The sequence below is a fragment of the Miniopterus natalensis genome, chromosome 9 (assembly GCF_054644295.1).
Source record: "Miniopterus natalensis isolate mMinNat1 chromosome 9, mMinNat1.hap1, whole genome shotgun sequence".
Lineage (NCBI taxonomy): Eukaryota > Metazoa > Chordata > Mammalia > Chiroptera > Miniopteridae > Miniopterus > Miniopterus natalensis.
The window spans coordinates 23,360,788-23,484,126 of NC_142089.1; the positions used below are offsets into that span (position 1 = coordinate 23,360,788).

General features: G+C 44.0%; 6 protein-coding genes and 1 long non-coding RNA gene across 11 annotated transcripts in view; 6 read left to right on the forward strand and 1 right to left on the reverse strand.

The window, feature by feature from the left end:
- Positions 1-23,717, forward strand: part of SMAP2 (small ArfGAP2) — a 41,014-nt gene extending 17,297 nt beyond the window's left edge. The window contains exons 2-10 of the mRNA XM_016205198.2: positions 10,666-10,799; positions 12,051-12,136; positions 13,095-13,173; positions 15,945-16,031; positions 17,044-17,125; positions 18,117-18,226; positions 19,068-19,233; positions 19,642-19,958; positions 22,373-23,717. Of these exons, the coding sequence (XP_016060684.2) occupies positions 10,666-10,799; positions 12,051-12,136; positions 13,095-13,173; positions 15,945-16,031; positions 17,044-17,125; positions 18,117-18,226; positions 19,068-19,233; positions 19,642-19,958; positions 22,373-22,498 (1,187 nt within the window). The 3' untranslated portion in view covers positions 22,499-23,717. The remainder of the gene's footprint in view (positions 1-10,665; positions 10,800-12,050; positions 12,137-13,094; positions 13,174-15,944; positions 16,032-17,043; positions 17,126-18,116; positions 18,227-19,067; positions 19,234-19,641; positions 19,959-22,372) is intronic.
- Positions 23,718-26,100: 2,383 nt separating this feature from the next.
- ZFP69B (ZFP69 zinc finger protein B) lies at positions 26,101-32,887 on the forward strand. The gene is made up of 2 exons (XM_087820602.1): positions 26,101-26,125; positions 31,092-32,887. The coding sequence occupies exons 1-2, from the start codon at positions 26,101-26,103 to the stop codon at positions 32,078-32,080; spliced, it is 1,014 nt and encodes a 337-aa protein (XP_087676728.1). The 3' UTR covers positions 32,081-32,887.
- Positions 32,888-39,623: 6,736 nt separating this feature from the next.
- Positions 39,624-50,091, forward strand: LOC107531183 (zinc finger protein 69 homolog). Of its 2 annotated transcripts, XM_087820340.1 has the most exons (6): positions 39,624-39,938; positions 41,187-41,674; positions 43,004-43,089; positions 46,958-47,084; positions 47,389-47,487; positions 48,789-50,091. In XM_087820340.1, exons 2-6 carry the CDS (start codon positions 41,548-41,550, stop codon positions 49,919-49,921), a joined length of 1,572 nt encoding a protein of 523 aa, XP_087676466.1. In that variant the 5' UTR covers positions 39,624-39,938; positions 41,187-41,547; the 3' UTR covers positions 49,922-50,091. The 2 variants fall into 2 exon arrangements, with proteins under 2 accessions (XP_087676466.1, XP_016060680.2); XM_016205194.2 differs by lacking the exon at positions 39,624-39,938 and having other exon boundaries at positions 40,089-41,674; positions 47,392-47,487.
- A 3,342-nt stretch (positions 50,092-53,433) lies between these two features.
- EXO5 (exonuclease 5) lies at positions 53,434-57,944 on the forward strand. Its single transcript, XM_016205197.2, has 2 exons — positions 53,434-53,511; positions 56,437-57,944. Exon 2 carries the CDS (start codon positions 56,463-56,465, stop codon positions 57,570-57,572), a length of 1,110 nt encoding a protein of 369 aa, XP_016060683.2. The 5' UTR covers positions 53,434-53,511; positions 56,437-56,462; the 3' UTR covers positions 57,573-57,944.
- Positions 57,945-63,200: 5,256 nt separating this feature from the next.
- On the forward strand, positions 63,201-72,130 carry ZNF684 (zinc finger protein 684). 3 transcript variants are annotated; one of them, XM_016205195.2, is made up of 5 exons: positions 63,201-63,341; positions 64,524-64,562; positions 68,638-68,764; positions 69,070-69,165; positions 70,547-72,130. In XM_016205195.2, the coding sequence occupies exons 2-5, from the start codon at positions 64,548-64,550 to the stop codon at positions 71,461-71,463; spliced, it is 1,155 nt and encodes a 384-aa protein (XP_016060681.2). In that variant the 5' UTR covers positions 63,201-63,341; positions 64,524-64,547; the 3' UTR covers positions 71,464-72,130. The 3 variants fall into 3 exon arrangements, with proteins under 3 accessions (XP_016060681.2, XP_016060682.2, XP_087676467.1); XM_016205196.2 differs by lacking the exon at positions 69,070-69,165; XM_087820341.1 differs by lacking the exons at positions 63,201-63,341; positions 64,524-64,562 and having other exon boundaries at positions 64,573-68,764.
- Positions 72,131-72,850: 720 nt separating this feature from the next.
- On the forward strand, positions 72,851-78,878 carry LOC107531186 (uncharacterized). 2 transcript variants are annotated; one of them, XR_015715025.1, is made up of 3 exons: positions 72,851-73,541; positions 74,858-75,321; positions 78,258-78,878. It is a non-coding gene; the product is annotated as an uncharacterized LOC107531186 (long non-coding RNA). The 2 variants fall into 2 exon arrangements; XR_001602605.2 differs by lacking the exon at positions 72,851-73,541 and adding an exon at positions 74,175-74,509.
- Positions 78,879-98,488: 19,610 nt separating this feature from the next.
- Positions 98,489-119,224, reverse strand: RIMS3 (regulating synaptic membrane exocytosis 3). The gene is made up of 7 exons (XM_016205160.2): positions 119,156-119,224; positions 114,587-114,834; positions 109,103-109,244; positions 106,692-106,804; positions 104,502-104,603; positions 104,033-104,172; positions 98,489-102,584 (listed from the first exon to the last, which is right to left on the reverse strand). The coding sequence occupies exons 2-7, from the start codon at positions 114,801-114,803 to the stop codon at positions 102,372-102,374; spliced, it is 927 nt and encodes a 308-aa protein (XP_016060646.1). The 5' UTR covers positions 114,804-114,834; positions 119,156-119,224; the 3' UTR covers positions 98,489-102,371.
- Positions 119,225-123,339: the final 4,115 nt, after the last annotated feature.

A 123,339-nucleotide genomic window follows, 5' to 3' on the forward strand; every position in this document is an offset into this window, starting at 1 on the left:
TACCCTTCTTTGGCTTGTTCCCAGTTACTGTTCCACTTCACATTCCTGAGATCTCTGTGCCTTAGCTTTCAGGACCAGTGTAGATTCTGATTTACATTGCTTGATTTCTTTTTTTCTCGGCACCAGACCCTCCTCCGTGTGTAAGGTGCTATCTAAGGATCCACCACCCAGGAATTTACTCTCTAGAGAACTTGACCTAAGAAGTAAAAGCCGAACTAGCCTTGTTGTGCTGCTACTCACCTAGGGCTCTTTTACTCATTTCTCAGTAGATAGGCACCCAGGTCTCTTTCTGAGGATATTGGCATAAGAAACATTATCCTGCAGGTGAAACGCAAGATTCTCCAGAAAGAATGGGGCTCCCACTTGGAGATCCAGCAGTATGTACCACACTTTTACACTTGTTTCTTGTGGGAGCATTTATTTAACAAAAAACCCCCACAAATAATTGCAAGATGCCAATTAACCTATGAATTTAGGGCTAAACTAATAAAAATATAACTAAGTTTAGCTGAGGGTGTTACTGTTTAGTTGTGTAGGGGGCTTTTTTGTATTGTTTTTAAAACCAAACTTATTGAGATAAATGTTAAGTTACTTTTATAGCTTTGTAAAAGCAGCTTGCTGCATTTCCTATATTATTTCATGTCAAACTTCAATGAATGGTTTAAGTAATAGTGGATCTTTTGTTTCAGTCAAAATACAGTAGTTATCTTGTCCATTTCTAGAGTCCAGTGGAGTAGAAATAATATGTTCCTAAGCATTATATTAAACACTGTCTTAGGAATTATAATAAGAGGAAATATAGCATCAGTTAAATAGCCATTAACTAAAACCAGATAAAGCAACATTACTTTTATTTTTTTATTTCTTAAAAATATATCTTTATTGATTTCAGAGAGAGGAAAGAGAGAGAGACAGAAACATCAGTGATGAGAGAGTCATTGATTGGCTGCCTCCTGCACACCCCTGACTGAGGATCGAGCCCGCAACCCAGGCATGTGCCCCTTCTGGGAATCGAACCCTGATCGCCTGAATCCTAGGTTGACGCTCAACCACTGAGCCACACCCGGCCGGGTAACCTTGCTTTTAAAGAAAAAACATAGGCTGTGGTTGTGGATGTTCAGGGAACTGCTGCTGTGGAAGCTTCATCAAACCTGAGTGTGACCCTGGTTCTCAGCCCTCACAGTTTAACTTCCTCCTTCTCTGGCAGAGAGACATCCTGACTCTCAGGTCCCTGCTTGTTGAATAGCAGGGGCAAAGGGGCCACTGGGGAAAAGCTTGGAATTTAAACTCCGTTTAGCCAGTTTTTGTCTGCTGTGACCTTTTTTTTTTCTTAGCTCATTGAGTTTTCTCTCAGTGGAGAAAGATGCCAGCAAACTTTGTTGAGCTTTTTTCTCATGGGACATGATCCATCTTTGATAGAAAGAAGTGTTTCCAATTCTCTCTCTAGGTCTTTGGCCTTCTTTCCACAGGAGTTGCACTTCTGGGGTTTTCATACACTTTGGGAAGTTTTCTTTTTTATTTCTAAGCAGTAAATCCCTTCTTTGATTAATTCTCTGCAAAGTTTCATTAAATGTTCTTGACATACTTCAGTCAGTATTTGAGGACAGTATCTCTTTTTGACAAAAGGAAACAACACTCTTGCGAGATGGACCGGATGGGAAGGGACTTGTGTTGCAGAGCATTCTGAGGACAAAGATTGATTGAGTAAGTCTTTATTTTGGTCTTCTGGTTCCTCAAAACACTTGTACTTACAGAAGTTCAAGGTTACTGTTTATTGTTACTTTGGAATAGGGGACTAGGTGAGTTCTCTTTTGTATAGATGAAAATAGGCTGGTGAACATACCACTTTGCCCCACTTAAATGCTCCAAGATGGCCCTGGTGCTTCTGTGTGTTCCTTGGGGTGAATCAGGGTGGAGGCACGTAATGAGTGGAACTGAGGTAACTGGCATTAGAATTGTTCTTAAAACAAACAACTGCTTCTTCACTTTGACTCCTAATTTTTGTGTTAATGACAGGCCAAGTCAAAGAGAATTAAGCTCTGTTTTTAAATCAGAGTTTGTTGATTTAGGTCCTTCCTTCCTTCCTTTCTCGATGACCTAGTCAATTCTACGGAGTGAGAGATATCAACATGTAGAATGTGTCCTTGAAGAGCAGTTTGGGGCCCAGGCACCCTGTGCAGGGCACCAGGCCCTGTGTCCACATGATGAAGTCTTAGCTGTTGACGTGAAAGAGAAAAGGTCCAGACTGAAGTAGTACAATGGCCATGTAATCCAGGTGGGGAGCACTATTATCTCCCTCATTGTGAGTCAACTATGGTACACAGATGTGGAGTGGCTTGAAAAAAGTGAATCATGAGTACAAATAGAAGGAGAAAAGATAGCCCAGGTTCTATGTTTTGTAAATTGTTCTCAGCACATAAAGCTGATCCTTTATTTTTTTTGGTAAGATCTCTTTTTCTTTTATCAGCCATCAGTGTTTCCCCTTATTTAGCTTTAAGACTTGTCTTGACTAACATAAAAGCTTTACTTTCAGAACTAAAGATATACTCAGAGTGATCTACATTTCAACCAGCTCAAAATTTGATAATCAACATATCTCATATAGCTTTACCTACATCCTTTTATGAAGAAAGAAATGCCTGATTTATTTTTCTATAATTATGCCAGCCACAAGTTAACCTGTCCTTAAAAGCACCAAAACACAAATGACTTAGCTGTTTAATGTGGAGGTACTTACTGTGTTCCCCTCTTACAACTTTATTTAAAAAAAGTCACCCACTTCCTCTTTAACTTTATTTCAAATTGATGTTACACAGCTAGAGTTTGGTAGAAACAACATGACAAATTAGAATGTGTAAGAAGCCACATAAAAATAAAGTGTTCTTTATTTTATTTAAAAATGTGACCTGTAGCATGTTTGTATTTTGTAAATCTGAAAAATGTATCATTAAGAGCTCCTTCCTCAACCTCAAATGAAAAGTTATTGGGATCCCTCCACCCCCATCCTTCAATAGCAGCTACTTTGGTGACCACTGCTCATGTCCAAGCTGTGACTTGTTCATCAGAAGCCTAAGTATAGTATAAACCTAATGGAGGCTTTGGGGTCACTGAAGTCCTGGCCTCCCTTCTTTTGTTTTTTTCTTTCTTTCTTTTTAGTTGAGTTTATTGGGGTTAATAAAATTAATATTGGTTAATAAAATTATATAGGTTTCAGGTGTATGATTCTATAATACATCATCTGTATATAGTATTATGTGTTTGCCACCCCAATAGGTCCTTCCTTCTGTGTCTATCACATTTAAGCCAGTTTTCAGGGGTTTTTCGTTATCACTTTTAAACTAGTCACAGACTCCATGAACTGAATTTGATTGAGTTTTTTTAGGTTCATCAAGACCTAACATCTTCATAAGTTGATTATATTGCATTTTGAGGACCATTCATTGAATGTCAAACAAGAAGGGACCTAAAAGTTTCCTACAAATCAACTGGTAGAACTGCAGTAGTAGAAGGGACCCTCAGGCTCCCGGTTCCCCAACCCACTGTGCAGAGATAATTTCTCTACCATTCCCAAGAGTGGGTCATTCAGCCTCTGCTTAAACATCTGCATTTACTGGGCTTCTAGTTCTGGATACGCTGCATTTGTTTTCACACAACCTTAGTTGTTAGAAAATTCTTCCCTAGAGTGTGCTGAATCAACTTCTACTCATTGATGCTAGTTCTGCCTTTGGAAACTCACCAGAGCTAACTAATCCCTTTTTTGTGTGATAGCTTCACTTCTAAGGCCTTTGAAAACTTTTCTCCCTTCATTTTCCAAAACAGGAAACAGCTGTATCCTTTTACCTTTCTTAAGGATGAATTCATTGAACAAACATTTATTTTGTATGTGCTATGTGCAAGCATTGTGCTAAGTGTTTGGGATAAATGATGAAGGGGCATGGTCCTGCCTTCTAGAGCTCACAGTCTGTTTAGCAAGAGTGACCTGTAAGCAACTAAGTATGATAAGATATTAAGTATTAGAAGAGCAAAGCATACAGTGGACTGTTAGTCATGGAGAAGGTCAAGATTTATTCCATTGGAGGGCCTCACAGAAGAGGTGACAGTGGGCTACGTTTTGAAGTTTGTCAAGCAGGGAATGGGGGAGAAAGCCATTCCAGGTAGGAAGGATGGTGTAGGCAGAGGTGTGAGTGCAGGGCACATTCAGAGTGATGACTTGCTCAGCATGTGTAAAGCACAGGCTTAGATGACTTTCTATATCATGTTAAAGGATTTCAGCTTATCCTGCAGCCTGTAAGGAGCCATGGACAGTGGTGGTGTTTTGTTTTTAAGTTACCTGTACCGTTTTTTCCCCCTCATTACAAAAGTAATACAAGCTCATGGCAAACAATTCAGAGAGTATATAAACATACAGAGAAGAAAATAGATATTTCATAACCCTACTACCTACCCAGAAATAATAGCTTTCGGTATTTTACATATACTCTTTTAGATATTTTTTCTGTGCATACATATACATTTATTCACATTCTTAAGCAAAAATGGTATTGGTCTGTGCATACTGGTTTAAAACTGGATTTTAAAATTAATATAACATGGAGATATCTCTGTATTAGAGAGCTACAAAATTTTTTCTCTATTGTATCGGTGATATCATAATTCTTTTATGTAATGTGTTTTTTCTAATTTTTGTTAGAACATTCTTAATATATTTCTTTGCGTACTTGACCTGTTGTGGTGGTGGTGGTGGTGAGGGAGAGTCAAAGGATTTACTTACTTTTAATTAATTTTTACACAAATTTTGCCTCACTGCTATGTGAGAGGAACTGTGCCATGCCCTGAGAATATGACGGTGAATGTCACAGATCTGCTGTCTGCTCTTGTGGTCCTTATAGTTTAGTGGAAAAGACATGTTAAACAGTCAAATAAATATATGCTAAAATGTGGTATTACTTAGAAGTAGTGAAGGGTAAATGAAAGTTTCTAATCTTTAAAAAGCCCTTATCTTTTAGAGACACATACTTAAGTATATACAGATGAAATGGTATGATATTTGGGATTTGCCTCAAAATATTGCAAGGTTAGGGGGTGAGGGAAAGTGGGTGGGAGTGTAGCTGAAACAAGATTGGCCAGAGATTGGTAATTGCTGAAGCTGGCGGTTAATTGTACCTGGCTTTTGTGTGTTTGAAATTTTCTGTAATAAAATGTAAAAACCAGAAGAAAAGGTGGAAGAGAGATTATAATCTGATCTACACTGAGGGGCCAAGGAAAGAAACTTTTCATCTGAGACCTTTGTGACATGTAGGAGTAGACCAGGCTAGAAGTGGTGGGTAGTGGGTGGGGAAAGAACTTTTTTAGCAGTGGGAACAGCATGTAAAAAGTCCAGAAGCCCTAAGTAAAGAACATGTTGGTGCTTTGAGGAAATGAAAGAAAGCTGGTGTCATCAGAGTTGAGATGCTGGGGAAGTAGGCATGTGCCAGATCATATAAGACCTTAGAGACCATGTTGAGGATTTTATTCTTTAACCCTTTGCAGTCGTATTAAATTTGGACATGGGTGTAGTACTGGTCGGAATTAAGAGCTTTCAGAGAAATTATGAACTGATACATGAATGAATAGAGTTAAGATTCGTACGGTTCCTTGCTGTGGTGGCTGAGAGTAGACAAACGACCGTAAAGGGTTAATCCAACAGTGTAGAAAGAAGCCTTCTATAGAAGAGTTTTAAGCAACAGAGTGACAAGGTTACATTTGCTTCTTTGAGAGCTCAAGCTGTTTTGTGGAGAATGGCCTGGGTTCAGAGTTGGAGGAGACCCAAATGTAAAAGTGGAGAGACGTTAGGAGGTCATTGCACTAATCCAGGAGATCTGGTGACGTTGGATTAGAGAAACAGTGTTGCACTTGGAGAGAAGAGATGCTAATTTGAGAGATATTTTGGTCTTGGTGATGGTATAGATATGAGGGTTGAAGGAGAGACGTGTCAAAGATGTATAAGTTTCTGACTGATGCATTGAGTGGTTGGAGGTATAATGGAGTAAGATGGAGGAAGAACACATTTTGTGGCAAGAGGTGAAGAGCTCAGTTTGTGATATGCCTAGAAAATTTCCGTCCATTTGCATTTTCACTTTATATTTGAAGGCCTGATCTGTACAGATTTGTGTTTTAGAAAGATTCTGGTGGGAGTCTGGAGACCAATTAGTTGCTAGTCCGTGAACCCTTTGAATGAGGAATCTCATCTTTATTGTCTCTGCCTTTGTATCCATAATAACAAGGAGGTTGGGTGCTTGGTGCATAGTAGATATGCAGTAAATAATGTTAAAAGAATGAATGCTTATAGGTGAGAATTGAGAAGGTCTAGGTAGAGATGGAGAGATTCTGGGAAAGTTTCCCAGGTAGATTCAACATGGTTTGCATGTAAGATGGAAGAGATTTTCTCTCCCATCCTTGACCCATCTTCTGTTGAAGAGCTTTTCAACAGCTCCATGATGCCAACAAGTCTACATATGGACACTGATTTAAAAATTTATCGTTTTCACCTCAGCATTTATTTGTTTGGAACTCCATAGGTTAGAGGCCATTGAGATATAATTATTATAATAGTAGCTTCAAGCTCTGTCTGTAACTCCAGTTTTCGTCTCTGCTGACTTCTTCTTTTTTTTTTAATATATCTTTATTGATTTCAGAGAGAGGAAGGGAGAGGGAGAGAGAGAGATAGAAACATCAATGATGAGAATCATTGATGGGCTGCAGCCCGCAACCCCGGGCATGTACTCTGACCGGGAATCGAACCCTGATCGCTGGAACCTAGGTCGACGCTTAACCGCTGAGCCACACCTGGCCGAGCTCTGCTGACTTCTTAAGCCCAGAATCCTTCTAAGCCTAGCAGCTCTGGTCGTGGGGGAAGTTTTAGCAGCAAGGGAAATTTGCAGCAGGGCACCAGTAGTTACTGGACAGTAGAGCTGTCCAGAATTGAATGTAAATTGGATATTACTTACATGCTTTCCATTTTACTAATGGAGTCGTAAGCCCTAGGGAGACATCCAAGTGAAAGCCCAGTGTATCTGTCAGTGTCGGCCCGAACTTCCCTGGTATTGGCTGGTACTTACTACAGTTGATCTCTTGACTCACCAACCACATCCATATGCTTGCTTTATTTTTACTTACTCCACATTACAGAGTGATTGTATGTTAATTTTCACATTGCTTCATGCTTCCTGAGCTGCATCTTGGCTCCTTTTGAATATGTCATTTAGCCATGACTTTTTTCTTGGGTTGTGCTCATCGCCACCAATTTGTATCGCTTGTCTATCCTCTTTGCTTTCAAAATTGTTCAGAATATTGCCTCTCAGAGTCTCTTTCCATTTACAACTTCAAAATGGTATCTTTTGTGTTTTCTCCTGGTTGTCATGATGGGTGCGTATCGAACAATTGGCTTACCTTTGCAAGCACACCCGATGTCCGCAGCCTGGCCTTGCAGCAGCAATACCAGGGGCCGTGGAATCCACGCCTGTCAGCCTGACAGCTTGGGGCCTGCCTCGGTGCGCTCAAGGGCGGGGTGGAGGTATGCAGCGGGGAAGGGAAACCTGGGGGTTTAGATTAGTGCACTTTCCAGGAATATTTTGAGGAAGATAAAGGAAGATGCTTAAAATGTCATGTTTTCTAAAAGACTTTGAAATCGGATCCAGGGTAAATTCTTCTATATACTATCCAGTCAGTCACCTTTGGTTCTGACATTTTGGACTGGAACTCATTCCTGTCTAAAAAGCAGCATTCTCCAGTGTTGCGTAGAGTGTGGGTATATACGCATGAATGCGTTAACCAGTCCTTGTCAGTGAAGAAGACGAATTGGAAATGGGTTCTGGAAATCTCTTTCTATACCATGTTCTTATATGTAGCTCTCTTTTACCATTATCCCTCTATATTCTAAGCACTGTGAGGTAGAAATTATTGTACACACTTTATAAATGAGGAAACTGAGATTTAGGAAGTTAAGTGCCTCTCTGAAGGTCATACAGCGAATTGTTGATGAAGCTGACATACAAACCTGTTTTATCTGGCTGCAAAGATTATAGGTTTAATAACGGTTTTAATACCATGTTCCACCTTTTCAGCTATATAAGTAATTGTTGTTTCTTATTTTTTCTTTTCCAATTTCAGAATCTTTTATGGAGCATGCAGCTATTGACTAGTAAATCTAGTGGCTTAAAACTAAAGGAGGCTGAGTGTCTGGGATAGAGCTGCCACTATTTCACTGGGAAAAGGTTGTAGGAGAGATGTGAGCAGAGGAGGCTCTCCTGACTTTTCATGAAAATGTTACTGCCTCTATTTCTGTACTGAGGACTTGTTAGTAACTCCAGAGTATCAGGTCTTAGTCTTATATTCCTCAGAGGCAGAGTCTTTAAATACTCTGGAATGGTATCTGTAGAAACTCCACAGTTGTGATGGTGTCTTAGATGACACCATCTGGGAATCACTGTCTGACTTATGGCCAGGAAGCAAACAGGGTAACATTCTACAGCTAACTTTTTAATTTAACTCTTAAAAATTAAAAAAAAATTCTTTTCAATTACAGTTGACATTCAGTATTATACTAGTTTCAGGCATACAGCATAGTGGTTAGACATTTACATAACTTACGAAGTGATCATCCCGATATGTCTAGTACCCATCCAACACTGTATATAGTCATATATGTATACATCATACATAGTAATACATAGTTATTACAAAATTATTGACTATATTCTTTATGCTTCACAGCTAACTTTTAGTTAGTGTTTTTGGCTTCTGATTTTATTCACAAGTAAATATATTTAAATTATTTTATCATGAGTTCCAGAATCTAGAGCAAAGGGAAAATGGGATACTAACTTTTGGTCCCATTTTTAACCCTATATAATTTAGATCATATCTGAGTTCCTTTATGAAAACTGTAACCTAAGATAGACATATAGCCCCCTATGGAACTTCATTCATGTCTGTTTAGGGTTTGGGTTTTGTGTTATGTAACTTCCTGCCACAGAAAGAAGTGTGTGAATCATTTGTGTGTATATTAGCTATATGGCAGACCTACTGTGCAAATCTGTCTAGGGATTTGAAGGGACTGAAGGTCTTTTTAGAAGATAAATCTGAACGTATCAAGATAATAGCAGTAAGAGGGTACTGGGATAAAATTTCAGGGAGAGAGCACCACCTGGTGGTTATAAGGAGGATTTGTAGCATCTGAGTGATATCTTTGTAAAAATATTACGTTTTTATTTATAACAATCATGGATTCAAATTTCTAAGAATAATCTGGCATATGATTCTAGCATTCCTTTATTAAGACTGCTATCAAAAACTGCAAACCAACCAAATAATTGTGTTCGGCAGAATTGAAGGCCTGTGCTCTTAGTTGTTCAAACCACGGGTTCTGTTTATCTCTGTAGAAAAGTCTTTTTTTTGTCTTTTCACCTCTTTATTGCAATTGCTAACTTTGATATCATGCTGTTTTATGTGGTAAGTTTCTGCCTAGTGGAACGATAGAGAAGGATATATTAGTGATTTTTCAGTAAGTCTTTGGCAGGTGTTATATAAAAGTAAGTTGCTTTTTCCTGTATAAAAATTATGAAGAGGAGTTTGATAATTTTCCAGAGTGATTATTAGGATGAGCAAAGTTGGCAGGGGATGGGAGATTATGTAACAGTTTTAAATTAAAATACATATCTGAGGTTTCTTTTTTATTTCAGTAAGTACCTTTATTTGACAGTCTTGAATCTAGGTGATTCTGTAGTTCAGCCTAAGTGGCCAGCCTAAGGAGAAAGGATCCTGTTAAGTTAATCTGGATGCATATTTTATAGGCTTCGTAGGGAGGGGAGGGTAAACAAGGTTTTAAATTTCGGATTGAACCTTGGGCTGGTGTGGCATGTCTGTATCTTTTTTCCTAGTGGGAAAAGTGAGTCTAGGCCCCACCACCATTGAAAAGGTGCTTGAGGCAGGGCTGTTCATGTGAGATACTAAACGGAATGTGACATAGCTTTGCACTGTTCTCCTAGGATTTTTCTTCATATAGGTATTATTATAACATCTGCATTTCAACACTCATTACCAGACATTGTAAAAAGCTGCTCCATACACAAATGTCCACATATTGTATAAGTCCATTTATATGAAGTGTCCAGAACTGGCAAGTCTATAGAGACAGAAATTAGATTTCTGGTTGCTGGGACCTGGGGGTTGGGAGGAGTTGGGAGGAAATGGGGTGCCTACTTATGGGTTTGTGATTTCTTTGGGGGGAGATGAAAATGTTCTGGAATTAGATAGTGGTGATGGTTGCACAACTGTGTGAATACAGGGTGGGGCAAAAGTAGGTTTACAGTTGCTAGTACTCAAAACAGTTTATTCTTGTATTATTATTTATTAATTATTGTATTTTGCATATGAACACTGTAAACCTACTTTTGGCTCACCCTGTATACTAAAAACTACTGTATTCTACACTTAAAAAATTAAAGCTAAACAAAAAAAAAACCAAAAAACTGATCTGTGAAGGAATGAACAAAACCAATAAAAAAGGTGATTGTGATAACAATTCTCTCATGTTTAAGCTGAAATGTTTGATGATCTAAATACTACAGCTTGGGTCTTGAGTGTTGTTTTAATTTGTACTTTATTGACCTGTTTTGACCTTCACAGGGCCGCGATGGGCCTCCTGGAACATTGGCGTGTTCATCTGCATTCGATGTGCTGGAATCCACAGGAATCTGGGGGTGCACATATCCAGGGTAAAATCAGTTAACCTTGACCAGTGGACTCAAGAACAGATTCAGGTACTCATACAAACCAAGAGTGTGTGAAAGTAGTTCCAGATGAATTTCAAACTGGGCACAAAGGTGAAGATAAAGGAAAGTTTAGTTGTCAAATACTTATGTCCAATTCTCCTACCTTAATAGAGAAAATTCCAATCTTTCTATTTAAAATACAAATTATTCCACCTATATTTTACCTACTTCAAAACACAAATAGTCTATGGTCTAGGACCCTATGGATCCAGAAAGGTATAAAGGAGGATCTTTGGATTATTTTCTAAGACCCTTGGCATTTGCAGATCTAACACTTGTAGTTTTAGATATTCTCTTAAGAATAAATTTAAAAAAACCCTCTAAATCATAGACTTATAACATTTTATTGCTAAAATGCAAATGTGACTCTTGCTTGCTGTTAGGTTGGTGGGCTGGGACTGAGACGCTAGAGTTAGTGAGCTCAGCTGGTTTAAGATCTGCGCCTCTGATGTGGCTTCATTGTTCTTGTTTCTCTTCCTGCATTGAAACTTTTTATAGTAATTTTTTTAAAAATTGGGGGAGTGGTGGTGGGAAAGAGTGGCTACAAAGAAAGTCAGTTACTAAAGTGATGGTAGAAATAAGAGGCTATTCTTAACCAGAACATAGCTTTAGAAATACTTTAAACTGTTTTTATAGATTCATTAAAGATCTGTAAGTTTAGTTATATTTTTCAGTTGCATTTTACTGTATCTTATGAAGGAAATTACATGCCATGGGGGTATTTGGGAATTTGAAGATTTTAAAAGATCTTGGGATTTATCCCTCAAAACTGTTAAGGAATCTGTTTCAAAAGCCCAGTGTAAAACATGCTTATTGGTTATAAAGCTGAATAGATTAATTAATAGTATAAATTCCGAATGTAGTTACTGCCTGCATGTTGCCTGCCCGATTAGGCACTGATTATTGCCTGCCACATAGACATTTTGGTTGGTAGCTATGTGTCTTTGACTTTCAAATGGGATCTTGAATTATTACTGGATTAAATATATCTTGTCAGACAGATCTTTCAATAAAAGGAACTCATGGGGAGGGGGGCGGTGGAAAAGACAACTGTGGTGGCAAATAGTTGGGAGCAAAGTAGAGAGAATCATGGATTGGAAATCAAAATACAGAGGTTTAAATCTGGGCTCTGTCCCTGTCTAGGTTGGTTCTTCGATGTAAACTGCTGCTATTGGGTGAGAAGTTTTTCATTTCTTTCCTGATCTGACATTCCATGTTTCCACATCTCTTTGATTGCAGTGTATGCAAGAGATGGGGAATGGAAAGGCGAATCGCCTTTATGAAGCCTACCTTCCTGAGACCTTTCGGCGACCTCAAATAGACCCGTATCTTTTCTGGAGCAACTTAGAAGCCTGAGTGGTATTTTGGTGTTGGGGGAGAGTCACATAGGACTCAAGACCCATGATCTGTCTACGCAGTCAGATCTAATCTGTGGATTAGTCTTACCTTGTTCTCTCTCCCCTGCAACCAAGACCTACAAAAAGCATGTGCATACTTTCTGTGTCAGAATGGTGGTGTCACATCGGGAAAATGCATTCAGGAATTAAGACTGCGGTGAATTCTTCTGTTAAGTGACATCTCCAGTAGTTTTTGGATCTCTGAAGCTATTGTTTGATAAAAATAGTTTACTCTGTTGTGTTGAATCAGCACAACTACCATTCATTTTTAAGGCCTTTTTATGTCCTCCTGTGTGAAAGAATTAACTGTTGTTGACCAATTAATAACCATCCCCTCAACATGGGTGAGCACCCAGCTTACAAAACCAACCCCCCTAAAGGCAGTGCTTCTCAAGATGTGGTTTGTTAGAGTTTGCTTTTGGTTGGTGCAGGTGGAACCTGTTAAAATGCAGATTTGGGGCCCTGCAGAAAACTCACTGATCAGAACCTGGCCATGAGGTGCAAGAGTTTATAGTTTTTAGGGCAACTCAGTTGCCTTTGTTTAAAGCCTTTTGACCTAAGGGCTTTAAAATAGGTGATTGACAGCTACTTTACCTATGTTCTAGAACATCCACAGGCTCCTCTGCTGTCAATATGAAGGTTAATCCCATTTGTTGCTATCAATACTATGAAGGAAAATCATAGTAAATCGGATTCCTTGCAATAACTGTGAAGGAGGCATTTCATGGTTTTGGTCAGGGAGACTGCCTCGGAAGAGACAGGAGCCATATGGGGAAACCAGGCAGGAGGAGAGAGGAGAACAGCATCCCCTGGGATACAGGTTGGCCTTTTATAGTCACCCTGTGGGAAAGACTTGTTTGATTTATCCTTAATAGGCTTTTTGCAGAGCTGTAGAGGGATTTATTCGAGATAAATATGAGAAGAAGAAATACATGGACCGAAGTCTGGACATCAGTGCCCTTAGGGTCGGTTGTAACTCTTTCAAGTTTTGTTTGTTCATAATAAGTAATTTGCTTATTAATCAGGCCAGGGAAGAATTTGAAGAATAACTACCAACATTCTTAAACACTGTCATTTAAAAAATTCAAGTCCTGGTTAGAGTATCGTCCCAGTATACCAAGGTTGCAGTTTCTGTCCCTGGTCAGGGCACATACAGGAATCAACCAATGAATGCATAAATAAGTGGAACAACAAATCAATGTTTCTCTCTATTTCTCTTTCTGTCTTTCTCTCCCTTTCTCCTTCCCTCTCCCTCTCCCCCCCCACCTCAAATCAATAAAAATAAAAATACAGAAGTAGAAAAAAGCCAATTATTGAATCAAGACCATGAAATATCATGGAGCAAACTTTGGCCTCAAGGGTGGACAGGGCAAACCATCAGTGAATTCTTTGCCTTGATCTGTATTTGGATGTTAGTGACTTCCAGTTCCAAGTTATTTCTTCAGAGGGACATGTTGACCATGTGAAATCAAGTAGAATAAAATGTGCATATACATGTATATGTGTGTGTATATAAATATTTATATTATTATATACATACAAACCCTTCATACACATGTACATACATAAATACATACACACATAGATAAATATTTTTTTCCATAAATGAAGTCAACAAAATTAAGTGTAATTAAATCACCAGTTTCCTTCAGTTTGACCAGCATGTATTTCCTGTGTCGGTGGGCTGATTGCCAACGGGATGACCCTTGTTCCTGAGCAGGGTTTTAGATGGAGACTGCCTGTTGCCGAGTACGCTTTCTATCCTAGGCATGTGGTTAGAATCTGAAATACAATGTATGATAACTGGGACAAGTATAATATACAGGGGGAAATACGATAAGAAGAATATAAGCCTGATCACTGATAACTAAAGGACCAATAACAATGACTAGACCTTTAAAAAGCCTTTGACAAGGCCCTACAGGAAGTTCGCTTAGGTGTAATTGACTTTTTCTTGAGCCACAGAAGGATAGAAGTATGGGATTCTAATTCTAGCACAGGTCCTCTCTATCTGTCATCCATCTAGTTAGTTACTTTAATGGAGGATGCACTAGGTAGTGAGATCTCTAAGTTTACACGGAGCTCTAAGCCCTTCCAGGTAATTTAAAGCTCCAAATTGATCTTTTGAGGTTGTGTGAAAAGGCATTAACTGATAGGTGACCTTCAATGCAGGCAAATAAGTGGAAGGTAATACTTGTAGTTAGGTAAAGACAATTCCCCTTAACTTAATGTGAAGAACTCTTAGCTCATAGTCATCCAGGAAGGGGACCTGGAGGTTATCATAACTGTTCCAAGGAAGATTAGCCCAGTGTATAGCTGTGGCTTGGATGGCATCATCAAAAACGGTTTGAAACCCAAAACATACATTTCCTTTTATTTGTAGAAACCTATGGTCTGTCTGCCTACCTCTGTTCATTGTACCTAAGTTGTGAAATTAGATGAGCTCAGAAAAGGGTATCTGGGGCAACCCCAAAGATAAGGGAGGAGGGAAGAGTTGCTGTATAGATAGTGTACTTGTGAAAACAGCCTGTTTTACTTACTGGGTATTTTCATTTAGGGAAGAAATACCTCCTGTTTACCAAAAGGCAATTTCGAATTTCTTAATTCGATGTGCTCAGATCCCAGTTTATCTTACCCCTCTCCTTCTGTGGCATAAAGGTTGTGATTGACGCTGTTCTTCAGCATAAATAAATCTGGGGTGAATTACTTGTTGCATGAGTTTTCCATATTTTGGATTATTTTCTTTAGATATATTAAAGATATGACATTAACTAGGTCAAAGGGTTTCAATGTTTGTCTTTCACACTTTTGCCAATACACTCTCAGAAGTTGTACCATCGTGTCCTGCCTTCTCAGCGTTGTGTCAGAGCACCAGCTTTACTTCATTCTACTGACAGCAGGCATTATTAAGATGTTTCTTTTTGGAAAAAATGTATTTTAATTTGCACTTTCTGATCATTAGGAAGGCTGAACATTTTCACATGTATGCTCTCCTTCCTTTCAAATGCCTACATTCTTGAGTTTACTTTGTAGTTCTGGTTTACATTTAAATGTTTATATGATTTTTAAAATGTGACCAATAACATCTGTAAAAGTAACAAAAACTGAAAGAGACTTTCTGATACTTAATTTTTGATGTGCCTTTTGGTTTTATATAGGTGGCTCATTTGGGACACCCTAAAAGGGATACTTTAATCCTTTTACTCTTTTTTAGCCTTATTTCCTTGATTTTTGTTTAGCTAATCATTAAGCTTGAAATTATGGTTTATTTCCTGATTTTTTTCAAAAAGAGATAAAGATGGAGAGAAGTTATGATTGAATTTATAAAATCACAAAGGATATAAGTTAGATGACCAAGAATCTATTTCACTGGCATATACCAAGATGAGGGGGGACCCCTCCAAGCATGAGCAAGTTAAACTTGAGTGAGAAAGGGGCAGCAGGCAGGCAGAATGTTTTATGCTCTGGGGATAGCCTAAACTTAACTTTTCAGGAGCCATGAGACAGAGCAGGGAGGGCAGGTGCTTAAGATATTTGAAGGATGCCTCTTAGAGCACTGGGGTGAACATGGATGCGGCCAATGCACGCCCCACACCAAGAAACTCCCAGGCTTGTTACTGCATCAGAGTCAGTAGGGATTTTTTTGTTTCCTTTTTGGACATTTAGAGTGACAACTTATCAAACTGCTAGTCACCATTGGGCCTGTGTTCTTTGTCTTGTTTGTAAAATCATTTAGAAAGAAAAAGACGACAAGTGGAAAAGAGGGAATGAGTCAGCTCCAGAGAAAAAAATGGAACCTGTTGTTTTTGAGAAAGTGAAAATGGTAAGTGGGAAAGTATTTGTACCGTGTGGATGGCCTCAGGTGCGTTTATACTGTGGAGGGGCTGCGTGGGGCTGATAGTGTATTGTACCTGAGGCTTAAGGGTTTCGTTATTTACGTAAACTCACCTGCTGCCATTTCTGCTGCTTTCCCACTGCTTATTGGTGCCTAATCTGTTCTGTAACACTTTCTTAGGGGCCACATGGCAGCTTGGGAGCCACATCTGTCCCGTTTAAGCAAGAGGCACGTTCCATGCCAGAATGTCAAGGCTGTGTGACACCTTCTCAGGAGATGTTACCTCTTGTTAGACCTTCTGTACCTCACTTCCTGTTGTGGTTAAGAACAGTCCAGAAGCCAGGCCATACTGATCCATTTTAAGCAATCGCTTCTTGTATTCTTGCTCGTCATATCGAAGGAGACAGCTTTCTCTTTCCACAGGACGTACTGTGGCTGTAGTAGTAGATACTCTCAATATCAGAGCTTGGAATCTTAGTGGAGAGGACTCTTTACTATTTGCTTAAGGAAGCATGTTCTATCATCATCCTGAATCACACTAAAGGACACAGTCATTGGTGATATTGACAGAGTAAATTAGGTACTCTTTAGGTTGATCTCCCTTGTGGTATTAAAGGTTTTCTAATCACTGGGAGATTTGTTGACTCTCGGCTCTTGTACCATCAGACACCTACCTTTAGTTTTGTTTTTTCCTGGGATCAAAAACTGCTACTTCTATTGGACCCTGATCTGTGGTTGTCTTAGTTTCAGACAGATCTGTCTCTTCAGAAAGCCAAACAAGCACAGATGATATCTTTGTTTTTCACCTTAGGTATGACTTATGCACTCGTGCCTCTGACTTGGTTCTTTCACCTGACACTTCCTGAGTTTTGTTTCTTTGGTAACTGTCTTTGAAGAACAGCAACCAGACCACAGGAATACCTGTGGCTTTACAATGGGGAGGGGGAAAAGGGGTTCCAAACACCTGCTTATTTCTTTCTATAACATATTTTTGCCTTAGCCTCAGAAAAAAGAAGATCAGCAGCTACCTCGGAAAAGCTCCCCGAAATCCACAGCACCTGTCATGGATTTGTTGGGCCTTGGTAAGAGTCAGACTTTTCCACTCCCCTAATCTTACAAACTGAGATGGATTCTCTCTGATCCTGGGAAGGCAGGTAGAGATGGGAGCCTTCGGTTTGTGTCCTTGTCACCAAGAGCGTTTTCTCATGTTCTTCCTGTTTTGCGTCTGAGCAGTTACGCTAAGGAAGTGTTTACTGTGACATTTTCAGAGTGACACGGTACAGTGTAGTGGCTAAGAATGTGGCCTTGGGAGCCAGCATCCCAACTCTGCCACTTACTGTTACGTGACATTGGGTAGTTCACGTAACCTCTGGACATTCCTTTCCTGTCCATGCAGTGAGGATATGAGTGTCCACCGCAAAGGTGCTGTTGGAAGGGTGAAATGAGATAATGCCTCTGGCGCTCTCAGCCCCTTGCCTGGCATATATTAAGCACTCGGTAAATGGTAGCAGTTTTCACTAAACCAGCACCTGTGAGCCTTGCCCCCTTCCTCTCATTTTCAGGTGCGCCCTGTTTCTGAGATGGCCTCTTCCCTTGTGCTCACTTTTCTCCAAACCTTAAAACCCTGCCCCTTTCAGAAGCAGAGCCTATTTACCTTTCACAGTACTGATGCTCTACTTGATTTCAGCTGATTGAGGTTTTTGGCTACGTAGGCTTCTAATTTCTATCTGTACCTTTAAATTCTCTCTGAAAATGAGTTCTACACAGCTATGAACCTCAAATAGCCAGAAAGGAGCCAGCTAGCTCCTTGCTGTGGTGCTGATGGAGCCTTCAGGCCTGGGTTTCTGCCGCCCTGTGCCCGATACTGGGCTGCAGGGTTCTCCAGAGTGCTCTTGGGAATGTGGGGCGAGGCCTCTGACTTGAGATGCCCCATCCAAGCTAGATGGTTCCAGAAGCCTTGATTTCCAGGTCCATGATGGAGCACATGGGCCTCCTCTGTCTTTGTGTTTGTAATGGAAGGGAGGCATGGGCTTAATGAGCAGGGCTCCATTTCAGCTTTAACCTTTCTTTCAGATGCTCCTGTGGCCTGCTCCATGACAAGCAGTAAGACCAGCAATGCCCTAGGGAAGGATCTAGATCTCTTGGCCTCCGTTTCATCCCCTTCTTCTACAGTTTCCAGAAAGGTGAGTCTTGTGGGCTCCACTGGATTTAAAGAGTATTCTGAAAAGAGTGGTTTTTGAGAACTTAATCATGGAGCCAAGTCATGCTTCCTTGGTGGAACTGGACTTTGGTTTTCTTGGTTCTTGATTCATTCTTTTACACTCTGTCTTCTCTGCTATAGCCTAAGATTACTGTTCATTCCATTCTCTACTGCCCCAAAAAGGTGGGCCCTCGGAGTGGGCTTCTCTCTAAGATGTGTCCCATTGTAAAGGCTGATACTTTAGGTCAACTCCTCAGCCTGAGTTATTGCCAGAGAATTTGTAGGTATGAAAGACCTGAAGCATTTGATGGCTACTGTTTGTGGAATAGCTGCTATGTACCAGGCACAGTGCTAGGTGGTGTTGTATATTATTTTGTATATTTCATTTGTAGTTTAAAATCTTCACCACAACCCTGCAAAATGGATATTTTATAGATGAGGAAACAATAGTTTGGAAAATGTATGTGACTAGCCTCCTGATATACAACTAGTAAGGGGCTCCTTTGGCATCTAAACTCAGTTCTTTCTGGCTGCATCATTTATAGGTTGCTTTTCATTTGAAAGTCTTTTTTTAATTAAAATAATTTAAAAAAAATTTTTTTTTTTTAGCAAATTACATTGCTTTGATAAAGAATAAAGTATTGTTCCAGAGCTTAACTATCAGGTGTTTTCAGATATTTGTATGGTAACAGTGTCAGGAGGCTATTGACCCCAGCCATCAATTCTTATTGCACATGTTAGAAGCCGCAGAGAGATGAGGGAAGTCCTTACAGAGACCCCCATGAGGAACATCCCAATTGTACCCTTGCCCTCTTTGCCCTAAGGTTGTAGGCTCCATGCCAACTGCAGGGAGTGCCGGCTCTGTTCCTGAAAACCTGAACCTGTTTCCAGAGCCAGGGAACAAATCTGAAGAACCGGGCAAGAAGCAGCTCTCTAAAGACTCCATCCTCTCACTGTATGGATCCCAGGCGCCTCAGATGCCCGCCCAAGGTAATGGGCCAGGTAGAGACATGAGAACTTAAATGCAGGAGTTATTTGTTGTGGCAGGGCAGTTGCTTTGGGGGCCGTGACATCACATTCCAAACCATCCTGAACACCAGTGACATTTCTTATGAAACCACAGAGTAGCAGCAGGTTCTTCCGTGGCGCTGGTGTCACGTCTGTGCAGTCTGACTCAAGGCCTGCATCTAGACCTTAAAGAAGTGGCTCGGTCAGCCAGCCACTGGTGGTAGCCCCTGGCAAGTCTTGTAGGGAATCTAACTAACTGTGTGGCTGTGTAAAAGAGGGTTCTGAGCTGGGTAGTCCTGAGAAATTCTAGCTGGAAGGGAGTAGCCAGTGAGACTTTGGACTAGCTTTGTGTGCTTTCCTAACAGATCTGTGTGTATGTTCTCTTGGCAGCAATGTTCATGGCTCCTGCTCAGATGGCATATCCCACAGCCTACCCCAGCTTCCCTGGGGTTGCACCTCCTAACAGCATCATGGGGAGCATGATGCCCCCACCAGTGGGCATGGTAGCTCAGCCAGGGGCTTCTGGGATGGTTGCCCCCATGGCCATGCCTGCAGGCTATATGGGTGGTATGCAGGCATCAATGATGGGTGTGCCAAATGGAATGATGACCACCCAGCAAGCTGGCTACATGGCAGGCATGGCAGCTATGCCCCAGACTATGTACGGGGTTCAGCCAGCTCAGCAGCTGCAGTGGAACCTTACTCAGGTAAGCTACCCTGTTTTCTTTGGGATAAGAGTTTCAGACTTCCTCAAGGCCATCTCACTTCAAATCTCTCCCTATCCTTTGACTCCTCACAGGAGATAACACCAGAGACATTCGTAGACTTAGGTTTGCTTCTTTTTCTTTCTGGAAGGTCTGTCTAAAGTCAGACTTTCTGCAGAGTTCTGGGTTCCTGTAGAATAAGGGTAACTGCCTAATCTAAGTCTCTCCATGCATTCATCAAAACAAAAACAAAAATAACCTATACAGATAAACAAGGAGCGCAAATAAAACCTCTTATAACCCATGGCTACCACGTTAGGCAGACAGAATGCTACAGGCTTCAAATTACATGGCAGGGGGCATATAAACACCTAACTCCAGCAGAGCTAGCATCATAGAGGAGACTGAAAAGGGGAGAGGGAGCAGGAGGCTGGAGGTGACAGGAGAGAGATGAAATCATCCCCTGGAAAAATAAAGACCTGAGTGGAAAGACCATGGATTGGAAACATGCTGAGAAGAGGTCTGAGACCTGGTAGATTAGGACTGTGGTTATTTGGAGAATCAAAAATAAGGGATTGAAGCCCTAGCCGGTTTTCTCAGTGGTTAGACCGTCGGCCTTAGGACTGAAGGGTCCCCGGGTTCAGTTCCGGCCAAGGGCACGTACTTCGGTTCCAGGGTCCATCCCTGGTCCCATTGGGGTCACGTGTGGGAGGCAACCAATCAATGTATCTCTCTCACATCTATGTTTCTTTCTCTCTATCTCCTTTCCACTCTCTCTAAAAAGCAATGGAAAAAATATCCTCGGGTGAGGATTTGAAAAATATAGGATTATAGATGGTAGCCTTAAAAGGAGGATGTGCTCTTTGGAGGCCTGGTGGTGAAGGGAAGTAGAAAAGAGAAACAAATAAATACACCATCCTCCCCGCAAAACAGTCATTTCACTCTCCTAACAGAAGAGGGTGCCCTTGAACTAAGAATGGCACTGATGGATTATCACTCACTGAAGGAAAAAAACCCCGTGAGTCCATCGTAATATTTTATAAAAAATGGGTGTGAGAGAAAGAGAGGGAAAACCTCCTTTATGCAAGAATGATCACTAACAATTGTAGAAAAATAGGGTATTCACATATTCTCAAAGAAATATGCCTCAGATTATGTATTAATTACAATGAAAAACTTAATGATAGTTACTGCCATAGCCAAGTGGTCAAATGTAACGTATACTGGACACATTAACATGTGCTTTCTGGTATCTTGCACTAAGACCTAAGGACACAATATCACCTACGTAAACTCTTGCCCAAAATGGATCTAGTGCTAAGAAAACATGATATAAATCCAAATTGAAGGATTTTCTGCGTGAGTGGATTCTGAAAACAGTGTCAGGAAAAGAAAATGTTGTGGGGGAAGTGTTCTAGATTAAAAAGACTAAAGAGATATGAAAACGAAATGTATATTAGAATATTGTATTAATCTTAAATTTCTTGAGTGCACTCATTGTATTGTGGTTCCAGGAAAGTGTTATTTCTTATGAAATACATCCTGACTTAAGGGGTGAAATGTCAATTTTCAATGCCCATCAAAAGCTTAAAAAGTTTCTACATATACATATCAGAAAATATGGCAAATGGCTAATAATTGGTCAGTCTAGAAAAGGGATATATGGGTGTCATTGTACTGTTTCAACTTTTCTGTAAGCTTGAAATTGTTCTTAAAAGTTGGTAGAAGGAAAATAGACTCCTAAGGAAAAAGGACTTGTAGAGAAAATGTACTAGGCTTAGGGAATCAAAGGCATTTTGCTTTGATAAAGTGTTTCTTCTGTTCACAGCCAGGGGCTACTCTTTCAGTCTAATTCATAAAGTGGCCCTCACCCCACTGACTCTTTTCTCCCAACAACTTCCCTTCTCACACACTGAAGACACGTTGGCCCTTTTTTTTTTTTTTCCTCCCTTTGTTCATCTGAACACTCCAGCTTCTTTCTCTCTCTGCTTGAGCGCTCGCAGGCACTTTCACTGGCAGTAATAACTCTGCTGGAGATAAGGCAGGGGGTTTCTCTGTCGTCTCAGGGTTGGTGACCCCAAATGAACAATAGGGCCCTTCTATTTAGAGTGAGAGCCTGGAAAGGAAAAAGGGAATAACCTCTTATGCTGCTTATATGTTGACTAGCTCCAGGATTCCTTCTTTCCCTTCCTGAGCATTAGTCTCTATCAACATCTCTTTTCCGAAAAGTCCTGCATTTACGTGGTCTGGTGTCCTTGAAATGCTCTATTGAGTTTCAGGGCAGTTCTGTACCACAACAGAGTCCCCTTTGTCCCATTCTCCACATCCCCACAGCCAGAAGGACTCCGAGCTTGCCTTTTGCACTAATTGGCTGCACGCCCACATCCTGGTCTGAAAGTCTCCTCTCTCCCTTTCAGATGACCCAGCAGATGGCTGGGATGAACTTCTGTGGAGCCAACGGCATGCTGAGCTATGGACAGTCGATGAGCGGAGGAAATGGACAGGCAGCAAATCAGACTCTCAGCTCTCAGATGTGGAAATAAAAACAAAACACCTCTGTATGGCTGCCGCTCTCCGCCCCCCTTCTTCCTCTTTCCCCAACTCTTTTACCCCATCCCCTTTACCTACCTCTCTCTGTTTGGTTTAGGAATTGCTCAATCTGTCATTTGGGGTTTGGCATTCTGCCCAGTCCAGCCACTTTCCACACACACAGCCTCTCTGTTGCTTTACGTTGTACGTGTCCCCTAGCCATCCCGACTTCCTCCCAGCCATCCCAGCCCTGTCCTGCACCAGCACCTTAGGAATTGTTGGCAGAAGGCACTTATACTGCAGAAGGTTAAACCTCCTATCCGTTCTCAGAGGGGTCTGTGGGTGTTGTTTTAGGCAAAGAGGGGAGGGTTTGGAGGTACTTCCATGTGTGTTAATAAGCTATTTCTACATGTTTAAATTGTTGGAGAGGGAGGCATCATGCTCCCATGATTTATGGGAATGAAGAAAGTACTGAAATCAAATTAAATACTTTTTGGGTCTTAGGACAGGTTGGCCCCTAACCCTGGGGAGAGACAAACCTCCATCTATGTGGATAAGCAAAAACATGACTCTCCTGTGCCCTGAATTGCTTTCTGGATCTGCAGCTTCAGGACTTGCTGCTTCAGTCAGCCTTTATTATTAGCACCAAAGACTTATGAAAGCCCCGCACAAACACACAGCCCCTTCCCTGCCTCCATCCTGCCTGCAGTGGGATCTGGCTCCACGGCTGGAGGACCAGCCTCTCCAGAGGGAATGCAGAGCTTAGTGTGTGTGCTACGTGTGTGTGTGTGTGTGTGTGTGTGTGTGTGTGTGTGTGTGTGTGTGTATATTCTGCCTCCCACTCTCTCCCCATCTGCTCTGGGTATTTTGGTTTTTCAGGTTTAGGTTTACAACAGAGAGGAATTAATTTATCAACAGCCTAAAACTGTTATCAGTTTTTCTTATAGTTTAAAAAACAATCGCAAGCTCATTGATGGCTCTCTTCCTCCTTTCCCCTCTCCCAACCTGCCAGTCACTTTCATTCCTGTGTATCCCGGGCTGCTCTGTTTCCCCTCCTGTTGCAGGTGTATGAGGCAGAGAGCCTGGGCAGCTTTCCTCTCAGTCATTGTTCACCCTACTTGAAAATTAAAATGAGAACTTTGCTTAAAAGATTTCATCTGTGGGAACCACAATTCCTGGTTGCCTTTCTCCTGTGTATGTGTAAATTCCTTAATAAATATTGCAGGGAAGCACTGTTTGCTTGCTGTTACTGTGTGTCAGTCTTGGAGGAGGGTGAGTTCCACCCACATTTTCTGCTTTCTGGGGCCATTCCCCTCAGTCCCTGTATTTTAAAGAAGTCTGTATGGGGCAAACCCAAGGGCCAGGCCCAGGCTCAGGCCCAGGCCCAGGCCCAGGCCCAGGCTCAGGCTCAGGCTCAGGCTAAGGCTCAGGCAGTCAGAAAGGGAACCTTTATCCAGTGGTGTCCAGAGTGGTGAGCTGAGGGAACTGTGGAAACCTGCACTTGCTAGTCATAGAACATGGGAACTAGAAGCACTCCCCACCCCCTCCCTGTATCCCTGCCTCCCTCCCTCCTTTCCTTCCTTCCTTTGAATACACCTTTTGAGTACTTCCAGATGTGGGAGGATAGCACAGTGGCTGAGAAAGTGAGCTCTGGACGAGGCTACCAATATTCATATCCCTTCTTACTCTGTGACCTGGGCAAGCAACTAAACCCCATGTCTCAGTGTGAAATAGGGCCAATGGTAACACTTAAGGTAAAATGAAGCAGTTCCTGTGGTGCATGTCGCACAGTATTGGGCACTTAGCACTCAAATGTTAGTAAGTGTTCTGTGCCCAGGCCTATGTTAGGCATTAATTCACTCAACAAATGTTTAGTAAGTGTTTACAGTGTGCCAAACAGTGTCTTAGGCTCTGGAGTAAAGCAATGAATCAAAACTCCCCAATCTCAAGATAGTGCGATAGGAGGGGTGGTAATAAGCAAGCAAATAAATCATTTCATTTCAAGCAGTAGTAATACAAGGTAAGGCAAGTGAAGGGGGAAAAGTGGGTATGGGACCATTTGAAGGGGGAAGTCAGGACGAGGTGACATTTGAACTGAGGCCTGAATGAGCAGCCAGTTGTGTGGGGATCTGGAAAAAGAGCAGAACAAGGGTCAATGTCTGCCTTGGCTGGAGGTATTGGTTTGGGGGCTGTTTGCGTATCGATTGGTATGTAAAGCCCTGAGACTGGGTGCTGTCACCTAAGAAAGCCCAGTGCAAAGAGGACTGAGCCTTGGGGCCCATCAGCTTTTAGAATTTGGAAGGGAGATAAGAAAAAATGAATTCGACATAATCCCCACTCTTAAGAAGCTCATAGTCTCATGGGGCAGCAGACTTAGATGAGAGGTAGTAGTTAACCAGTGGGGGGTGAGGGTGGGCGTGGGGAGAAGAGCGTTCCAGACAGACAGTGCCATGTGAACGAGGCAGGAGCCCTGCAGGAGCACAGAACATTTGGGAAGCACAGCAGTTTGATGTTTCTAAGGTGTGCGAGTCGGGGTGTGGTGAGTGGAAATGTTGAGATTGGGGTGAGCCAGGTCACAGGAGGCTTCCTATACCCTAGGAAAGAGTTTAGCTTGAAGTGTTGTCAACCATGGAGTGACATGGTCAGGTCTGAATTTTAGGCAACTACTGAGAACAATGTTTTTGAGGAGATGGCCAGATCTACGGGACCAGAGGGAGGGTAAGAGCTGAACTAGGGCCATGGCAACTGGGGTAGGGGAGGATGGAGTAGTCAGAGCACAGTTCCTGAGCTGCTTATGAGGTACGTGAGCTTCTCAAAGGCGCTCCCACAACAATGCTGAAGTTTGGGAAAGACTGCATGTTATGTGACCTCTTCTACATCTGGAATATAATAGCCCAATAGTGATGGCTCTGAAAAGCCTTGTGGTAAAGATTTTTAAAGAAATCAATACTTTATTTTTTAGAGCAGTTTTAGGTTAACAAGATTGAGTGGAAAGTACAGAGCGTTCCCATACACCCCTGCCTCCTCCTCTTTTGACCTGGCACCAGAGTGGTACATTTGTTACAATGGATGAACCTACATTGACACATCACTGTCATCACAAATCCACAATTTACATCAGGGTTCACTCTTGGTAGTGTATGTTCTATGGGATTTGACAAATGTATAATGACATGAATCCAACACTAGGTTCATACAGAATAGTTTCACCATCCTAACAATCCTGTGTGGTCTGCCTATCCATCCCTTCCTCCCCCCTAACTCCTGGCAACCGCAGTTTTTTTTTTTTTTTTTTTTACAGTTTTCATAGTTGTGCCTTTTTCAGAATGCCATATAGTTGGAATCATACTGTATGTAGAATTTTCAGATTGGCTCGGTTCCCTTAGTAATATGCTTTTAAGTTCCCTCCATGTCTTTTCCTGGCTTGATAGCTCATTTCTTTTTACAACTGAATAATATTCCATCATCTAGATGTACTACAGTTTATCTGTTCACTTAGTGAAGGACATCTTTGTTGCTTCCAAGTTCTGGCAATTATAAAGTTACTATAAACATTTGTGTGCAGGGTTTTGTATGGACATACATTTCCGATTCATTTGGGTAAGTACCACGGAGCATGATTACTGGGCTGGATGATAAGAGTATGTTTAGTTAGGTAAGAAATTCCCAAACTGCCCGCCAAAGTGCCTTTACCATTTCGCATTCTCACCAGCGATGGATGAGAGTTTCCATGGCTACAGATCCTCACTAGCATTTGGTGTTGTAAGTGGTTTGGATTTTGGCCATCCTAATAGGTGTATAGTGATATCTCGTTTTAATTTGCAATTCCTTAATCTGTAATGTTGAACATCTTTTCACATATTTGCTTCTCATCTGTGTTTCTTTTTTGGTAAGGTGTCTGCTCAGGTCTCAAATAGCTGTCTGGTTGTCCTTATGACCCTTACTGAATAATCCCACATTACCCCACTAACTTGAAATGTCACGTTTATAATATATTAAATTTAAATTACCAAGTCTGTCTGTGGGCTTCCAATTTCATTTCACTAATTTATGAGTATATTTTTGGCACTAGTTTTATTTTTATTATTATGCCTCTATTAATACAAGATAATATCTTATTGGTAGGGCAATTCTGACTTCATTATTGTTGGAAATTTTTATTGGTCATTCTGGAACATATACCATTCCAGCTAAACTTTAGAATCATTTAACTTAATAAAAAGAAAAGTTGAGATTTTGACTAGGGAGTATTAAAGTGAAGGAAAGTAACATACTTGGAATGTTGTATTTCAATCCATGAGTAAGGTGTATGTCACTTGTCTATTTAAATAACTTTTATTTATATGCCCCACATAATTCTTGTCTATGCTTAGTCTTGTTTTTCCAATATTTTATTTTGAGAATATTCAAACATACAGAAAAGTTGAAAGAATATTTTTGAGTAGCGGATAGGTGCATGAACTGACTGGATTCAACACTTGCAAGTTGCGTAGTACAGGGGAAGTTAAGTAACTTCTCCAAACCCTAGTTTTCCTATCTGCAGAGTGAGAGTAGTGATAGTACTTACCCCAAGGGGCTGTTAAGAGGACTAGATCAGTTAAAATATGTAATGCACTTGGAGCAAAGCCTCATCTTCTGAACACATTGTGCCAGGGTAGTAGTCTGCTTGGGTTGTTATAACAAAGTATCATAGATTGGGTGGCCTAACAGAAATTTATTTTCTCACAGTTCTGAAGGCTGGAAGTCCCAGATCAAGGTCTAGCAGGGCCAGTTTTCGGTGAGGTCTTTCTTCCTGGCTTGTACACAGTGCCTTCTTCCTAAATTCTCACCATGACCCTTCCTCAGTGCCTGTACCTTCAGAGAGAGAGAGAGAGGGAGCCCTTTGGTGTCTCTTCTCATAAGAACACTAATTCTTATGGGTTTAGGGCCCCACCTATATGATCTCATTTCATCTTAATTATTTCCTTTCGCCAAATACAGCTGCACTGGGGTTAGGGCTTCAACATACGATTTTGGGGGAGTAGGTGGGGAGGCACATTCAATCCATAACAGCTAGCAACTACATAGTTTTATGCTATTTTCTAAATTGTAATTTTTGTAACTACTGATGTAGAAATATGTATTTGGAATGATGTACTACTATTTTGTTGAGGACACAAAACTCAGCAATATAACAGCATTACAGTTTAATCATTTTTGCAAAACAAAATTACATAAAAATGCATGAAAAAAACCATAGCTGCTGTGCGTGTGTGTAGGCATGTGTGTGCACCAAATGTTAGCAATGGTTATCTCTGCTTGGTGAGGTTATAGATAATTATTTTGCTTTTGTGTGTCTTCTGGAATTTCAGAAGTATAAGGAAAGCGATTAACATAAGAATTTATTGGATACTAGAGCAAAAAACTACCCGATCGTGGTATTCTCTTAATAAAACACTGGATTCCATTATATTTTCAGTCTTCCGCGTACCTTTTATAAAGTGACAGTGGTATGGATTCTTTTACACCAACGTTCTTTAGACCAAAAAAATGATACAGATGTTTCCCTTTTATCAGAGGGTTCAAACCTCCCGCCGGAGCATTCACGTGGCTGTTCTGGGCGCTGGGGGGAGCTGGTTCCATTCAGCAGCCTCCGGGAGGGGCGGACCGGGACCGGTGCCGGCTGCGCGCGGCGGGGCTGGGGTCCGCACGCTGCAAACCCAGAGGGGCCGCAGCACCCGCGGGGGCGACCGGGGCGCCCTGCCCCCCTCCCCTTCCCCGGGAGCCACCGCAAGGGCCGCGCAGGCGCAGGGCAGCAGCGCTCTGCGGGAGCGTAAAAACCTTCGTTGCGCGGACACCAGACCCCGCGGGTGCGAACGGGCGCAGTGGTGAGCGGGGACTGTCCGGGGCGTGGGGAGGGGACCGCAGGGAAGCGCAGGTCCCTCCCTCCGGGCGCGGGTGTCGGGCTCAGATCACGGCTGCGAGGGCAGGGCCGGCCCTGGAGAGAGGTTCCCCCTCTCCGCGTAGAGGGAGGAAGCAGGATTAGAGGGGTGACGTGATTTGCCACAGCCCACAAGCGAAGGAGCTGGAATTCAAACCCAGATCCCTTTTTATTCCAAATCTCACACTCTTTCAAGCATAATACTGCTTAAAAACAATTGGGTTTGCTCTTCCCTCCATGCTTCGCGACGCCAGCGTAGCCTTTCGGACCATGCGGGCTGTGCACGCACAGGGTCTCTATTTTTTGTAAAAATTGTTCAGCGGGCCCGGCGGGGTGACTCAGCATCTGCTGAGCATCGACCTGGGATCCAGGAGATCGCGGTTGGATTCTGGTCGGGGCTGTGCCTGGGTTGCTGGCTGGATCCCCCGTGGGGGGCGTGCAGGCGCAGCTGATCAATGACTCTCTCAACATTGGTGTTTCCATCTCCCTCTCTCCCCCTTTTCTCTCTCTGGAATCAATAAAGACATATTTTAAAAAAATTGTTCAGTGGTTCGTGCAAGTTCTAGAATTCTGACCATGGGACGGAGGCTTCCAGATCACTTGCTGACTCCAGTGTTTTCTGTGCAGCATCTCCAGGGAGCACAGAGGTGACACCTGTGGAGCCTCCAGCTGCCTGCTGAGGAGACAGATGGTGCTCAAGATGGAAGGTGGGCCTGGAGAGCCTCGACACTAAAGGGTCCAGACTCCGGATTTGGGCACTGTATGTGGCGCTGCATGTTCCCTGGTTGTGGAGAGGGAAGACACCCATACAACTGTGAAGCCTCCATGTAGTTTTTGGCAGTGTCCTCATCAAAGGTGGAGGAGCCCAGTCAGGGCTCTGCCTTGTGGTGCCAAGGCGGAGAGTCCCCAGGAGGGAGTGCTGAAGCCATCGCTGCAAAGCTCCTGCCCACCCTGCCCACCCAGGCCAGCACCTGGGTGAAGCTGCACCTTCCAAGGAAGGCCAAGGAGGGAGACCCCCCTGGGAGGGTGTGTGTTTGAAGGAGAGGTGAGAATAGACTGATGGGTGGAAGGAAGGAAAAGCAACACCCTCTAGTGTGAGAAGGAAGGTAGACACCTGAGCAGAGGCATATCTTGGGGCAACAGTTGAGTAAGAGGTTTCTAGGGTTCTTGTTTGTGGCTCCTGGCCTGAGATTTTCCTGAGTATTGGCGGTCAGTTCAGCCTAAAACCAGTATTTCAGTGTCATGTCTGTATGTTATTTCTTTTTATCTTCTCCACGGGTATGTGGGGCAGGGTGGACTTGCGTGATTTTACTAATTTTACAGCGAGGAAATGTGAATCAAATGAGAGACCTGGCCAGGTAGTTGGTGGCTAGATCAGAAGTAGAAGGCAGCAGGGAGAGTGCCAGGTAAGCCTGGAGTATCTTGTGTTAGAAAGCAAGGACGGTCTCAGAGACTAATGGACAGTTATCAGATGGATGAAAGAGCCAGGTCCAAGGGGCTTTCACTGGACAAATTTGGGACAGTTTAAGTGTCCAAATTGATTGTAACACCTTGAATAAATAACATTCCACAAGTTCATGATGACATTTAAAATAGAGAAAGAAGGGGAAAAACTCATTTGCCAACATTGGTAGTAATCAAATACACTGATTTCTTACTTTGAAAATAGATTATTATGGGAATGAAGGATGCATTTACCTTGCTTTTTAGATCATTTCCAGTTGTTGATGGAAAGCACTTTACAGAAAAACCTGCCAATAATAAATGTAGATGGAATAATAGAGCATTTTACTGTAAATGAAATAATTGAAAGGTTGATGGGGGACAGGATATTCACATGATGTCAAAGTATCACCCCCACAAATTACTTGCTAGATGCCAAGGAACGAACATACTTTTCCAATGGTGAGATCTGGTGGTCAGATGTTTTTTTTTTATTATTATTTGCATTTATTAATTTAGGAGAGAAAGGGGGGCAGGGGAGAGAGAGAGACATCAATTCGTTTTTCCACTTATTCATGCATTCAAACCCACAATCTTGGAGTATCAGGCCGACGCTGTAACCAGATGAGCTACCAGCCAGGGCTAATGATTTTTCTTAATGTGTAAAAAGTATGAGACAGATACTTAAATTTTCAGTAAAGAAAATTTTGTCAGAAATATGGGCTTGAGATGATATGGTGTTAGAATCCTGTCTTCTTTAATTTTATCTCTTGATATTTGTCCTTATAATAATGCTCTCTTCTTACTCCATTTCCTCTTGCAATTTCACATGGATGAACTCTCCCAATATCTTAGTCACCTCCCGTACTGCTAACAACCTCATTTGATCACTCTTCACTTCCTTTCATATTAGCTTTCTAGGTGGCAGGATCACATTTGAAAATAGTCCAAGCTTCCTATATCTAGTATATATTATTGTTTTTCCATCCTGTTCTCTTTATAGCTATTTCTTTTTTAAAGTGCAATGAATATGGGTCATTTGTATTTTTGGATTTCTTTCAGACTTGGAAAGTAAAATGGAAACCAAAGAGTTAACTTTAAAGAATGACATTTCATGGGAAGAATTACACGATGGTCTAATGATGGAAAGGTCCACAAGAGGAAGCACCTTGTATTCCACACTTGGAAGAGAATCCAAATGTGATAAGTTAGAAAGCCACCAGGAAAACGAAGGAATGGGTGAGGGGCAAATCCCCTTGATCCACAGGAAAACGCTCACTCAGGAGGCAGACCTCAAGAATCTAACAGATTTGAGAAAAGTATTAATGTGAGCTCAGAAGATATTCCAGGACCAGTAGGTCCTCCAAGAAAAAGAGATAATAAATATGACACATCTGGGAAGAGGAGCAGATGCAATTTAGATCTGATGAATCGTTCAAGGAGTTATACAAGAATGAAAACCTTTGAATGTGATATTTGTGAAAAAATCTTCAAACAGCTTATTCACCTTACAGAACACATGAGAATTCATACTGGAGAGAAACCTTTTAGATGTAAAGAATGTGGAAAAGCCTTTAGCCAAAGTTCATCCCTTATTCCACATCAGAGAATCCATACTGGTAAGAAACCCTATGAATGTAAGGAATGTGGGAAAACCTTCAGACATCCATTATCTCTTACTCAACATGTTAGAATTCATATTGGGGAGAAGCCCTATGAATGTGGTGTGTGTGAGAAAGCATTCAGCCAGAGCATTGGGTTGATTCAGCATCTGAGAACTCACATTAGAGAGAAACCTTTTAAATGCAAAAACTGTGGAAAAGCATTTTTCCAGGTTCGAAACCTTAGGCAACATGAGATTATTCATAGTGGTGTGAAACCCTATATTTGTAATGTATGCAGTAAAACCTTCAGCCATAGCATATACCTGACTCAACATCAGAGAACTCATACTGAGGAAAGACCATATAAATGTAAGGAATGTGGGAAAGCCTTTAGCCAAAGAATACATCTTTTCATTCATCAGAGAGTACACACTGGAGTGAAACCTTATGAATGCAATCACTGTGGGAAAGCCTTTAGGCACGATTCATCCTTTGCTAAACATCAGAGAATTCATACTGGAGAAAAACCTTATGATTGTAATGAATGTGGAAAAGCCTTCAGCTGTAATTCATCACTTAGTAGACATTGCAAAGCACATTTAAGAAATACCTTCAGCAATGCCATGTGAAATATGTTCAACATCAAGGAATCCTCATATTAGAGCAAAAGCCTCTAAATTAGTCGTTTTCTGACTTTTGGGTTTCAAAAACCAATTTTTTATTGGTTTGATCCAATTTTACAACTCTTAGTTTTGTCATATTAAATGAAAACACCTGTTATCAGCATTGTTTCAAAGAGGAAAGGACATTTAAAAATATTTAAAAGTATAGGAAGGATATAATCATAAAGAGCAGACCTTTACATTGAATTAAATCAGCTTTATGAAAACCTCCCAAAATTGTCCTTATTTTTCTCATTTCACTATGAGTCAGTGCAAACTTCGTTATGGCAGGTCAGTAATCTGTGGACTGCCTTTTGAGAACCACTGTTTTAAATACCCTTTTAATGAGTCAGAACAAAATGTAATACAGCCTTTTATTATAGCCCTTTATGTGGCTAGAAGAAGCATAAATAAAAATATTGGTTGACTTACTTCTAGAAGATATAATGTTAAAGGGAACTTTCTAGAATTGATAGATAATCTACTGTACGTCTTTAATGGTTTCTTATAGAGAATTGGCAAACTTTTTCTGTAATAAGCCAGATAATAAATATGTTAGGTATTGTGGCCATAAGGCCTCTGTCAGAATTACTCAACTCTACAAATTTGGTGCTAAAGCATTCAGAGACAATACATAAACCAGGGTGTATCAACCTTGGTACTGCTGATATTTGGGGCTAGATACTTTAAAAAAAAAAATTAAAATCTTTTATTGATTTCAGAGAGAGGGAGAGAGATAGGTAGAAGCAACAATGATGAGAGAGTCATTGATCGTCTGCCTCCTGCATGCCCCCTACTGGCGATTGAGCCAGCAACCTGGGCATGTGCCCTGACTGGGAATCGAACTGCAATATCCTGGATCATAGGTCAATGCTCAACCGCTGAGCCACACCAGCTGGGCTGGGGCTAGATACTTTGTTATGGGTGGCTGTCCTGTTCACTGTAGTATGTTTAGCAGTATCTGGCTACAAGATGCCAGTGATAGATGCCAGTAGTTTCCCACCATAGTGAAAACCAAAAGTATCTCCAGACATTCCTAGATGTCCCCTGGGGGGTCAATATTGTCCCTACTTGAGAACTCAGATAAATGAATGGGTATAGCTGTGTTCCAATAAATTTAAAAAACGGGGTTTTGGGTTGCATTTAGCCCAAGGGCTATAGTTTGCCTCTCCTGCTATACAGTATGTAAATGACTAATAATTGCAAGAAACTCATTTAATGTCAAATTAGTATATGTATATCTATGTCATAAGTCTTATCCCCTTATCAATTCCTTTTGTATTTTGTTGCAAGAATATTAAAGAAATCACATTTGTTGTGCAAGACTAGGAATTATTTATGGAGATATTTATACGGACTTCAGTCTTCTGTCTATAATGATGCTTTTTTTGCTCATAAGTACTTTGGGGTATATCTCTAAAACATAATCACAATGCCATTGTTACACCTAAAAAGATTAGGCCATAATTCCTTAATTCATATTGATAACTTTTTGAAGATAGATATATTGAAATTGGTGGCTGCCATTTTAATTCTTTTTAACTTTCCCTTATATAAGTATATATAGATTTGAAAATGTGCTTTCCATTGATTGGGAGGGACTTTAAGATAGCCCCCAGAAACACACATCTAGGCACCCACCAAAGAGGACCAGGGAGAAGGTGATTACAGAGGCCATATTGTAGTAAGGAGATATGAGAGAGAAGAGGAGGAATTGACTAATAGTACTTTACTACACTTAATAGATGCTGCATCCTTTCAAATATAATTGGAGGTAGGTCAAGTTCTACTTATTCTTACATGGCAGAACAATTAAATTGCCTGAGGATTGTAGGTGTAACTATCAAAAGTAAGCTGTAATTCCAGAATGTATAATATCCCTAGATTTTTCTCTATTACTACATTTAATTTTTCTTACTGACCTCTGATTCTTAAGTCCTTGTATGATTTTGATGGGCCAGAGAAGAGAGGGGATACACACTGTTCCTTATGTATGTTATACGACGTTTCTATGGTCTTAGATTCCCTACGAATTGGGTTTCTCTGATTGGTCCTTTCAGTGAAAGGCATGACTATCACTTTTCTCTATAGTCCCTGCCTCAGTGATTTCAGATAGTCTTATGGCATAAAATACCACAGTTCTATTTAACTGCCAAATTCACCTCTCCAGCCCAGACCTACCTCATGAACTCCAGCCTTGTTCTTGACATCGGGCTTTTCCATTAGCTGTTCCTTTAGATATCCTAAACCCTTACCTCCTCATCTTTGCTCAAATATTACCTTTTCACTGAAGCCTATCCTAACCATGCTACTTAATATTGCAACATGTTCCTTACCCCCAAACTGCAAATACTAGATATTTTATATATTTATTATGCTTATTGTTTACTATTGTTTCCCCCTACTAGTATTTAAGCTCCATGAGGGTAGGGATCTGTTTTTTTCACTGAGGTATCACAAGTGCCTACAACAGTGCCTGGCACACAGTTGGGACTCAAAAAACATTTCTTAATTTTAACTGAATTGAATTATGTATCCATGATGACAATAGAGGAAGGTAATCCCTGTATTTTCCTACCTAGATTTTATTGGTGAGATCTTTTTGTTTCCTTTTTTTTTTTTTTTTGCTTTGCAATCGGACAGAATTTTTGGCCTCTAAGAACTATGATTTATAACTGATATACTTTTAAGATAGAAAGGTATTTTTAAGTTAATTTGCTAAAAATACAGTTAAATTTGGCTGATTAATGACAAGAGCTTATTTTTGTTTTGTAAGCACGAGTTTATAAGAAACTAGGGAAGGATAACAGAAAATACAGCAGTGGGAGAGAATACAGCAGCAGATGGGCGATGTCAGCACATTTTTAGTAGTGAGAAAACAGAAGAGTGGTTACTGATTTAGGAGAGCCAGAAGAACAGGATATGGGCAAGAGGAGGTCCCTGGGAAGGCTGAGGCCATGGAGACACTGGTCATCATGGAAGACGAGAGGCTGAAAATCTGGATTTGCTGGAATTCTGTACTTGGATCCTGAGGTCCCCTCACCTACCCCATACAGCGGGCTGCTACATATTCCTCTGTCTCATGCCTTTCTCCATTCTGTTACCACTTCCCCTCATCTCGAGACTGGAAGTTTGTTCACTGGAGGACTAGAGCTGCTCTGGAATCGGGGACACCAGACACAATAGAGACTAGGGCAAGAAGCAGGGCTAAAGTGGAGACTAAGGTAAGGCTGCATGCTGAACAGCAGGACCCTCAGCCCCCTGTGCCAGTGAAAGCCAGGCTCCACCCCTTCACCAGCCCACTCCCCCACCCCCAATTCCCGTTGGAGGAGTCTTCTCTGGAGAGACTGGATGGCACAAAGAAAAGGCAGTGAAATTTGTGGATACTTGAGTGAAAAATTAAGGCCAATGACCCAAATGCTCTGCACGTGTAGACTGAGTTTCCAATCTTCAAAAAGAGAAGAGAAAATGAAGGGTAGGAAATACATGCATACACAAGACAGTTTTTCAGAATTGAAGGTAATGACTCTTGAGACTAAAAGGATCTGTGTTCTCAGCACAGTAAATACAAACAGCTAACACTTATCACGTACCTATAATGTACCAGGCACTGTTGTAAGTACTTTGTATGTATTAACTCTTAATTCTCACAAAAATCCTCTATTATTCTTATTTTACAGATGAGGAAATAGAGTCATGGAGAGTTTAAGCAAGTAAGGGCACCCAGGAAGTAAATGGCAGAGCTGAGGTTTGAACACAGGCAATCTACTTTCAAAATTAAGCTACACCAAGGAATATCAGGATAAAATATTACAACTCCAGGGGAAAAGAGAATGTCCTAAAGGTTTCTGGAGCAAGATGATAGGTCATTTACCTATATGGGAATCAGAATATCCATAGACTTCTCACAAATATGATCAAGCAATGTCTTCAAAATTTTGAGAAAAAATTAGCTTAAGGTTCTTTGCCCAGCCAACCACCATACAAGTGTGAGGGCAAAATGGAGACATTTTTAGATACGCCAAGTGCCCTCCCTCCTCTCCCTACCCAGTTTTTAGCCATATCCTTGCAAACACACTCAACTCCATATATGTATGTTGTCAATACTCTATCTTATATCAGTTCTGGTTGCTATAACAAAAATATCACAGGCTGGGTGGCTTAAAAACAGCAGAAACTTACTGCTCACAGTTTTGGACGCTGGAAGATGACGATCAGTTGAAGATGGTGGAGGTCCTCTTCTTGGTCACAGATTGCCAACTTCTGGATGGGTCCTCACATGGCTAGGGAGCCTTGTGGGGTCTCTTTTATAAGAGCACTAATTCCATTCATGGAGCTACACCTTCATGACCTAAGCACCTTCCAAAGGCCCCACCACCTAAAACCATCACATTGGCTGTTAGGATTTCAACATATGAATTTTGAGGGGACACAAACTTTCAGACCATAGCACACCCGAATTTATATTTCTGAATCTAAACTCGCAAGTCCATTTCTGAACCTGCTTTCTCTCCAGCATTTCTTGTCTCAGTAAATGGAAACATCTAACTGTTCAGTCAGAACCATCCTTGACTACTCTTTCCCTAACACTACATTCAATCCATCAAAAAATTCTGTGAGCTCTATCTTCAAACTATATCTTTTCTCACCTTCATTACCACTTCCCAGTCCAGTCCATGATTTTCTCTCACTTGGATTATTATGCACTTGCATTCCACAGTTTATTCTCCAGATAGCACCCAAATGATTTTTTAATATGTAAGTAAGACCATCTTGCTTCTCAGTTCAAAACTTCAAGGCCAAAACAAACAAACAAACAAACAAACAAACAAACAAACAAACAAACCACTTCAAGGCCTTCCCATTTCTCTCAAAATAGGCCCCGTGTTCTTACTATGGTTTCCCTCAAGCAATACAGCATTCCTTGCTGGTTCATGCATATGCCCACACATGCTTCCACCTCAGGGCCTTTTGCCTGCTACGATGCTCTTTCTCCAGATATCAACATGGTTCATCCACTTCCTGACATCTGTCAGGTCTTGCTCAAATAGCATTTCCTCACAGGACATTCCTTGATTACCTTCTATAAAACAGCTCCCCACTTCTTACAGCTATTCTCTTTTGGTTTGATTATATTTTTATCATTCCTTTCCCCCTCTTTACTAGTCTGAAGTTAGATACTCTACCTCTGTTCTTTTAGTGGTTGCCCTGAAAGGTATAACATGCATTAAAAACTTTTTAACATTATAATAGTCATACAGAAAAGTGCATACATATAAATATTTTAATGAATCTCCAAAATTAAACACATCTGTGTAACCAGCTCAGAGATTAAGAACAGAAATCATAGCATTCCAGCAGCATCCCTCTACCCCCTTCCAGTCGTTTTGCTGAAACATTCACCCAGAGTCTAGTTTCCTTGTGTACCTGTTTATCTTTAATTCTGTACTTAACATTTCTATGAAAACTTATGTGTAGGAAGAATTTAAGGCCTACAATTATAATACTTTCCTCCAGAGAAGATTTGTATTTGCTTTTGTCAGGCATAACAATTTGAGACCAACTGAAACCAAGGTCAAGACTTGAGACAGGTGATTTAACCCCAGTAATTCCACTTCCCATTCATTTTCATCCTGAGGGTGTAGCCTTTTGGGGTCCTAGTTATTGTACAGAGGGTCTTCTATTTCACTCCCTACACATTGTGTTTTATTTATTTTTTCTTCTTTGAAGGCAGAAGGAAAATCACCATTTTCCATTTAGGTGAATGTCTCAGGGCAAAAGCATCTTCCAGTGTTTCAAGTTGGATTACCTCTTCCAAGTTGGATTACCTCCCTGGATCCTGGCTTTCCAGCTTTTGGTCTGGTAATTCTATCTTGCCATCTCTTAGACACCTTGTTATGGGCTGATTGGGTGTCCCCCAAATTCATATGTTGAAACCCTAACCCCCAGTACCCCAGAAGGTGACTATTTAATCACATATTTTAGTGATTAAACATAATCATTTTAAAGAGATAATTGAGTTAAAATGAGGCATTAGGGTGTGCTCTAAACCAATCTGCCTGATGTCTTTATAAGGAGAGGAAATTTGGACAGAGACACGCCAAGGGCATGAAGGCACACAGAGGAAAGACCAGGTGAGGACACAGGGAGAAGGCAATCATTTGAAGCCAAGAAGAAAGGTCTCAGGAGAAATCAACACTGTTGATACCTGGATCCTGGACTTTTGGCCTTCACAACTGTGAGAAAATACATTTCTGTCATTTAAGCCACCCACTTAGTGGTATTTTATGAGAGCTCTAGTAAACAAATACACACCTTTAAAAACATTATATATATGTGTGTGTGTGTGTGTGTGTATGTGTGTACACACACACATATATATATACACATGTATATTCCAGAAATTTCCTTTTAAATATTATTGTTTTCTGAGGTGGGTTGATATAAATATCCTAGCCCACAATTACCAGAGAGAGGAACTCCAGTTATCCTGTCTCCCACTCTACACGCTGCTTCCCTTTTCCTCATAGCCCTTATCACCTGGGATATTATCTATTTTTCTATTTATTTGTTTAATCTCACTGGAATTAAGATCCAAGAAAGCGGGCTGCATTTTGATAACTGCTGTATCCTCAGATCCTGTAACAATGCGGAGCAGATCGTAGGCACTGCGACAGCTGGTGAACGAATGCATGAGGGAATGAATGAATGCATGAGGGAATGAATGAGTGAATGAGTGAATGCATGAGTGAGTAATGAGGGAATGAATGCATGAGTGAGTAATGAGGGAATGAATGCATGAGTGAATGAATGAGTGAATGAATGAGTGAATGCATGAATGAATGAATGAATGAATGAGTGAATGCATGAGTGAGTAATGAGGGAATGAATGCATGAGTGAATGAATGAGTGAATGCATGAGTGAATGAATGAGTGAATGAATGAATGAATGAATGACAGAAGAGGGGCTTCCCCACGGGAGAGCGGGCAGTCCACGCGGTCTCTCGCGACCACCGTCAGGAACCGCGGCCCCGCCGGGAGGCAGCTGCCCCTGGGTCTGCGCAGCCCGGCGGCGCGCGCTCCGTCGCCGCCGGTGCCGGGTTTTCGCGCGCGCCCCGCACCCCCGGCGCGGGCGGCCCCTCCGCGTCCCTCGTGGGCGGAGCCGGCGGCCGGGCGCGCGGACCCCGCCGGAAGACTCGCGGGCGCCGGGCTGGGGGCGGGGCGGCCGCGTGGGTGGGCCGCGCCCGGGCTCCACCCCGGGCAGCGCTAGGGGCGACCGGCGGCGCGGGCGGCTGTGGGGCGCGGGGAGACCGGGGCGCGCCCTGAGGCCGGGGCGCAGGGAGACGCCGGGCGCGCAGCCCAGGAGGCGGGGCGCGGGCTGACCCGGCAGCTGCCGCCGCCCCGGCGTTGAAACCGCAGCCTGCGAGGTGTATCCCAGCCGAGGTCTGCGGGCAGCCGGTGCAGGGAGCCCCTCCCATTGCGGGCCCCAGAGCCCCGCGCCTGGAGGTGCGGCGGGCACAGGCCACGCTGGTGGATGCGGAGCAGCAGCACCCGCCCTAGGCCGCCTCTCGGGGAATTTGGAGAAGACCCACTTCCCGTTCGGGGGCGCCGTGAACGTTGCCGTTTTTTGAAGAATGGTCGTTTTGCGTGGGAATGTGGTCTGTCTGCAGAAGGCTGGGAAAGAACAAAACCTGCTAGCAGTCCTCTACAGAGACCCCTCTGGAGCTGGAAGCCGCGGGAGCAGCGCGCTCACGCCGCGCGCCCGGCCCTGCCGGCGCCCAGGCCCATCCGGCAGCGGGAGGCGCCCCCGCCGTGTCCCGAGTCCGTAAGTACGAGGGGGGCATGTCTGCGAGCAGTGAGAAGGGGCATCTTCCAAAGGAAGCTTCCCTGGCATTAACCGTTCCATAAATGTCTCCACTTTGGCAACAAGACATTTACTTTTTATATATTCAGCAGCAGGATCTTTCCCACATGCGCCAGTCGGTAGGATGCAGAGCCTGTCTCTGCTCCAGTCACAGCTGAAAAAAAGAGATGCCCATAAACCACGTACCCTTCCCCACAAACTTCAAAAAGTTGGGTCGGCCTCCCTTCACGGAGCTAGGACTGATTTTGGGGCCCCGGATATACTGGACCTGTTCGCTGTGGAGCGACCTACCTGCTCGGATGCCAGGGGGCTGGATGAGACAGGCGAAGTGTTTGAGTTTGTTGGGGTTTTTTTTCCCAACACTGCCTGTTAACAGTTCTACAGTAGTCCTCATGATACTCGAAGTACTGTATTTCCTCCATTTGTAGGCATGCTCCTTTCCCCCAATGTTAACATTTTTGAAACCAGGATACATCTTAACAGAGAGGCTAAAAGGACTTGCCCTCTGCTAGGCAGCCACGTGGGTGGTGATGTGTCTTGTCACTGCTCGCCCATGTGAAAATGCAGCCATGTGCAGTTGAGATACTGGAAATGAACTTTAAATTGAGATCTCTTGTTTTTAAAAATAACTTTAAAATACCCTGGCCCAATAGCTCACTTGGTTAGAGCATCCTCCTGATGGGCCAAGGGGTTTCATCCCAGGCGGTAGAACAACAAATGGATATCTCTCCCTCTCTAAAATAATAAACAAACAAACAAACAAACAAACAAAAACTTAAAAAGATAATGCTGTGAAGCAGCATTAAAGCAAAAGTTTTATAGTAATGTTTATTAAAGGTTTACTACGTGCCTGCCATTGTCTCAATTAATCAACTTTACAACCCTATGAAGTACAATTATTATTCTTATTTTATAGATGAAGAAACTGAAGCTCAGATAATTGAAGTGCCTTAGAGCTTTTAAGTGCAAGAGTCAGGATTCTAACCCGGGCTGTCTGATTCCAAAGCTGCCCTCTTTCAAGTCTGTATCCAGGTAGAAGATGCATGCAGCTTATAAGGAGGGAAGTCAAGGCAGGATCCGTGCATGTCTGTGTATCTTTGGCTGTTTGTATATATGTGTATGGAACTGGGAGACAGAGTCACCTCCAAGAGCATTGATTATACTTATTCCCACATTGGTGCCAAATCTTTGTTTTTGGATCTTTTGCAGTTTTAAATATATTTCTGCAAGTTCTGGGTTTCTGGCTATCTGAGGGTGCTCCTGGATCCCTCCTCCCCTGCCTTGTGCTCCTCTAGAAGAAGACAGAGGCATGCACTCAAACCTACACAACCGGCTGCCTCCCAAGGAGGCAGTACTTAATTTGAGACAGGAGTCCGTTTTTCAGACTCACCCAAGTCACATCAGCCTCTAGGAGCCCCCAGGTTCTGGTGCTGCAGGAACATGCCAAAGGAGAGCCCCGAGGACAAGAGACTGTGATCAGAGGAGGACCGCACAACTGTGAAGCTTCTCAGCAGAGGTTCTGGCGGTTTCCTCCCCAGAAGTCGACAAGCCCAACTGGGCAGACATCATCATGCTACAGCAGCTCTTGATCACCCTGCCCACCGAGGCCAGCACCTGGGTGAAGCTGCATCATCCAGATAAGGCCAAGGAGGGGATGCCCCTGTGGGAGGACGTGACGAAGATGTTTGAAGGAGAAGGTGAGAATAGACTGATGGAGGCGGATGGAAGGGGCAGGTCTCTGGGGCTCATGCTTGTGGCTTTTGGGAAGGGGAGAGCTTGAGAGTTCTGGAGTTCTGACCGTGTGGTGATTGCTTCTAGATCCCGCCTCTCCTGCCTTGTTGCTCCTCTAGAATAATACAGAGGCACGCACTCCAATGTACTCCACCTGCTGCCTCCCAAGGAGGCAGTACTTAGGATTGTGCTCTCAGCACGGGCTTCTTGCTGACATGTGCTCCACGCTGCCCCATGCTTCTTGCATCTCCAATACTACATACAGCAGGAAAACAGAACACAAGACGTTCCCCACCAGCAGTTCCCGAGTGTGTAAACGTGATTCATGGACAGCAAAGTCAAAGCTTTTTGCAACCTTAAGCCCTCCAATGGCTTTCCTTCACAAGTTTCAGTCATTTTTGCTCCAAACCAATATCAGTTCTTACCATTTTCCACTGAGAGGAAGGAATGACATGCTTGATTACTTTCATTTTACCTTGAAATATGTGGGTTGAGTGGGAAATATGTCAAAGATTACATATTATTTAGTAGTCTGCTCAGGATAGATGGATAGAGGAATTTGTGTGTTTCACGTGGTCTCTTAATTCATACCTTTAACACTTTAGATTCAGCCAGTATTTATTGTTTTCTAGCTGTGTCAGGCAGGGAATTTACTAAGCATCTTGAGATGGAAAAATGAATAACAATCCCTAATGCTAATTATTAATTGATGGAGATAGACACACCAGGTCAAAATAATAGAAGGTAACGCAGGAAAATGCTATGGTGAACTTCTTTTGGAAGACAAGAGATAGGAAACATTTTTCCAATTCTTATCTGAGAAATTTTTACAAAGCAGATAGCATTGAATTCGGCCTTGAAAGATGTCTAAGTTTTTTTTATGGTTCAGAGAATGGAGACTATTGTAATCTAACTGAGGTCCGTATTCATGTCCAACAGATAATGGTGATTATAGGAAACCAGTGCTGGAAAGATATGCCTCAGGTGGACTGTAGAGTGCCTTGAAGTCCATGGGAAGTGGCTGGATTATTTTCTTGTTGGGAACCTTTGAACAAAGGACTGGCTTGGTAGAGCTGTGCTTTTGTACCAGGATTGACCCTTGGGAAATACTAATACCCAAAACAATGCACTGTAGACCCTCCTCATTAAGGAGGCTCCAGTGTCCTGGAGCCACTCTAAATGTCCCTCTTTGTGAGTGTATTGAGAGAGGAGCCATATTCAGCAGGTCTGCAGGCAGTTTTTCAATTTGGGAGGTTTGGTGAGATGCAAACCTGATGGCTCTTTTCCTTCCCCAGCTCTGCTCTCTCAGGATACTGATGAGACCCAGGGAGAAAGTTTAAAGGATGAAGGGACCTCTGGGGCCAGGACAGCAGAATTCCAGGTCGGTTGGTTTCCCTTCATTTTTTTTGACATGCTTCTTAGTTTTTAAGGCTATAACTTGCCCTTTATTTTTTGGAGTGGGTGGTTGTTGAAGCTAACAGATTCAACCTAGGATACTCAGAGCACAGAAAACAGGGCCATGATGGTAGCAGTTTATCTACTCATAGAAGTTATACCTTCCTCCATGTAACTCTAACATTGTGCTAATTTCTGTAAAGAAAGCAAAATGAATGATACAATTCTAGCCTCCAAAAACCCACAGATACCACTTGGGATCTAAGATAAGCCTCATATTTTTTTGAGTATTTCATACTGAAAAACAAACTTTGTAAGTCAGAAGAAAGCTCTGACATTCTTAGTGAGGTACACATATCACTTTGTGAACTTCATGAGATGACCCTTAGAGTATTTGGAGCAGAGGTCAAACTGCAGCCGAAGAAGTGAGAAGAAATAGGCCACAGGTGCAGGTACAACAGGCTGTCAGAAATGGGTATCCTCACCGCCTGGTGCAAGGATAGGTGAGACAGAAGGAAAATTGTTGAGTAAGTGGAAAAGGAACACTATAAAGGAGATGTTATTTGAGGACAGAAGAGTTTTAAGTGAAAAGAACTTGGGTTCTAAAATTAGATGGTACAAGATTTGAACTCATGTCTTGAATTTACTTGCTTGATGATCTGGGGCAGTATTTTTTAGCTACTTACATTCCCAGTTTTCTCAGCTAATTCAGATGCTAATACCTTTTAGGACTGAAATGCATTCCAGATTTATTTAGAGAAATATGGAAGAAGCAATAATAGCCTAATTATTTAAAAAGTTGTCTCTGCATTGCACTTTTCTGGAATTCCTTGCTTCCTGATATTTATCAAAAACTGATGGGATTCTTAGCACTTGGGACAAGATTAAATTTTAAAAAGTTGAAGTATAATTTATATATAGGATAAAACACTTAAGAAAGTGCATAGTTCTATTTTGACATGTTAAACTCTCTAATTATTGTGATTTTTGTCTCTGTCTCACTTTAGTTCTGCCAATTCTGCTTTATTTTGAATTATGTTATCAGATGCATAAATGTGCGAGATTGTTGTCTTCTTGATGAACTGACCCTTATCATTATGAAATGTCTCTTTATGCCTAGTAATATTCCTTTTCCTGAGGTCCACTTTGTCTGGTCTAATATAGTTCCTCCAGTGTTCTTTTAGTCATTGTTTGCATGGTATAGCCATTTCCATTCTTTTACTTTAACCTCTCATTGTCTTTATATTTAAAGTATGACTTTCTTAAATATAGCTGGGCCTTGCTCGGTTAGTCCATTTACAGTTAACATAATCATTGGTATGGTGGGGTTTAAGTGTACATTCTTGCTCTTTGCTGTTTGTCCCATCTATTCTTTGTTCCTCCTGTCCTGCTTTCTTTTGGATTGAATAGTTTTTCAGTATTCCATTTTATGTCTCCAATGACTTTTTACCTATACTTCTTTGGTTTGTTTTAGTGGTTGCTCTAGCCATTACAATAGGCTTTTTTTTTTTTTTTTAAATATCTTTATTGATTTCAGAGAGAGGAAAGGAGAGGGAGAGAGAGAGATAGAAACATCAATGATGAGAGAGTCACAATCGGTTGCCTAGCCCACAACCCGGGCATGTGCCCTGACAGGGAATCGAACCCTGATCTCCTGGATCCTAGGTCGATGTTCAACTGCTGAGCCACGCCCGGCCAGGCAGGCTTTTTTTTTTTTTTTTTAACATATCACAGTTGCTATGAATTAATATTATACTATTTCACATATAATATGAAAGTCTTATATTTCCATTTACTGTTTCCCATTCTTTGTATATCATAATACGTTTCCCTTTACATGTTATAAACCCCATATTACATTGTAATATGAATAACACTACACTGTGTCATAAAAAAATTAAGAAAATGAGTCTTTCATATGTGCCCATATATTTACCAATTCTGCCATTCTTAATTCCTTCCTTTAGTTCTGAGTTTCTCTCTGACATCATTTCCCTTCAGCCTAAAGAATGTCATTTAGCATATCTTGTAGTGTGGGTGTCCTGATGACAAATTCTCATAGCTTTTGTTGATCAAAAAATGTCTTTATATAGTCTTCCTATGTGAGGATTTCTTACTGGATACAAAATTCTAGGTCGACTGTTCTTTGGTTTAAGCACTTTAAAGATGTTCCATGATCTTTTAGCTTGTATTGTTTGGGATGAGAAGTCAGCTGTTATTCTTATTATTTGCCTATATGTAGTATGTCCTTCTGCTTTTAAAAATAAATGCCAACTTTTCATGTTTTTTTGTTCCTCCTTTCCCACCTTCTTTTGGCTACTTGTACGATCTTCCCTTTTAACTTTACTCTTTAGCAGTTTTACTATGAAGTGCATAGGCATGGATTTCTTTGAATTTATTCCTTTTGGGGCTTGCTGAGCTTCTTAGATCTGTGGGTTGTAAATATTTTAGCCTTTCTCTCTCTCCCCCCCTTCGCTTCCTGACATTTATCATATATATTTACCCATTCTCTTATCTCCTTCTGAGATTCTAATTACTTGTATATTAAATGACTGGATATTATCCAGATTTTTTTCTCTTGGTGCTTCAGTTTTAATAACATCTATTTACCTCTCTTAAGTTTCCCTGATCTTGTCTTAATCAGGATCAAGTCTTCTGTTAAGCCCATCCAATGGATTTTTCATATATTGTATTTTCAGTTGTAGAATTTTCATTCAGTTATTTTTTAGCATTTCTATCTCTCCCCTCATTTACCTCCATATTCTCACCTATTCTATCTATATTTTATTGTAAATTCTTGAGCATATTTTAATAATTGCTTTAAGTTTCTTGTCTTCTAATTTCAATGACTTAGTCACCTATGGGTTTGCTTCTAATGATTTCTATTTTCTTGGTTATATGACCATATTTCTCTCCTTATTCACATGTCTAACAATTTTTTATTGTAGTTTAGATAATGTATATAAAAGAACAATGGAGGATTTTATATATATATAGTTTGTTTCATTCAGTTTATTTCTAAGAGATTCTAAGACCTTTCCTCTGGTGGTTAAGATGGGGGACTGATTATTCATATTCCTGCTATAGCTGTAGAGTTCTGGCTGAGCTCTGGCTGAGACACAGCTTTGATTGAGTTCACTTCTGATTAACTCAGCTACCAGTGCCCTACGACACCACTGCAGAGAGGCTGATCTTTTTTATCTCTTCAGTATTTGAGCTAGGAAGGGGTTAGACTACACTTCCAGAAGGTTTTATTCATCTTTGCATTAAATTCCAGCAGGGCCCCAGAATTTAAGCTCAGCAGGAATGCATTGGCCTTTGTGACTGTAAGTGCTAAAAGCCTCTCTTCTCTCTCTCTCTCTGTTCCCTGGGTCTCTCTGATCTCATCTTCTTCCACTCTCCCCTTTACTAACCTGCCTCCAGTGATGTTGTTCACTTTTCTGCTCATCAAACAAGCAAATGACACTGTCACCTTAGTTTTTTTGCACCTGTCTGGAATACTCGCCCCTTAGATTTCCACAAAACTCTCTCTCACTGAATTCACATCTCTGGTTAAATATTACCCTTTTAGAGAGGCCTTCCCCCATCATCCTCCATAGAAGATCATCCCTACCCTCACTGTGGCTCTCCCTATTCCCCTTATCCTGCTTAATTTATTCTAAGGCATATATGACCATCTGCCCTTCTATGTATTGACTTGTTTATGGTAATCTCCAGAGACTCTCCAAACAGATCCAGAGGAAGCTCCCAGTAAAACTAGTTTAGAATCCCTCAGAATTTAGAATGCTATCAGAACTCCATGGGCATTGATGGAGGTGGTCTTTGGTTGAAAAGCAGTGTATTTGATATTCTAGGAAATGCTGACCTTCAAGGACATATCTGTGAACTTCACCCAGGAGGAGTGGGGGCAGCTGGCCCCTGTGCACCGGAATCTGTACCGGGAGGTGATGCTGGAGAACTATGGGAACCTGGTCTCAGTGGGTAAGGATGGGCTCAGTGTTTATCCAGAATCTGGCCCATTACAGGAGAGGCATTATTTCTCAATTGTTAAATGCCCTGAATTCCCTGGATCTTGGCCTTGGGTTCTGTGCTAGAGATGTCTCATTCCTTTGAAAATCAAGCCACGCCATATCTGATTCTCCCCCCTTTACTTTGTAGAGCTAAAATCAAAAGGCATGCTGAGGTGCCCCTTTCCATTTTCAGAGATCCTAGGACTGGAACTAAATTCTGGGGATGGTTCTTAGGCCTCAACATAAACATTCATACTCTCTTTTTACTCCATAAGCAGGATACGAGTTTTCCAAACCTAGGGTGATTTCCAAGTTGGAGAAAGGAGAAGAGCCATGGATAACAGAGAAAGAAGGCCCAGGACATCCTAGTTCAGGTGAGCCAAGGCAGACAGTACCGTTTCATATGTAGGCCAGAGTGCCCAGAGTCTTCTTAGGCTGTGGGGAAGGGTGAGGCCCCTGGACAGGGCATTCACTAAACCGACTTCACCCCTCCCTCTGCCACCCCTTTGCTTCACTTGACCTTGCAAACATCTCTCTGGAGTTGGAAGGAAGAGAAGTCTTGTCCTCATTAAGATTAAACTTGATTTTCCCTCTTTCTTCACTATGTGGTCTCTCCTCACAGAAAACAGATCTCTGTTCAGGACTTTCACTGCATTCTACAAATCTTTAAAGTTCTTTCATTCTATTTCCACTTTCACCAACTTTAATTTTATAATCCCAGCTTCGATTCTCACTCTTTTTAACTCACATATTTTAATTTTTTGTAACAATTACTTTATGAAAACTTCTGTAAGAGAAATTACCGCAGGATACCTTCTCAAATTCAGTGGTCTTCAACAATCTCCTTAAACTTTGTCATATTATGAAAATTTTTGATGTTTAGAAAAGCATAGTGAACATTGTAACAAGTTTCATTGGAGCTTCCACCTCAGTTAAGGACTGAACCAGACTTCAAGCCTTGTTCCCCTGCCACCTTTTGAAATAACCAGCCCTTCTGAGTTTAAAGATTACTATTCCCACATGTGTCTTCATACTTTTACTGTATATATATCCCTAAACAATGTAGAGCATTGTTTTGCATATTCTTCTCTAAATAAATGGTATGTGTGCTCTTTGCACTTACTTTTCTCATTCAACCCTGTTTGTATTTAACCATGTTCATTCATTCCTGTTGAATCATTGAACCGTTAATTATCTACTTTCCTGTTCATAGGTCTTTCTACTGTTTCTAAATTTGGATGTTACAAAGATGCAGTAAATCGTCATGCATGTATTCTCTTGTGTACACATGCAAGTGTTTCTCTGAGCTATTTGGCAGAAGCAAAGTTGTTGGGTCATGGAGTATAATGTGCTCCATCACTTCTCAAGGACTTACCAGACTGCTCTCAGTTGCATCCATTTGTTCTCCCATCAGCAGGGTGTAAGAGTTTCCAGAATTCAGCATCTTTGCCAACATATGGCACTGACAGACTGAGATTTTTGTAAGTTTAGTGGCTGAATATGGTATCTCGTTATTTCTGTCATTTTCCTGGTTACTAGGGAGAGGGAGCTTATGTTTAAATATAATGAAAATCTCATGTACTTCATATGTATTGTTATCTAAATCTTTATAGTAATTGAGTTTTCAAATCATAAAGAATATGAGTTATTTTTATTTTTTGTGTGTTTCTTTCAGGCTTGAAGAGTAAAACAGAAACCAATACGTCAGCTGCAAGGAATGACATTTTACAGGAACAGTTATATCAAGGCATTATGATGGAAAGGTTCATGAGGGGTGATGTCACGGAATCCACATTGAGGAAAGTCTCCAAATATAACGAGTTAGAAAGGGATCAGGACACCCATGGAAGAGATGTAAGACAAGCCACCTTGACCCACAAGAAGAGGGGCCAAGAAACTAACAGATTTGGGGAAAATACTGTGAGCTCAAATATTCTTATAGAACAGAGGTACTGTAAATATGACACACTTAGACAGAGGAACAAATACAAAATAGATCTGATGAATCATCCAGCGAGTTACATAAGAACAAAAACCTATGAATGTAATATATGTGAAAAAATCTTCAAACAACCCATTCATCTTACTGAACACATGAGAATTCATACTGGCGAGAAACCTTTCAGATGTAAGGAATGTGGAAGGGCCTTTAGTCAAAGCGCATCTCTTAATACCCACCAGAGAATCCATACTGGTGAGAAACCCTTTGAATGTGAAGAATGTGGCAAAACCTTCAGGCATCGCTCCTCCCTTAATCAGCATCACAGAACTCACACTGGGGAGAAACCCTATGTATGTGATAAGTGTCAGAAAGCTTTCAGCCAGAACATTAGCTTGATCCAACATTTGAGAACTCATTCTGGAGAGAAACCCTTTACATGCAATGAATGTGGGAAAACCTTTCGACAAATTAGGCACCTTAGTGAACATGTAAGAATTCATACTGGGGAGAAGCCCTATGCGTGCACTGCATGTTGTAAAACCTTTAGTCATAGAGCGTATCTAACACATCACCAGAGAATCCATACTGGGGAGAGACCTTACAAATGTAAAGAATGTGGGAAAGCCTTTAGGCAGAGGATCCACCTTAGCAACCATAAAACTGTTCATACAGGAGTGAAAGCATATGAATGCACCCGCTGTGGGAAAGCCTATAGGCATGACTCGTCCTTTAAAAAACACCAGAGACATCACACTGGAGAAAAACCTTATGAATGTACTGAATGTGGAAAAGCCTTCAGCTATAATTCATCACTTACTCGGCACCATGAAATACACAGGAGGAATGCTCTCAGAAATAATGTGTAAAAATAATTTATATATATAAAAAAAAGATTATCCAACATGAGAACAAAAGCCAAGTCCAAATCAGTGATTCTATGCTTTTAAATTTCTGGACTCTAAACTTGAGTTATTGATATAATGATGCCAACTTCTAATTTTGCCCGTTGTGTAAATAAACAGTACATTGATAACTACTATCTATTAACACCTCCATACAAAGTACCTAATCCAGAATAAAGGATGCTCCTTCCAACTAAATTCAGCAATATGAAAAATTCACACATTATTATTATTTTTCTGATTTCATGGTAGATTATTAAATTATTATTCATTGGCATTCACTGACTTACAGATCATCATTTGGGAACTACTGTTTAAAATGTCACCGCCCCCATGTTTTAAGTTAAAATTTTACTTTTTTTAATGGGGAAAACTTTCATATAGTACAAAGTTTGTAAGGCACAGACAGTTCTATAAGTGAGAAGTCTCTTTTCTCCATCCCCCACCACCAAATTCTACCTAAAAGCAACCATTTTTTATAACTAATTTTTTTGTGTACCCTTCCAGAGATTTTTCTATTTATATCTAAGAGAATACAAATATACACTTTTTCTTTTTAAGCGTAAATGGTAACCTCCTATACAAATGCATCTGCACATTACTTTTATCATTTAATTATAACATGGAGGTCATTCCACATTAGTAAAGTGCTCACTCGTTCTTTTTTACAGCAAGATAATATTCCATGTTTTGAATGTACTTTATTATTTTTTTAAATATTTATTTTAATACAAAATGTTTTTTAATCCTCACCTGAGGGTTTTAAAAAAATATATATCTTTATTGATTTCAGAGAGAGGAAAGGAGAGGGAGAGAGAGAAATAGAAACAATGATGAGAGAGTCATTGATCGGCTGCCTCCTGCACACCCCTGGCTGGGGATTGAGCCTGCAACCCGGGCATGTGCCCTGACCGGGAATCGGACCCCGATCACCTGGATCCTAGGTCGATGCTCAACCACTGAGCCATGCCCGGCCGGGCAACAAGGATATTTTTTCCATTGATTTTCAGGGAGTGGAAGGGAAGGGAGAAGGGAAAGAGAGAGAGGGAGAAACATTGATGTGTGATGTGTGTCTCATACCGATTGGTTGTGTCCCAAACTTGCCTGACTGGCCTGGGGACTGAACCTGCAGCCCAGGTACATGCCCTTGACCTGGAATTGAACCCATGACCCTCTGGTGTACAGGCTGACACTCTAACCACTGGGCCACACTGGCCAGGGCTGAATGTACTTAGCCAGTGCACTACAGATGGACTTTTGAATTTCTAATCTTTTGTTTATATGATGAGATGAATAGTCATATATTTTTACTTCTCACATATGTAAGTATACATGTAGGGTAAATTTCTAAAACTGGAATTTCAGTGCTAGAGTGTGTGCATTTGTATGATGGATATTGCCAAATTGACCTTCATAGAGGTTGGACCAATTTATTTTCCACCAGCAAGATATAAAACTCCATGTCTGGTGCTGAACTCCATGTCTTAAACTCCATGTCTTAGACTGGCAGCCCTATCAGCCACCTGTGTCAGCCTGTCACAGTAACATAGCCTGGAAGTACTGGCTGAGCTGGATCAGCACATGACATCCCTGGAGCCAGAGTGGAATCTGTATCTTATCTAATAGCCAAGCCCATCAAAGTCTCAGGAACAAAAGGAGAAGACACTTTTCCACCAACTGTTCTAGTCCCTGGGAGACAAAAGAAGTAGGACATGGCTTTCTAATTAATAAGCTATGAGTGAGAGCATGAATTAGTTAACATTGCTTATTATGTTGTGAAAACTGAGCAAGGTCACGACCACAGTGATTTTGTATGTGTTCATTTTTCAGTCTGGTAAAATTTTATTAAAATGTTCATGATTCTCCATTCACTTTTCTCCTTCCCATATGGGCTTTAAACTGAATGTACAGGGTGGGCAAAGTAGGTCTACAGTTGTGAGTACATGAAACAATTTATTCTTGTATTATTTATTTGCATTAAAACTACAAACCTACTTTTGCCCCCCCGTGTATTAGTTGGAACTCTTTAGGTTGCAAATAACAGAAGTCAGCTGGGGCAATTTAAGTCTCAAAGGGGATGTTATTAGATAATGGACTATCTCATGTAATCCAGGGGCTGTAATACATTCTAACAGCGGACCGGGACTAGGACCTAAAGTGCTTTGGAAAACCCAGGCAGTTTTCTCTCCATTTGTCACCTCTGTCCCTTGTGTCTTCATTCTGGCTTTTTTTTAAAAAACCACATTGCAAATCATGGTGCAGGGAGATACAGCACCCAAGGTGGCAAAGCCAAGACGCAGCTCTTACCGGACTAGGCCACGTGCGGGGAGAAAGGGACACGCCCAGGCCTTCCTCGGGCACGGGCGGGGCAGCAGCCGGGACGCCCGGCCAGAGGGGGCGCTTCTAGGTGGAGCGACAGCGCAGCTCGGCCCCGGATGAAACCACGAGCGCAGCCCGCGGCGCGCAGGGGGCCGGCCCGGGGGCACCGCGCTTCCGGTCCCTGCGCCGCGGCCCGAGGGACCCTCGCCCACCCGCAGCGCCGCGAGGACCCGGCGCCGCCGAGGCTTCCGGGAGGGGGCGGCGCTTGGGCGGCCGCGGGGCATCCGGACGCGCGGCTCGCCCCGCTCCGTGCGGAGCCTGGAAGGAAAGGGCTTCGGCCCGCGCGCTCCTGCGGGTCCTGGTCGAGTCCCGGAGCCGTTCCGAGGCCGCGGCGGAGCGGGGCGCAGGCCGGGATTCGCAGGAGGGTCCGAGGTTCGGGGAAGGCGGGCGAATGCGGGTGGCGGACTGAGGGGCTGCGTTTGGAGCTCAGGGGTCCTTCCCCGCCGTCGCCGCGTCCCGCCCCCGCCTCCCCGGGTGGCGGCGGCTCGTCCCCTCTGCCCGCGCGGGCCGGGCTCCTGTAGTTTCTGGACCTTTCACCCTCGGGAGACCCTGCGCTCCGCTGGGACCCCTTCCGGAGGCCGGCGACCCCTTGCTGCCGTCCCCAACTCCTCCAGGACATTGTCGGAAGCGCTCGGCAACCTCAGGGCAAGCGTGGAACTCCCGGGGGCCGCGGTGTGGGGCGCGTGGAAAGGCACCTCCTGCAGGCCAACGTCCCCGGAGCCCGAAGCCCGGCTGCTCCGAGCCAGTCGGACGCTGAGGCCGTGCAGGCGGCACCGTGACCTGCGGTCCCTGCCCGAGCTTCTCCTCTGAGCTTGGGGCTGGAAGAGGGAACCGACCGCGGAGCTCCGGGGGGACCTTGGTTATTTTTCATCCCTTTGCTTGCCAGGAACAGGGATTGGATGAAGTAGCTGCATCCAGGGTCTGGGGAGATTGGAGGAGTCGCGGAGGACTTGCCCCTGGAGAGAGGCTTGTGCGGGTCACAGAGGAACCGCCAGTGTGAGGGGTTGGTCGGGTGAGAGAGGACCGAAGACCTCGTTCTCCCACAGCAAGCCCAGAGCTGCTAACCTGGAGCCTTGGATGCAGACCTGGCCTTTCAGAGCTCCTCTCCCCTCCCCCAGCCTTGTCATTTCAGCATTCCTCTCGCCCTGTGGGGAGGAAGGCCAACCAAGTTCCAGGTGAGTGGTTTTCCTCTCTGCTCAAGTGTAATCTGCTTTGTCAGAGGGAATTGATACACTGTGTCTTCGTTGGGAAGGGGAAGAAGACCCACATTTGTTCAGTGCCAGTATGTATACTGTTGTATCACTTAATCAGTTGGGTAACTGACTACAGTTTGAAGGAATACTCTAATTTTAAAGATGTATCAGTAGCCTCAGGAAAACTTGCCCAAGAGTACTCCCTAAAGCAAGAAGCATTCTACCAAATACTACTGACCTAGTCAGGATCAGGTTAAGAATCCAGATCTGTAGGATTCCCCAGACTCTAGACACTACGCTGGTGTGTCCCAAACATCTCACTCACCTGCCACCTAATGATTTTTGCCATACCTATGTACTATCTTTATTGTTATTTCCGTATTTTTAATTTAGTTAAAAATCAAACTTCTCTAAGAAACACTACCTATGAAATTATACATTTGATGGATGCTTTAATAACTACATTTATTCTAAGGTACATCTAAAAATGTTGATCAATGTACCATGTAAAATCATCCCATGTCAAGAAGATTCAAACTGCATTTTGGGAGGCAGTGCACTGCATCATGCTCTTGTTGGGGTTTTTTCTGCATAGGAAAGTCCAAGCTGCACATCTGAGTCTAAATTGCCAATCCCCAGTGTATTGTTTTCTTTTAGATGAATAATTCTACAGAGAATGCACCTCACCCCCCCACCCTCGCTTTGTGTATTTTCCACAAAACATTTTACTTAACCTGTTTAGGGCTACTCTCCTCAATGTTGTATGAAAAAACAAGTAGGAAGCCCTTACCTTTCAAGAGCATACTCCCTCTTCGGACAGTTAATACATGAACATGAAATAATCTAAAACAGTACTGTCCAATAGAGCTTTCTGCAATCAGGGAACTGTTCTGTATCTGTGCCTTATAACGTGGTACCCACTAGCTACATGTAGCTACTGAGCACTTGAAATGTGCTCAGTGCAACTGAGATAATGAGTTTTAAATTTTATTTAATTTTATTTAAGTTTAGTAATCTGTGGCTGGTGGCTACATATTGAACAACCCAGGTATAGATATTTGAAATGAAATATTTTCGAGGTCAGTTGATTTGGATTTAGTGCCCTGTCTCTGGTGTGGGGTGGTGGTGGTGGTGGGTTGGGGGTGGAAACCCCAAAGTATACCTGCTCATTGCCATTTAACTTTAGTTTCTTGGTAGAGGGTAAAGATTCTCTCCAACCTTCAGAGACTTCATGCTCCATATAACATTACTCATTTTGAAGCTATCATCATTTAAGGCACATTTACAGTTTCAGACACTTGTGCAATGTGCATCTTCTCTGTTTTATTTCTATTCAAGTATACCGTTTTCAAGGCATCAATTCTTAAGCTTTAAACCTGGGAGTTGGTGCATTCAGCTTACTTGTTGCTTATTAGAATAGAGGGAGGAAATGGCCCATAGTTACCTCAGCTGGCTTAAATTCTGTGTCAAATTATTTATTTTTCTGGCACCCAAAGTCACATACTAGTGGACTGGGTATACTTTGTTTTGTTTTCTCTCTATGCAAGGTTAGATATGTGAGGTTAGGAGGAAGGCTTCAAACGAGTATCTTCACAAGATAATTTGCCTAGTTTCTTAAGATTAAAAATACCTGAGAGACAAAGCAGTCTTTGTGTGGTCTTTGTTTCCCGGTTTAAAGAAAAGCTATCAAAGACATTTTAGGGCAGCTGAAGAAGCTTGATTATGGACCAGAGTGTTAGGGAATTACTGATTTTGTAAGATGTGATAATAGTATTGTAGTTGATGTAGGAGAATGTACATATTTATATTTGAAGTGTTATGATGTCCGTAGTTTACTTTAAAATAGTTCAGCCAAAAGGAAAAAAAAAAGCAGCACACATGAAAGAAGCAAAGGCAACAACATGTCAACAGTTGTTTACCTAGATGGTGTGTACATTATATGGGTATTCATGGTTCTGTTTTTTTGTTTCTCTGTATGTGTGAAACTTTTCATAATAAAATTTTTTTAAAGTACCTGTCCTATGGTAGAATGGTGAGATATGGCGTGTGAAACACTTTGTAGCACACGATAATTGCATAATGAATATCACTATTATTTATATAATTGATTATATTATTGATACTAATAGTGCTTATTGACAGATATTTTCCATCATAAGCTAATGTCTTGTGGAGGGAGAAAATAAAAATGTTAGGAATATAATTTATACAGTCAGTAAGGATAAAGTAAAACCCACCAGCAGCTTTTTGTCCTTGCCATTTCCTTAACATATCTAAAGTGTAAAAAGCAACTGATTTCCACATGTCTCTGTGAACATCCTCTCTTGTTACTTCAGGCTATTACTTTGTGTATGAGTAGATCTATTTGTGTCAATAGTTGCAATTTTGTTCTTGCAAACTACATTTAAAAACAGCCATTGTGGAGCTGATTTTTCTCAAGAACACTTTGTAGTTGAGATTTATTTTCATAGTCAAGGATTTTGTATCAATGGAATTGTGGAAGTGATCCATGGTAAACTGTCAAACATTGTTCCAACATTTACAAAGATCTGTATTCACTTAAAATAGTGAAACAATGTGCCAAGTCAGTAGAATTTTGAAGCAGAAAAGGCAAACTCAAATCTTTTAAATGAAGAAATTGAGGCCAAGGAAGGTGATTTGCTTAAAGTCACACATAATATGTTAGTGCCAGATTCAGGAATAAAACTATTTTTCACTTAAAAAAATTTTTAAGCGTTCATACATGGATGATACAGGGGGCCCTATTATTGTAAATTGTACCTGTACTACAACTCTGTAGCATTACTAATTGATTGTAAACAAGTAGTCTTCTTTAAGGAATGTAAATAATTAGTTATAATTCTTTTTACTTATTTGGATAATGCATTTCTCTAACATGATGTGCAGGGCCTAGCCCAGTCCAGAGCTGTGCCATGGCAGAGACTGGGGAAGAGGAAGCGGTGTCAGCAGAGGCCTCAGGGTTCTCAGACTTGAGTGACTCGGAATTTCTGGACCTGGAAGATACCCAGCAGGCAAGTGCTTCACTTAGCAAGCCTGGCCCTTCTTCTGAACTCCCTGGGAAGGATGGCAAGCCCATAAGCTTACCAAAGTGGAAAGGAGGATTGGATGTCTCATCACCCATGGAGCGATTCCACCTTAAGTATTTGTATGTGACTGACCTGTCTACTCAGAACTGGTGTGAACAGCAAATGGTATATGGGAAGGAGCTTCCTGGTTTCTTGGCACCTGAGAAGGCAGCTGTTCTGGACACTGGTGCCAGCATCCACCTGGCTAGAGAACTAGAAGTTCATGATCTTGTGACTGTCCCTACTACCAGCAAAGAAGATGCATGGGGAATTAAGTTTCTGAATATGTTATCAATGATTCCTACCCTGCAGTCAGAAGGGCGCATCAGAGAGTTTCCAGTGTTTGGAGAAGTAGAGGGTGTGCTTCTTGTTGGAGTGATTGATGAGCTTCACTATACACCCAAGGGGGAACTGGAACTGGTTGAACTCAAGACACGCAGACGCCCCATGCTCCCTCTGGAAGCTCAGAAAAAAAAAGACCGTTTTCAAGTCAGCCTGTACAAATATATCTTTGATGCTATGGTACAAGGGAAAGTGACCACTGCTAGCCTAATCCACCACACAAAATTGCATCCAGAAAAGCCACTGGGACCTTCAGTGCTGAGGCATGCCCAGCAGGGAGGCTTCTCTGTGACGTCCTTGGGTGACCTCATGGAACTGGTCATCTTGTCTTTAACACTGTCTGACCTTCCAGTCATTGACATTCTGAAGATTGACTATATCCACCAAGAGACTGCCACTGTGCTGGGTTCAGAGATCGTGGCCTTTGAAGAGAAGGAGCTGAGAGGCAAAGTGCAGCACTATGTGGCCTACTGGATGGGCCACCGAGAGCCTCAAGGGGTTGATGTAGAGGAGGCTTGGAAATGCCGGACATGCAACTATGCAGATATCTGTGAGTGGAGGAAGGGTGGTGGGGTGCATAGCTCCGTGCTAGAGCCCCAGGCCAAAACCAAATGAAAAGAAGTTATGCCTTAAGGGACTTTGACCCTTCCTGCTTCTGATGTACTCAGTAGAGTAAAAGAGGACCAGTTGCTGAGCTGGGCTTTCATGGAGAGTATTTTGGTTCTTTTCATATTTTCTCAACCTCTAACCATTCAAATCTAGGACCAAGGCTCGGGTGAGTGGGAGAGATCTGGGATTATACTATAGTTGGGGCTTTGGCATAGATTGCCAAGAAGACAGACGCTCGTCATGGCTGGAACAAAGGTATCCTTCAGCAATCACTGCTTTCCTAAGAAGATTCTTTAGCTTCTGTTAAGTTTTGTCCTTATTTTTTCTCAATTAAGGCTTTCTACATTTTATATAATAAAATAAAATGAAACACTGCCAGGTCAGTTAATGCTTTTTTTTGTGTGCGTATGGTTTTCCCCATAATTTCAATCCTTCAAAGGTGACCATTGTAAATGGTTGTGTGTATGCTATTCTAAGCCTTTAAGTACATACATAAACATATTTTTGAAGTGGAATTAATGGAATGAGCAGACCAAGCATTTTAAATAATCATAGTAAATATGCTCAAAGAAATAAGGGAATATTAAGCAGGAACAGAAAATCATAAAATGAAAATGTTAGATATGACAAATATAATACATGAAGTAGCAGTTACACTGTACAACCCAATATTACCACTCCTAGGTATATGTTAAGAAAAACTCTTACACAACAGGAAATATGAACAAGAATATACTTTGTAGCACTTTCACAATAGTGAAACCTAAACCTGGAAACTACCCAGGTGCCCATCATCAGAAGAGTGGATGATGTGGTATAGCAGCCAAAACAAATAAGCTACAATGGGACATGCAGCAATGTGGCTGAATCTTAGCAGCACAATATTAAGTGAAAAAAATAAGTCCCAAAAGGTTATTTACACACACACGGTATTACCCTTTTTATAAAGTGAAAAACAAAAATAAAAACATTGAAAGGAAGATGTAAAGATAGTGGAGAGGAATTTCAGTATACCTTAGAAGGCAGGGGAGCCCTTAGCTGTAAACATCACCAAAGGGGCTAGAGGAAAGAGTGATCGGAACATCATCTAGAAGGTGAAGGCTTGTTTATGGAGACACTACTAGAGAATTGGCAGAAGTGGACGGAGGGGGAGAGCAGTTGGCAGGGATGGAGTTTCTATATTAAGTGGAAGGCCAAGAGCCAGCAGAACATGGTGACTATTGTTACTGTAACTCTGTTATACATGAACTGGTAAAACCTGGACATTTATAGGAGATACCATAGGTTACCTCTGGAGGCCTTCTGAACTATACACATCCTCTTTTCTCATTGACAATGGGAACCTTGTGATAATTCTTCCCACTTATGGAGTGAATGTTATGTGCCAGGCACTGTGCTAAGCACTTTTTATGATTAAATCTATGTATTCATTGTTATCCCTGGTGAGGGAACTGAGGCTCAGAAGACTTATAAAACTTGTCTAAGATCCCACAGTTTGAAAGTGATTGACTGTAACCAAGTATGTCTGACCGCACTGCTTATGCTCTTAACCATTATGCTGTAAACTTTTCTTGCTGATGTTAAGCTTCATGCAGTGTATGTTATTCTAGGCCCTAGGAAGTTTGACATCAAATTGGGGGCATAGTAAACTGGATCTTATGGAATAAACAGTATTAAGCTAATAGTGTTCAAGAGAAGAACTTGCTCAGGGTTCTGTAACATTTATACTAGAAGTTTTAAGAAGAGGAAAATGAGAAAATCAGCTGGCTTCAGACAGTAACCCTGTCAGAATCCAGCATTTCTGTAAACCAGTAATTCCATGAGCTCTCAAATCTTTACTTTTTAGGTTAATATCTCCTGGTTATTGCCTTATGGCTTCTCACAGAATAATTGAGGCATCTGTAATTGGGATCACCTCAGGATCACTGATGATGTTTTCTACAAATACTTCCTTGGTTTGTAGTCTTCACATGTCGAATAATTTCATTTTTCCTTGTGAATATCAAAAATATGAAATGGATATTTATGACCAAAAAATACACAAGTGCTTTACACCAAAAACTAGAAAACACTGCTGAGAGAAATTAAAGCAGACTTAAATAAATGAGATATACCATGCTCATGGATTGGAAAATGGTACTGTTAAGATATCAATTTTCCCCAAATTGATCTATAGGTTCAAGATGCTGAGCCAGACAAGTTCCATAATGCACTTAAGAGGATGAAGCTATAAACAGTTTCACATTTATTCAGTATTCACAAATTATTTAGCACCTATTATGTGCCAGGCTATGGAGATAATGTCATGAACAGAAGTAAAATTACACTCACACCAATTCTAATGTGTGTGTGATTTTTTCTCCACCACCGACCAATTCTCTGATACCAACTGAGTATCCTACAGTTCAGCTGAGTTCTGACACTATCTACCTGGTGATAGCATCAGATCCCACAGGTTAAGTGCTCAATCCTGTAAGTTTGCGCCCCCTCCACTTCAGATGCTAATTGCATGCAAGTCTAGGTTGTCACCTGTGCTTCTGACCTACAGGCTATAGACTGGGAGTTCCAAGGACTCCCTCCTCATGTTCAATTAGAGAAACATTGTACTTACTAGATTATCAGTTTATTATAAAGGAATATAATTTAGGAACAGCCAGATAGAAAAGCAAGGTATAAGGGAAAGAATACAGAGCTTTCATGCCCTCCCTCTCTGGGCTTGCCACTGATCCTGGAACCTCCACGTGTTCACCAGCCCAGAAGCTCTCTGAACCCTATTCTTTTGGGTTCTTGTGGAGGCTTCATTACATAGGCATGACTGATTAAATCATTGACCATTGCTGATTAACATCCTCCAGCCTCTCTCCCTTCCCCAGAGGTCAGGGGTGGGACTGAAAGTTTCAACCCTCTAAGTCACATGATTGGTTCTCCTGGCAACTAGCCCCCCATCCTTAGGTGAAGTCCAAAAGTCACCTCATTAACATAAAAGAGAATTATCACTCTCATTGCTTAGGAAATTTCAAGAGTTTTAGGAGCTCTGAGCCAGAAACAGGGAAGAAGATGAAATACATATTTTCTTATAAATCACAGTATCACAGAAACAAACAAAAATAGATGCCCTCATAGAACATATATACTATGAGAGATAGAAAGGAAAAGGAACAAAATAAATCAAGGATGGCTCCTAAAATTCTGCTTGATTGACCAGGTTGACGACGGTGTGTTCACTGAACTAAGAGAAGTGCTTGCTGGGATGGGCGGAGGGAGGAATTAAAAGTTTGGTTTGGACATGTGAAGTTGGGGGTGGCTTTTAGATACCAAGGGGAGATTTCAGGTGGACATAAGGAATCAGGGGTCTGAAGCTGAGGGAAGAGGTGAGGATTGAAGATAAAACTTTGTCAGTCACTGTCATATAAATGGTTTTTAAAGCCACGAGACCAAATGAAAACGATTTGTTGAGAACTGCAAAAAGAAAAGGCCCAAAGCCAAACCCTTTAGTATTCCAACATTTGGATCTGGAATACAGTAAGGGTATTCAGTAAAAGAGAAATAGAGAAATAGTCTTAGTGAGGTGGGAGAAACTAGTTTTTGTAAGATGCTCCAGAAACCTCACAAAGAAGATTTTATTTCAACTTTGTTGAATGCTCTGGAGGTCTCATATGATGAGGACAGGGGTTCCATTTACATTTCCAACTGGAATTTCATCAATAACTTGACAAGAGCAGTTTCAGGAAAGCAGTTAGGATCAATAAGCCAATTAGATTGGACTGAGGAGAAAACGGGAGGTGAGAAAACGTAGGCAGCAATAAGCAACTTTTTAGAGAAAATTCTCAGTGAAGGAAAACTAGGAAATGGAGTGATGCTCAAGTGGGATATAGGTCAAGACAGGATTTTTTTATAGATGAGATATAAAAATATGTCTATGACGTTGAGAATGCCAGTCACGTCAATGATTACTAATTTCAAGTGGGCTCTTAATGCTGCCAGGCAACAATAATACATTTCCTTAATTCATTCACTCTTCCATATTCCTCAGTAACATTAGAATCTCAGATGTCATCGATTATAAGATGTATCATTATTTTACATACTACTATGAAAGAAAAAGTGCCAGTTACACTACGGCATGTCATCACTTATAAGACAGCAACTTCACAGATGTTGACATATGAAAAAAAGGTGTATTAGAATCAATGTAGTGCAGTATTTCTTATGGTTTCTCTCCTCCGACCTCCAATACCTTCCTATCTTCACTTTCAGCTTTCTATTTCACTGAGAAAACAGAAGTACTCAGGAGAGGACATCCTAATTCTCTCACCACCACATCTGCCCGCCCATCTCCATCTGTACCTGTGAGCTCTGCCTCCCCTTTTGTTTCAGTGGATGAATTGTCCACATTCTCACAACTGATCCTTCTGCTCGGGTACTGAATTCCATCCCTTCTCTCCTCAAGGACTCTCCTCCCGCAACTGCCCTGTCTCTCCTGTATTGTCCGTTTCCCCCTCTCTGCTGTACCATTTTTATTATGATACAAACATACTTGTAATTTCTTCCATCTTAAAAAAAAATTCTGGCCTTGGCCGGTAGCTCCGTTGGTCAGAGGTCCTCCTGACGTCAAGGCCGCAAGTTGAATCCTTGGTCAGGGCACGTACAGGAATCAACCAATGAATTCATAAATAAGTGGAACAAGCCGATGTTTCTCTCTCTTCCTCGCCGTCCCTCAAATCAATTAAAAAAATTTCTGGACCCATAACCCACATGCAAACACAGCTTTACTTTTCTGCTCTTCAAAATGCAAAACTTCTTAAAATAATGTCCGTACTTGCTTTCTCCACTTCGTCTCCTCCCATCCTTTTATCCCATCTTATCAGACTTCCGCCACCACCCTAAAACGCCACGTTTCAGCAACTTCCACGCTGCTAAACGCCAGGATCAAGTCTTAGTTCTGTTGTAGCTGACCTATCAGCAGCATTGAACACAGCGGACCAACCCTTCTTCCTGAAGCATTGTCTCCCCGTGATTTTTCAGATCCAGACTCTCCTACTTTTCCATCTGCCTCAGGGATTATTCATCCCGTCTCCTTCGTTGGGCCCTCTTCATCAACCTGACCTAAGCTACAGCATTGCTAGAAGAAACCGAACTGAGTAAGGGTAAATTATCCTCACAGCATACTGCTGATTTAAATTTTCCAGTGTTTAAAAATTCAGATATCTATTTTAAACAAAAATGATACGTACACCTGCTTTTTTTGCGGCAAGCATGGACTTAGCATAACGGACTCCATTTTGAGCCGCGGGCCGCACCCGTGCGCCGGCAGCCACAGCCGGGGGAGGCAGCCGACAGGCGACAAGACCACCTAGGGTCCCGGCCTTGATCAGGCCCCCCTGATATTACCCGGGGGTCAGGACGTCGAGTGATACCTCAGTGCTGCCGACACTTTCAAAAATGAGCATGGCTCTCAAGGCGGCGCCATAGATACAAATCCACGGATCTCCCCCAAATGAGGTAAAAAACATCTGACTTTCTCCGGAAACGAGCTCCACGGGCCTTATGGGAAATGTAGTTTCGGGTGGATGGCCTACACCGCGGGGGAGCCTGGGAACTCTAGGTGGGCGATTACTTCCGCACACGCGCAGTGGGGCGGTAGCCAGCGTTCTGTGATCTTAGGATCTGTGAGGCGTGACAGCGGGTGTTGCGCCCCGAATCTCTGGGAGATCTCTGTAAACCGATCTAGGACTTCGAGCCGGAGCTGGGCGCTTGGCGGTCAAAGGCTGACAGGTACGACTCTGCAGGCTAAGGGAAGGGCGGGGAGAAAGACAGGCGCCGGCTTATTGGCTTACCCAACCGAAGGCACAACTTAACAACCCGCACGTGCGGTGACTGGGTTTGGATGTCTGGAGTAGTTCTGAGACAGCAAGCGCGGGGCTCCGGCTGCCACTCGTGGGTTCCTAGATCCCGGGTGGGGCTGGGGCAGGGGCTCGCTCAGTTTGCATTCCTGCCATCGTTGGTAAAGGTCACTGTGCCGGAGTCTGTGCATCAGACTGTACCCTTCCTGGTGACAAGAGCACCGTTAGAACTACTAGAGCCTGCAGCAGGAAATGTTGGACCATTTCAGGGAATCTGGGAGGAAAGCAGTTCCAGAGAAACTGCTATGTTCTCTTATTAAGGCATTCTCACAACCATCACCTGAAGTCACTGTTACATATGAATTAACTGAAGCTGAGAGCGGTGAAGTTACTCGGCTAGACTCACACAGCTTAGTAAGCGAAAGAGCTGAGATTTAAATCCAGATGAGTGTTCTCCAAATTTCATTCTCTTTTGGAAGATAGCACCCTGCAAAAAACAAAGAGTTGGATTTATTCTTCTTTTGAAATATTTGAGAAGTAAGTACTGCTGAGTAAATTTCGACTTGTCGGTATTTTAAAATATATATGTATTTTTTATTGATTTTAGGGAGAGGAAGGGAGAGGGAGAGAGAGAGAGAAATATATCAATGATGAGTCATTGATTGGCTGCCTCCTGCACGCCCCCTGACCCAGGCATGTGCCCTGACTAGGAATCAATCACACTGGTGACCTCTTGGTGCATGGTCTGATGGCTCTACCAACTGAGCACACCGGCTGGGAAGAGACCAGGCTTTTAGTTAGCCTTTTAACTCATTCATTATTATTTCCTTAGGATAAATTTCTGGGGAGAAACATGCCACTGGTTCAAAGGTTAACAACTTGCTGTTAGTTCAGTAGGACAGAAATGTACCACATCCATATATTCATAACAGAATCACAAGTAGAGATTGGTACTTATAAAACAGGGGCTTTTCTGACTTGTTAGAAACATTTTCCCAGTGGGTGGCATTTTCTGAGGCTGCAGTGTGGGTGCCTCCTTTCTGATTGAGCAGGGTTCTACATCTCAGTCCTGGTTTTTAATATCCTCTTCACTTCCCCATTTTCACTTTCATAGATCTCCACGCAAGAGTTGCAGAAAATGATCAACTTCCAGGTAAGGCATCCCTTTATTCAGTCATTTAAATCTCTCAAAAATCCATATAAAAAGGAAATGTATAGTCAGGGGAAATGTAGATTGACTAGATTAGGTCCAAAAGGAAATTTAGAAAATGGATAAGTTAATATTCAAGTCACAGGGTCTGCACATAGTTGGAATAAATTTGAGCTGCATTTGTGTACCCAGTATTTCTGGCCATCATAGAAAATGGATAACCAACCAGTTAAAGTATTGGCATTGTCTGTGAAGATAAAGCAAAACAGTACCCCAGATAAGTAAAGTTATTCCTGGCACAGTTCTCTGAAGAAATATCTTAGAGATATTATTTAAAACTTTCACTGTAAGAGCCCTGTGATAATTATAACATCAGATTTCCTATGCCTTTCTTACAGTGTTCCCTAGAGTAAATAGAGAACACAGTGCTAAGCAGCACTAGATAAGCCCTTTTAATGTTTATCCAGAAAAATAAGTAAAAGGTACCCTTGTACCTTTTTCAGGGTCTCCAACTAGCTATTCTTGAGCATTTTCTCTTATGTGCATTTTAAAATCATGTCAAGGTCCCTGAAGGAGTGTGTGTTAGGTATTTTTATTGTGATTGCATTATACTTTTAGATTACTTTGGAGAGAATGACTTTTCAATAATGAGTCCTTCATTTATTTAATTTTTTTATAGGTCCTTCATTACAGTTTTATACTTTTATTATTGTAATTCTTGTACATTTTTTGTAATGTTTATTCTTACATGTGGCTATGGTATGGATATTATTCATTATATTTTCTTATTGACTATTCTGTTATATAGGAAAGTATGGATTAATCTGTTTGACTTTACAGTCATGCACCACTTACAACTGACAAATGCGTCATTAAGCGATTTTGTCATTTTGTGAACATCATATAGTATACTTACACAAACCTACATGTGTGGGCTAGATGGTATAGCCTGATGCTCCTAGGCTACAAGTCTGTACATCACATCACTGTATAAACATGAGATTAAACCAAGCACAAGAGAAAATGATTCGATCAAGAGATACTGGATCATGAAATGTATGAGGCTACTGCCAGCATAACATGGCATACTGTTCTACAGAAAACTTTTTAATAAGTAGAAAGAGTATCTAAAATAACAATAAAAGGTATAGTATAATAAATGCACAAACCAGTAACAGTAGTTTATTATCATTATCAAATATTATATGTTATAATATAATTATATGTACATAATTATATGTTATACTTTTATATGACTGGCAGTGCAATAGGTTTGTTTACACCAGCATCATCACAAACATGAGTAATGTGCATGGCACTATGAGGTTATAATGGCTACAATGTCACTAGGTGATCAGAATTTTTCAGCTCCATTATAATCTTATGGGATCACCATTGTCTATGTGGTCAGTCATTAATGCAAACATCAGTATGCAGCACATGACTGTATGTCAGTTTACAGAACTCTTATTAAGTCCAAGAGGTTTTTAGATGATTCTTAGATTTTCCAATTAGATAATCATAAACTCTTCAAATGGAGTTTGTCCCTGACTGCTCAATACGTATGTCTCCTTTTTTTTTTTTTTTTAATCTTAGTGCAATGGACAGGACTTCTAGTAATTATAATTTTGAATGTAATTGCTAGCCAAAATTTTTTGTCCCATTTTTAATGGGAATGCTTTCACTGTTTCCTCTTGTGTTCTGAGATAGTTGTTTTTTGGTTTTGTTTTTAATCGAGTTAAGAATTTTTAGCTTGTGAAGATTGTTTTCGTAAATGGGGAACTTTTTTACCATATCCTTTTTTAATACCTGTCAATAAAATTATATATTTTATCTTCTCTAGTATAGCAATTTAGAGACTTTCTACTACATTTTCCAATATTGAGCTATCTATGTATTCTTGGGATAAACCCTACCTAGTCTCTTAAATTTTTCAAGGGCCAGATAGTAAATATTTTAGGCTTGAAGGCCATTTAGCCTCTGTGGAAACTACACAGGTTTGACCTTATGGCTGAGGTAAATGAATGTAACTACGTTCCAGTAACATTTTATTTACAGAAATGGGAGGCCAGTCTATGTTTTGTAGTTTGCTGACCCCTGCTTTCCCCTACTCTAGATGGTCTTAACTCTCTGTGATAGACATGTAGCCAAATGCCTTTTTTTTTTTCAGTTTAAGTTAATTAAATATGATTTTGGCTTTATGGTTCAGAGGATATATTTTATCATATTAACAAAAATCCATATCTCCCTATTTTATTATGCTTATGTGAGTCTGGTATGTTAACCTTACAGTTCCTGTAACATCTTATTGCACTTACATGTTTACTTTGTAGTGTCAAATAGACTGTAAGAACTCTGAGGACAGTAATAGTTTTCTTTTTTGCATCTCTAGTACAGTATCTGGTCCTCATTAAATATTTTATGAGTGACTGAATGAAGAATATATAAGCAATATTTTGGAATAATTTTGTTGAGCTATGATTTGCATATTAAAAATTGACCTGTTTAAAGTGTATACAATTCACCAGTTTCGTTATATTCATGGAATTGTGAAACTATTACCACTATTTAATTTCATTACCCTGAAAAGAAACCCAATACCCATTTCTTCCTTCCCACAGCCCTAATTTATTTACTTTCTTTATGGATTTGCCTATTCTGAACATTTTCTACAAATGGACTCATATAATATGTGATCATTTGTAACTGACTTCTTTCGCCCAGCACAATATTTTCATGTATGTTGTAAATACCTTTTTATTGCTGAATATTGCATCATGGGCATTATTGTTTATCCATTCATTAGTTGATGAATACCCATATTGATTTCACTTTTTGGCTATTATTAGTAATTCTGCTGTGAACATTTGTGCACAGGTTTTTGTGTGGGCATGTATTTTCAGTTCTCTTGGGTATATACCTAAGAGAAATTGTTGGATCATATGGTAACTCTATGTTAAACATTTTGAGGAACTGCCAAACTGTTTTCCTTAGTTGCTACACAGTTTTACAATCCCACCAGCAATGTATGAGTTCCAGTTTCTCCACATCCTTGCTAACACCTTTCATTGTCTGTCTTTAATTTAATTTAAATATATCTTTATTGATTTCAGAGAGAGGAAAGGAGAGGGGAAGAGAGAGATAGAAACATCAATGATGAGAGTCATTGATCGGCTGCAGCCTGCAACCCGGGCATGTGCCCTGACCGGGAATTGAACCCCGATCACCTGGATCCTAGGTCGATGCTCAACCGCTGAGCCATGCCCGGCTGGGCTGTCTTTAATTTTAGCCACCCTAGTGTGTGTGAAGTGATATCTCATTGTGCTTTTGACTTGCATTTTACTAATAACTAATGATGTTGAGCATCTTTTCATGTGCTTATGGACTGTATATGTCTTTGGAGAAATGTTTAAATCCTTTGCCTGTTTTTAAATTGGGTTGTCTCTATATTGTCGTTATAAGAGTTCTTTTTATATTCTAGATACAAGTCTCTCATCAGATATATGACTTGCAAATATTTCCTCCCATTCTGTATTGTCATTTCATTTTCTTGATGGTGTCCTCTGAAGCACAAAATTTTAAAATTTTGATGAATTCCAACTTATCTATTTTTTCTTTTGTCATACTTTTTTTCTGTCATATTTAAGAACCACTGGCTAATCCAAGGTCACAAAAATTTACTCCTATGTTTTCTTCTAAGAGTTTTTAGTTTTAGGTCTTACATTTAGGACTCTCACCTAAATTTTTTTAGTTTATTTTTGTATATGATGTGAGGTATGTGTGGGAGGGGTATCCAATTTTATTCTTTTGCATGTGTATATCCGGTTGTCCCAACACCATTTGTAAAAAAGGCTATACTTTTCCCCATTGAATTGTCCTGGCACTAGTTAAATATTTTAAAACATGATTTTTGTTTCTATCACAGAGTCTATTTCTGAATCAAACATGCAGTAGTTATCACATATAACTTTCTGAAAACTCAACAGTGAACATAATATGACCATATGAGGCTGACATGATTCTCTTGCAAGTCCCAAAAGATTCACACTTTAGTTTGAAGATCAATGTGCTGTTACAGGGATCAGTGACATTCCAGGATGTGGCTGTGGACTTCACCTCAGAGGAGTGGCAGCTGCTTGACTGTGATCAGAGAACCTTGTATTGGGATGTGATGTTGGAGAACTTTAGAAACCTCATCTCAGTGGGTAAGGACAGTGGGTGGTAACTTTTCATTGTAACTAAGAATGAATTAATAGTGCCCTTTCTTGAAGACTTGTGAAAGCTGTGAACATTCCAAAGCTTCATTAAGTTTGACCCTGAGTTTTAGTGATCAAAGATTCTTCATCCCCTTTGGGGATCAGATAGTCTGTTTGTGCTCCTACGTGCCAAATGGAGAAGAGTCTTTCTGTCATCCTTTACAGGCCCTGAGACTCAAGGAGGCACACCTGAGTTGTGAGGTTGTTTGTCCTTAGCACCTTGTTCCCTATTATGTGTTGTTTCCCATGAACAGGGGGTCCACTTACCAAAACAAAAGTGATCTTCAAGGTGGAGCAAGAACAAGAGCGGCAGATGGTAGAGGGAGAGAACCCACATTGGAGCCACCCTGGTGAGTGAGAGAAAACCAGATAGATGGGAGTCTTTAGAATTGGTCAGTGAGGGACAGATTGTAGCTATTTAGAGTCTAGAATCCTTGGAACAGAAGATATTTGTTGAGGACTAGAGGAATGCATCTTAGAAACCATGAGTGAATTCATTATATCGCATAGTTTGTTCACCAGGCTAATTACTCTGGAATTTTCAGTTGGTTGTTGTTGATTGATGTAACATGGGATGTTGCTTTCCATTGGCTGAAGTGGGAGAAGACAGAAACCCAATACCTACACTTAGAACCACTCTATAAACACATATGTATTAATGTCTATAGCCCACTACTCAGTCTAGCTCCAGAGAGAAAGATAAGGCATGGAGCAAGAGGCTAAGGGTTTTGTACTAAAACTCCACATGGAAGGAATCTCAGAAACAGGGATTTATAACCCCCTCTTCCTGTTTTTGTCTTTGTCATCATCTTCTTCTTTTAATGGAGCAATGGATTTGGGATTTATGAGATTTTGAGGATAGGCATAAAAAAGTGTGACTTCAGAACCAAGACAGCTTTCTGGGGGATTCGTTTGTTAGGCAGATTAAAAGAGGATACAAAAGCAGTTCTTGTCAAATACAAATACAGCACATAGTTTTCATATAGAGAAACCCAGCCAGAATAAAAATGATAGCCTGCAGACAGAATCTGTGCTTGGGCTAAGGATGATTTGGCTTTGGATGACCTGTTTGGACATTTGTGTTCCTGGGCTTACAAGCAAGTACAGGGGAGAATGAATCCCAGCTGTAGTCAAGTTGGAGCCCTGTCTACAGATATCTCTCAGTTGTGGTTTGGATGGAGTTAGAGGACTGGAGACATAAGAATGTTCCTGACATTGTGCCAGGTGATTAAGAACAAAAAGAGATGTGAATGAGGGAAATAGGGAGCTATCCTAATAGGGTAATCTAGAAATTAGGTAGTGAGGACTCTGATTCTGATTGGCCTCCTGCAAGTCTAGTTTTTCCTCTGATACTTTCCCTTAACTCCCTTGTTTTTTGTTCTCCTGGTTAACCTATCTATTAATTAGATCTCCACAATGGGTTCTCTTCATTCTGTGAGCTAACCATGCACCCTTGTTGAGCACCCTTTGACTTCCTTTGTACCCTACTCACTGTACCTTGTGCCTGTTTTACGGTCTTTCCACAAATCACAAGTTAAGCCATCTGTTCTCATTACTGTCATTCATCTGCCCCCATTTCCTCTTTAGAGTTTTATTCTTAAAGCTCAGGAGCAAGGCAAATATAGGATTTGCTTCAAAACGAGAGACTAGATTTGAAGTCATACAAAATTCTTTTTGTAACTGTTGATAGAAAAAATTTAACTAGGAATGTTTTATTATACTCCTTTTTAGAAGCCAACTGCCCATTTGTTGATGAATCAGAGAAGCACCAGGAAAGCGAAGAGAATTTTTTAAATTCAGTTTTGTTCACATTCAATAAAATTCTGACTATGGAGAGACTTCATGGTTACAATATGAGCACAAGTTGTACTGGAAAAAATCATATAAATGCAAGAAAAATATATAAATGCAAATCATATGGGAAGAGTCTGCAACCTACTTTAGATTTACTTAATTATAATAGATGTTATAATGGAGAAAACCCTTATGAATGCAAGGACTGTGGGAAAGCCTTTAAAAAGAAGTTTCATTTAATTAGACATGAAAAAAATCATACCAGAAAAAAACCCTTTGAATGTAATGACTGTGGGAAAGCCTATAGCAGGAAGACACACCTTGCAACTCATCAGAAAATTCATAATGGAGAGAGACCCTTTGTGTGCAATGATTGTGGGAAAGCCTTTATGCATAAAACACAGCTCTTGGTCCACCAGAGACTTCACACTGGAGAGAAACCTTACGAATGCAGTCAATGTGGGAAATCATTCACGTGGAACTCCTCCTTTACTCAACATGTGAAATCTCATACACTGGAGAACTCATTTGAATGTAAGGAATGTGGGAAAACCTTCAGGTATAGTTCATCCCTTTATAAACATTCTAGATTTCATACAGGAGAGAAACCCTACCATTGTATCATATGTGGCAAAGCCTTTGGCAACACATCTGTGCTTGTTACGCATCAAAGAATTCACACAGGAGAAAAACCTTATGGATGTATCGAATGTGGCAAAGCCTTCATCAAGAAGTCTCATCTCCTTAGACATCAGATAACTCATACAGGAGAAAAACCCTATGAATGTAACAAATGTGGGAAAGCATTTTCCCAGAAGTCAAATCTTATTGTACATCAAAAAATTCATACATAATATTCACTTTATGAGAAAGCTTAGATATTAAATAAATCTTATTAAATAGCAGAGTTTTCATAGTGAGGAGAATTCCAAGAATTAGAATGAATTTGGACAGAGTAGATTTCCATAAAAAGACAAGTCCAATCATGTTCTGGAAGTGATGATAAAGTTTTTACAGAAAAAAAATCACAGAAAACATTGGATCATAAATAATAGAGCATAGAGCTTCAAAAGTAAGCATAAATGAAATAATTGAATCAGTGAAAACTACATTTACCATCCCTAATTGTTTTATTTTTATAACAAATGATACATTTATGTATGAGTATAAAATGTTTATACATAATATTAAATTATATCTATTGAGTTTCTGCAGTAAATATCACCATTTTTTCTTCCAAGCCTAACAATTACATGCAAGGGGGGAAATGTGGTTTAATATGTAGTATGAATTTCAGAAATATTTTTATCTATTTGCTGGCACTTTTGATGGGCAGTGTTACTGAGTCCCAGAGTCTCCTCTTTAATTATAAAACTTGTTATAAAGATGTTTTCCTGTGTATGTAAACACAAAAACAAAAAATTTAACAAGATACCAGTTGAGAGGGGAAAAAGCAATTCTGTATTACAATAGGATTCCATTGAGGAAAATAAGTATGTAAATAAAACATTTGCACTCAAATATTCCTGTTCTTTTTCATGGATGGATCTACATAAGATACAACATTGTGTTGAATCTATAGATTGCTTTGGGTAGCATGGACATTTTAATGATGTTAATTCTTCCTATCCATGAACATGGTATATGTTTCCACTTATTTGTATCTTCTTCAGTTTCTTATAATTTTCCAAGTACAGGTCTTTTACATCCGCGGTTAAATTTATTCGTAGGTATTTTTGTTGTTGAAGCAATTGTGAATTGGATTGTTTTCATAGTTTCCCTTTCTGATAGTTCATTATTGGTGTATAAAAATGCAACTGGTGTGGAGGGAGATAAATAAAAACCCGATAGATACATGGTCTGTTAGTGACAAGTGTTATGGAGGAAAATAAAGGTAGAGTAAGGGTATACAGAGTGGTGGTGACAATTAGAGAGGTTCTTTTATATGAGATGATTAAGAAAAGCATCACTGGTAAGTGACAGGTAAGCAGACACCTAAAGGAATTTAGAGTGAGCCATGCAGTATCTGGCTTTTTCCTGGGGAAGAATAGTCCAGGCAGAAGAAATGTACAGAGATTCTGAGTAACCAACCTTGGTATTCTGGAGGAGCAGCAAGAAAGCTGAATGGCTGATGAGAGTTAGCTGTAAGAGAATGATCAAAGGATTGAAGTAAACATGGTGTAGGGCCTTAGAGACATTGGTTTAAATTTATATATATATTTGTAAGTGTATATGTATACCTATAAATAGATAGATGTAGATATATGCCATGTATGTATACATACACACACACACACACACATCATATTGAAATTCAAAGTGGACAAGTCAGTGCTTCCAGAACATGGACTTCACTGGATCCTCTGGCTCTGTGTCTCTTACAAGACTACATCAAGTCTCAACAGAGGGAAGGAAATGCTTCCAAGCTCATTTATGTGGTGATTGGCAGGCCTCAGGTCCTCTTCCAAACTTACTCATGTGGCAATTGGCAGGCCTCAGGTCCTACCTGGTGAGAGACATCAACCCTTTGCCACACAGACCTCTCCACGTACCATACCACATGGACAGCTCATAACAAAGCAGCTGGCTGCTCTTAGAGTAAGGGAGCGAAGGAAGTTAAAGAGGGCAAGCAAGTCCTTCTAGGACTTATTTTAAAAGTGACCAGAGTTCTCTTTCCTCAACCATTTTCCCAGACCTGCTCCACCAACCTCCACAAACTCATACCACTACAAGGTTGGTTGGAGGGGCTGGGATGGGAATCGGCAATCATGAATCAGTCCTGGGAGAGAATCCTTGGCATTTCTTTCCAAAAATCAAAAGACAGGATTCCAAGAGATTCCCCCACCGAGACTGGAGCTATTTGCAAGAAGGGGCTTGGACGCCTGAGTTGAAACAGTAAAGCAGACAAAGGCGCGGCCGAATGGACACTATAGTAAGTATATTAGCTGGAGTTGGGGGACGGAGCCAGAGGGTGACAGTGGGGTGGAGCTTCCCATCAGTTAAAGGTGCGGGAGGGAGGGCCGCACACACCTGGGCCCCCTGACCCTGCCCTAGAAGGCCGGCCTGCCCGCCCAGAGGTGCCCGTGCAGGTGTCACTGGGAGCCAGTGTGGTGACATTCCAGAGAGGTCCGTGCCAAATGAGAGACACCGTTCCTTTCCCCTCTCTTGGCTCCCAATCGATAAGGAGCCAGACTCCGAAGGGGAGGAAAATCCTAAGCGGACTCACCCCGGCCCCACTCGGAGCTCCGTGGTGCAGCGCGAGCCTCTGCATCGGAAGTCACTCCCACTGTAGGATCCCAGGAACTAAAAACAAAAAGTGAATTTTCTACCCCTTAGCAAGGCTGAGAGGAATCTCCACAGGCCGCAGCGTGAGGGATGGGGCAGCGCCGAGTGCCGGGTCAGGTCACCCAGGCAGCGGCCGCGCGGACTGAGGCGGCGCGCCCCGGGGCCTTGTGGGAGGTGCCGCTGGCTGCCTGCGCATGCGCAGTGAGACGTGCGTGCAGGGGGCGCGGCCTCGGCTCCCGCGGCGGGTGCGCGGCAGGTGAGCGTGGGCGTGTCTTCGCACTCAACTCTGGGCTGGGGTTCGGAGGTGCACCGTGGGTCAGCGGGAAGCTGGAGATCAGAGAGCCAGAGTGGGGGTGGGATTGAAGGACCGGAAGCTCTATATCTGGGGCCCCAGGAGCGGTGGTCCCCCCCCAATAGCGGCGCCCACCATTTGGCTGTGGAGGGCGGGATCCTTCCAGGTTCCCTGAAGCAGTCGCTTCTCCCAGCTTTGCTCACCTCAGACAAGAGCACTAGAAGTCTGTCGCCGGAGTGGCTCCAGGATCCCTTCCTCCTTCAGACTCCAGCCGCGGCTCGGCGGCCCAGTGCCCCGCTGCTCCGGGCTGCGAGCGCCCCCAGGTGGGCTGCCATCCCCGGAGGGCGGGCGGCGGCGGGCGGCCGCGGGGCTCCCCTCACAGAGTAGCGTGTGTCGGGTGTTTCCACCCTTCGGTGCCTCAGCTTTCTCCCTCAAGTGTTTGGTCGCCTGCTTTGCAGTCCTTGTGCACAGAGGTCCGTAGCCTGCGTTCCTCCTGGGAGGTGCTTCTCGTTAACTTTGAGCCCCACTGGGTTTCCGACTGTGGGACTCTTGCGGGGGGTGGGTGGCTGGGTGGGGGCGGTGAGGGGGTACAGAGATTTGGGGCCCAGCAGAAAGATGCAAGCCAAGGAAAAGGTGTTTCTGAGCTCACAGGAACAAAACCTTGCTCTTAGGGATGAAGGCAGCTGGAACCCGCCTGCGACCTGAGGCCTCCCGCCGAAACTGCCGAGCCGAGCCTGGAGCCTGGAGCCTGGAGCCTGGAGCCTGGAGCCTGGAGCCTGGAGCCTGGAGCCTGGAGCCTGGAGCAGGAAGGGCTTCCGGAGCTGCTGGGGCTCAGAGGTTACTTAGCAAGGCTCGGGTCGAGTGACCACACTCAGAGAACAGAGAGAGTCCATGGAAGTTTTGACTCAGCATAGTGGGGAGACGACTTACTAGAGACGGTGGATGACCTGTGGCGTGGAGAAGAGCAGGCATCGTCGGGCAGAGCGGCGGAGGGAACGAACGATCCCGGCGAGGCTGAGCGGTTGCCCCAGCGGGCCGCTCTGGGAGCTGCAGCTCTGGCATGGGCTCCCGGCTCCTTTCTCCTCCAGTTCATTCGGACCTCGCCCAGGAGAAAGAAGAGATGACCAATTCCCAGGTGAGGTGCAGTTTTCCATTTTCAGTCTAGAATGTGTCTACTCTTCAGGAAGAAGAGTAACAACTGGCCCAGTGAGGTTTAGAGACCTTGTCAAGTTCACTAAGCTATTAAATGGTGGACCCAGGATTTATCTCTTGGTCTGTTGCCTCTCCTGTACCTGTTGTCAGTGGACAGGTCTTCTCATTCAGGGACTGAGCCTAAATTGTCCACATATAGAGGGCTGGGCCTAATCTGTGGGGGGGAAAAAAGGCTCCGAAGGGAATGTTCTCTTCTTGCCTGGTGCCCTCCTTTAAGTTAGGTCTCTTCTCTACCTAACATGTTGCTCATTCATTTATCCACTTCATCATGACTGCTCCATGCTCGTTTCTAAACAAATTGACTTAGATTCGCTTCTTCAAAATGCATGGTTTCTTTGGGGGAGATTCATATACACATATTATAAAATAGTTATTACTTCTCATGTGTATGTTAAATAAAACGATCAGAAGCCATTCTTAAGTTCCATTTAGAGGACTGCAGTCAATCATACCTGTGCTAAGGAGAGGGGAAAAAATCAGTGTGCACTGGGGCAATTGAAGACGACTTTCTGAAGGAGGTGAGCTTTCATTTCTTAAAGAGAAGATTTGAGTATATGGTGACTTTCCATACCTCTTGTAAGTCTTGTTTTTTTGTTGTTGTTGCTGATTTCTTTATGGCTTAGTATATGATGTTTTACAGTGTTTCGTGTGTGCTTGAGTAGAATGTATATTCTCTGATGGGAGGTGCCAACTTCTGTAAGTGTCCATAAGATCTGAGTCATTCAAAATTTCTGTATATTTACTGATTTATTTTTGTTTGCTTGACCCATCAGTAATTGAGAAAATATGTGTGGGATATCTCTTACTCATAGACATACCTCGGAGATACTGCAGGTTTGGATGCAGACCACTTCAATAAAGCAAATATCACAATAAAGGGTGTCACATGAATTGTTTGGTTTCCCAGTGCATATAAAAATTGTGTTTACACTATACTTTAGTCTATTAAGTGTGCGATAGCATGATATCTAAAAAACAATGTACATACCTTAATTAACAAATGGTAAACATCATCTGAGCCTTCAGCAAATTGTAATCTTTTTACTGGTGGACCGTCTTTCTTCAGTGTTGATGGCTGCTGACTGATCAGGGTAGTGGCTACTGAAGGTTGGGGTGATTGGGGCAATTCCTTAAAATGAGACCTCAATGAAGTTTTCCGTATCTATTGACTGACTTCCTGTCTACATCTGCAGCTACTTCCTCTACTGAAGCCTTCAACCCCCCAAAGTCATCCATGATTTCATGATGGGTGAGACGTGAGGAATGAGAGAGAAGTCAAGCATGACCCCTATTTTTCTGACTTGAACATCTGAGTGGTTGAGGTGTGGTTTCCTGATTTAGGGAACGGTGGGAAAGAAGCAGGTTTGGAAAGGGAGATAAAGTCAGAATTGAGCATGTTGATTTAGATTTCTTGAGACATCCAAGTGGATATTTATTTCATTTGGTAGGCATTTATTGATTACCTACTATAGATCAGGCACTGTGCTTCACACTGAATGTTCATCATTAGATGTTTGTGTCTGGAACTCTAGGTTTGGCTAGAGGACTTAGCTGTTGATGTACATTTGAGAGTTGTCAGCATTCAGATGACATTTGAAGCTATCCAAATAGATGAGATCACATAGGGAGAATGAGAAAAGGGCCTAGGATCCAACCCAGGGAACCCCAACATTGATGAGTTGAGTAGAGAAACAGATTGAAGCAGTGATCAGAGAGGTAGGAGAAAAACCAGGTTACTGTGATATCCAGACCTTAAGAGGAGAGTTTTGAGGAAGACCCTGTGGGCAAACAGGGCCAAATAATGCTAGGGAGTCAAGCATTAAAAAGGATTGAAAACTTTCCATTGGATTTACCAGCAAGGAAGTTATTAGTTATCTTAATGAGGATGAACTTCTAGAACTGGAATTGCTGGATCAAAGGATTTGCTTGATAAAGACTGCAAATTGTTCTCCCAGAAAGTTTGTACAACTTATACTCCTCCCAACAGTGTGTGAAGGTACCTGTTTCCTCACACTCATACTAGTAATGGGTATAAGTCTTAATCTTTGCCCAATGGATAGGGGAAAATAATGTCTCATGGTTATCTGAATGTCCATTTCTTTGATAATTTGTGAGGCAGCCTGTCTTTTCATGTGTTTATTGGCCATTTGTTTTTCCTCTAGGAATTATTCATTCAGATCATTTTTTAATTTTTTTATTTATTGATTTGAGAGAGAAAGAGATTTGTTGTCCCACTTATTTATGCATTCATTGATGGAGTCCTGTATGTGTCCTGACCGGGGATCAAACCCACAACCTTGGCATATTGGGATAATACTCCAACCGACTGAGCTACCAGGCCATGGCTTCAGATCATTTTTCATTTGTCCTTTTTTAACTAGAGCACTTTATCTTTTGAAAATTGATTTCTAAGAGCTCTTCATACTATTAGTGTTGGTGAACCTCTGTATAAGATATATGTATTTTTTTAAAATATATTTTTATTGATTTCAGAGAGAGGATGGGAGAGAGAGAGAGAGAAACATCAATGATGAAAGAGAGTCATTGATCTGCTGCCTCCTGCACACACCCCCATTGGGGATCGAGCCCGCAACCCAGGCATGTGCCCTGACTGGGAATTGAACCTCAATCTCCTGGATCATAGGGCGATGCTCAACCACTGAGCCACATTAGCTGGGCTAGATATATGTATTTTTAAAATTTTTTATTCTTTTAATTATTCTCATGGCTTGGGCAGACTCTGAAGTCCCTTTTATTCTGTCTACCTTTCTCAGTGTTACTAAGTTTACCCTTTGTACCACAAATGCTGGTGTAGATGCTTGCTCACTGAAGAGGCCTTACTGTTCATTGGTGTTTTAGGAACCTGTTACATTCAAGGATGTGGCCATGGACTTCACTGAGGAGGAGTTGGGGCAACTGGACCCTGCACAAAGGGCCTGTACAAAGAGGTGATGCTGGAGATCTATGGCAACCTGGTGTTAGTGGGTGAGGACAACTACTCTTTGGAGAATTTTTGTTTCCTTGGTTGTTAAAAGCTTTGGGCTCTAAAAGTGTTATTAACTAAGGAAAGGCTTGAAATTCAAATCTCAGAGGGTCTAAGTTGCTATTGAAGAAAGAAAATGTTGCTACCTAAATAAAAACCTGTTTTCCCTCCCCTATTTGTATTTCTTTCTTTTCTTTTGAGATGAAATTCACATAACATAAAATTAACCATTTTAACTTGTACAGTTCAGTGGCATTAAGTACATCCAAGTGTTGTGTAATTACCTCCTTTATAAGTTCCAAAACACTTTCATCACCCCAAAAGAAGATATTGTGATTTTGGTTCCAGACCACTGTAACAACGGGAGTATCACAATAAAGTGAGTCGTAATCTTTTTGCTGGTGGAGGGTGTTGCCTTCAGCTTGTAAGAAGTACAGCACCTGTTAAGTGCAATAAAGTGCAGGGCAATAAGGTGAGGTATGCCTGTGTTTATTTTGTATCTGTTTGTGTATCTGTTTATTCTACAGAAATGAGTTCTGCAACTTCTTTTCGGTTATGTCGCATGTATTTACATGTCAAAAATATTTAGACCCATTTCAACCTTTTTTCATTATTTAGAGCCATTTCAGTTTTTTTAATGGCTGTATGACATTCCATTGTATGATATATTGATATACTGAAGTTAATTTTTTAACCAGTGCTTTATTGATAGATATTTAAGATACCAATTTTTCTCTATTACAAATAATGCTGAAATAACTGTCCTTGTGCTTGTATTTTTGGATATTTTTGGTTCTAATATTTCTATAGGAAAAATGTTTATTAGAGGAATTGGTGGGTCAGAGATTATATATTTATGTTACTGTCAAATTGTCCCCTGAAAAGTTGGAGTCAATTTACATTCCCATCATGAGACTGCCCATTCTTCACACTCTCATTGCTCCTAATCATTTTTTTTAAATTTGCCTATCTTTCTCTTTTTTTTACAAGACGCAGAACCAGATCAGCTTTGCTTTTTCCAATTGCTTTGTTACACATGATATTTGCCTATTTAAAAAATAAGAATTAGCATCTTTTGATTTTTCCCCTTCCCCTTCTAGTCCTGCTTTTCCTCTAGTCTTCTCTTCCTCCCAATAAAATGGAAACTCCACTCTTAAAGTTGCTTAGGCCAAAAACCTTGGAGTCATCCTGACTCCTTTCTCTCTCACCCCCAAATCAATCCATCAGCAAATCTGTCAGCTCTGCTTTCAAGTTATATCCAGAATCAATCACTTTTCACCATCTCCACTGTTGTTACCCTAATCTAATCAACCGGCCTCCCTCTCATTGAATAGCTTAAACACTAAGCCAAATCCAAACCTTTCCATATCAATGTCTTTTGGTTGGTGAATTCTTAAACTCTGATACATCCATACTATGGAATACTAGTCAGCAATAAAAAGGAACAAACAATTGATTCACACAAAAGTTTGAATCTGAAAGGAATTGTGCTAAGTGAAAAAAAAGTCATTCTCAAAATATTACATGCTGTATTATTTCATTTATATAACATTCTTGAAATGACAAAATCATAGAGATACAGATTAGTGATTGCCAAGGATTAGGGATGGGGAAGTAGGAAGTAAGATAGGTCTGGCTATAAAAGTAGCAGGAGGGCCCTGGCCGGGTGGCTCAGTACGTTGGAGTGTCATCCTGTACACCGAAAGGCTGAGGGTTTGATTCCTCATCAGGGCACAGACCTAGGTTTTAGGTTCGATCCCTGGTGGGGGGCGAGTACGGGAGGCAACTGATCGATGTTTCTCTCTCTTCCTTCCTCTCTCCAAAATCAATAATAATAATAAGAAGAAAGTAGCACGATCAAACAGTTCTGTATCTTGACTTTGGTAGTTACACATCTACATATGTAACAAAATTGCATAGAACTAACTACACATAGACTCACAAATGAGTGCATATAAAATTGGTGAAATTTGAGCAAGGTCTGTGAATTGTTGATTTTATCGTCTTAAATGTAAAAGTTATAAAAATTCAATTTGAAAAACTATATTTCCTGTAGAATCTGTTAGATGATTAATGAAATTCCATCCCACATTTTATTTTTAAGTATATTCCATTAAAAATGGAATATTATTCAGTGCTAAAAAGAAATGAGCTATCAAGCCATGAAAAGACACAGGAAAAACTTAAATGCATATTACTAAGTGAAAGAAGCCAATCGGAAAAGGCTGTACATTGTATGATTCCAGCTCTATGACATTCTATAAAAGGCAAAACTATGGAGACAATAAAAAGGTCTGTTGTTACCAGGGGTTAGAGGCAGAGCGCAGAGGATTTTTAGGGCACTGAAACTGTTTTGTATGATACTATAATGGTAGATAGATGTCACTATACATTTGTCAAAGCCCATGGAATGTGTAACACCAAGAATGAATCCTAATGTAAATTATGGACTTTGGATGATAACGTATGTAGGTTCATTGATTATAACAAATGTACCACTTTGTTGCCATATGTTGATTTGGGGGGAGGCTTGTGGGGTGGGGGATGGCCAGGGGGTATACAGGAACTCTATTTTCTGCTCAATTTTTCAGTGAACCTAAAATTGCTCTATAAAATCAAGCGTATTAAAAACAACACTGCAGCAAAAACAAAAAATCAAAGTAAATGAGTGAGGTTAAAAAAATCAAACCAACAAACTGGAGAAAACATCTTGTAAGATTTGATTTGTACACCTCCATTATCTCTGATACATAATATATACATATATGTAAATATGTGCTTATACAAGATGGGGTTATACAATGAATATGTTTCTAATCTGTACTTTACACTTAATATATTATGCCCATCTTTTTTTTTATCTTTTCTGACTCACCAATCTCTTCCAGAGTTCTAATGAATTCTCGTATTTTTCCTTTTCCCCCTATTATTGTTTGGAAAATCTACCTCTTATTTTTAATCCTTCAATTAGTTACCCTTAAAATTATAACATTTTAAAAATTATTTTTCTGTGAGTGGCAAATGTTAATCAGGGTTTATGACTTCCATTCTCCAGAACAAGACAAGGCCATTAACATGCTTGTACTTAGTTTTGATACATACACATACATGCACCCTCTCCCAATGCCCTTTGTTTTGTTGAAATCATAATTATTATTTTTAAAAACATTGTACCCCTATTTTCTCAGAGATTAAATTAGCCTTAATTTTTATGGGCGCCCTTTCTTTCTATAATTTCTTATATCTTAGGCCTGCCTTTTGCTTGGGCTTCTTTTTCATTTTCAGATAAACTTTCAGAGTCCCTGCAGATTTGAACAGTGTTCATATTCACCCCACTTTTGAAAGCTAGTTTGATGGAGTAGAGACCTCTAGATTCCAAATCATTTCTCCCGAGCGTGTTCTAGCCGTCGTATCTTTGTTTTTAAGCTCCTGATATGGCTGGTTCTGATCTGAGGCATTCATTTAGTCATTTTCTCTTGTCTTATTTCATTTCACTTTGTTTATTTTATCTGCTTTTCTTTTCCTTCCCTTCTGGAAACATTTAGAATTTTATGTTTATCCTTGGAATTTTGAAATTTTACTATGATGTGCTTAGATATGTGATTTTTTTTTTTTTTTTGTAATCATGTTGGTGGTCATTGAGCCTCTTCATCTCTGAGTCCTCCAGCTCAGGGACATTTTCTATTTGTATTTCATGAGAGTTTTGTTGAGGGAATAGGGGAACATTATTCATTTCTACTTATATTTCATGTCTTCCCTTTTTGTGAGTTTTTATTTCGACTAATTTTGGTTGTCTTGCAGTTTTTTTGTGCCTTCCTTTTGCTGTCATAGGGGAATCATCAGTGTAGGTTTAGGATTTTTGACTATTGTCTTTTCCCCTCAGGACTCTGGAGACACTGTACCATTGTCTTCCGCCAATATTATTCTCTTCTTGAGGGAGTAACTTGTTTTGTTTTTTAATATTTTGAATGCTTATACGATATTTTCTGGATCCTTGAAATTCAGAAATTTCATCCAGATGTTTTTATGTTAGTTTGTCTTTTCTTATTTAGCACTCCTACATTCTTTCAATCTAAACAATCAAATTCTCTTTTAGATTAAGTACATTTTCACTATTTCTTCTGTTTGTTCCCTCCTTCTAGATCTCTTATATGCATATAAGATCTCTAGATCTGTCCTTCATGACTTAATATTTTTCTCATAATTTCACCTTTTAAATTCTTTTTTTCTGAGTCCTGGTAGAACTCTTTCAGTTGGTCTTTTAATTGACTAACATAGTTTTCCACATTTTCCAGTCTGATATTCTATTGCTTGCACCCTCTGTTAGGATTTTAAAACTTGACAATCGTATTTTTCATCATTGTAAACAATTTCTCATTCTCAAAGCATCCCATTTTCCGCACAGGAAAGAAACTCCAGGACTGTCCTTAGTGTGGCAAGAGCTTTAGTCAGAGCACAGATTTTCACTATCATCAACGAATTCACACCGGAGAGAAACCTTTCGTATGTGACATGTGTGGCAAAGGCTTCAGTTATAACACAAAACTTCGAGTTCATCTGAGGGTTCACACAAGAGAGAAACCCTTTAAGTGTGAGCAATGTGGCAAGGGCTTCAACCAGAGCTCCAATCTCCTCATCCATCAGAGAGTCCACACTGGAGAGAAACCTTTTGTATGTGACATGTGTGGCAAAGGCTTCACTTATAACACAAATCTTCATGTCCATAAGAGAGTCCACACAGGGGAGAAACCCTTTAAGTATGAGGAGTGTGGCAAGGGCTTCCATCAGAGCTCCAATCTCCGCATCCATCAGAGAGTCCACAGGAGAGAAGCTCGACAGATGTGCTAAGTGTGGGCAGGGCCTCGGTCAGAGAACATGGATCTCTGAATGCGTCAGAGCCCACACAAGAGAAACTGTTTAAATGTGAGACACAAACTCATAAAACACAAACTTTCATGCTTACCGCAAAGTCTGCACAGGAGAGAAGCCTTTCTGTGAGAACAGTATGTGTCAAGGACTCAGTCACAGCTCCACTTTTCAGGTTGTGAGACTGGAGAGAAACTCTACAAACATGATGTTGTGTTATCAAGGCTCCTTCAGTCAGAGCATATATCTTTGAGTTTATCCAAGAATTCCCACAGGAGAAACACCATTTATAAAAGTGTAGTAAGGGCTTTGAAAAAACACTAACATTGAGTTCATCACTATGTCTGCACAGGAGAGAAAAGTTACAGGTGTGCTGAGTGTGGGGAAGGTTTTCTTGGGAACACAGATCTTCTCAGAATCTACACAGGAGAAAGACCATTACATGCAATACCTGTGGTGAGGGCTTCAGTTACAACATGAACCTTCATGTTCACTGGAGAGTGCACCCTGTGCATGTGACAAGGGAGCTCAAGTCTTCACACCTGTCAGATTCCACATGGGAGAAAAACTCTCTAGTGTAGGGAGTGTGGGGAGAATTTCTGCTAGAGCACATGTCTCCCTCCCTCCAGGGTCTGTTTCTTCCACAGACTGCGAGCATCATGAGAATACAGCTCTGTGTACTTTCTCACCATTGTGTCTCCAGCTCCTTGCCCAGGGCCTGGCACAAATAGCTAGTCAGCAAATATTTGTTGAATGAGATGAGTGGGGTCATGGGTATCAGTCAGTACAAAAATACTTGCAATCATGAAAGTGTCCATGCTGAAGAAAAACCCTATAAATGAGAAAAGGGAGGTAAGAGTTACTGCAGAGCTGCTGATCTTTGAGTTTATCAGAGCCCACATGGGAGAGAAACTATGTCTATGTGATGAGCATCATAAGGGCTTTACCGGGTGCTCCACTCTTGCCCTTCATAATACCCTCCATTCAGGAGAGAAAGCGTATCAATGTCATAAGTGTGGTAAGAATTTTTCTTAGCGTGCAAAACTTGGCATTCATGAAAGGAGAGAGACCCTATAAATGAGACGAATGTAATTAGTGCCCCTCTGAGGCTTCAAAGCTTCACTGCAATCAGAGAATCTACATGAGAGAAATTTGCTATTAATAAGTGTGTTATGGATCAGTTAGAAAGGAAATGCTCATCTTTAGTAGAATCTACGTGGAAGAGAAATCCTATAGAGCCAGTGTGATAATAAGGATGCCAAAGCTACAAGTTACAGACATGCAGAAGAGACACCTACTGTAAATGACATTTTGGGGGGGGGGGGAGTTTACCCAGAACCTTAAAATCCGTAACAAAATTACACATAATAAATAAACTGTACCAACAGCCTTAATGAAATGTAAATGAAAATATTATTTGTTGTGTTGTAATGTTACAAGATATAGAAGGAATTACCTTAAGATTCTGTTTGTGAAGAAGCAATAAAAGGAGTTGAAAACAGTGATCACTATGAAACATCTTGGACCCATGATGAGACTAAGAAAAACCTCATCAAGAGTTGGGTTCACCCCTTGCCAGTTTGGCTCTGGTCTCAGCATTGGTCCGAGGACAGAAGGGCCCTGGGTTCAATTCCGGCCAAGGGCACGTACTTCTCACATCAATGTTTCTCCCTCTCTCTCTCTCTCTCTCTCTCTCTCTCTCTCTCTCTCTCTCTCTCTCTCTCTCTCTCCATTCCACTCTCTGAAAAGAAATGGAAAAAATATCCTCGGGTGAGGATTAAAAATATATATATTAAATGTATATATAGTTATCTTGGGTTCCACCCCAGGAGGCTGTGAGTCAGTATTTCTGTGAGAAGGCCTGACTAAGCATCTAAGTTCCAGCTTTGGGAATTGCTGCCTTATACACCTTTTTAAAATAGAACCTGGGTTTCCTGGGGGCTGGCTAATTTGGAATCTTGGTCATGCTGGGACGTCCTGTAAAGTACTGATGCTTACAGAGTTTCCTGAGGTAGCAATTAAGGGAAGTAAAAGAACTAGACCAGAAGAGGGCTTGTACTTATGAGAATGGTCAGGCAATGACAAGTGGCATTGTTAAAGCAACCTCTGATCACCCTGCCTTAGGGCTGATGAATATGTTCCACAATATAAAAATAATTGTGCACTTGTCAGCAATTCCTCACTGAAAAATGTTTCTGATACTGGAACAATTTATAAGCAAGAAGCTGTTGGTCCTGTGATTAATAAGCCCCCATTTTTTTGTCATGGTACCATAGGAATGAGTGAACCAGCAGGATCCAAGCACCCACTCCCAGCTTCTCTATGGAAATGTTAAGATGGGGCTCTGATACTTTTTCAAAGACATTCAGTGGTGTTCAGTGAGGAGCAGGTGTCTGCTTCTGAAAACAGGCTGAGGAAGGGCAAAGAGATAAAAAAAGATTGAGCAGTGGGAAAGTTGGGGGTGGGGACAGAGGGGATCATGATTTTAGAGGGGCCACTGCACCCCAACAATAACCCTTTATTTTAATGATCTATCATTAAGCGACTGATTTGGTCAGGCCACATATGTAGGTTATGGAGCATAAGGAGGTACTGTTCCCCTTACCGTCCTCTGGTTCCTTCAGCTAACCTGGCCCATGTGGAATACCAAAGCATGCTTTCAGATTCACCCATAAACAGCTCGAGCAATTTACCAAGCCTTGCTCCCAACTTAACATCTCCTCTTAAGTAGAAAGCGGTTATTTTTGAAATCTTTGTTTGGGCTAAACCTTGTCAAGTTAATGCCTAAGCCCTGGAATGGCTGTCAGCTCTCACTGAAGAAGTTACTTCTCTCCCATCCCACTGTCCCTATGTCCTGAATCTTGGAAACGTTACCCTCAACTAAGATTGTCAGCTTTACTTTTGATCTTCTCGTCTGCCCTTTGCCTGCATACTGCTCTTGAGCATTGGAAATGAGTAACATCTCGCAGACCAGGGCTGTCCAGCTTCTAAATCATCCCTAAGGGGTAGCTCCTATAGTCCTTGATCAGCCTCTTATGTTTGGTCTCTTCACCATCCAGAATTCTCACTGGAATTCTTTCTCCCAAACATCAAGGACAACTGTGGTTTATCTCAAAGACTCTAAGTGGAGAAGATAAGTATAGAGTAAGTTCTTTTTTTAATGGTATAAGTAGAGGGAAATAGTACATGGAAGGTAGTGTTGGGCCCTGGTTGGGTAGCTCAGTTGATTGTTGTCCCGATACAGATAGGCCAAGGTTGTGTATTCAGTCATGGGTCAGGGCACATTCAAGAAGCAACCAATAAATGGGTGGATCAGTAAATTGATCTCTCTCTCTCTTTCAAAAGAAAATTTAAAAAAGTAGCATTGGTGGTACCAGCTAGCTGGCCCTCTCTCCCAGCCTTCTCCATCAATTCTGAATATAATTTTTAGCACCTCTCTACATTTGGGATACAGAGCCAAGCTTTGCTTAATTTAGTCATAGTGTACTTCTTAAATGAATGGCAACCCTCAAAATGAATTTGTATAATCCTGATATTCATTTCATTCCAAATATTGTTAACCTTCCAGCCATAAAGCCCTTGGAGCCACTTCACTCGCTTGCTCTTAAAATTTCCAGAGCTTCTCTTATTCATTAACATGGACTTGAATTCAACTATGAATTGTCCTTGACAGTCTAATTGGATGGATATATTTAGTAAATGTTCCTGCATTTAGCCATTCATTCATTTAAAAAGTGTTCTTTGAGTGTGGGTCCTGTGCCAGGCACCCTGATGTGTAAAGGCTAGCCTGCCCCCTCCTCCTTCACATGCCTCTGCCTGTGGACCGGAAATGCCCTTCCTCTCCCTGAGTTAGCCAAGCTTGGCCAGCACTCTGTATGCCACTTAGGGCATTCTGGAATTCTAGTAAGTGATTATTTGGGGGGATATCGATGAGATCACTTAGAGCATGAGTCCCCCTATTCATCTCCTACAAATAACTGTAATCAGATCTCATAGAAGGTGCTCATTACTAGCAGGATAAAGTATGGATGGCCTAGAAACTTAGGTAGAGGTCTAGGACTTAAAGTAGTGAATAAAGAATCACTTAAGGTTTTATACCAGGCGTGGGATAACTAAAATTGGATGTGTCAGGTAGAAAATTTGGCAGAGACATTAAGATGTTTTAGAAAGTGTGTGACAGCAGTAAATGCTATTAAAAAATTTGGTATTTCAGTCATGGATTGATGGAGGCCCAACTCAGCAGTGTACAATGGGAAGGGAGAGTATGGGAAGATCTAAGAGCTATTTCCTTAGGAAAATGATAGAAAACACGGGGGAAATTGGCAACAGGAAATTCAATATCCATTCAAGCCAGTGCCATAGTTTCTAGGAGAGAATTTTATGAAGATGGAAAGGTCATGAGCATGAGTTTTGGACGAACAGTCTAATATTGGGCTACCGACTTCCCCTCTTGGTGAATTTATGACTTCACAGAAGTTACTTAACATCGTTGACTACTACCTCCTGTCTTTCCAGTTCGGGTTCTCTGGTACCCACATTCCAATAATTCTTCCACCTCATTGGGACCTCCCAGGACCAGATGCTCACTACTTTCCACTATCTATCTCTCCACCTTCCCCAGCGTAGGTGCCATGGTCCATCATTATAGATCTTTACAAACAGCGTTAACCCTCTCTCCATCCACCATACTAACCTAGAAAACCCTCAACCCCTGATAAACTCAATCTGACTTTTTGGGGCCTGTACTCAAGCAGCTGATTGTTGCTGGGAAAAAGCCACACAGCAGTGACTGCCTTCACTTTGACCCCCTGACTGTAGACAAGCATGTTGAATAAGAACCACTTGTGATGTAATCAAACTATTTTTATCTTTTACCAGCCCTTTAATATTTATTTAGTGCAGTGAACTCCTCTGGAAGAGATTCTAGTGACCTGCAGCTTTTCTTCTCTTAGGAAATGAATAATTCTACAATCTCTTTAGGTCCCAAACACAGTCTTAAACAGTGACAAGAATGTCCAGGCATGACTTAGTGTTGAGTCTCCCCACCTTCTGCAGGTGGGAACTGCCTGAGGCAGAGAGCTTACTGTGGGGAAGGGGCTTCATCACTCTGCTGTCTCCGTTCTTCCTGCTCCTCTTCTCCCCATCACACTGTTTGGGACCCACCAGAGTGTACAGACAGCGAGGAAAAGAAAGCAGTATGTGAACTAGTACTCCTGAAGTCTGGTTTCAAGCCCTCGAGCACGAGCCGGCACCCTGCTTGGGCCTGGTAGATGAATTAGAGCCAATATTCATCATCTCATGGGTGCTTCGGTCGTTTAGCAGTTTCTCATCCTGGCATCTCTCTCCTTCAGTGAGGTTAACTCAGATGAATGCAGCTCTACTCTAGGTGGCTGCTTATGATCCCTTCCTCAGCGCTGGCATCAAGCACCATCTCTCAGCCTTTGCCCCCCAAGGTCTCCTCACCCCTCCAGACAGCCCAATTGGGCAGGACCCAAGATGACACCATGCCAGCTCCCTCTCTAGCCTTTGGTGAACAGGAAACATTTGTGTCCCCTCACCATTGCACATTCCTGGAATGAGACTTGTCCCAGTGCAGTAAAATGCATTGACCAATGCAGTCAAATAACCCTCCTCTGGCCTCCATATTTCCATGTCCACAGTTGGCTGTAGCTTTCCCAGGTGTCCCTAAGCCTTTCTGCTCCCAGCTCAGGGAACAACTCAGTGCTGTCCTGGTGGGAGTTTTGAAGCCCACTTTACTAGACTTGGTTCCAGGGTAGCATCCTCGCACCCACCCATAAATTAGAGGGAGGAATCGCTCAGCCTGGCATCAGCAACATTTCTCCATTTATGTTGCATATATCAGCAGTTTGTTCTACTTAGTGCTGAGCAGTATTTTATGCTAATATACCACAAACTGTTCTCCCATTGTGCCTATTGGTAGATGTGACAGTTATCAACTTGTTGCCTCTCAAACTCCGAATCTACCCTTCATTACCTGCTCTGCGATAGTGGGATAGCCTCTTTAAACATTTCTCCTTTGCAGTGAGAACAGTATTGAGCTTTGTCAGTAGATGGTGCTGGAGTGACACTGCCGGAGAAGAAACTTCCTGGTCCAGTGTGCTCCTGCTTGGCTTCTCTTCTTCCCACTGCACGGCTGGCACAGGTACGTGCACAGGGACGTCCACTAGTGTTCTGCCTCCTCTGTGCATGCAAAGCACACAACACCTGTGAGCTCACAGCCTCAGCCTAGCTCAGTGCCCACCTCACTCTCATTATGGACTCTGCTCACCTCAGGCTTGCATCACCCTGCTGGTGAGCAGGCTCCTGACACTCACCTCTGGGCCCCAACCAGCCAGCTTCGCCCACCAGCTCCGGGGAGGGGTGTTTCCTGCTGACCTGGAACCTGCACCAGGCCTGGCCTGGGCTCCTAGCACACTTCACATCACATTACAGGTATACCAACAAGGTTTGCCTCCCAGGTTAACGGAGAGGGCCCCCTTCCAGGTTTGTTCCTTCCTCGAACAGTCTCAAGTCCTCTTTACACCTTCATAGTTACTCCCCTGCTGGTGTTAAGTTTTAGCATTAAAATTCCCTTGGTTAAATTACTGTGTGGTTTCTGTATTCTGATTGAGCCCTGACAAACAGCTTAGACATTTTTATTGTTTCTGATTCGGGGCAATTGTGAATAAAGTGGTCATGAACAGCTCTTGTCTTTGGTCGGACATATGTGTTCACTTTTCTTGATAAAAGAGTGAAATAGCTAAGTCATGTGGTAAGCATATAAGAAATACACAAGAAATTGACAAGAGTGGTTGTACCATTTTATATTTCCATTAGAAATCCACTAATGCTTGATATTGCCAGTTTTTAATTTTAGGCATTCAGTGGTTATGCAGCACCCTGATGAATGTGGGGGATGAGCATCTTTTCATGTGCGTATCAGCAATTATGTATCTCCTTTTGTGACATGTCTGTTCAAACTTTTTACTTGGATTTGTCTTATTAAGTTGTCATCTTATTTATGAGTTTTAATGGTGTCTTTCAAAGAGAAGAAATTTTAATTTGGATGAAATCCAATTTATCTTTTTATTTTAGGGTTAGTGCTTTTTATTGAGGTATAAATGACATCCAACATTATATTAGTTTCAGGTGTACAATATGATTCTATAGTTGTATACACTGGAAAATGATCACCACAATAAGTCTAGTTACCATCCATCACCATACATAGTTAAAAAATATTTTTTTCTTGTGATGAGGACTTTTAAGATTTACTCTCTTGGCAACTTTCAAATATGCAATATAGCATTATTAATTATAGTCACACTATGATTGTTAGTTTTATAATGGAATATTTGACCACCTTCACCCATTTTGCCCACCCCAATCCCTCTGGCAACCAGCAATCTGTTCTCTGTGTCTATGGGCTTGGTTTTTGTCTTTTGTTTTGTTTTATAGATTCCACATGTAAGTGAGATCATATGGTATTTGTCTTTCTCTGTCTGACTTATTTCACTTAACATAATGTCCTCAAGGTCCATCTATGTTATCACAATTGGCAAGATCTCATTCTTCCTTATGGCTGAATAGTATCCATTGTATATACTATATGACATCTTCTTTATCCACTCATCCATTGATGGTCACTTAGGTTGTTTCCACATCTTGGCTTCTGTAAATAATGCTGCAATAAATGTGGGGGTGGGGTGCATATATCTTTTCAAATTAGTGTTTTTGTTTTCTTTAGATAAATAGCCAGAGGTAGAATTGCTGGATCACATGATAACTCTTATTTTTTATTTTTTTTGAGGAACCTTCATAATGTTTTCCATAGTGGGCACACCGATTTACATTCCCGCTACAGTGCACAGCATCTGCATATAATTGAGCCAGATGCGATCAGGTTGATGTACAAACTGGCTGCGCCAACTGTATCTCTATGTCTCTGTCATCATTTAGCATTATTCAGTTTTCTAATTTTTGCATAAAGTGATAGCTCATTATTGTTTTAATTTGCATTTCTCTGATTATACTCACTCTGAAGCTATCTTCATATGCTTATTAGCTTTGAAGTTTGCTTGTTCATTTCCTTTGCCCATTTTCCCATTGAGGTTGTGTTTTTATTGTTGATTTGCAGGGCTTCCTTGTATATTGTAGCTGTTAAACCTGTGGCTACTTTTGTCATTGTAAATTACTATTCTGTAATCTGTCTACTAATTTTTGTCCATGATGCCATTCATTAACTATAAATCCTTACTTTTAACGTAATCACATTACACAATTTTTAGCATATGATTTGTGCTTTTGAAATATGAAAAGTTCTTTCTTGCCCTTAGTTCATAAAAATATTTCTCCTACATTTTCTTGTATTAATTTTACATTTTACCTTTCCTTTTTGAGTCTATTAAACCACCTAGGACTTATCTTTGTATCTTGGTTTTGGTAGAAATTTTTTTTTTTTTTTGGTCCAGAGAGTGAACCAGTTTTAAACAATTCATTTCCTCCATTGTTTTAAGGTGCCCCCTTTGTCATATATTAATTTCTCAGGTATATATGTGTCAATCTTTGAGTTTCCTCATTTTTTCTTTAAACAGAAATTGATTTAACCATTAATGGACTTAGATTATTGCATATAAGTTATAGAGTAAGTTTAGTAGAGTAAGTAGTTCTTAACATACCAATTGAAATTTTATTTAGATTACAGTGAATTTATAGATTAATTTGGGGAGAGTTAATATCTTTATATTAATTAAATGGTCTCATCCAAGAACAGGGACTGTCTCTTCATTTATGCAGATCATCAACTCTGCTATTGGTGTGAAAATTCTCTCCATAGAGGTATGTTTGTTTGTTTTTTTAAATTTATCTTTATTGTTGAGAGTATTACAGGTGTCCCATTTTTCCCCCCAATTGACCCCCTCCACTTCGCTCCCACCCCCTCCCCAGGCCTTCACCCTGTTATTAACTGTGTCCATGGGTTATGCATATATGCACGTAACTTCTTTGGTTAATCTCTTCCCACCCTCCACCCCCCTTCCCTCTTTCCTCTGAAATATGATCGTCTGTTGCATGCGTCAATGTCTCCGGATCTATTTAGTTCGTCAGATTCTTTTGTTCATTAGCTTCTTCTTAAAGAAGACCCTTCAACATTTCCTGTAGTGCTGGTCTGGTGATGATGAACTCTTAGCTTTTCCTTGTCTGAGAAGCTCTTTATCTGACCTTCAATTCTAAATGATAGTTTTGCTGGGTAGAACAATCTTGGTTGTAGCTCCATGTTTTTCATCACTTTGAATATTTCTTGCCACTCCCTTCTGGCCTGCAAAGTTTCTGTTGAGAAATCAGCTGACAGTCGTATGGGTGCTCCCTTGTAGGTAACTAACTGCTTTTCTCTTGCTGCTTTTAAGGTTCTCTCTTTGTCTTTAACCTTTGGCATTTTAATTATGATGTGTCTTGCTGTGGGCATTCTTTGAGTTCCTCTTGTTTGGGACCCTCTGTGCTTCCTGGAATTGTAAGTCTATTTCTTTCCCCAGGTAGGGTAAGTTTTCTGTAATTCTTTCAAATAGGTTTTCAATTTCTTGGTCTCTTTCTTCCCCTTTTGGCACCCCAATAATATGAATGTTGGGCCTCTTGAAGTTGTCCCAGAGGCTCCTTATACTATTTTCATATTTCTGGATTCTTTTTTCTTTTTGCTCTTCTGCTTGGGTGTTTTTTGTTTCCTCATGTTCCAAATTGCTGATTTGATTCTTAGCATCCTCTACTCTACTGTTGATTCCCTGTAAATTATTCTTCATTTCAGTTCCTGTAGCCTTCATTTCAAATTGGTACTTTATTATGTTATCGATTTTCTCAGTTATTTCCCTAATAGTCTGCTTAAACATCTTTATAAACAAAATTATGAACTCTGTATCTGTTAGCTTGCTTTGATCTATTTCATTTAGTTCTTCTTCTAGAGATTTCTTCTGTTCTTCCCTTTGTGACATGTTTCTTTGCCTCCACATTTTGGCTGCTTCCAGGTATTTGTTTCTATGTATTAGGTAGAGCTGCTGTGTCTCCTGGAATTGGTAGAGTGGCTTTGTGTAGTAGGTGTACTGTAGGGTCCAGTGGCTTGGCCTCCCTAGTCACCTGAGCTGGGCCTTCTAGGCGCTCCCCTGTGTGGACTGTGTGCACTGTCCTGTTGTAGTTGAGCCTTGGTTGCTGTTGGCGTCCCTGGGAGGAATTGACCCCCAGGCCAATCAGCTGTGAGGACCAGCTGCAACTACAGCCAAAGAGCTGCTGTGCTGGAGACACCCCTAGGGAGCAGGATTTACTTCAGTGGGGCTTTGGTGTTCACCAAGTGCGCCCCTTGAGTGTCACTTGGGGATGTGGTAGGGTTGTAATCCAGCGTGGTTGAGTCTGACCACCAGGTGCACTGTCTCTGGGGCCTCCCGGGAGGTGCAAAGTCAGCCTGTGCCAGTGCCTTGCCCAGGGCCACCCAGCATGAGCTACACAGCAAACCGTAGGTGGCTACTACTTGTGCTGGGCTTGGCATTGTCCAGGAGAGGCCAAGCTATGAGCCAATGCAGGCTGCTGCTAGTGCCAGGCCTGGGGCCGTTTATCAAGCTCTATGGGGCACGCTGCTGCTTGTTTGAGAGATTTTAGGAAAGTCCTAAGCATGAGGCTCGAGAGGCCCCTTGCACAGAAAAGCCCCTGGAAATGGCCTGGCTGAGCCTGCAGGTGGGAAGGGGCGGGGCCTCCCGGAATCATGGGGCGGGGCCAAAGGTGTGAGTCAGGTGCTGGCGATTCAAATATGGCGCCTCCCTGCCGGCTGTGTGGGGAGGACTCGCCACAGGAGCCATGGCCTCCGCCAGCCCTTCTGCCTGGGAGGAAGCTGTCCTCCCACCTCTCACCCGGATTCCAGGCAGGTTAGTTCCTCCCCAAGTGCCCCAGGTCCGTTCACACTGCTGCCCGGCGCTGGGCTCAGAGGGAGCGCGTCTGAGTGAGTCCGTGCTCAAGTGAATCCGTGCTCGGGCCCTTTAACAGGAAAGCCTGGGACTCCCGCGGCCTTTGGGACCCTCAGGGACAGTCCCCGCTGGTTTCACAGGCCGGAGTTGTGGGGACGTCTCTTTCTGGCCCTGGAGCCCTGGGCTGGGGGCCTGATGTGGGGCTGGGACCCCCTATTCCTCCGGGAAACCCCCACCGCCGAGATTCCCTCCCCCCCGGGTTTCAACCTCGGCACCGGGTGTGGGCCCGCGGCCGCGTCTCCGCGATTCAACCCCGATCCACCCGTGTCTCCGCCCCTCCTCCCGGTCTCGGTGCTGCTTCAGTTCCCTGGTTGTGGGGCTTCTGTGCAGCAAGATCTCAGGAGGCTCTGAGTGATGGTGGTTCTGAATTTTCGTTGTAATTCTGATGTGGTTGCAGGAGGCAGCAGGTGCCGCTGTTACCTACGCCGCCATCTTGTTTCTCCTCCATGGAGGTATATTCTTAAATAATCCCTACTTAATAATTTAAATTGCTGTTGTAGATAATATATTTATCACTTATTAGTTATAGCTGTTATAGAAAAAATGCAATTGATTTTTGTAAGGTGATCTTGATCTAGCAACCTTGCTGCTTTTTAAAAATTAGGTAGTGATCAAATTATCTGTAAATTATAGTTTTATTTCTGCTCTTTTAATTCTTACACCTCTTCTTTTTCCCATTGTGGCACTCTACGGGATTCCTAGAACTATGGTAAATGGTAGCAATTATAGTGGGCCCCTTGTATTGATCTTAATCTTAAAGAGAATGTGTCTAAAGTGTTTCCATTAACATAATATTTGGTGTAAATTTTTTGGTATATGACTTTCATCAAATTAAGAAAGTTACCTTCCATTTATTTGCTAAGAGTTTTTATTATGAATAGGATTAAATCTTATAAGAATGCCTTTTCTACATTAGGATAATAATGATTTTTCTTCTTTAGTCTATTAATGTGGAGAGTTACAGTGATGAATTTTTGTGATAATAATGAACCATTCTTGCATTCCTGGGATAAATACCACTTGATTCGTGTACTTTTTAATACATCGTTGGGTTTCATAGTTTCTATTTAGGATTTTTGCATCTACTAGATTCTATCTACTTAGTATTTACTCTAGATTTTAGGATGGATATTTAAGGAAGATTGAAGTTATTCAGTGTCTTCAGTCTCCTCAAGAACATTCCAAGGAACAACTTCTGTACTATTTCTGTCCAGTGTTTTAGTTCATGCTTATATTTTTAAATTTCACAAATCAAACATTATAGTTTTACAATATGCTAATATTTACTAATTTAAAAAAATCTGCTCCCTTACTCACTTTTCCTTCTTGCATCTCAGCCCTTCAATCTAGAATCATTTTCCTTAATAGCAGCAAAAAGCATTTACTGTGCCAGGTATTGTTCTGAGCACTTTAAACATATTCTCATTTCAACCCCCCAATAACCCTATGAGGTACATACTACATTCCTTCTGTCTAAAGAAAATCCTTTAGAATTTTTTCTCTGTATTTCAGTTTTTGTTGTCTGTCCCTTTTTTCCTTTTTGCTGGGGAATTTTGCTCTTTAGAAGCACAGAAGTTCTTAAACACATGAGAGAATATAGGATATCTCAGGGAGAAAGCAAAAGTGGAAAAGAAAGAACCCTGGGGAGCATCAAAGCTCATATATGGGTCTTACGAGCCTTCCCTCAAGAGATGGGGCCCACTGGAACTGCAAAGCCAAGGGCCAGGTCCAACGCAGTGGAGGTCACTTGGAGGGCTCTGGGATGGAGAATGCCATCCTTTCTCCAGCAAGCAAGTGCTCTGACTGCTGCGCTTCTTTTACTTAAATCTTCTATACCCCTAGACCCAACCTTAGGAGGAAATGGCATTGCCCCGAAGTGACTAAATGTTAACAGACCTTTCTGTCCCTCCCTGAAGCGGGGGTGCTCCAGGAATCAGTGACTGATGTCATTCACAGCACTGGAGGTCAGCTGCTATGTTTACTGCTTATGTCAGGTGTGGCTGAAATAAGCAAGACTGCCCCAGCCACATGCCTGAGCAGACCTGCTAGACACAAGAGCTCGGAAAGAAATGAACAGTGAGTCATAAGCAGTGCCCTTAGCTCCATCTTACCTTCCCCTCTATTTGCCTCTGGGCCGCCCTTGTGAAGTCTGTGGTAATAGAAGGCTTTGAGGGCCTGCAAACAGGGACCCTGGGAGGCAGAGCCTAAAAGCTGCCTGTACCAGCCAGGTTCCATGGCCCAAGGACACCACTGTGGCAACAGAGTTAGTTCACAAACAGGAGTCAGAAGCCCAGGTCCTATGTTCTTCAGGCCTTTTTCCTGAGATGAACGGCTTTCTCCTGCCTCTCAGCCAAGGCACCCCTCTCCTTGTTTTACTCACCTGGACTCCTGTTTTCTCCTAACATTAAGAGCCATCTTCAAAAAGCAACACATGAAACCATTTTCAAACTGACTTTAATCATTTTTTGCTGCCCAAATACTGTACATGCAGAAGCCATGTGAAGAATTTTCTCCTCAAGGGAATTGGCAAGAACTTTGTATGAACGGCTGGTAAGTCATTCCCAGCTGTCCACCTGCCACCCAGGAGCCACAACCAGTTTGGAAAGATGCTGCACATAGAAAACGTATAGAGCACAGATATAAAAGGCTAATTGCTTCTTATCTAAACAGTGTGCTTGTCAGTCCCTATCAGCTATCTCTTTCTTTGCAGGATGCATTTGGATATTCTAAAAAAAAAAAGGGTTCCTGCCTCCTGTGAATTTACATTCTAAAGGAATGGGTAGAACAATCAGGCCAACTTTTCCCAAGGAAGCAGCCACTCTGCCTGCCGAGATGTCATCTGGTAAGAGAGGAGTGGTTTTAAGGAGCAAAATACTTGGACAGGAAATAAATTCCCTCTCTCCTCCCATCAGAGAGGATTTTCTTTAAAATTCTCCGATGTTTAACTCTCCCACGGATGCACTGTAGAACCAGCAATGAGGACCTACCCAGCCTCATCTGCTGGTGGGGATACTGAACTACACAGGATGCAGCTGAGGTTGTAACATCACATCAGCACCTTGAAAATTGTCCATTGTAGACACCTCTTAATTAGATCTCATCATTACACAAGAATAAGAGAGAATAAACCACAGAGTTGGGAGCAGTCTGTTAGGATTCCCAGAGTTCTTGTCAGCAGCAGCATCTGGGCGTGGACGGATGAGGACCTGCACCCAGCTTGGGTACCCAGCATTGGAAGAAACCAGTCCATGGAACCAGGTGCCAGTTGCACCAGGCTCACAATCCTCATCAGCTTCAGGTCAGACTTTTAAAACCAAGAGGGAATGGTGCAGCAACTAGCAAATGCTCTGATTTTGCAGAAGAGAAAGCTGAGGCCCAGAAAAGCGAGGAGTCTTGCACATGGTCACTGTTTCTAGCAAACTTTATATAACAGCCTTTGATGGTCTATAGCCAGCTGTCCAGGCCACTGACCAATGGGGTGGATGCTCTGTCGCTCCTGGAATTCCCAGGGCTCATTTCTGTTAGCCAAGCTTTCTGGAACCCAGTCCCAGGGGCCCTTCCTGGCATCGAGGTGAGCTCCTTGGTAAGCCTAAGGCCTCTGTCCTTATGGGCCAAGTTTCCCAACAGAGTGCTGGGAGGTTTTGCAGAAGTACTTACACTTTTCAATGAGCACGAGCCCCCAGCCAGTCTAGGCCCCTGAGAGAATGCAAGTTTCTCTCTCTGGTGTGGTTTTCCTCACAGGCACAGCCATGCTGGGCCCACAAAAGCCCAAGCTCAGGGTTGGAGGGGAGGGGGAGTTGCTTTGCTACATGGAAAGATTAAGCCCTTTTGTCAGAGAACAAGGTTCCACCGTGGGGCAGGCCAACACAGAGCTGGTGCCCATGGAGGCCAAGTTGCTCTCTTTGGCATCACTGACATTGCTCTGAGATGCTCAGGCACGCTTTCAAAATAACCCTTTCCCAGCTGGACCAGGTCAATCCAGCCCCCGTCAGGCCTCACCTGATCGGGCAGGGCTCCTAGCCCTTCAATCATGATTGCTTTGTTTTGCTCCAATCTCTTCTGACCTGAGTGAAAGCAGACTTGAGGGAGAAGGCAGGGGACAACAAGTCCACACTCCTACCTTCTCCCTGATCATCCAGTGAAAGATGCAGTACAGGAAGCAGCATTTTAAAGGCCCTCTTTACGTGTCAGAATATTAGAGAGGAATACGCGGAGGAGGGGAAGAGAAAAGTAGGGGTCAGCAGGACTCTCCCATCTCCTTGCAGAAATACTGCAGGACACCACCCCCCCTCCACCACCACCAATGACATGCCATCTCTCTCCACCCAGGTGGAGGACAACTCATTACAATATCAAGCAAAGGCAGCAATTTCTTGCAGAGTTTGCACAGTGCAGGGAGCAATCAGAGAAACAGAACAGCAGCCTTACTGAAGCCGTGCTGCTTTCTGGGCTGAGGGAGGTTGGGGATCAGAGGTATTAGGAGCTCCGGAGCCCCAGGGGAGAAGCGCAGGTCTCCCGGGCAGCAGAGCAAAGAGCAAGACCCTGGTTGCGTGTCAGGGCTCCTGGTAATGCAGTCTAAGATTGTGCTACATTTCATTTCCAAAGAAGTACTCTTGGAGGGTTCTATTGTCTTTAAAAGGGAGTGCTTCTGCTCTCCTCAAGGCTGGCAGTAAAGAGCTTGGGCGTGCTTGCCCCGGGGGGTGTCATGCCCCTGGGAGGACTGGCTTGACCGCAGTGCCGTAGTGGGCAGTGATCCCATGAGTGGTGAGAGCACAGGCACCCTCTCTCTGGAGCTCCTAGGTTCTGCCCAGGCCAGTCCTGGCAACACCTGGGACGTGCTGCACCGACAGCCTCCTAAGTGCTCCCATCCTAGGAGAGCTGGGTAGTAAAACAGAGTGGAAGGAAGTCGTTTTGGAGACGGTTCTTCCCTGAAGGATCACATCCCTCTGGTCCAATCAAGACGTGGCCCATTTAGTGGAGCCTGATTCATACCAAAGGCCCATCACAGACTTCCTTGTAGGGAAGCCGTCCATGAAGGAAGTGGGACGGATTGAACAGAGCAGAATTGTGAAGACAGACGCTCTGAATCATTCATCACAGTCCCTGCCCACAGCCCAGCATCGCTGCAGGGCCATTTCTGTCTCTGCCACATCTTCCACGAATCCTGCCTGAGCAGAGGAAGATGGAGCGACAGAGCCCCAGTCTGTGATCCACTCCAGGTTTCACCTGGGCAAAGGAGGCATCTGGAGCCAGGGTGCTGTACCTGGCCCTGAGCTGGTCCCGGGTTAGGGAGGACTCTGGGGGATCATGTTCCTTCCTCCCCCACCATCTCCTCCTCAAAGGACAGATACTTCCCTACCAGGGATGGCAGGAGTCACACTGGAGCTCCCTCCTCTCCAGAGCGGCTTCTCAGACAAACCCCTGCACCCAGGGAGCTGAGAAACAGACCCTGAAGTCCAGCTGGTCACCATCACACACACACCAGCCTCACGCGACTTCACCCTCATGGGGGAAAATCTAAGGTGGGGATTAGTCACTTATTTGGTACAAAGGATTAAAAAGAATAATTCCCAAGGTCAACTTGGAGGGAAATTACTTCCCATTAGAGGTGGATTTGTGGAGTGGCCCATCCCCTGGGCAGCTTTGGCAGCTGGGGATTGTAGGCAGCTCAGCCCCATGACCAACACATCAGGCCCCACCCCTGGCTGGGGCTTCCCCTGTGCTAACCAACCTTCCCCCAGAGGCAGGGGGCACGGGCCTGCTGGCAGCTTCCACTTTCTCTCATGTCTTTCTGGGACCCTCAAGGAATAAGGGTGATGTGCCCATTTCCTGGGGGTGGCTACATGGTCTGAGGATCACCATCGGTGCTACATCAGCAGATGTCTACACTGTCACTAATAATCCCACCACCCTCAGTGTATTTTCACACCATCCTGAGGGTGACCTCTCTAGAGGTGAACACACCACAGACAGGACATAAAATACCCTCTGTGAACGAGTCTCCTCCCTCTCCCCACCCTAGGACAAAAGAGCACAGAGCCCTTTGCTTCATGGTAGAAACATGAGAAATGCAGGCATTACCCAGTCCCGACAATGGGGGAGAATTTCTGCGGAAAGAGAAAGCGAGACCCAGCTGCCGCCTCCCTCTCCCACGCACACAATGGTTCTGTCTGTGATACAAGAATGGAGGCTTGGGCAGGAGACAGGAGCCCAGGAGCTTGTTGTGTTGGTTTCTTTACTGCCCCCATTACCTACTCTTTGTGGGCAGGGCTGACGGGGGACTGATTTCTTCCCCTTGTTTGGGAGGAAAGGTACCAGGAGGAAAGGTACGGGGCTCCGGCTTCAACCTAATGTGGATCCGCCCCAAAAGGAGGTCCCTTGGCAGTATCTCCAGATGCCTCCCCTTCCCCCCAAATCCACCTCCCATGCCTGTCCCACTTTGGTTACAGGTGGAGTCCAAGCACTCGGGCTCAGACTCTGCACTGCTCCCCGGTCAGTGTACATGGTTGGAGTCACTGCAGCATTAGGGATGATGTCTGGGGAAGAGACAGAGTGCTTGCCTCGTACCCTAACCCCACTGGCCATGGACCCAAAGGCTGCTATGTCTGTCTCCTGGGCAGCCTTTCACCTTTCACCCTAGACCTGAGGGGAGAGAGGGACAGACTTGGGCATTCCTGAGCCAGACTTCAGTCCAGGCACTGGTCCCCACCCACAGGGCCCAGCCGGCAGATCAAGTGAATTTGAGTGGCTTTGGGAAGCTCCAGCCAAACGATGGAATGAAAGCAGAGGCTGGTAGGTGCCTCGAGCAGGCAGCCGCTCTGCAGAGGGCAGCGGCAGAGCACAAGGGGGCAGGAGGCCGAGCAGGTGAGTATTGCTTGTGCAGAGCTGGTGGCTGTGGCACTAGAGTCCAGAGCCAGGCTGTCTGTGGAGCCAGGAGGCTGCAGCCCACGAGTCTGAGCTCCCAGACAGACCCTGGTCTAGAAATGAGCAGAGTAGAGCCAGAAATGATGAACTTCAGGCAGCTAATCCCCACAGGTCAGACAGGACTCTCAACGATGGCTCAGAGCAAGCCCCCCCTCCTTATCCCAGCAAACTGCCCCACCCTCAGCACCTCCTCATAGGCCAGGCCCCACCAGGGCCACCCTCTGAGCCTGGGGACACACAGGTGCCTCCAGGGACTGTCTGCTTTGGCAGATTACATGCCCTCTGAGACCAGCCTCCTAGATGTCCACACCCTCCTGTCCACACCTCCTGGGGTCCACTGGGAGAGCTCCTTTGGCATGTCAGAGGTGAGGTGGCTTGGGGGGAGACAGGAGGTGAAGAGCAGTGCTAAGGGAGGTACCAGAACTTCCCCCCAGGTATCTGGCCAGCAACCCTGGGAACTAAGACCTCCTCGTGTTTCGCTTGTAGGAAGGAGGTGGTGGCTCCAGCCCACAGGAGGAAACAATTTCCAAGCCCTCAGCTCCACGGGCATCTTTGCTTCCCAGGCCCTGGTCAGGGAGCTAGCCAAGCAAGCTACATGCTGCAGATGCATTTGGTGGGCAAAGCTGCCAGGGCGCTACATGGGAGGAGGGGTGTCAGAGTTCCCAGAGGGGCCTCGTGTGGCCCACTGCAGTGGATGCTACATTCCTCAAAAAAAAGCAGCAGTGCTGGGAGAGGCAAAGGTGGAACAAAGAACAAGACAGAAAACCCAGCAGGGACCGCCAAGAGGAGGCACGGGAGGGGACACATGGGCTCTGCCCTGGGCACAGGACCAGGCAGGATGGACCAGTGGCCACCTCCCCCTCTTCCATCCCCAAGCTGAGGGGGAGCCGTGTCCACAGAACACTCTCTTGGGTTTCTTTTCAACGAGACACAGAGGAACATGGATTTCGGCCCATGTAGTCACCAAGACTGACTGTACCCAGACAAATGAATGGATATAACATGGTCACACACAGACACACACAAACACACACGCACACACACTACACTCTCCACTGCCAGCTGGGACGGGCCCAGTAGCCAACAGGCATGCAGCAGGGTGAGGGGGCCAGAAAGACACGAAGACTATGTACAGGCGAGGAGGTGGGGGGCCAGCGGGCACCCCTTCCCACACAGCATCCCAGCCTCTTCCTGAGGTCCTTAGGAGCATGAGGGGCTGGTGGCACTCTCCAGGGAGGACTGGGACAGGCGCCTGGTGAGGGACCCGAGTGTGGAGTCTGCCACGGAGGATGTGGGGAAGAGTTTGTACCAGCCGGCGACAGCGGCGCTCAGGTCCAGCTCGTCCAGCATGATCTGGGCCATGCCCATGAAGCACTTGTGGTCCATGCGGCCATAGTCTCCCCAGACAATCACCTACAAGTGGGGAGGTAGAGAGAGGAGGTGAGCCACCTCCCCGACTCCAGGGCTGGGCAGTGGGCCCAGGAACCTACAAGTTTCACCAGGGCACAGGTGGGACAGAGAGAGCAGAAACTCGGACTGATTTCAAGCAATAACTTACTACGCACTTAACAAGTGCCAGGCTCCCTCCTACGGACTTTACATATATCATCTCCATTGTTGCAACCATCCAGGTAGAGGTGGTGTGTGTTATTTCCACGAAGGAGAAACTGCTATTCAGAGAGGTTAATTAACCAATCCAAAGATACACAATAATTGGTGGCAGAGCTGGGAATGTACCCTGGGTCTGACTTCTGGAGCCTCCCAGCATCTCAGATGACAGTCTTCTCCAGGAAGGAGCAGACTGAGACCCCAGGACCTGGGCCACAGCTCTCGCTCTGCTGCTGGCTCGCAGCAGGGCCTGGGCAAGCCCCTTGCCCTCCTTGAACCTCAGTGTGCCCACCCATCCACAAAACTGGGAGGGGAGTAGATTAGCTCAGTGATTTTCAAACTTGTGTTTTCATTGGTGAATTCTTTTTTCAAAATGGAATCCCAATATATATATAAATGGGCAACCAAGACTGTACTTTTTCGCCCACAGAACCCTGGGGTTCATCAGTTCTTACTGTTTGCAACTCCAAGTGCCCTTGCTATGGAACTAGCTCAGCCCAGAGGAACAGCCCTAGACAAGGGGTCCCACAGCCCAGACAGCCCCAACTCAAGCCTCTCCTCTGTCACCTACGTGGTCTCAGGCAAAGCCGACAGCTGCCACCACCACCACTGTCAAGAGTTAGCAAGTAGCTGTGTGCCAGGCACGGTGTGAGGCCCTCTACAGGCATCTCTCATTTAATCTTCACTACATACTGCAGCTAGTAAGCGATCAAGCCAGAACGGAACCTAGAGACCAACCACCACTGCGCTCTGTCCCCATGTAACCTCTTGTGCGCCTTGGGCACTACATCTATGAAACAGGCACGAGGATCCCTCCCTCCCAGGACCCTGATGAAGGGTTTGTCACTCTCAGGCAGCTGGGGTAAGAGCCACCCTGACGTGGGCTCAACTCGCACTTCGTCTTTCTGAGACTGTTTCCTCAAGTGTGAAGTGGGGAGAATCACACCTGTGCCACAGGATCATGCGACGATGAAGCGAGGTCACGGTGGAAAGCTGCTAACAGCCCGGTGTGGAGCCAATGCCCAATGAACACCAGCACCAGGTGGAACCTGGGGGGCGGGCAGTCGAGCTACCCTCCGAACACTGGCTGCTTGTGAGTCACCCGGGGGCAATAACACCTCACTGGGTGTGAAAATAAATGGGGAAGGTACGTTGGTGCTCCTGGCATCAGTGCCTGGCACGGGGTGCATCAGCAATGAAACAGATTTCAAATTTTGCCTTGCAGACGTCGAGTGCTGCCCTGTCACACTCACCTGCAGCACCTTGCCCTGGGGCCCCTCGTCAAAGAGCAGGGCCTGCTGGTACAGCGGGTCACAGGTCTTCTTGGCCACCTTTGTCTTCTTCTTGGCCAAGCAGGCCCCATTCTCAAGCAGGTAAACCTTGATGTAGGTGGCTGAGAGATGGGAGAAAGCAATGATGGGGAGGGGTCCGGGGAGATGCTATGGCCCGCCCCATGCCAACCTCCGGGCGATCCCGGTGAGCGGGGGGAGCAGGACGAGCTGACCAGGAGACAGGGAGCTGCCGAGGCTGGTTCAAACACCGACCCCCCATCCTGCCCACACCCGCCCTACTCACTGGCCTCTCAGGCAAGCCCTGACTCATGTTGAGAATACCGATTTTGGCCAACGGGGAACTGACGACTCGTCGGACCCAGAGCTCTGCATACCCCTCCCTCGCAGGACCCCATTTCCAAAAATCCTTCTCCCAGATGCTCAGCCTCACCTGGGAGGGATTTGGAGCCAGGTTTGGGAGTCAGGCCCCGAGCCTCGATCACTTCCACCTCCAGCTGGCCACTCCGGTCCATGATGGCAACATGCACGTCCCCTGCAAGGGAGAAGAGGGACAGTCCAGGCAGAGCCAGACCAGGGGCAGGCCAGCCGGCCGCCGTGCAGAATGCCGGTCTGCAGGGGACGTTACCGCGCTGGGAGGGGCACAAGATGGAGAAAACTGCACGTGGAAGAACTGGCCTCAGGAGACCACATTAATGCAGCCAAGGAATGCTCTCGTAGGTCCCTTGGGGTGGGGCGAGGCATGACCCTCAAGGGACATGCTTGGGGACCAAAAATGTCTGTCAAATTCTCATCTAAGCCTGGTTAACACAGGTGCTTCTGTTTTACTGAGCAGAATAGGCAAGTCGGGGGACAGAGCTCCCTGTGTCAGGAAGAGAGAAGGAGGCCGTGGGCTCAGTGGCTTTTATTCACCTTTTACACAGCAGCCAGCAGCCACTCCCCTAAATACATGTCAAACGAATATTCAGAGGCTATCGGCTTGAAGAGATGCTGAGACATGAGCCTGCCGGGACACGAGGCACTCCCTGGGAATGGGGGCCTGCTTGCATCGCTGCCAAAGGATGACGGGAAGCTGGCAGATTTCCTGGGAGCAGGGAACTGAGAGCTCCTCCCTGTGCCCCCACAAAACGGGCTCCCAGCTGGGGCAAGTTCCGTGTGTGGAATCTTGTCAGTTATCTGATTTCTAGAACGCTTAGATAATGCAGAACTTGAAACTATGCATTAGTCACTTGGAACATCCTTCAGAGGATGCAGAATCATAAGCCTGATGCAGGAAAACTAAAATAGGCCAGCCTGTGGGCCCCGCCGCCCGTTTTAGATTCTGAGCCATTATGCAGTTGTTCGTATTTGCATAGGTGGGAGACGCAAATGCAAACAGATACATTCAAAACTCCTCCCCTCCCTCCGGCTCTTCCTGACCTCCCCCCGGGGAAGTGGAGGGGGATGTCTCGGGAATGAATCTCCTCCGGGTCTCACTAGAACATCCCCAAGAAGGGCAGACGTAAGCCTGTCATCCCCAGTTCGGGGCACCAGAGGGCACCACGCGCACAGCTCTGGTCTGCGATGGCGCATTCGCCTTAGGGAAGCGGCTGGCTCCTCTCACCGCGAACTTCCCAGGCCCTTGAGAGTCTGAAAGCAGGGGCTGAGAATTAGCCAGCTCCAACCCAAGAGCTAGACTAGAGCTGACGCTCACCCCGTGAGGGTCCCACAGACCCCTCTTCCAGCAGAGAGGCTCCTGTGAGCACATGAGGGTGACTGGGCAGGGCCGTGGGAAGAGCCCGGCCCGGACTGAAACCCCAGCTCCCCATGTGGCTCGCAGCAGGACATCGTCTGCGTTCGGCCCCCTCACCCGCTGCAAGGTCAGTGCAGGTGTCTGGGTCAGACTCTGCTTAAGTCAGACTGACGGGGAAGAGGGCGGAAGCCAGGAGGCATCTCTGGGGAGGGGAGGCCTGGGAGGAGCTGCTCGAGGCCAACACATCCAATATCGAAGGGAGAGAGAGGAGGGAGCCAGCACTGCAGCTAGGAGGACCAGGCACAGACTCCAGGGAGCACTGCCCAGCTACAGGAAAGGGCCATGAGAAAATCACTAAGAGGTTCCAGGTGCCAGACACCGTTAGAAGTAACAAGTGAAGCAAGACAGTTCCTAAGGAGCAAATGGAACACTTCATGCAAAGCATCAGGAGAAAACAAAAGTAAACCAACCAAACAAAAAACAACCCTCAATCAACTGTAGATAGATTGCAGAATGAAGGCAAGTATTTTTATTCCCATTTTATAGACAAGGAAACAGGCTCAGAGAAGGGGCTTCCCCAAGGCGACCCAGAGAATTGGTAACAGAACTGACTCTACGAAAGCCAATGCCATGATGGCCTTTGTTCACCATTTTCCAGCGCTTAGCAGAGCCAGCGCAGAGTGTGTGGTGAAGTGAGGGAGGGAATGTGCTGGAAGGGCGGCTGCGGGTGGCCCTACTCTCTGAGGAGGGAGGATTCGTGAGCGCTGTGCTCACCCCTGGCTGGCAAGGAAGCCTAAGTAAGGCTCGGGTCACGCAGGGCCCCCACTGATCTTACCCTTTCTGCTGTGTGGCCGCCGTCATCCCACTCGCCCTACCCTTGGGGAGACTCACCCATGGGTGGAGTTGCCAGCGTCTGTCGCCCCACAATCTGGGCTGGTCCCAGCCCATCCAGGAAATCGCTGAACTGGCTTTCGGGCCCCAGCCGGGTGGTGGGGAAGATAAACCTGGGGGAGGAGGCAGAGGGGCACGTGAGGACATCTGGCTGGTGGGATGCAGCAGCTCTGTCTCTGAGGCTCTGGGCATGCCCCTCTGTGCCTCAGTTTCCCCTCTACATAGTGTGAGTGTACTACTTTGGATGGGGACAGACAGAACTGTTTATCTCTGCACATTAAAGAAAAATACTTTGGTATCACTTGAGAAAAGAAACTAATGAACCTAACACAACACTGGTATTTAATCCTCAAGCTCCAGGATTTCTAAGGTGACTCTTAAAAGGTAGGGCTTGCTGAACACCTGTGTCCTCACCAGGGGATGTGTAGCCAAGAACCAGAGACCTAGGCAAGAAATTTCAATGCCTGAAGCAAGTTTCAGGAACTGAGGTTTAGTTGACCCTAAGTCTGAATTTGAGTCAATAACATGAGGTGGTGCCTGAAACAGCAACTGAGTCCAAAAAATAACACAATTAAGATGTTGAGATTAATGACAAGTGATGGTAGGTGCTCCATGGGGGGGGGGGGGGCCTGGAAATAGCAACAGGAAAAACTGACAGTGACTAAAAATTGGCCAGGTGCCAGTTGTGCACTGAATGGCTCTCCGTGCACCGTGTAATTGAATCCTTGCAACTCCTCTGTGTGGCAGGAGCTATTATCCAATTTTACAGATGAGAAAACAGAGGCTTCAAGAGGTAAGAGACTTGCCTGCAAAACAGAGATGATATGATGCCTGACTCATGTAGGTTTGTGGTGAGAATTAGGAGAGATGGTGCATGAAAAGTTCCAGACAAACAGAAAGCAATCTGTAGTAGTTATTGCTGCTATTATCATTGAGGGAAAAGTGCTGCTTGCTCATGTCCTCAAGCCTGGGTGTTCCGGGTGTGCCAGCAGAGAAAACACAGGTGAGGGAGGGCTGGCCTGGGTCTGCTCATGGGCTACAATGGACCAAAAACAGCCCTAAGATCTGAAACAGCTCAGGCTACTGGCTAGAGATCAAAGGTTGTCCCAGGAGAAATCCCGTTGGACAGCTTGGCCTTGAGTCCCCCTTGGCCGGTGACAGTCAGGGAGGGGAGACAGGCTGCATATGCTTGTCAGAGAGGACCTGTGTGTCTCTCCTCCACTCCCCAGGAAGGGGCTCTGAGGCTCACCTACTCTTATCGGCCCCAGTCAGCGATGGCCTAATAACGCATTCTTAGGACGATAGGCTCTGAGGACGTTAAATAAAGAAATATACTCTGGAGGTCACAGGATTTTAGGAGCTTGGTATAGAGAGCGTAGAGATTGTGAACAAAGGTTATGAAGTCAAATGGCCTTAATTCCAGTCCTGACTCCACCACTTCATAGCTGTGACCTCTTTTCATAGACAGAACCAACATCCCTCAGGATTGTAGTGAGTGTTAAATGAGGCAGTTTTTGGTCTGATAGTGGTTAGAAGATCCCCAGAATAAGAAGCACTGATGTGAAGTGCCCAGTGATACCCTGCACATATAGTAAGGCACAATAAATGTTAGTGGCCACTCACATTCATGGATGTAGGCATAGCAGTGAGATACATGATCACAGAATCTTAAATAATAGAGCTAAAGAACCCTGAAATCATTGCGCCTTAATGAAGCCAAATCAGAAAATCTTAGTTGTATATCATAGTTTCATAATTTAGAAAAAATATGAGGGACTTTGAAATTTTTGACTATAATCCACATGCAAATGTAAGAAATACATTTACTGTCATAGACTTATGAGCTCCCACACATTAAAAAAACTGAAACAAAGGTTCACAAGGTAATTCATCCTTACTCCATAGGATACAATTGAATTTCTATTTCTTTTTCTAATGTTGGTTTTACCGCACTAAACTGATTTTATTCCTGCCTATGAGTTACCACCCACAGTTTGAAAAACACTGATCCAGTCCAATCTCCTTCCCTAAGCCCCAAGCAAGGCCACTTGTGAGAACTCCATTTATCTGAGACATAACAATGGTTTTAGATTTAAAGGATTTTCGAATCACATTTTGCTTTCAAACCCTCTCCTCTGGAGAGGAGCAGTGTGTAGGTGCTGGGAGGCAGGAGGCATGGAATATACAGAAGGGATACTGTGGTATTCGGGTGAGAAACAGCAGCCTGGAGCAGTAGGAAGACTGGCCCAGGCATCAGATGTCCAGGGGAAGGGAAGAAAGGAAGGCAGGGACACAGAGGAGCCAGACACCTGGGCTGAAAACCCAACTGGAGATTTTCCCGCCCTGCCCCTGGCTCTGACCAGAGGACTGGGGAGGAAGGAGGGGACCAGGGTGGGGTGGGCTGCACTCACGTGCCCTCGGAGCTGTTGCTGTTGGTGCTCCCGTCGGTGGACTCCCGGCTGCCCTGGCGGGTGACCCGACTCCGCATCTCCACAGCGATGCCCGTCTCTGTGCTGCGCCGGATGTTGCTGCGCAGCTTCTTGGTGGTCCCTTCTGTGACCGGTGTCCCCAAGCACACAAAGGGAACAAGGTCAGATCACCGATGAGGCCTTTCTGAGAGCACTGCCCAAAGTCACCCTCTTGGGAAGGGGCCTGATGGGCAGGGCTGACTGGAGGCAGGGCCACGCTGAGACAACTTCTAGAGCTGGTTTGCAGCCTGACCCCGGCCCTGCTCGGGGCAGTGAGGCAGACAAAGCAGTCTAGAAAGATTCCTGGAGGCAGAGTAGGGGTGGTGGGGCTGGGGGTGTGCAGTCGCCAGGTAGAGCCCCTGCCCTGCAGCCTTTCACCCTCACCTTCATCCTTGCCAGGCTCCCCTGACGGCTACCTTCCCGCTCAATTTCAGCCCTTGCTCTGAAGGGTCGCGTTCCTGTCTCTCTCCTCTAGAAAGCTGGCCTTTTGCCGGATTTGCTGTCCCTCATGCACCCTCCCTCACTCAGACCTCACAACCCGCCTCTCTGATACCTTCACAGGCCCTGTAAAAATCCCATGGGGAGTCTGGCCACAAAAACTAACATGCATTCTCAAGATGGGTCTGGACATGCAGAGGTGATCAGGGAAGCAAGGCCAAGAGAGGAGCTAGGTTGGCCTGAATTCACTTCGGCTTTGAGAGAAAGGTCTGTAGAACCCTAGCAGCTGTGCAGTGAGAGCTCGACCCGTGTCTCTGTGCCTCCTGTTCACAGGGCCCTCTCCCCCACCCTGCCCCACCGCTTAGCACATCAGCCTGCCTGGGTTTCCATGGCAACCTACTCAGCATTGCAGTGGTCCCTCTAGGCACCCTCCCCTCCTGGGGCAGGGGTGGGGTCACAGAAGAAGGGTGAGGGTTTAGGGGCTTCCTCTGCTGAAGCTCGGCTGCCTGAGGAGCTTGACTGGGAGGGAAGTGGCCCTCAGATAGGGACTCTACCAAAGGAGCCATTTGCTATCGCTGGTTAGAGACCCAGGCAAATTAAGAGTGAAGTTGCTTATAGGGATGGGAGAGGCCAGGGGTGGTGCAGGCAGTGCAGTCCCCTTAAAAGCAATGGGGCGGGGGAGCTGGTTACCCTGGCAACCCCTCTCCAACCCATATCCAAGGGTGAGGATATTCAAGACCCTGGCCAGGGAAAGTGGGGAAGCTTTATTCCTCTTGCTTTGTCCTACTTATCTTTCAGGAAGACCCACTGGGAGAGGGCCAGCGTCACCGGCAGATGGGCTGGGGGGCTGGGAGTGGGAGGTGGTGAGGAGAAATGTCTTCTTTGAAACCATCCCAGCTTCTGGGATATTGGAATAGCTAACTATGCAGGAATCAATGAGACCATCAACATTTGTCTGTCTGTCTGTCTTACACACACACAGTCACGTTAGCTCATTCATACTTTTATACCGACAGGCATAAGCTGACACATGAGTGCTGAAAATCACATCTATGAAGACAGTGATCTCACATACAAGGTCATGTGTATGTTTGTACAACAGTCTCAAATGGTCCTTTCAGGTCTTATACATACACATGACGTACTCTGCCAGCTAAATGTGACCTTCACACCATAGGACTTGCAGTTGACCTATCCACTCAATCACACACATGGATGCAAACCCACAAATGCTGTGTGACCCACCACACACAGAGGGCTGGGCCATAACGGTGCGTGTGGAGGGGCTCACTCATCCTGTCCCTGGCTCCTAACTGCCAATCCCCTCTAACCCAATTAGAAGACAGACAGGTCTACGGGAGCTGCACTCTACCCTCCCTCCCCTCGAATCCCCCACAACACGCATCCTGAGCTGAAGCCAGAGCCTCGCCACCATATGACCCTGGTCCCCTTCTTCCAGAGCTTGGAAAAGGTTTGGCGCATTTGGGGAAAAATTTACCTTCGTTGGTCAGACCTGCCCTATCCACTGTGATATCCTGGAAGGGGAATCACAGAATCCTGAAATGTTGGAGACACCTTCAGCTAGCCCCCTGCGCCTGCCATTTCACAGGTGGGGAGCCTGAGGTCCCGGCATCCGTGAGGTCCAGGCTGACTCCCAGCCTACTGATGCTCTACTTCTCACTCTCCTCCACATCCCAAACTAACTCCACATTGGTTTGAGACGTGATTCAGCAGAGATTAAGTTCCATGTCTTCTGGGTGGGGAGAAAGGTCTTGAAACCATAGAGAAAATTGCTCTACTGTTTCATACCTGCCCAGTCTCGGAGCTCTGCTGATCTGGGGAGTAACTTCATGTAGCCTCTTTCCGGAGAACCAAGGTAAGTTGCTTGCAATAATTCTGTGGCCCCTGGAGACTGAAAGACTCCAGAACCATCCCCTGTCTCACCACATACAAGAGAGGGGCAGTTACAGCTGCCAACAGCGCTCCCTGGCATCTCCTGGAAAGATGCTGAGCCTTCTCCCCCGCCTGACCCAGAGCCCAGAGCCCAGGAGGGAGGGGCTGCTGTCCTTGGTGCTGAAAATAGCATAATTTGGGCAGGGGCTGGGACAGCCCAGGATGGCCTTGTGTGGACCAGTCTAAGGCTAGGCCGGAACCCACCTGTGTCCTGGGACCCCAAAGCTCTCACCCTACCTTCTTTACTGCTCCCACAACTTAGATAATGTTAGATCTAGAAGAAAGCTGGAAGAGAGTCCTTTTTAGCTCCATTTTACAAAGGAAACAGGCCCAAAGGGAAAGTGACTTTTCCAAGGTCCTATGAGGAGCTAGAGCCAGGACTAGTCCTCCAAAATTCCAAGGCAAGTTTTTGGAAGCCACCCCACGGCAATGTGAGGAAAAGACAGGAAGGAGTAGGCAGGAGGCAGGGGAAGTAGAAGGAAGGCTGGTGTAATAGTCCAGGTTTTGAAACAAAGAGGAGGGGATGGGCTGAACTGGAGCCAGTGCAGGATATGGGTAAACTAGGGGGAATGAGGCTCCTGGGAAGGCAGACCCAGAGCCCAGAAGACTGGGTCCAGGAGAGGAGTTCCTCCCCACTTGACACAGCCTCGCCCTGCACGGAACTGAGCCATCCCACCTGGGAGCAACAGGAGACACCTGCTGGGATCTCTTCCCATAAGAGAGTTTTCAGAGCCCATTCCCAAGGTGAGTCAGCCCCATACATGCTCTGGAGCCAGACTCTGCCCCCCAGGTTGGGGTTCCAAGCTGGGACACTGGCAGCCTCAAGGCCTGGGAGAAAAAAACGGGGACAAGGAATTAGAGATGGGAGAAAGGTGTGCTACCAGCAAGGGGCAGAGCTGTGAAAGGCAGTGAACTTGCTTATTTTTTTGGCCCCACTGTTTGTGGGAAATGGTAATAACATCGACAATGTATCGAGTGTCTACTATGAACAAGGCTGGTGCCCTTGCATCTCCGAAGTCATCTAATCCCCTGGACAACTCTGCAAGGCATGGATTATTGTCCTTATTCTACAAACGGGGTGGCGAGCTCAGAGAGGAAAAGGCACTTGCTGGAGTCGAGTCCCCAGGTAGTAAATGACAGGGTGTGGCTCTGAAGGACACCTTGAGGTTGTTTATCGGAAAAGTGCTTTCCCCTCTTCAGGCTCAGATGCTTCATGGATAAAATGAGTACACTGGACTAGATGATCTCAAATGCTCTGACATTTGGTGACTGGATGAGTCACAGAGACCTTCAGTTAGAAGGGCATCTGTGTATTCTGCTGGCGCTGGCCCCAGACCCTTGCACAGCACAGGGACGAGTGACCCAGGAACTCCGCCATCACTCCTCTCCCCTCGAGGCTAGAGGTCTCCTTGGTGTCCGCTCTAATCCCTGCCTGCTGACTGGTAGTCTAGGTAGGTGGACAGCCCCAAGCAGATGACTGGAATGTCTCCCTGCCCTGGCCTTGAAAGACCATTCGTCCAAGTCGCTTTGGGCATGAAGGAGCCTTTGGATCTGAAGCTGACTCAGCTGGAGGTCAGCAGGGCTTGGTCTTCTAAAGCCAGACTCCTGGTGCCCAACACCTCTTCACCCTCCTAACCTGAATCCCACCCCTTGGGCCTGTCCCAGCCCAACTCCTGGAGTTCCAGGTCCCCATCTTCCTGACTCCCTCGTGTCAGGCCTATACTGTAGATTCACAGGGGCCATACCCCCCTGGGCCACCAATAGCTGCAAGACCCCTCCTTATGTAGCATGTCCCTGAGCCAGAAACCACATCGCAGCCCGAGTGCTGGAAAAGACCATCCCACGTGCTCCTGTGGAGGGTTTTGTAGAAAGCTATTTTAAGGCCTGGAAAAGTCCCCCACCCCCAGCCCCAACTGGGACTCTTGATGAGCATTCTCCCCGGATCCTCCGGCACCCCCACCCCCGCACCGCCCCCATCCAGCTGCCTATTTGAAGGTTTCTTGGGGAAGTTGTTACTCTGAGAAAAATAAGCAGGAAGAGATTTTAATACACAGCCAGCTGGCGTCTGGGCTGATGCCACACAGTGAGGAGGTCTTGGTGGGGAGGGCTGGCTCCTTTGTGATGTAGGGTCCAGGTGTGATTGTGTGTGACAAGGTGGGTCACCCACCACTCTGAGCAGAACTGGGATTCCATAACTAGACTTCTGAGAAAGTATAAATTTGTCGGGATGTAGCTGATAAGGTGTGTGAATGTGGGGTTTTGCGAGGTATGTGCATACACATGTGTGACATGTTTGTGACCATGGGCCACTGTGTGTGTGTGTGTGTGTGTGGCAGTGCTTCTGTGATCAGGGCCTGTGTCAGAGGGCTGTGTTCGTGTGAACTGCGTGACTGGCTCTATCTGTGACCATGCTCAGTGTGAATGACTATATTGTCCTTTCCAGGCAGTAGGGTAGTGCTTACCTGAGCAGCCGAGCACGCTATTCATATCACTTCGTGAGGCATGTGTGTGTGTATGTGTGTGTGCGTGTCTCTCTTACGACTCTGCAATGCATGTGTGTGGCTGTGTAACTACATTTGTGTGGCTCTCTGTATTTAGGAAACTCTGAGGTTACTAGTGAGACCGAATCGTGTGGACTTGTGTCTATGACGTTGTGTCACTTAGCACTGGGCCAGAAACCTGATGGCTATTTATTAAACAGTTGCTGAATAATGTATATGTTTGAGCAAGGGGACAGCATGGTGTAATGGTCAGGGGCATGAACTCAGGAGCCAACTGCTGGCGTCTGAATGCAGGCTCCGCTGCCTGGTAGTCATGTAGTTTGGGGCATCTTACTTCCCTTCTCTGCGCTTCAGTACTTGCCTGAGTTATATGATGATTCAATGAGTCAGAACATGTCCTGGACCAGAATAATGCCTGGGATCTTTAAAGTAAATGCTACGTAAGTGCTTGTGGGTGTGGGCGTGCACATCCACGGGGACAGTCCCTGGATGCAAGGTGACCTGCCCCAGCCCTCGGTGTCCCACACCCCCTCACCAGGCTGGGGGAGCTGCAGCGTGCTCTTGCTCCACTGGGTCAGGCCCACAATGGCCACCATCTTGGCGCCGAGGCTGCTGCGCCGCTTCTTGGCGGTGGTGGTCCCGGTCCCGCCCCCGGCCTGCTGGGACCCGCAGATTTCACCGCTGATGCTGGAGCTCCGAACCACATTCCTGGAGCCTGCGGCCGAGGCTGGGCCCGGCTCCCCGTTAAACATGGTCCCAGGGGCGGCAGGGCCTCAGGCAACTCTGTGGGGGAGATGAAGAGACAAAGGGGGGGGTCCCACATCAGACCCCAGGGCCACTCTACCGCAGCCACCACTTCTAAGCTGTGTGACCTTGGGCAAGTCACTCGATCTCTCTGAGGTTGTGAGCATTCAAATGCACAGAGTCTGGCTCAATAAGTGGAACTATTCTTTTTAGCACATGGCTACCCTGGCAAGTGACTAGGTTTGGCGGTAAAGGCAGAGTCTGTGGAGTCGAATGGAGCCTTGAATCCCAAAGGCCTCTACACACTAGCTGTGACCTTGTGACCTAACGTCCTGGGGTTTCAGTGACCACTTCAGCAAAACAAGAAATACAAGCCCTTACCTCATGGGATTGTCATAGGAATTAAGTCGGTGCATGTGAAAGCGCCTAGAACAGCGTCAAGCATGGAGTAAGTATTCAGTAAGTGTTCGCAATTGTTAATTCACAGCCAAGGCTAAGAACAGGGAGGGCAAAACTGGCTCCCGCCTGTGTGGGCTGTGGAAGAGGCCGCCCTGCCTGGAGAGGGTGGTACAGAGAAGGGTAAGGAAGCAGGCAGTCACCCTCAACTGCACTGCTGAGGGGCAGCCACGGGAAGCGCTTTAACCTGTTTCCTCCCAATCTCTTTCCTATGCATTTTTAAAAATAATTTAACTCATGCTGTAAACGCAGTTTTATATCCTGGTATTTTTCATTTAACATTCTATCACAAGCATTTCCCAATGTCATTAACACTTTGTACAAATGTTTTGATGCCACCATAATTGTCCATTGTATGGAGATAGCATGAGTGACTTAAATATTTCAATACAGTTGCCTCTTAGATCAGGTCCAATTTTCCCCCCTCTGTCTGTCTTTCCATAGCGCTCCCTTCCCCCCCCCATCTTTTAAACAACACAGCAATAAGCATCTTTCTACACTGATGTTATCTGCTTATTTCCTTAGGATTGATTCCCAGACACAGAGTGACTGGTTTAAGGGGTGTGGACACTGCTGGGAGCTTCCCCAGCATCCACGCTCTCTCCTTGCTTCCTGAAAGAGCACTGGTTTTATCCAGTACCTCCCCATCCTGCTGATACGCTAGTCAGTGAGTGTCAGTCACCTTGGTAACTCTCATTGGTCCAAGGGTGAGTCGGCCTAATCTGACTTAAGGGAAAGGTTTAGGTTCCATGATCACAGGAAAGGTGGATCTCCCTCTCTCTCTCTCTCTCTCTCTCTCTCGCTCTCTCTCTCTCTCCCCTATTCCCCCTAAGGAGGGTACAGCACAGAGACAGAAAGGACTTTGGCCACCCTAGAGCCTGCCTTTCTCTGGCCTTCCCGTTATGTGAGATAATGTATTTTCCTTTGCTTAAGCCGGTTTGAATCAGGGTTCTCTGTTAGTTCCAAAAGCATCCTACCTGATACTGAGGGCACAAACGGTTTTTGATTCTTGGAGTATATTGCTATACTTTCCAAAGTATACAAGTGGACTCTCTCCATTAGCTGCATTCAACAAATATTTAAGACCCTAAAATTCCAAGGCCTATGTTGAGTGCCGAAGACACAGTAGTGAGCCAGGCCAACTTTGTCCTGCCCTCCTAAAGCCTGTAGTCCAGGAGGAGAAACAGACAGTAAATAACTAACGGTGCAATTAAGTATTTAATGATGGTTCCGATGAGTGGCAGGGAAGAGAAGAGAGGGCACTGGGAGCCACTCTGGGGGGCGAGGCAGCAGGCATCTAGGGCTCTGTGTGGTATGTACAGAGGCGGGATCTGTGGCCATCAGCCCTATAACTTGGCCAAAAGTGCGATGCTCATCTGAGTATTGGCGAGAAGGCTGCTCCAGCCTGCCCTGCCCCCAGCCCTTCCTGGCTCTGTCCCAGCCCGCAGTGCTTTCCCCAGGGCAGCTCCCGTCACAGGGCTCAGGGGTACTTTGCTTGACTCTCTGCCCTCAGTTCTGTCACCCCGAGGAAACCCAACTTTTCGAAAGGACAAAGAAAGGGGTGGGAAAATAGAGGCGGGAAAGGGAATGCATCCCTCCAGCTAACGAGGAAGACAGACCCTAGACGGCTGACAATGGCCGCCTGGTCTCCTGGTCAGTGTGACTCCTGCGTGGCTGGGAATTAGGGCTGCCAGTGAGGATGAGTCAAAGCCATGTCTTGCCTCCTTTGTGGCTGTCTGGGCTGTTCTCGCTCACCCTGTGATGTGCGCAGAGCCCCAGATTGTATTTCTCCATCCATCCCCCGTCAACCTTGCAGCTAATGGAAAGTCCCCTGGACTTGGGCCTATGATGATCTCTTCTCTTTACTTTCCAATTCTAGTGCCAGTTGGTGTGTGTTTTGGGGCATCTGCATGGTCTTTTGGTGGGTGGCGGGAGAGCACTTATCTGATACTCTGTATCTGCTACATAAGCCTAACTTGCTCTTGAAAGCATTTCTGTTAGGTGTGTGGTTATCTCCATGTTGCAGATGAGAAAACTGAGTCTCAGAGATGTCAAGGCCTAGCCCATCCTGCTCAGCTAAGAAGTGGTGAGGCTGCACTCAAACCCAGGTCTCCCGTTTCCACAAAGAGACAGACACACTCTAAAGCCCCTGCCCCTTCAATCCAGAACCCACCCAAAGATGTGGGCCCATCCCTCCTGCTCAGGCTTTGTGCTGAGTCTCTGGGCTCTTTGAGAAAACTGCCCCAGAGCAGCTAGCCTATAGGCAGCTCAAGAACACCATTCCCAGGGAAAAAGAAGGCAAGAGGGTAAGGGACAAAATCCCTGACCCTGCCAACCCAGGGACTCATATTTCCTCATGAATAATGAATGGCACTGATAAGAGGATGGTTTGACATCCAGGACTCTGCACCATCCAGAGCTACTTTCTCATCTTTAACCACCCAGGGGGCCTGAGAGCTGATGAGTGCCTGGGAGGACGGGTCAGGCCCCCCATCCCCAAGGGGATAGGAGGGGCCAGACCCAAAACACTGGACCTAAGGTCATAGGGCCTGACCCCCAGTGCAGGAGTCCTGGGTAGGCAGCTTGGGAGAGTTAAGGATCAGGAGGTGGGACTGGAATGTACACAAATTCCTGGACTTTGGTCTCCTCATCTGTGTGTAAAACAAAGGCGTTGGACTAGGTGATCTCTAAGAGTCCTCTTGCCTGGGAGAGCAGGGTCTGTGAACACATGTGCAGGGGCAGGCTTAGGACTGGGGCTCTAGTTGCTTCTCTGGCAGCCAGTCTAGCTCAAGAAGGACATGGCAGAGAGACAGACAGAGCTGGCTACCTGGCCCCTATAAGGAGGGAAGTCCTACCCCTGAGCCATTAAACCACAGGGACAGGAAAGGGGCAGCGGGGGAGGGGGCAGGAAGCAGGTGGAGGGGCCAACAGAACACAGAACCTCTCATTGTGGTGCTTTAAAAGATTGCTGCATGAATGACATCCTTTCCACAAAAACCACTTCAACAATTTCCTGCCTCTGAGCAGGACTCCCTTTCTCAGCCTAGTTTGGGGCACCCCAAGGAAGGGAACTCTCCCCCAAACTTGTTGGGTCACGGGGACCTCACTGTCAAGTTCTCCCTGCTGACCCTGCTCTATGGCTACAGAGCACCTACAACTACAGCTCAGGTTTGCCCTGGAGGCAGGAAGCTGCTGCCCTGGCTGCTGCGCTGACTCCTGCTGAAGCCCCACACCGGCAGATACCTCCCAAATTCCCCAAGGAACAAGCCTTGTTTTCTTTCCGGCCCTTGATGTTTGGCCTCTACCCTGAGGTCTCAGTACCCTAAGGGCTCCCCAAACCCTCTTCTGAATCCTGACAATAGCAGGTCTCATGGCTCTGCCAAGCCACCCTGGGCCCCTCAGTGCCTCTGACCATGTGTCTAACCAGATAACGAGGTTGTTTTTGAGAGTCAATGAGACCATCCAAGATGAACATAGTCATCCACCCTTCAACTGGAAAGAACAAGGAATCTGTCACAGGATGACAGGCTGTTAGGCTGAAAGGCATGGCAAATAACAGAGCTCTTACCACCGCTCCCCACCCTCCACCCACAGCAGACATCACTAATCCATCTCTTTCCCATCGAGGCACGTTCAGCCTCAGAATCCCTCCTTACACTGCGCTACAGAACCAACTGATGAGAACCGGCTCAGGAGCTAAAACTGACTTGCCATCCCTATTCCAGCCTGAGCCTTTCATTTTGCAGAGTAGGAAATCGAGGCCCAGAATGGGACACACTCAGGGTCACATAGAAACTTGGTGACAAAATCAGAGTTCCAACCCAAGTCGCCTAACTCTCGGATTCCACATCGCCTGTCAGCTGCTTCCTCGTCACCTCTCACCTTGAAGAAAACCCAGACTCACCAAAGTGACGAATCCGAGCGTGGTGCTCCACATCACAGGGGGCCGTGCCCTCCCAACAGCACTCCCCTAGGGCATTGACACAAGGCTTCTGGCAACTTCTTTTGAGACACTGGTTTCTGACAAAGGAGGTGAAGGCAATCAAGGTAGCTCCCAGGAGGAGGTGATGTGATAAGACTCTGGAAGGAAAAAGGAGAGCTTAGAGGAGGGGCTAGAGAAGACATCTGTCCTCAAGGGCTTCCAGTAGCTTGTGGAGTAAAAAGACAGACTTTGGATGTAGCTGTATGACTTTGAGCAAATCATTTCAACTCTCTGATTCTGTTTCCTCTTTCATAAAATTGTCCAAACTCTTGGGTCCTCTCCCCCCCAACTCCACCCCTGAGCCTTTAGGAAACTTTAACGTCAAGCTGCTGGGGCTGAAGCTCCACACACAACTTTACGACACTTTTAACACACAGAGGACTCACCCAGGTCCAAATGCTAATCAGCTCTAGACCCTGTTCTTCCTTCCTCTGCCCTCCCCCTGACTAATGGGGTCTGTGTCCCTCCCCAGACACTCTGTCACGCCTGGCAGTCAAGAGTGCTGATGGCAGAGGGGAGGTATGTGGAGGGGGGACTCCTGGTTTTACCCCCAGCCATGTGACCCTGAGCAAGTCACTTGGCTTCTCTGAACTTCTATCTCCTCTTCTTTAAAATGCATCTACTGGCCACCTGGACCCAGCTGGACTCTCCAGGATGGACTGGGGATCAGGTGAGGTAATAAGCAGCAGGAAAGCACAGTGATAAAAAACCAACAGCCGGGCTTTGGAGGCCGACAGACTTAGTTTGAAACCTAGATCTGCCATTTATAAGCTGTACGACAGGGAAATTTCCTTAACAAACCCCCTGAGTCTACCGTTCCTCATTTCTAAAACGAGAATAATAATGACAGCCTAAGGATTCTTCTAAAGATTGGGACATGCTAAATGCTCACTTGGGCAACTGCATTATTACTACTCACAGTGGTGCCTTTGTAAATGGTAAAGAACTGTACAGGTGTGAGTGCTCGCTGGTCTGGTTTACATGCCAGGTGCAACCACTTCATGAGGAGGCTGAGACCGACAGGGTCACCTCCCACTCCAGGTCTGGTGCTTCTGCCCAGAGCCCAGGCTGAGTGTGGGCTCTGGGTCCCTGCGCCTCTCGGTTGGGGTGGGAGCTGCCATGTGAGGCTGTGCTCTTCTTTGCCAGGATCTCAGCCTTTGGCCCCTTGCTAGATGCTAGGCCTGACATTTGAGCCCCCTGCCCTAACCCCGATCCAGCACCATGGCTGCCCACCACACCACCCATGCCACTCTGTGCCCATGTCAGAGGCCAGGGCCTGCATCCACAGGAGGGGAGAGGAGTTCCCTTGTTTTTAGAATTTCCTGTCCCCCTCAGGGACATACGAGTGGGTGTCAGGGCTGATACAAGGTGGGAGAGGGAGACTGGGCTGAAGGAGCACACCCAGCCTGAGTGGGGAGCATGTGCTAGCTCCTCTCCTGATTGTGCAACCTTTATCTCCCCCAAACCAGGCTGGCACACACACAGCCACACAGAGGTAGAGAGACAGGGCACAGAATTTCAAGTGTGTGATCACACGCTATACAGGCCCACTCAAATGATACACACTTAAAGGCAGAATCACATGCATACACAGATACACACACACACATTTAAGATACTCAGCCACACAAAGGCACACAGAAGCAGCCGTGCCGACAGCCACTGGCCTTCACACGCCCACACACACCCTTCCCTGGCTCTGTCCAGCCCAAAGAGGCAGGAAGAGCCCCATCCCTTCAGTGGGCAGGGACCCGAGAAGTATCATACCTGGATCTGCGGGTTCTCTTGGCCCAGGCACACACACCAGCTCTGAGCAGGCGCTTGAGCACACACACACGCATACAAGCTCCAGCTCCCAATCTCACCCGCCTGGCCCCCATCCCAGCAGGCCGGACAAAGCAACTCATCGGTGAGGTTTGTGGTGAGGAGATGAGAAGGCTGGCAGGGAGCAGCTGCTGTCACCATGGCTACCGAGCTGACCCACTTCTTCTCCACCCAGCCTGGCCCACCCAGCCCAGGCAAGGGCGGACAGGCGGCTTTGGGCATGGGGTCCTCTCCCATCACACTGTAAAGGGGCAGCTCTCTGAGGGTGCGGTAAGGGAGACGTTGAGCATCAGACAGGCTGGGCCCTGCATGGGAAGGCAATATCCAGACATCCCTTGAGGAGGGCAGGGTGCTAAGGAGTTGCTCCTGCAAAACCTAACCCCTGATCTCCCCCAGCGTTGGGGTCTCTGTCCTCAGGAACCCACGTGGGTCCTGTGCTTGCCCTGGACACATTTGCAGACACAGTCCTCATGGCAGGGCAGGGGGTGGGGTGGCCAGGTCCAAACCTGTGTCCCCCAGACTCCAAAGACTCAGGACATACATGATGAGGCAGACCCAGAGCTGGGTGAGCCCTGTGTCCTGTCGGGAACAAGGTTCCTGAGGGCGGGGCTTGCCTGCCCCCTCAGACCAGGGGCTCCTGGGCATGGCCTTGCCTTTATTCTTTGGATGGGGCTGCCATGTGTCTTCTCTCAACCAGGGGGCTCCTGAGGACGTGGCCATGCGTCTCCCCTTAGAACCGGGGACACAGAGGAACAACACAGCCCTCAGACAGCTCAGTCTTGTGAGGAGACAGCTCACAAAGCAGAATGAATCACTCCTGCATGACAGCCTCCCCTAGCTCCCCACTGCCTTCGGGAGAAAGTAAAAACCCCTCGCCAAGGCCCACGAGCCAAGTGACCGGCTCGCCCCGTGCTCTTGCCCCTCCTCTGTATCCCAGTCACACTGGCCTTCTTTTCATTCCTCAGAAGGGCCACACTGTCAGCTGTCTGCCTGCAGTGCTCTTCTCCAGCCTACCTGCACCCTCATGTTCTGAGACCCTCGGTGTCTGCTGCACCACCTGTGCATGGCTGATCCCGATGCACTGCTCAGTCCCAGTTTGAATGTCATCTCCTAGGAGTGTCTTCCCAGATGAGGTGAGTCCTATGTCATGCTCCCCCAGGCTCTTTATTGTCCTTGCCTGTTATGGGTTGAACTGTGTCCCCACACAAAAGATATGTTGAGGTCCTAACCCTGGTATCTCAGAATATGACCTCCAAATAGGGTCATTGCAGGTCTGATTAGTTAAGCTGAGGTCATTCTGGAGTAGAGTGGGTCCTTAATTTCATATGACTGGTGTCCTCATAAAAAGCTGGCCGTGTGAAGACAGAGACACAGAGGGAGAATGCCATGTGACAAAGGAGGCAGGGAAGAGTGATGCAACAACAAGCCACGGGACACCGAAGGTTCCAGCTACCGCCCAATCCAGGAGAGACTCATGAAACAGAGTCTCCCTCAGAGCTCTCAGAAGAACCAACCTGCCAACACATTGATTTTGGACTTTAGGCTCCAGGATTATGAGAAAATAATTTTATCTTGTTTAAGCCATCTAGTATGTCGTACTTTGTCCCAGCTGCCCTAGGAAACTAACACACTGCCTTTCCTAACTTGTTCAGTGCCTGCCTCCCCCACCCCATCCCCTGGCTGTGAGCTGCTTGGAAATAGGAACCACGCTGTCTTCTCCACCCTGAATCCCTAGTGCCTGGCACAGATCTGGCACATAGTAGGGCTCTGTAAATATTTGATGAATGAATGAATGGTGATCTAAAATAAATATGAAAATAACAGTATTTATAGCTAGATAGTAGAATTGTGAGTCATTTTTATTTTCTTCATATTAGTTATCGTAAAGAAAAAACTAAATACATATATTTTTTTGCAAAATGTACATTAAAATAAGACATTTTTACCACTGTGTATTTTGTGGAGAGGAAAAAGTTCTGCTATGTGCTTGATAACTGCTTTTTTATTGATTAATTGATTCCTCCTAGTGTCGCTAGAGTGTTTTCTGGAGTCAGATTTACAGAGTTTGAGCTCTGGAGACTTGTGGGACATAGGCTTCAGGCGGAAAAGGTCCAGGCAGAGTATGCATGCTTCTCGTCATTTCTACTACCCACTGCCTCTCAAAGCTCGTGGGATCTGGCCTGAAATGGCACCTGTCACCTGATAGGGGCTGCTAGACTTGGCACTTGAGAATGCCACCAGCCCTGGCCAAAGACCTTTCCCCAACAAAAGCAAGCTCCTTC

What these genes read in the sequence shown, in the direction of transcription:
- ZFP69B (XM_087820602.1), top strand. Translation starts at nt 26,101, where the DNA reads ATGATTACTGGGCTGGATGATAAGA. An exon ending in TACTGGGCTGGATGATAAGA is followed by an intron (nt 26,126 to 31,091) that starts GTATGTTTAGTT and finishes GGAATGGGTGAG; the next exon opens with GGGCAAATCCCCTTGATCCA.
- LOC107531183 (XM_087820340.1), top strand. Translation starts at nt 41,548, where the DNA reads ATGCTACAGCAGCTCTTGATCACCCTGCCCACCGAGGCCAGCACCTGG. An exon ending in CCAGGACAGCAGAATTCCAG is followed by an intron (nt 43,090 to 46,957) that starts GTCGGTTGGTTT and finishes TTGATATTCTAG; the next exon opens with GAAATGCTGACCTTCAAGGA. An exon ending in TGGGAACCTGGTCTCAGTGG is followed by an intron (nt 47,085 to 47,388) that starts GTAAGGATGGGC and finishes TTACTCCATAAG; the next exon opens with CAGGATACGAGTTTTCCAAA.
- EXO5 (XM_016205197.2), top strand. Translation starts at nt 56,463, where the DNA reads ATGGCAGAGACTGGGGAAGAGGAAGCGGTGTCAGCAGAGGCCTCAGGG.
- ZNF684 (XM_087820341.1), top strand. Translation starts at nt 68,575, where the DNA reads ATGATTCTCTTGCAAGTCCCAAAAGATTCACACTTTAGTTTGAAGATC. An exon ending in TAGAAACCTCATCTCAGTGG is followed by an intron (nt 68,765 to 69,069) that starts GTAAGGACAGTG and finishes TCCCATGAACAG; the next exon opens with GGGGTCCACTTACCAAAACA. An exon ending in CCCACATTGGAGCCACCCTG is followed by an intron (nt 69,166 to 70,546) that starts GTGAGTGAGAGA and finishes ACTCCTTTTTAG; the next exon opens with AAGCCAACTGCCCATTTGTT.
- RIMS3 (XM_016205160.2), bottom strand. Translation starts at nt 114,803, where the DNA reads ATGTTTAACGGGGAGCCGGGCCCAGCCTCGGCCGCAGGCTCCAGGAAT. An exon ending in GCTGCAGCTCCCCCAGCCTG is followed by an intron (nt 109,245 to 114,586) that starts GTGAGGGGGTGT and finishes CACCGGTCACAG; the next exon opens with AAGGGACCACCAAGAAGCTG. An exon ending in AGCAACAGCTCCGAGGGCAC is followed by an intron (nt 106,805 to 109,102) that starts GTGAGTGCAGCC and finishes CTCCTCCCCCAG; the next exon opens with GTTTATCTTCCCCACCACCC.